Here is a 144179-nt window from a genome sequence, read left to right as displayed (position 1 = left end):
TGGGTAAGTCACTTAACGTCAATTGCCTTGCCTCACCAAAAAAAAGAAAAGAAAAGAAAAGAAAGAAAAAGAAACTGGCTGACTTACCTATAGGGGCTGGTCCCCAAATGAGGAAATAAAAATCCTGTACCCTAATTAATAATGGGTTATTAATACAATAAAAAATAATAATTTCTCTCAATGTTAATAGACAAGAAATAACTAGTTACAGTCATGGGGGTCATTTTTTAAATATATGAAACTATAGAATTCGCTTCTATACTACAAGACAGTTCTCATTTTATGTAAATTTGCATTATGAAGCTTCGAAGCTTCCAGGAAGCACTCACCAAAATGCCAATATATACCAATGTTGCAGCATTTTCTTTTGTAGCAAAGAACTAGAAACAAAGTAGATGCCAATTAATTGGGCAATAGCTAAACAAGCTGTGGTACATGAATGTAATGGAATATTATCAAATCCTAAAAAACAGTGAAAATGATAAATACAGAGAAGTATAACAAGATTTACATAAACTGCTGCAGAGTGAAGTAAACAGAAAAGATAATAATATAGAAAATGTTTACAACAATGTAAATGGACAGAACAACCACAAAACAATTGAAGTTGAATGCTGCAAAATTACAAATAGCAAGCAAAACCCCAAAGAAGAGATATGAGAAGAGAGCCTATCACATTTCTTTTTAAAAGTGGGAGATCTGTCATGATGGAAAATTCTATCTACATCCAGAGAAAGAACTATGGAGTCTGAATGTAGATAGAAACATACTATTTTCACTTTTTGGGTTTTTTTGTTGTTCTTTTTTCCCTTTTTGTTCTTTTTCTTCTTTCACAAAATGACTAATGTAGAAATATGTTTAACATGATTACACATGTATAACCTATATCAGATTGCTTGCTGTGAAGGGGAGAGGGGGGGGGAAAATTTGGAACTCAAAATCTTATAAAAATGAATGTTGAAAACTATCTTTATATGTAATTGGAAAAAAATACTATTTACAAAAAAACTAAAAAAAAGTAGGAGATCTATGGATATGGAGTATTGCATATATTTTCAACTTTTGTGATGCATTGATAGGTTCTGCTGGTTTTTCTCTTCTCCCTATTTTAATTTTTTTTCTTTAAAAAACCTTGTTATATGGGTTGGCTCACTGGGAGTGGGAGTAGAAAGGATATTGGGAGAAATTTTGGTGTTGTAAAAACAAAAGGTATCAATATAAATTTATTTTAAAAAGAAAGCTTAGCTGATGTAAATCAAACACCTTAAGAAGAAAACCAAAAAGCCTAGGAATCACCTCACCAGCCACACTTCATCTTCTTGCTAAGTAGAGAAATATGCAACACAAGAGCAACAGAATTACCAGATGTCTTATTTGCAGGTGACATAAGAGCCTCCCAAATATGCTCTAAACTTACCCAAAAAATTTTGTTTTAACTATACTTAGGAAAACCTAAGTGGATAAAGAAAGCCTATTATCCAAACTGATATGCAGTTAGATGGATAACTTATAGAGCTGGTCCATCAGTACATGTATTTTGTTCTTTTCTATTCTTTCTTTCTTCCTTTCTTCCTTTCTTCCTTCCTTCCTTCTTTCCTTCCTTCCTTCCTTCCTTCCTTTCTTTCTTCCTTTCTTTCTTTCTTTCTTTCTTTCTTTCTTTCTTTCTTTCTTTCTTTCTTTCTTTCTTTCTTTCTTTCTTTCTTTCTTTCTTTCTTTTTTAACATAAGGCAATTGGGGTTAAGTGACGTGCCCAGAGTCACACAGCTAGTGAATGTTATGTGTCTGAGGCCGGATTTGAACTTAAGTCCTCCTGACTCCAGAGCTGGTGCTCTATCCACTGTGCCACCTAACTGCCCCCATACATGTATTTTGGATAGACACTAGGAGTATACGATGAGTTATGCCCAGAGTTGCACAGCAATGCTTAATTGTCTTTGGGAAATAGTGTAAATGTATTTGATGATCCCAAGTTTTCCCCAGAAACAAAGGCTCATGTTTATAACGGCAATATTCTTCTGGTGGTGCTGCATCTCTGAAAATGATGAAGTAGCAAATCTTAGAACAGTTACAGGTGATGGTCTCTCAAAGAGAAATGAAGAGGGACAAGATATTGAGAGGAGGCTACAACACATTATCTACAAGGAATGCTGCAGGAGAAAGGGCAAGATTTATAACTGGAACAGAAAGTGAACTGGCCATATGAGATGAGGAAGAAATAGATGAGAGACAGCATGCTTACTTCACTGACACCCCTACAATTCCAAAAGATCTAGAAATTCAAATTGCCTTGTGTATTTTTTGGTATTACTTCAATGAACACGTTTCCCCTGAAAAATGTGCACATTGTACATAATTTTATTTTTTAATCTGTATTTCTAGTACCTAGCACTGTGCCTGAAGCACAGTAGGTGCTTAATAAATGCTTTTTGATTAATTAATTAGAAGAAGGTTCCTACTGTGCATGGGCCTCCCCCTCCCCCGCAGTGGAGGATTTATGGGAATGAAGGAAAGAAGGAAGGACTTATCAAGCACCTTACTATGTGCCAGACACTGTGTTAAATGCTTTACAAATATCTCATTTAATCCTCAACAAACCTGAGAAGCATATTTACAGATGAGGAAACTAAAGCAGACAGGTTAAGTCACTTGCCCAGGGTCATACAGTTAGTGCAGGTCTTAGGGAAGATTTGAACTCCAATATTCCTGACTTCAAACCCAGTGCTCCAGCCACTGTGCCACCTAGCTGCCTATGGGTAGACACGAACAAGTATTATACAAGATGGCCAAGTGTGGGTAAGCTGGTATCTACATCTTTAAAGGGAGTGTACTCATTAATGTGTTACCTGTATCCCAGGGAACACAACTCTCACAGAAAGATAACCCTGGGCTCCAGAAAGCCCACATTTAGTTCTGGGAAAGCCTGACCTCCAAAGGGAGGACTCAGACTTTTTCTCCCACCCCCTGACTAATTGTGCCCACATTCCATAGTGGAACTCAAGGGAAAGTCTCTTAAAGTTTGGATTTGGTTCATGTCTAGGTTCTCTCCCAAAGTTACATCTAGAAAAGCTACTCATTGAAAAATTTATATCTTTAAATGCTCATATCAACAAAATAGAGAAAGAGCAGATCAACGAATTGGGATGTGGACCTGGCCTGCCACACTGCCTGTGTAAGAGCCTCTGAGGTAGCAGGTAAGAGATCTTTGACAATCTGGGCTGAGAGTTCCTATACTGAAATGTCAGCCTGATCTTTCTTCAATTCCTGCCACTCTTTTTCTTCCTCCTGTCTTTCCTTTTCCTCATAGAAGGTATATAAAGAAACACATTTGATGACGAGCTCAAAAGGCATATCATACCAAGTAAGATATCGGTTATGAAATGTTTTCATGTTTCTGTCAGAGATTGATTAACAAAATGAGTGCAGATAATATAAACATCTCATGGACTAAAGAGGTCTAGCCTTAAATATAATTTAGCACTTTTGCATAACCTATTATAAGAATGATTGATTAGGATTCTCACCTTCTTCTTGTACTGTCTACTGAAACTTATTCCAGTTCACTGGACATGCACATATATTCATTCCCTCAAGCAAAGATTGTTTGGCCTGCTATAGTCTGCTATAACCATCAGCTTTATTGGGGTCCCATTTTGAGTCCTGTAAAGGCCAACTGGGGAGACTTCTAAGGTTGAGGATTCCCCCTTCTACTGACGTTAACCAAAAATCTGCCTCTATCACTGTTGTCTTTTGCTCACAGAAAGCAAAGTTACCATTAAATCAATTATATCTGTCAAAGTAGGATTGTAACCTTTAAATATAGCATTAAAATGATCTGTTGCTGCTCCTGGATCATCCTCAAACCTAGGGACATTACTTCTCCAGAAGAAGAAATTAGAGGGAGAGAAAAGTTTGTATCATCTAATAGAAATCACATTATCCTGATTAGACAAAGGGGAGAAGTTTTCAGATGACCCAATACTAAAAATTAAAGGTGATATTAATAAAATCAGATGTAAGAAAACCAGTGAATTACTAAGTAAAACTGGGACTTGGTTTTATGAAAACAAAAACCAATAAAATAGATAAACCATTGGCTAATATGATTTTTAAAAACATAGAAGAAAATCAAATCATTAGTATCAAAAATGAAAATGGTGCACATATCACTAATGAAGATGAAATGAAAGCGGTTATTAAGAGTTATTTTGCCCGATTATATGCCAACAAATTTAACAACTTAAATGAAATGCAAAAATACCTACAAAAATATAAACTGCCTAGATTAACAGAAGAGAAAAGAAAATATCTAAATAAATCTAGTTTAGCAAAAGACATTGAACAGGCCATAAATAAGCTCCCTAGGAAAAAAGCATCAGGACCAAATGGATTTTCAAGTGAGTTCTACCAAACATTTAAAGATCAACTAATGCTAATATTAAGTAAGTTATTTGGAATAATAGGCAAAGAAGGAGTCCTACCAAACTCCTTTTATAAAACAAATATAGTGGTGATTCCTAAACCAGAAGAACAAAAACAGAGAAAGAAAATTATAAACCAATTTCACTAACGAATATGGATTCAAAAATCCTAAATAAAATACTAACTAGAAGACTGCAGCAATATATCACAAAGATTATACATTGTGACCAAGAGGGACTTATACTAGGAATGCACGGATAGTTTCATGTAAGGAAAACTAAACATAATTGATTATATCAGTAACGAAAGTAACAAAAATCATACAGTTATACCAATTGATGCAAAAAAAGCTTTTGACAAAATACAATAATCATTCCTATTAAAAAAAAAAACACTTGAGGGGCAGCTAGGTGGCACAGAGGACCTGAGTTCAAATCCAGCCTCAGACCAAAACTTGACACTTACTAGCTATGTGACCCTGGGCAAGTGACTTAACCCCAATTGCCTAAAAAAAAAAAAACTTGGAAAAAAGCATAAGTATAACTAGATTCTTCCTTAAAATGATAAAAAAAATTTACCTAAAACCATCAGCAAACATTATTTGTAATAAGGTAAGCTAGAAGCCTTCCCAATAAGATCAGGAATGAAACAAGGATGCTCATTGTCACCAATATCATTTAATATTGAATTAGAAATGCTAGCAACAGCAATAACAGAAGAAAAAGAAATTGAAGGAATCAGAATAGACAATAAGGTAATAAAGCTATCTCTTTTTCCAGACGATAGATGATATACTTGGAAAATCCTAGAGATTCAACTAAAACTCTAGTTCAAACAATTAATAATTTTAGCAAAGTGGCAGGATATAAAATAAACCCACATAAATCATCAGCATTTCTATATATCACTAACAAAATTCTACAAGAGATAGTAAGAGATACCCTATTTAAGACAACCATAAATAGCTTAAAATATCTGGGATTCTACCTGCCAAAACAAACCCAGGGATTACATGAACATAATTATAAAACACTCTTTATACAAATAAAGTCAGATTTAAATAATTGGAGAAATATTAATTGTTCATGGGTGGGCAGAGCCAATATAATAAAAATGACGGTTCTACTTAAACTAATCTATTTGTTCCATGCCAGTCCAATTAAATTACCAAAAAATTATTTTGAGCTAGAAAAATAATAGTAAAATTCATTTGAAAGAACAAAAGGTCAAGAATATCAAAGGAATTAATGAAAAAAATATAAAGGAAGTTTAGCAGTACCAGATCTGGAACGATAATATAAGGTGGTAATTATCAAAACTATCTGGTACTGGCTACAAAAGAGAAAGGTGAATCAGTGGGACAGAGTAGGCATACAATACACAGTTGTAAATTATTATAGTAACCTTGTACTTGATAAATGTAAAGATTTAAGCTTTTGAGATAAGAATTCACTATTTGGTAAAAAAAATTTTCTCAGAAAACTGGAAAGCAATCTGGCAGAAACTAGGTATAGACCAATATTTTATACCATTTACCAAAAGGTCAAAACAGATACATGACCTAGATATAAAAGGAAATATCATAAGTAAATTAGAAGAACATGGAACATATTACCTATCAGACTTATGGATAGGAGAAGTATTTATGAATAAATAAGAGATAGAGAGTATTGTGATATGTAGAGAGTGATATGTAAAATTGATAATTTTGATTACATAAAATTCAAAAGATTTTATACAAACAAAACCAATTTAGCCAAGATTAGAAGGAAAGCAAAAAATTTGGGGGGAAAATTATAGACAGTTTCTCAGATAAAGGTCTCATATCTCAAATATATAAAGAACTTTGTCAAATTTACAAGAATATGACTCATTCCTCAATTGATAAGTGGTCAAAGGATATGAACAGGAAGTTTTTCGATTAAGAAATCAAAGTTATGTATAGTTACATGAAAAAATGCTCTAAATCATTATTGATTAAAGAAATGCAAATTAAAAACAACTTGAGACATCATCTCATACGTATCAGATTGGCTAAAATGATAGAAGGGGAAAATAACAAATATTGGAGAGGATATGGAAAAATTGAAACACTAATACACTGTTGGTGAAACTGTGAATTGATTCATCCATTTTGGAGAACAACCTGGAATTGTGCCCAGAGAGTTCTAAAACTATGTATACCCCTTGATCCTGCAATTAGGTCTGTTTCTCATCATGATGAGAGAAAAAAGGAAAAAAGAAGCTATGTGTTCTAAAATATTTATAGCAGCCCTCTTTGTGGTGGCAAAGAACTGAAAATTGAAGGGATGTCCATCAATTGGGAAATGGCTAAACAAGTTGTGGCATATGATCATGATGGAATACTACTGTGCTGTAAGACATGAAGAGCTGGTTGACTTTAGTAAAACATAGAAAGAATTGCATGAAATAATGAAGAGTGAAATGAACATAACCAAGAGCAATATTGTATACAGTAATAGCAATATTGTTTGAAGAACAGCTGTGAATGACTAAGCTATTTTGAGAATTATTAATATTCAAATCAACTCCAAAGGATTTATGAAGGAAGATGCTATCCACTTCCAGAGAAAGAACTGATAAATAGAAGTACGCATAGTATGGTTTTAATTACATATGTACGTACATACATACATACATATATACATGCGTGCACGTGTGTGTGTGCGTGTGTGTGTGTGTGTGTGTATGTGTGTGAAATGACGGCCTTCTCTAGTGTAGGATGGGGAGGGAGGGAGGAAGATACTTTGGAACTTAAAATGTGAAAAAAAAATTTTAATTTAATTTAAAAAATAGACTTGTATGAAATAATGCAGAGTAAAATAAGAAGAACCAAGAGAACATTGCATACAGTAATAGTAATTACTGTTCAAAGGGTAACTGTGAGTGATTAAACTATTCTGAGAAATATAATCATTCAAATCAACTACAAAGGACCTATAAAGGAAAATGCTATCCACCTCCAGAGAAGAACTGATATATGGAAGTTTGTATTGTATGATTCCACATATATATCTATATTAAATGTTGTCCTTCTCTAATGTGGGGTTAGGAAGGAGGGAGAAAGACAACTCAGAACTCAAAATATGACCAAAAAAGGAAAAAAAGAAAAGCTATTCATTGTACAAAGTAGTAAATGACTGTTATAAGACAGCTATTTATTTCTTCCAACACAAAGGAAGTATATAAAACAAAAAAGACTCATAACCATACATTAACAAATGCTTAAATATAAACTACAACCCATCACTTCTATTATACTATTGCAGGAGATTGATTCTGAAAATAGGAAATATTTTGTGTCATTGCTGAGCAGGTATCCACTTGTACTTCAGATCTGTTCTGCCCAAGCAACTCACTGAATGTCTGTATTTGTCCAGCCAATTATTCATCTGCTGGTTACTTTCTCTTTTGAGAAGAGTGTTACTTCAGTGAACATTTTCTATTAGCCAACCAGAACCCAGACTACTCAATGCCTGGACCTTTTGATCTCATGAAGTAGCCACCAAAAACTATCTATCTCAATACCGCTGTTCAGTCACTTGTGCTCACGAAACAACAACACCACAAAACAGAAGTGGAAGCCAGGAACTTGATATCCGGTCTCGGACTTACTTAGACAAGAATATGCTCTCATTGACATGCGCCTGTACCTGCCACAACTATTGCTAGGAAATCTAAAGGAGAGAGAGAGATTCTCTTCACTGGAAATGCAATTCAGGCTGCCCAGTCTCAAATACTCTCCAAAGAAAGGAAGAGAAAAAGGGGCAAAGACTTTGGAATTTCTTTTTAAGAAGGAAGAAGAGAAGGAAACAAGCATTTATTAGGCCCCTACTATGTGCTAAGGCCTTTACAAATAGTATCTCATTTGATCATCACGACAACTCTGTAAAGTTAGTACTGTTATTGTCACCATTTTACAGTTGAGGAAACTGAGGTAGACGGGGTTAATTGACTTGCCTAGGTCACACAGCCAGTTAAATGTCCAAGACTGTATTTGAACCAAGGTCTTCTGACACCAGGTCCAGTGCTCTATCCACTGTACCACTTAGTTGCCTGTAGATTCTTCCTGACTCAGTTGCCATTGCTCTTCGGAATAGTTCCCCTTTTTCATCACAGAGATTAAGGGGCCAACCAGTAGCTTCTAGTTGCATATACCTTTTTTTTCTTTTTTTCTTTTTTTGGCAATTGGGGTTAAGTGCCTTGCCCAGTCACACAGCTAGTAAGTGTCAAGTGTTTGGTCTGAGGCCAGATTTGAACTCAGGTCCTCCTGATTTCAGGGCCAATACTCTATCCACTGCACCACCTAGCTGCCCCACATATACCTTTTAGTAATAGACCAGAATACATGTGTCCCTAAAAAAGGCCTGAACATGTGTCCCTAAAAAAGGCACACTAGAAGGAGGAGGGTATAGCACCAGCTTCATGGGAAATGCTCCAGTCAAGCAAATTAGGGGTGCTTTCATGATTAAACTCCATTATCAACGAGATCGTGGATTTGGTGAAGTGTTAGAGAAGGAACTTCCAAAGCTCACCAAATTTACCAAGAAGTGTTCTGAATGAAATTATTAGCTGAGCCAGAGCTCTGTGTATGAAAACAAAAAATGGGAAATTCATGCCTGGTTGGGAAACACTTTCATTTACTAATGGATAGGCTCAAAGATGAAGTGATTTGCTTAAACAATTTTTGGGAATAAAAGATCAAGCAGAAATAAAGGAGTAAATAGCAATTAATGAATTCGTTCATTGTCTTTAGTGTCTTTATTAATACAACCACAAACACATTGAAGTTTAAAGTATTATTTTCACTCCATGAATTACAAAGTTGATTCAAAAGTATCCAGGTACCAAAATGGCCTGTATATCATTGAGTCTATCCACAGTTAACTGCTAGGTCTTCCTCAAACTAGAAAATAATTTGGCTCAGGACATCCTTCATACTTAGAATCTCATTCTCACTTCTATTTTGCCTTTTAGAATCATTCTTTTCTGAGGTGCCACCTCTTCTGTCTAGTATTCTCTGATCTGTCCGTCTGAAAGTGTTCTGTCATCTAAATTTTCTAAGAGTACTTCATCTGGATCTTTCCTTTGCCCCTATAATTCAATACTTTGTATTCTCCTTTTTTGCTTAGATTTCATATCTCTAAGATCTCACCTCCACCTCCTTACACACAAACCTCAGTGGAATGTAAGTTACCCAAAGGACAGAAACTAGGTCATGTTTTTCATGTGTACAATCCCTAGCCTTAACAAACGATTAATGGGGCAGCTAGATGGTGCAGTAGATAGAGTATTGAGCCTGAAATCAGGAAGACCTAAGTTCAAATCCACCCTCAGACATTTACTAGCCATATGACCCTGGGCAAGTCATTTAACCTCTGCTTCAATTTCCTCATCTGTAAAATGAGGGGGAAATAGCCCTTACCTCCCAGGATTGTTGTGAAGATAAAATGAGATATTCATAAAGCATTCAGCACATAGCAAGCACTATATAAATGTTAACTATTTTTATTATCTAAAGTGTCTGGCACACAGTAGATGCAATTTGTCTAAAAAATGCCTGGGGATTTCAGTGGACCAAAAACTCAAAATGAGTCAGCAATGTGATGGGGCAGCCAATAAAGCTAATGTCTTCTTGGGTTTCATTAAGTAAGCTATAGCTTGTTGTTATTGTTGTTTGTCCTTCGTTCTCAAAGAGGACCATGACATCAGGAAGGTGACACCATGACTTGCAAGTGACTTGGTTTTAAGTGAGGGAGGGCTGTGCTAAGTCCCCGGCCTCACTTTCTCTTCCGGAGCCATCTGTGTCCAGTGGCAGGATATAGATCAGCATGACTGGAGATGGCTCCCAGTAAGATATAGTTAGATCTCTCTCCAATTCCAATATCTCTCACCCACCACCCACTACCCACTACCCATCCCCACTATTGCTCATCTGAGTCTGTCTCTGATCTCTTCCTTGGCCACCCCAGAGCCTAGCTCTGCTGTTATAGCTCTCTCCGATATCTGAGAAGCCCAGGAATCCACATAGCAGCCCTTGACCTACTATAGATTCTTGCTGTTGCCACTGCAGGAATCACCCCTTCTTGGTGCTAGGTAATGAGCACCTTCTCCTCCCTAACTCATTTCCGCCGGTAACATCCCACTCTTTCCTGCCCCTCCTCAATTCCATTCATAGCTGTAAATTGTAATATACAGAAATGATAGATATCCAGGCAGACAGATGCAGCCGCAGCTAAGGTCTGTACATGTTAAGTGACTTTGCCCGCGGCACCGATGCTAGTTTTTAAACACCTAGGATTTAGAACTAGAAGAGACCTTTTGGGAGAGCCAAGAATTCTTTGAAAAACTGTCATTAATATCATCCTTTCTATAAGAATCCTGAAATCCTAGAGCCAATATAATGACAATAGTCAACATATTGTATATGGTTCTTTAAGTTTTTGTCAAAGGTTTTTACATATATTATCTCATTTGATAACCCTCAACAACCCTGGGTAGTTGGTGTTGCCATTATTACATTTACAGATCAGGAAATCAAGGCTCAGCAAGATTAAAGTGACTTGCTTAGCATCACAGATTGGAAAAAAGAGAACACATAGAAAGGGGAAAAGAGAGAAATGTTGCCAATGCAACCAAGATTAGGAGGGAAGTAGAAAACTGAGAAAGAATTTTTACAACCAGTCTCTCTGATAAGGGCCTCATTTCTAAAATATAAATACACACATATATATATATATATATATAATTAAGTCAAATTTATAAGAATACAATTGATAAATGGTCAAAGGATATGAACAGACAGTTCTCAGATGAAATTAAAGCCATCTATAGTCAAATGAAAAAATGCTCTAAATCACTATTGATTAGAGAAATGCAAATCAAAACAACTCTGAGGTACCACATCACACCTATCAGATTGGCCAACGTGACAAAACAGGAAAATGATAAATGTTGGAGAAGATGTGGGAAAATTGGAACACTAATGCATTGTTGGTAGGGTTGTGAAATGATCCAATCATTTTGGAGAGTAATTTGGAACTGTGCTCAAAGGGCTATAAAAATGTGCATACCCTTTAACCCAGCAATAGCACTTCTAGGGCTGTGTCCCAAAGAGATCATAAAAATGGGAAAAGGACCCACATGTACAAAAATATTTATAGCAGCTCTTTTTTGTGGTGGCAAAGAATTGGAAATTGAGGGGATGCCCATAAATTGGGGAATGGCTGAACAAGTTGTAGTATATGAATGTGATGGAATACTATTGTGCTATAAGAAATGATGAACAGGGGGCAGATAGGTGGCGCAGTGGATAGAGTATCAGCCCTGGAGTCAGGAGGACCCGAGTTCAAATGCGGACTCAGACACATAATACTTCCTAGCTGTGTGACTCTGGTCAAGTCACTTAACCCCAACTACCTCACTAAAAAATAAAAAAATGATGATCAGGCAGACTTCATAAAAACCTGGAAACACTTGTATGGACTAATGCTGAGCGAAGTGAGCAGAACCCGGAGAACATTGTTATACAACAGCAACAGCCAAGTTGTGAGATGACAAATGTTGATAGACTTGGCCCTTCTCAGCAATGCAAGGATCTAAGACATCTCCAAAGGTCTCATGACAGAAAATGCTATCCACATCCAAAGAAAGAACTATGGAATTTGAATGCAGATTGAATACTATTTGCTTTTTTTTTCCCCTTCTGTTTTGTTTTTCCTCTTTCTGGTGGTTCCTTCTATTGGTTCTAATTCTTCCTTACAACATCACTAATGTGAAAATATGTTTAATAGGAATGCATATGTAAAGCCTATATCAGATTGCATGCCATCTTGCAAGGGGAAGAAAAATTTTAAACTCAGAAGCTTATGGAAATGATTGTTGATATATCAAAATGAATAAATTTTTTAAAACTTTTAAAAAATTTATTTATTTTTAGTTTTCAACATTCACTTCCACAAGATTTTGAATTCCAAATATTCTTCCCATCTCGTTCCTCCCCCCACCCCCAAGATGGCATGCATTCTGAATACCCCTTCCCCTAATCTGCCCTCCCTTCTATCTCTCCCCCCATTCTCTTATCTCCTTCCCCTTCAATTTTCCTGTAGGTCAGGATAGATTTCTATACCGCATTTTCTGTATATCTTATTTCCCAGTTGCATGTGAAAACAATTTTTTTAACATTTGTTTTTAAAACTTTGGGTTCCAAATTTTCTCCCTTCCTCCCTCCCCACCCATCCTCATTGAGAAGGCAAGCAACTCCATGCAGATTATATATGTGTAGTCATGCAAAACACTTCCATAGTAGTCATGTTGTGGAAAACTAACTGTATTTCCCTTAATCCTATCCCACCCCCCCATTTATTCTATTCTCTCTTTTGACCCTGTCTCTCCTTAGAAGTCTTTGCTTCTGATTACCCCCTTCCCCTCCCTTCTATCATTCCTCTCTCTCTTATCCGCTTCCCCCCTATTTTCCTATAGGGTAAGATAGATTTCCATACCCAATTGAGTGTGTATATTATTCCCTCCTTAAGCCAAATCCGATGAGATTAAGATTCACTCATTCCTTCTCACCTTCCCCCACTTCCACTCCACTGTAAAAGCCTTTTCTTGTCTGCTTTATGTGAGACAATTTACCCCATTCTACCTCTCCCTTTCTTCTTCTCCCAGTATAATCCTCTCTCACCCCTTAATTTTATTCTCCAGATATTATCCCTTCATCTTCAACTCACCTTGTGCCCTCTATCTATCTGTGTGTGTGTATATATATATATATGTATGTATATATATATGTATATATATATGTATATATGTGTATGTGTGTATATAAATATATATATATACACATACATACATATAATTTTTCCCCTCCAACTATCCTAATACTGACAAAAGTCTCATGAGTTACAAATATCACCTTTCCATGCAGGAATATAAATAGTTCAACCTTAATAAGTCCCTTATGATTTATCTTTCCTGTTTACCTCTTCATGTTTCTCTTGAGTCTTGTATTTGAAAGTCAAATTTTCTATTTGGCTCTGGTCTTTACATGAAGAATGCTTGAATGTCCATTTTTTCCCCTGAAGGATTATACTCAGTTTTGCTGGGTAGGTGATTCTTGGTTGTAAAACTATCTCCTTTGCCCTCTGGAATATTATGTTCCAAGCCCTGCAGTCCCTTAATGTAGAAGCTGCTAGATCTTGTGTTATCTTGACTGTGTTTCCACAATACTTGAATTGTTTCTTTCTGGCTGCTTGCAATATTTTCTCCTTGACCTGGGAACTCTGGAATTTGGCTACAATATTCTTAGGAGTTTTCCTTTGGGGATCTCTTTCAGGAGGTGATCGATGGATTCTTTCCACTTCTATTTTGCCCTCTGGTTCTAATATATCAGGACAGTTTTCCTTGATAATTTCTTGAAAGATGATGTCTAGGCTCTTTTTGATCATGGCTTTAAGATAGTCCAATAATTTTAAAATTATCTCTCCTGGATCTATTTTCCAAGTCAAAAAACTCAAAAGCTTATGGAAGTGATTGTTAATTCATCAAAATAAATTATTTTTTTTAAAAGAGAAGAATGTCAAGTCTGTTTTTAATCTTTGACAGTAAAACACCATCATAAAGGTGTTTTTTCATTTGTCCACATTTAGGCTTCTTGACTCTCATTTGTATGCTGCTACCCTGGTATTCATCACATTCCCAAACTCTTCTACTTATCCCTTTTCCAACATTGGTATTGATCTACTTTAAGGAAAAAAAAGGAGATTAGAGGACACCCTCAGAGAAGTTTTGTTTTGGAGACCATTTGGAAATCATTTCTCTAGGTCCTCAACTTGGACTGTTCACATCTTCACCTCTTTGCCTTGAAGCCATACGCTTTTTTTGGAAATCTACTGGGGCTTTGTTGCCTAAGCCTAATGGGCACTCCCCGCCTGCTTTTATTGAAAAGAAAGCAATTGTTGGACTAAAAATTGGTGAGTTAAGTTTTGAAAGCTTATGAGAGCCATAATTGCCTGAAATAATTCCCAGAAGCCCTCATAGCAGTTACAAAGATGTCCATATTTACAAAGCTACCTTACTAGGTTATGCCATTTTTCCTTTTTTCTTATTAGACTGTATTTTTATTCAGAAGTCAACAAACACCAAAAAACAGCATTTCCATATAGAAAGAAAAGAAAATGAAAATCGTCCATGAAACTAAATCTGTTTCAATATAGCTTATTGTACTTTCAAGTGTATAAACAACATGTAATTTCCAAAGCTGTCTTGCTTGCTTGCATTTCTCTTTAGCATTCCATCTGCTCTTTTCTGTGTATTTTTAAAAGTGTTTCAATGACCCTCTTTTCTTTCCTTTCTCCTGTTTTGGGGGTGTCTAAATATGCATAGTTAAGTAAAACACATTCCCACATTGGCATGTCTCAAAATACACACCTCATTCTGTACCCTTTGTCCATCACCCCTCTGTCAGAAAGTTGTCAGGAATAGATTGGTCAGTGCGTTGAACACCATTCTTAAGTCTTTCATAGTTGTTTTTCTTTACAATGTTGTAATTATATAGATTATTCTCTGGATCCTGGTCACCAAACTCTTCATCAATTCATACAATTCTTTCCAGGTTTCCCTAAAAAATGTACCTTTGGTCATTTCTTATGGTACGAAAATATTCCATAACATTAACATATCACAACTTGTTCAGCCATTCCCCTAACTGATGGGCACTTCTTAGTTTCCAGTTCTTTGCTGTAAACATTCTTTTACATGAGTCCCTTTCTTCTCTCTTTGATGTCAATACAGTTTAATGATTTTGGGGTCACACGTTAGACCAATCACAGTTCTTTCAACAGTGCATTAGCATGCTTGTTCTCCTATGTTCTTTCCAGCAACTACCTTTTTCAGTTTTTGTCGTCTTCAACAATTTGATGGGTATGAGCTGTTTTAATTTTAATTTCTTTAATTATGAATTATTTAGCACATTTTTCATATGGTTATAGATAACTTGAATTTCCTTGAGAATTATTATTATTTTTTTGAACATTTATCTATTGGAAACTGGCTCTTGGTCTAGAATATTTGGATCAGTTCTGTACATGTCTTGAATAGGACACCTTTATCAGAGAAATTTGCTGAAAAGATTTTTTTCCCCAATTTTCTGCTTCCCTTCTAATTTTAACCATACTGGTTTTGTTTGTGCACACTGTGCACAAAACTTTTTTCATTTTATGTAACCAAAACTGTTCATTTAATCTTCTGTGATCCTCTCTGTCCCTTGTTTGGTCATGAACCCTTTCCCTATCCACGGTGTCAAAGTAATTTTCTTTCTTGCTCCTTTAATTTTTTTATTATATAACTTTCAGTGTCTAAGTTATGTGTCCATTTGGAGCTTATTGTGGTATGTAATGTAAGGCATTGTTCTAAAACAAACTCCTGCCAGATTTAAACTGTTGCATTTATTGGGCTATTTTCCTTGTTTTTTCTCTATCCAGAGTATCTTCCCACCAGGTGTGACATGTGACAGGTATTATCAAATAGTTTTTTGAGGTTTTTTGTTGGGTTTTTTTTTCTTTCACGAGGCAATTGGGGTCAAGTGACCTGACCAGGGTCACATACTAGTAAGTGTCAAATGTCTGGTCTGAGACTGGATTTGAACTCAGGTCTTCCTAATTTCAAGGCTGGTGCTCTATCCACTGTGCCACTTAGCTGCACCTATTATCAAATAGTTTGTTGTTACTTTCAGAGCCCTTTCCTGTCTCAATGATTTACAGAAACTCTACCTAGCTTATTTCCTACCCAAAGTTCTCCAGTGACTGAAGCTCACTTGGTCTCTTCTACTCTTTCCTCATTATTTGTCTTCAAATAGAGGTGTTAAATGAGTTTTAAACAGAATATTGAGATGCCCTTTCCCATTGAAAAATCCATTTAATAATATTGCTGGAGAATATTTTGTTAAAATATGGAAGAAAATAATATAGAGACTCTAGACCAAATGCCCATAGTTTCTTAAGTCCCTGACATGAGGTTATTCCAAGTTTTGTCTTCTCCTAGTGTTTTTTGCTGGTCACAGGGACTAGAAAGTGGTTCCTATATGCTGACTCTCTCTGCCTCTCTGTCTCTCTCTGTCTGTCTGTCTCCCTCTGTGTCTGTCTGCCTGCCTATCTGTGTCTGTCTGTCTGTCTCTCTCTCTCTCTCTCTCCCCTTCTTCTTAAATTCTACCATACTTCTCTCCTGCTTCCAGAGTAAACCATTCATATAGTTTCTCAGGCAAGGCAAGGATAGGCCTCTAAGGGCCTGTCTTTCACTACCTCCTATATCTCCTGTGCAAGATGAGAGGAAAACTTCTGAAGTCCTCCCTATGTCATCAGTACCTCCCCTCCCTTCTCTCTGACTCTTCCCTTTTTTCTCCCTTCCTCCTTCCAATATCCACCTGGTAGCAGCTTTGCAATCTTTTGTATGCCTACTCCTAAACCATTATCGTTCTCCTAAATCCAGAAAAGAGAAAGAAGGGCTGGAAGATCCCAGCAGGTTTAAGCAACTAAGCAACTATTTTCCATGATGTGTCCATCCCAATTTTCATTGGGTTTGTTAGAGATTGTGGTTTTATCACAGAAAGTAACTTTTCAGGGCAGCTAGGTGGCACAGTGGATAGAGCACCAGCCCTGGATTCAGGAGGACCTGAGCTCAAATCTGGCCTCAGACATATAACACTTACTAGCTATGTGACCCTGCGCAAGTCACTTAATCCCATTGCCTAGCCCTGCCCCCAAAATAAAGTAAAGTAACTTTTCATTTTTCTTTTTCCCACAGACTCTGACAATATATTGGCTATTACAAAGATTAATCAATGAGCCTACATAAGTTTTGCTGGGACACTTAGGATCATTCAGGCTCTCACATTGACCCACTCTTTTGCTCTACTCTATTCCTTAGTACGAGACCAACCTCCCTTATTAAAATTTAGGAAGAATTTGGTAACATGACATTTAGTAACTGCATTTGTGTAATTTCATTTGGGGATGTTTACTTATGTTTCAGCTAGATCTCTCTAAATAAATTGTAAACTCCTGAAAAGCAAAGATCATCTTTCACTGAGCAAGACACAGAGAAGACAGTCAAAAAATTATTGATAACTTATTAGCTTTCCTTATCAGACTGTAAACGCTCCAGGGCAGGCACTGTTAGGTTTCACTTTATGTTTTAAAATTTCCTTTGCATCTTTCCTCAGTGGCCAGTGCTTTGTGCATGGTAGCTTTTCAACAAACCCTTGTTAAGGAACCAACCACTGAGAAAAGACTCTGTCATGATTGGTCCCACTGGCAAAGCCAAAGTCTCCAGATGGGAATCAGCCTGATCTGAAATGTGCTCTCCTTGGGCAGGGTTATCGGACCCAGTCAAACTGTTTTCCTTTTCCATTCTGAATCTAGCACATTTTTGGGCACCCAGGGCCCTGAAAGGAAATGGTTGGAGGGGACTTAAGCATAATAATGGAATTTGAATTGCTGAGTCTCACCAATGACCCTCAGCTGAAGAAGCTGCTTTGGGGAACATTTTTGGCCATATATATTATCACTCTGGTGGGGAATATGACCATGTTCTTCTTGATCCATATGAGTTAAAATCTGCACACTCCTATATATTTTTTCCTGAAGAGCCTCTCCTTCTTGGATTTCTGGTACTCCTCAATTACCATCCCACAGACCCTGGTGAATTTTTTAGTTGAGAAAAAGGTGGTTTCCTACCCAGGATATATGGCCCAGATGTTTTGTTTTGTTTTATGCTGGATTTGCAACAATGGAGTGCTACTTCATAGCTGCCATGGCCTATAACTGCAGTGCTGCCATCCGTAACCCACTACTCGAGCGTGTCACCACGTCCAACTCTGTTTGTATCTCTTTGGTTGTTGGCTCTTTTGGTGTTGTTTTTCTCAATTCTCTCAATCATACAATCCTTATGTTCAGCTTAAATTTCTACGGAGTCCATGTAATCACTCACTTTTTCTGTGTTGGACCCCCGACCCTGTCTGTCTTGTGAAGACACCTTTCTTTTTGAGATCTTACTCTTCATCTTTGTAGGCTTCACCTTTCTAAGTCCTACCTTCACCATCTTGGTTTCCTACCTCTTCATCTTTCTCACTATCAAAAGAATGAATTCTACTGAAGGTAGGTTTAAAGCTTTTTCCATGTGTGCCTTCCACCTCATACCTGTCTGCCTCTTCTACGGGACATGTCTATTCATATACTTTCAGCCTGCTTCCAATGATTCCATGAACCAAGATCATATGGTTGCTGTGATATTCACAGTGGTCATCCCAATGCTGAATCCCCTGATCTATTCTCTGAGGAACAAAGATGTGAAGAAAGCTCTATAGAAGGTCTTTTTTTTTTCTTTTGGCAAGGCAATTGAGGTTAAGTGACTTGCCCAGGGTCACACAGCTAGTAAGTGTCAAGTGTCTGAGGCCAGATTTGATCCCAGTTCCTCCTGACTCCAGGACCAGTACTCTATCCACTGCACCACCTGGCTGCCTTATTTAAGGTCTTCAGAGGGACACAAGCCTAGTTAAAACAGTCTCATTACATTACAACATAGCTCTGTGACTGCAGTAGACAAACCAAGAAAATGTTGTTGATGGCTCCAGGGCTGTCCGTCTCTATGTGGCTTCATTATCAATATGTGTCTCCTTGTGGGTGTCCTTGTAATTTTGAAATTCCCAACTACTATGACAAATGGGAGTTTTAGTAGACTTTCACTACAGGCTTGCTGAAGATTTACTGAAGGAAATTTGCACCTGACTCAACTATACTGATTGACAGTGTTTCAAATTAAAAAGAGTTCAGCCATTTTTCCACATTTTGAACATTTTCAATCTTTAAGAAGATAAAAAGGCCTCTATTTTTTGTAATAAACATATCCCTGTGATTAACTTGAAGAAGACTTTGTTAATATAGAACTACTCTCAAAACTCCTTTTCACAGTCTCCTTTCTTATTAGGCACTTCATAAAAGATGTTTCTCGTTTCTTTTTCTATGTCTAGTATTTTCGAATGGAACACCAACTGTCATGTAAGGTATATATTATCTGTATCTGAAAAATGAGGAAACTGAGGATGAGGAAGAGTGTAACTTTTGTATAATCATGTAGCTTACAAATCTAGAAGCAAGGACATGAGCTCAAGTCTTCTGAAACCAGTATTAGTGGTCCCTACATTATCTCTTGCTGAATTTCAAACTCCCCAAACTCCAAAAGCCAATTTTATGTAATATTTTATTGTCTTTTATTGACTTTCTCTCTGACAATATTTTGAAATTATGATTTGAACTTAGGTCATCTGGCTCCCAAACACTCCCTTGTTTATCTGCTTATAAAAATTATGACCAAAAGAGAAACTGAAAGCCAAAGTGGTATCTTGTAAGATGGCAGCTCTGGATCTATTCTGGCTTTGAACTTGTGGGAAATAGGGAATTAAAATCAATCACATTACAAGGAATACTCAGCTACTTCATGTGACACTTTGGGTACTACTATTATTCTACTGGCCATGTGCTGTCTTCCTCAAGCATACAGGAAAGCCCTCTGTCACTGAATTAACAAGCAAAGGAATGTACAATTTTCCCACCAGGTGGCACTCTACTCCACCTAGCAAACAACTGGTCTCCCCTGTGACCCTCTGTCACATGTTCATAATGAACCTCACTAACATCAGACCTTATATGTTGGTCAGTGGTGCTCAGCAGTGTGTGTGTCTGTGTGTCTCTGTGTGGGTACATGTGCTTTTAACCCTGGCTGGGTGGATTCAGAAGGTAGCCTAGGACAGATAATGAGATTTGTGGGATAGATAATGTGGTATATCATAATTTATTCAAAAATTATAGGAAAGTCACTGAACCCACTCCACTCCCTTCTTGAATTCCCTTTCCCAGAGGATCATTCTCAAGGAACTCATTCACTTAATTTACTATTGCATAGTTTATTGAACATAGTAAAAACATATAGAAAATTATTAAGTACTTCTTTGTGGAATGCCACCCAACCATTTCCCCAAATGTCCTTTAACTTACACTCCAAGTTTTCTTTTCTGGGGTGCCAAAAGAACAATCCCAAAACATCTGGCTTTCAAAGGGTTATGGGAAAGATCAAAGGAAAGAGTTTTATTGCAAGAACTTTACCTAATAGCTATTTAAGTAAGAAAAAAAGAAAACCCAAACAGGGGCATTAGAGAGAAGAATATCAGTTTCATCCTAGAAAGAGTCATAGTGACAGCTAGTATCTCTCTCCCTATTTATATTGGTTAATTTGAGACCTTGGGATCTGTCCTGAATCATTTCCAAAAGCTGGCATTAGGCAGTTTTGGTTCCTCATAAATAGCATCTGATGTCATGACAGAAGCAAAGATAGCCATGATCACAAAGTAAGTCAGAACCCTGTGGCTATCTGCTTTGTCTCTCCTATCCTGATCTGCAATGAGGAGAATCTGAGGCACAAAAGTCTGAATATAATCTATTTATTAATGAGGCTAGCAGGTTGCCAATAATAGAGGTCAGTGGTCCCTCAGTGACCAAAGACACACCTTACAATCAGAGTGGCTTTTTATACAGTTTGGTGGTTACATAAGGTCAAGTGCCTCAAACTAAACTAAGTCTGTGATTGGTTTATATTAGAGGCAAGAGTGAGCTTACATTTTGCTGACTTGTAAGAGGGGATCCCCAAAGTCCACAGTAACAAGGAAAACACAGAGCTAGTCAATTCTCTAGAAAGTCATGTGACAGATGCCACTGAACACCAGAGAGGCCCAGTTTAGGGCAAAACATCTCCTGACCAGGTTGACTGATCTATCCCTCATGTTCCTTATCTCAAAGACAGGACCTTTTGGGTACATAAGTTTCCTACAAACTCTACTAACAAGGCCTAGAGTATCTGATTCAAATGCAATCTATAGCTATTAGTTACAATTATTAACTAAAATGCTTAGCTATCAATCAATCAATAACCAATAATCAATTTCACACTCCAGCATTGCCAAAGGGAAGTTTCTCTCAAGGACAAAGGAAACAAGGGAGAAAAAAAAATTCTAGAAGCCTCATCCTCTCATGAAACTCTATCTCTTCTTCATCGATACCTGAGTCGATTGATGCTATATGAGGGCTGTAAGTGTCCTCAGGCCAACATGATTTGCCCCTTTAAGTAGCACTAATGTATTTACTTTTCTAGATTTCTCTTGTCATCTATGTGGGCATTACGAAGATTCTACCCAGCAGCATCCCACTCTCAGAATGGAATGGGACATAGAACCTGTGCCTACCCATTCCATCCAAGACTGTGGGAAGGGGTATGGTTTATCCTTGACAAAAAGTCCAAATCCAATAACACAGGCTAAAGATATGAGTTAACAGGAGAAAGTTCCTAATAATGAATAAATTTCATGGATTGAGGGAATCTAATATAATACACCAGAAAAAGACAACTCCACAATATTTATAGTCGAACCCCAAGGAAAAAAAAGAATGGATTAATCATGAGCACTCCAAAAATGGATGGAAAAAATCATGGAAGAGCTGAAACAAGAAATAAAGAAATAAATTAGAACACTTGGAAGAAAGATAAATGGCTAATAATAGAAGGCAGCAAGCCCTACCAAAGTACTAGACACTTTGAAAAGTAAAATGGCATTAATCAAACTCAGTGGTTTGATGATATAACAAGAACATTAAAACAAAGTCCAAAAATTGAAAAACTAAAACATATCCACTCTCTAAAACAACCCTGAAAATAAGATAAGGTGAAATAATTTAAGAATCATTATACTCCTTCAAAAACAAATGTAAAAATCTGTATACCATCTCAGAAATAATAAAAGAAAGCTACCCCCAAAATCATTACAACCAGAGGACAAAGTGAAAACAGACAGAATCCACAAGCCACCACCTGAAAGAAACCCCAAATTGATGACACCTAGAAATGGCATAGCCAAAATCCAGAATTCCTCAGTCAAAGAAAAAAAAATCCTGCTAACAGCCAAGAAGGAAAAAAAAATCTTTCAAGGAACCACAGTTACAATCACAAGTTTATGTTACAATTATTTTAAAGAAAAAAGAAAACTTGGACAATGATAAACCAAAAGGCAAAAGATAAAAAGGCTCAAAGCCAATAATAACGTATCATGTAAAAGTGCATATAATATAATAGGGGAGAAAATGGACCTTTCATAGAATAGATTATGTCTAGCATTCCTGTTGAGAAGACCAGAGTTAGGTAGAATCTTTGAAATGCAAACATAGAAGACAAAAAAAAAAAGAAAAGAAAAGAAAAGAAAAGAAAAGAAAAGAAAAGAAAAGAAAAGAAAGATAAATGCATTTTATGAATTTCAAGGAGTTTAATGAATATCAAATACTTAGATCTTAATAGGGAAGAAAGAGACCATTTTCTCTTCAAGATCCAAAAGGGGAGCAAAGAAAGGCAAATTCAAGACTTCAAGTGGTTTTGTTTTATTTTGTTTGTTTTATGAGAGAAAAGAAAAGGTAGGGGAATAAGAATGGACAGCTGAACATCACTATTATCTGAAGCAAGCAAAGGAAGAATAAAGATACATTCAGACACAAAGTGTACAAATCTAATAAGTGGGGAAATAAGCAAGGTGAAGGAAAGGAAAAAAGAGGACTAAAAAGAGATATTAGAATTAGGGATAGAATAGTCACAAGTAAAACACACTTCAACTATTTAAGGTTGCTTATAAAAAGGGAATTAAGAGGAAAGAGAAAAAGGGTAACAATATCAAGCAATGCAGGTCTAGGCTGAGAAAAGTGAAACAGAGCAAAGGAATAGTAAAGTCAAACTACTCCAATTACACAAATTACTCCAATTACTAATGTTGATTTCATTACCTTTTTATCCTCCACTTTATTTTATCTTGAAAAGGGGCAGAGAGTAGCATATATATGAAAAGTTCTTAAAGCATGTTATAGGGGAGAAAATATACCTAATAAGCATATCCATGAATGTAAATAGGATGGCTTTATGCATAAAAAATGTAAGCTGGCATAATGGATTAGAAAACAGAATCACACACACAAAAAAAAGGTTACAAAAAGCACACTTGAAATCTAAAGAGTGACACAAATTTAAAAACCTATTATGCCTCATAGAAATAAAAAATACATATATAGTAGTCATACTAGTAGTCAGCATGGTAGACACGGTCTCACACATGGCAATATTCAAAACAGATACAATTAAAAGATAAGCAAGAAATCTCCAAAATTTTAAGCACCAAAACTTCCCCCTCCCTGAAAGCCTCATCAAGAGAATGAAAAGAACTGGAATTGTAAGGAGCAAAAATACATATTTCTCAGCTTTGTATTGTACCTTTACAAAAATTTACCATGTTTTGCATTATAACAAATGCATAAAGGCAGAGAAGTAGAAATATTGAATACATCTTTTACAGGCCATAATTTAACAAAATTATAATAAATATAATTATTCAAAGAAGGGATTAAGACTTACATGGAACTAAATGAGGTTTTAAAGAATGAATGGGTCAAAGAACAAATCACAGAAATAATGAATAATTTCATTTAAAAAATGATAACAATACTGCTACATACTGAATTTTTTCAGATATCGTCAAAGGAGACCTTAGGAGAAAATGTGTATCTCTAAACACTTTCAACAACAGAATGAAATAAGAGATTAACGAATCAGACATGTGACCAAAAAAAAATTAAAACAGAGAAGCAACAATTTTTAAAAAACATACAAAAATACTGTTTGATGCTAGGACCCTATTAGTTCAGGTTTGATACTGAGACAGAGTAAGGCCACTGAACAAAAGGAGATTTTCTTAATCTTAGCATAGCAAAGATATACAGTACCACTTAGTTGGGATAGTCATCACTCAACTTATCTCCACATGGAAAAATATCTGGTCAGCAGGGCAGGGTATAGCATGACTTGGCAAACACCAAATCTGAAGGGTTCCTATCCCTATCCCCCTTTTATGCTTCTAGGTGACCAGGTGACATTTAGGGGAGATCTAGCCTAACTCACATTGAGGCAGGGGAAGGAGGAGCCCTGCTGGATACTGGTCCTATCACATACCACCCCATGGTGGCAAGGTCCAAAGAATCTAATAGAGGACCTTACACCATTTAGATGCTTTTAGGGCTCTTACTGGACAATATTCCTGGCATAGGGAGAACTATGGCACCCCTAAAGAGCCACCATAATAAAAAAGAAAGAAAGAAAGACAAAATGTGGAGAACAAAAGCCAGAAATATTTGGCTTTTCCTCCTCCCTTTGGAAAAATCAGTCAAAGATCTCAGTGATCTCAACCATGTGATGGATAATGCCAGATTTTTACAGCTTACAGTAGGTCTTCTAATGCAAGATGGTGACAGTGAGGCAGAAGAATGCCATGAGTATCAGGAACATAGTATCAGGGACAAATCCAGGTTAGTCACAGATTCTCATCCTGATGTAAGGTAGTGATGATGAATAAGAGTAGTATCAAGAACAATAGATGATAAGAGCACAGATGATGACGCTTCAACACAGGCAACAATTTTTCACCAGGCATCAGGGTCATCTATAGTAAAATGACTAAGAGATCATCAGCTCCTTGTATGCATCCTTTCTAAATTGATATCCAGTCTTTCAAAATATTGCCACCAACTCAGTATTCCCTGGCTTATCCACCAAAATCTTTCCCCTGCAAAAAAAAATAAAAAATTTAAATTAAAAAATTAAAAATTTAAATTTAAATTGAAAAAAAATAAAAATTGAAAAAAAATCTTCCCCCTACTTTGAGAATTTCACCAAGAAAATGATATAAAGTCTTTGTCCTCTTCTGGGCTTGGGTGGAGAGGCTGCCCTCCTCCTCCACAGGGACTAAAGAAGGATTCTCCTTCCCCTCCATCCAGAGACTCCGAATTGCCACCATGTCAGCTAGAGGGTCCCCTCCCTTCCAAATTGGTTGGTGGTTGTCGTTCTTCATGCTTGAAGAGAACCAAAATAGCATCACTATGTTAGAGTCAAATTTCAGCGTGCCCAACTGAGGCTGATCAGACCAATAAGAGCTCAGAATGCTCTACCACAGGTTGGGCACAAATTGTCCATGTGAACATTTGGGGTGGATTCTCTAAATGTGCTCGCCTCACATTTCTTTTGAGCTACTTCAATTCTGCTTTGCTCACCTTCTTTGATGAGGCCATGCCATGCTGGGCGGTCACATGCCAGTGTCTCCCAATTGATTCCAAAGTTCTTCAGAGAGAGTGAATATACATTCCAAGTAAATATACATTCACTTTGGCTACGTAGTAACGGTTTCACCTCCCCTTGCTATTAGAAAGCAAGATACATTAAGATTAAGGCAATGCTGCACTGAGGAAGGAATAAGAAAAGATCAGAAAGGGTCAGCTAAAACTGTCCAAAAGCAGCCCATTCTTATCCAGTAAGTTTTCCTGGAGACAGGATTCCAGAACTATTCGATAGAAGAGCCTTTCTCCTTCCTAGGATGACATTAATTTGTCACAGATGTAGCTTCTGGGAGGTTGGATGCCTGACCTGGGCAGTCAGGTGCATGATGTTGCAGCTGTTAATTAGCAAGGACAAACTTCTTGCCCAGAGATGAGAGACTGTCACTTTGCCAGTTGGGGATAGGTTGAGGGCCATTCGACCTTTTGAGGGCTCTAATTAGCATAAGGATAACAGTTGCACAGGAATAGCTGCTTTGTCCTTAGTTAGATGGATCATTTGGTTTTGTGCCCATGGCATGATCATCCCAATGTCCAGATGGTCAATGGACTCACTCACCAACTTCTGCTGTTCTTACAATGGCTCCAACCTAGTTGTTTAACATATAATGTATCTGATGGGTAGTGACATTCCCTACGAACAATTATAAGTAGGGGGAGGCAAAATTCCTTCATTAGTCCTGACCCCAACGGAGAGAGCCTTTGATTGTCCAAACTTGTTCTCTCAAGGCCCAAGACCACCTAGCCAGACTCATGGTCACCACCCATGAATCAGTATAGATGGAGGTCTTTTCTGCCCCATCCCTCAAAGCTCTCTCATATGTCATAAATGCGGCCTGAAGCTCAGCCCTCTAGGAAGACTTACCAGGACCCCCATTTCCTATCCCCTGTCACTGGATTAACATCTTATGAAGTCCAGTTCCATATACCCCTCTCATAGTGGATGAAGCTATAGGTAAGTCTGGAAAAACGATATTCCTCAGGAGCCAGGTCCTGATAGGTGGAGGCTCACTGACCTAGTGGGTGAGGCAGGGCTCCAGGGCCTGGATTAGAAGCCTCAATTTCTGACATAGTGGCCACGTTTTTGTGAAGGGCATTCACGCCTGAGGAACGCTGGCAAGCACAATTTTGAATGTACCATTTCCATTTAGCATTAGAAGTCTCTTGTGTACTACCATTCTTATTAAAGGGACCATCTTGCATCACTCAACTCATAATAGGCAACTCTAGACAAAGAGTGATTATATGACCCTGTGTCATCTGTTCAGTAATAACTAGGATCCAGTAACAGGCAAGCAGCTGCTTTTCAAAAGTGGCTTAGTGAGTGGAAGCTTTGTGGAATTGGCACCTCTGGAAGCCTAACAGTCACTTATTCCATCCAACCTTAATGCCTATCCAGATGAGGAATATGGGTTCTCCAAAATCTGAAGGCTCCAATAAGTCTCTGGGCTTCCATTTTAGATTTTGGGGAAATAAGTGTCAGTAGCTTACTCTGGATTGTGCCTGCAATCTGTTGGGTTTTCACAACCTACTATTTTCCCCAAAAATTGACAGAGTAGACTTGACACTGGATTTTCTAGTGATTGGTTTTCTACCGCTTGTGCCTTATGTAGTCCCCTATCTGATGTAGGGCTTCTGCCTCCATGGCCTCATCTGACCTGGTGAATATTAGGTCTTCAATGTAGAGGTATCACACCTTCATAAAGAGAAGTTTCTTTTAGGTGTCTATCCCATAATGTGACAATATGAAAGAGTGCAGGTAGCCCTGGAAAAGAACAATAAAAGTATATTTGACTCCTTACCAAGTGAAATCAAATCTCCTGACTAGTTTCAGCCATGGGAAAAGGGAAACAAGCATTGGTAAGGTCAATAATCTATACCATTCACCCTGAACCTGAGCTACCTGGTCTAAGACGTTGACAAGTTCTGGCACGACTGTAGCAATGGACATGATAACTTTGTTTAGCTACCTCCTTGTAGTCCACAGTAAGTTGCCAAGTGCCAACTGCCCTCCTCACAGGCAACACACACCTGTTCTAAGGGGAACTAAAATAATGAAGTTCCTGGTTGTTGCCAATAAGCCCCCACCCCCATCACGAGAGATCCCTTCACTTGCCCTATCTCCAGCTCCATTAGCCTTGGCCTTCAAACCCACAGTTGCTTAAAAGCTGAGACCTCTGTCCCTAGTTGCTGAAATGCACTGGGGCCAATTCACTTTCAATCTTACTATGCTGCCAATCCAACTTATTCAAGACAGTCAACAACAACCAGAGGTATTAGACTCACAGTTTAACAAAATATCTTAGATAGTATTAGTCTCACTAGGTTCAAGTCTGAAGCCTCCCCTAGGCTAGTACCTTGGGAACCTGGATTCTCAGTGCTTTTCTACTGGCCCAGCTACAACATCTATCCTAGAATTCTGGGCTCCAAGTTCCCCATGGCTCTAGCTCCAGGGTCCAGGATGCCATTACCTGCACCTGGGACTGAAAAGGAAAAATAAAACAGAGCAAAACCCTAAGCCTTTCTAAGGCCACCTAGCCTGGGGTTGACATGGATCTCGAGCTTCTCTCCACCTTGCAATGTGGTGTGAGCAGCTGTAAGTGAATAAGTCCTTCACCCCTGAATGCATCAGGGAAAAGAGAGCCAAACTATCCCAGTCTTAGAGTTTTAAAGATTCATCCAGTGGAAATAGTCTGCTCCCAACCATATTGTAGACCAACTGAATGTCCATGGCTGCACCAGTCCTCCTTTCTCCCACAAGCAGCTTCCTTTTTTTCTCCTATGTATTTCAGTTGTTTTTCAATCATGTCCCATGCCTTGTGATCCCATTTGGGGTTTTCTTGGCAAAGATATTGGAGTGGTTTGCCATTTCCTTCTCCAGCTCATTTTTCAAATGAGGAACTGAGGCAGAGTTATGTGACTTGCCCAGGGTCACACACAGCTAGTAAGTGTCTGAAGCTGGATTTAAACTCAGGAAGATGAGTGTTCCTGATTCCAAGCCCAGTGCTCTATCTACTGCACCTCCTAGCTGCCCCTTTCTTCTTTGCAGGTGCCTCCATCTTGGTCTGGTCATGTTCCAAACCCATTATATGAGTATTTACAGAAGGTTTTTATTTACGAAGCAGTGAAGGGACTGAAAGGAGCTGGAGGAATGGAGGGTAGGAAGGCATTAGCTCCTCAGGATCATTAAAAATTCTCACATAGAAAGTGGTATTTGAGCTGAGTCCTAAAGAAAACAAGACATCCTAAGAGGCAAATGAGAGGATAGAATACATTTCTCTCATAAGGGATACCATTACAAAGACATGGGAGATAGGAGATAGAGTGTCATGTGTGAAGAATAGCAAAAATGTAGACCAGTATGGCTAGATGTTAGGGAATGTGAAAGGGATTAATGTGTGATAAGACTGGAAAGGCAGGAAGGGACCAGATGATTAAGCAATAGAAATGATACCAAAGTTTACATTTTATCCTACAGGTGATAGGAATTGAGAGAAACTTATTGAGTGTGGGTTAGGGGGAGGAGTGATATGGTTAGATTTGTATTGCAGGAAAACCACTTTGTCAGCTATGTGGAAGATGAATTGGATTATAGAAAGACTTGAGGGAGAGAGACCAAATAGGAGCTTTTTTGCAATAATCTAGGCATAAGATGATGAGGGTCTGAACTACGATGTTGACTATGGGAATGGAGAGAAAGGGAGATGTGTGAGAGAGGTTGTGGAGATTTAAACAAGATTTATCAACTGGTTGGAATTGTAGAGTGAGAATAAAGATGACATCGACATTGTAAGCCCGAGTAACTAGAAAGAGGGTGGTGACACTAAAAGGAATGGGAAAGTACTTCTAGGTGACATGAACAACAAGAAGGAAAACTAGACAGGTTCTCTGATGCCCATGACCTCTCAAACTTCTCTAAAATGGAAATCATGCCTGAAAGATAAAGCAACTTCAGCTGTCTGCATGTGTCTAGGATACCCAGAACCCAAAAGAAGATTTTTAAAAAACTGATGCCTACCCTAAGGTCACTGAGTGACCCTGCCCCACAGCCCACACTACCAGCAACAAAGATGCACCAGCAGACCCAAGGACTTGACGTGTAGGCTCGCAACAAAACTCAGCTCACACTCCAGTCACCCCTCCCTCTTTCCAGTGCTCTGGAGATCTTGGTTCCAGACTTCAAAAGTTTGCTTGGGCACAACAGATAACCAGCACAGTGGCAGACAACTCCAGAGCACCAACAATGCAAAACTCTGAACTGCTGATGCTAGGGCAGACAACCCTGTACCAATAATGCTACAAAACTCTGAACTACAGGTGCCAGAGTAGATAATCCCATAGGGCCAGTATGGTAGCTCTCTGAACTGTTGGTGCCAGGCCACAAAAATGAGGAACAGAAAGAGCAAGACAGGATATCAAGACAGTACTATGGGGGGAGTAGGCCGAGCCAAGATGGCAGAGTAAAAGCAGTGACTTGCTTGAGCCCTCCCCCAAACACCTCCAAATACCCATAAAAACATGGCTCTAAACAAATTCTAGAGGAGCAGAACCCACAAAAAGACAGAGTGAAACAATTTCCAGCCTAAGACAACCTGGATGGTTGATTGGAAAGGTCTATTGCTCTAGGCTGGGAGAGGAGCATAGTTCAGTGTGGGCTGCACAGGCAAAGACCAGGCCTCAGCAAACCTGGAGCAGGTCTCAGGGGATTGAATCAAGAGGAGCTGTGGCGGCTTCCAGACGTCTCAACCCACAAACACCAAAGACAACTTAGAAAGTCAGTAGGAAAGGTCTGTTGGACCATGGTGAGAGAGGAGCTTGGTCCCAGCCCCAGTCCTGGCACAGTCCTGGGGTGGCAGCTGCTTCCTGAGTTCTAGCCCACAGAGGGAGGGGAAATCAAGTAGTTGATCACAGGGGTATTGCAGGGGTCTCTTTGCTGGTACTGAGGTAGGATTTTCTTGTTTTGCCTGTGCTTGGATCTGGGTCACAGTTCTGGGTGGTGATCCTGGGGTGAGGAGTGCAGGCGTGGTTGGAGCTTGTGGCGGCAGTGAAGAGAGAATCCTCTTCACAATTCCAAGGCAGAAAAGAGTGCTTGTGGTCACTCACAGACCACAGCCCAGGCCAGGAAAGGAGTAAACACCTCGCCCTTAATCATACCACCTTGGAAGAACTGAAAATTTACAGATCCCTAGAAGTATTTCTCAAAACAGCTGCACAAAACCCCCAAAGCTTGGGACAGTACATTCTCCACACTACAGGCAGACCCCTACCTTAACAAAGAGTTTAAAACTCAAGTAATTGGCTGGGATCATAAGCAAACAGTGCAAAAAAAGTCAGACCATAGAATCTTACTTTGGTGACAAAGAAGATCAAAACATACAACCAGAAGAAGACAACAGGGGCAGCTAGGTGGCCCAGTGGATAGAGCACCAGCCCTGGATTCAGTAGGACCTGAGTTCAAATCCAGCCTCATACATATAACACTTACTAGCTGTGTGACCCTGGGCAAGTCACTTAACTCCATTGCCTAGCAAAAACAACAACAACAACAAAAAAAAACAAACAGAAGACAACAAAGTCAAAGCTCCTACATCCAAATCCTCCAAGAAAAATATGAATTGGTCTCAGGCCATGGAAGAGCTCTAAAGGGATTTTGATAAGCAAGTAAGAGAAGTAGAAGAAAACCTGAGAAAAAAAATAAGAAAAAAAAAGAAACAAGTCAACAGCTTGCTAAAGAAGACCCAAAAAATACTGAAGAAAAAAATTTTAAAAAAATAGACTTACCCAAATGGCAAAAGAGGTCCAAAAAGCCAATGAAGAGAAGAATGCCTTCAAAAGCAGAATTGGCCAAATGGAAAAGGAAGTCCAAAAGCTCAATGAAGAAAATACTTCCTTAAAAATCAGAATGGAGCAAATGGAAGCTAATGACTTCATGAGAATTCAAGGAATTATAAGACAGTACTATGTCAGGGGAGGTGGGAAGGTGGAGGGATATAGAGAAGGTATGCAGCACTCCACTAAGCCTGAGAAAAAGAGCTCAGAACTCAACTGGAGTAAGTTCTAAGCACTCAAAAGTCTCCTGGGGAAGAAACCTAGGCTGATGAATCATGATTTGTTCAGTACAGAAGAAAGCTGAAATCTTTAAGATCCAGATCCCAAGGAAACTACCATCAGAGGGGACAGTCAGAAAGTGAACGACAAAGGAAAACTGGGGGATGGGGGTGAAGATTGAAATTATCAAAGATCTAAAGAAGAAGCAAATGCAAAAACCTTGAATATAAGCAGATAACTCAACAGGGAAAATAACAGATGGAAATACAGTCTATAAATCTAATAACTGAATTCAGGTATCTATAAGTAAATATTGTGAAACAAAAGAAAATGACCCAATACTTGATGAGACAGAGGACCCTGTAGAATGTGAGGAGAACATGGAATTACAACATGCTGAGTGGTTCCTGAGTGTTTCAAAAGAGAAATGAGAATTATGAGAGTAGAATTTATGGCCTGCACAGCAAAATAATATGCAGAACAGGAAAACTGGAATCTGTGATGGCAAGTCTCAGCAAAGTAATGAAAGAGAGAACAACAGATTGGGAATGCATATATACAGAAATTAAAGGATGATCTAAAAGAAGAGAAGCAAAAATCTAAAATATTAAAAGAAAATGTGTTTATTAAGAGTAAGCAAAACATACTGACCTCAAAGACAAGATTTGTAGAGATAACCTAAGGATCATAGGTATCCCAGAAGAACACAAAAGGACAAAAAATCTTGACACCATGATGCAGGAAATTACAGAAGAGAACTGCCCAGAACTTCTGAACATAAAGGATGAAATAACAATTAAAAAAATAATAGGTCATCGCCATGAAAGAAAAGAAAACTCAAGGCTGCAAACTCCAAATTCACTTAGTGGGTAACATTTAACAATTCAATTCAGAAACGAGTTGTGCAAGCAATCTACAGAAAGACTACAAAGGAAAGAAAATTCAAATAGTGCAAGGCTATTCTACAACCACCATAAAATGTAGGAGGGGATGGAATAATGTGTTCCAAAGAGCAATGGAGCTCAGGATGCAGTCCAAGGTGACATATGCTGAAAATCTGAGCTTAATCATAAGTATGGGGGAAATAACAATAAATAAATTTAATAATTCAAAAATAAGTTCAATAATAAAAAAATTTGAAACATTTTTTTCTTTTGCTTTTAGGCAATTGGGGTTAAGCGACTTGCCCAGGGTCACACAGCTAGTAAGTGTCAAGTGTTTGGTCAGAGGCTGGATTTGAACTCAGGTCCTCCTGACTTCAGGGCCAGTGCTCTATTCAGTGCACCACCTAGCTGCCCCTTGAAACATTTTTAGAAAAAAGCCAGAACTAAAGAGATTATTTGCTTATCAAACACTCCCAACTACAGAAACACAGTAAAGTGAATAAACACATTAAGGACAACAACATGCACATAACAGCATGACAATAGACAATAGACAACAGACCACTAAAAGACTTCTTTCTAAATGTATACAAGGAGACAGGAGTGAAAGCAGAAGCCCATTGGAGGTAACAGTGAAGAGGTAGGCCTGGGGCATTAGGAAAGAACCTGGTGACACCTTGCCTGCCAGTGAATCAATATTTTTGTAGGACTATAATACAACATGGAAGGGTATATGAAAGGTGGAGAAGGGAGCAAGAGGATAGAGAAAAATGTATGTTATATCCAGGACAAAATGAGCAAACAGTATAAAAAAAAATTTTAAAGAATTCCATCATCAAAAGCTATTATGGCATCAAGGAAGCTCAAGACATAAACCCAGAAGAAGAGAATGATCCCAAATAATCTACAAGCAAAGCCCCAGAGAAAAAACACAACTTGGGCAAAAATTCAATTAGAATTCCTAAAAGAGATGAACAAAAAAATTGTAAGAGTTAAAAATATTTTTATGAATGAAATGAGAGCGCCTGCCAAAAAATTGGAAAAGAAAATAACAGTTTGCAAGAGGTACAAAGCCTTGCCTAACCAACAAACTCCCTGCAAAATAGAATGGATCAAATAGAAGCCAATGACTCCTGGAGGCAACAAGAAATATTGAAACAAAGTCAAAAGATGGAAAAAAAATAAGGTATCTTATAGCAACCCCCCCCCAAAAAATGACCTGCAAAACAGATCAAGGGGAAGAATTTAAAATCATTCAACTATCTGAATGCCATGATGAAAGAGAGAGACAGAGACAGAGACAGAGAGGGAGAGAGAGAGAGAGAGAGAGAGAGAGAGAGAGAGAGAGAGAGAGAGAAACTAGCATCATATTGCAAGAAATCTTAAAAAGAAAACTCCCTAAATTTCTTAGGACCTGTAAGTAAAGTGAAGATAAAAAGAATCTCCTGGCCACCCTCTGAAAGAAACCCAGAAATGAAAATTCTCAGATACATAGCCAAAATCCTGAGTTTTCAGTTCAAAGAAAAAAATACTACAAGCAGCAAAAAATAAAGAATTCAAGTCCCAAGGAGGCACAAACAGGATCACACATGATTTAGCAGCTACCATTGTAAAGGAGTTGATAATTTGGAATACAATGTTTCAGAAAACAAAAGACTTATCCAGCAAAACTGAATATAATGCCACAGGAGGAAATGGATATTTAACGAAATAGAGGACTTCTAAGCATTATTCTCTCTTTTTTAAAATTTTTTTTTCTTCTAAGCATTCTTGATGGAAAAAAAAAGATCTATGTAGAAACTTTGAAGTTCAAATACAGGAATGAAGACAAACATCAAAAGGTAGAAAGAAGGATAAACTGCTTACATTCAAACATGAAGAGATAATACATGTATTCTCTCTGAACCCTATCATAAGGGGTGAGAGAGAGAGCCTAATTAGCAGTGCCTGAAAGTGGTTCTGTTATGTCTTGATAATGTTAATTCAAGAATGGAAAAAGAAGGGAAGAAGAATTCACTAGAGGCAGTGGGGGTGAGGGGTATAGGAAAAGGAAAGGAAGGTTAAGGAAAATTATTACACATAATCAGGGTATACAAGTGGACATCCATAGAAACAAGGAGGAGAGGATGGGGGGAAACAACTGACACTTGGACCTCACTCTCATCTGAAAAGAAGAAAGAAAACAGATGCACACAGATTTATGTACAGAAATTCACTTCACTAAACAGGGAAATAGGAGGGAAATGGGAGAACGGGAATTAGATGATTAAAAAGTGGATTTTTGGTAATTGAAACAAAATATTTTTAAAAAATATTTTTAAAGAATTATCAGGACTCCTCAAACTATAAAGAAACAAGATTCTGACTACCATATGTTAGAAAATCATAAAAGGAAATTGCCCAAAATATTTGAAAGAGAATATATTGGGGGCAGCTAGGTGGTGCAGTGGATAGAGCACTGTTCCTGGATTCGGGAGGTCCTGAGTTCAAATCTGACCTCAGATACATAACACTTACTAGCTGTGTGACCCTGGACAAGTCACTTAACCCCATTGCCTAGCCTAAAAAACAAAAAAGAACAGACAAAAAAAAAAGAGAATGTATTATACCCAAACAAAAGTTATATTAACTTTCACCATCTTGTCTTTCCCCCAAAAGCCCCTTGCTTTTTGTAGGACTATAATACAACATGGAAGGGTATATGAAAGGTGGGGAAGGGAGCAAGAGGATAGAGAAAAATGTGTGTTATATCCAGGACAAAATGAGCAAACAGTATAAAAAAATTTTTTAAAGAATCCCATCATCAAAAGCTATTATGGCGTCAAGGAAGCTCAAGACATAAACCCAGAAGAGAATGTCTTGTACACCATCAGCCCACAATATTCTAAGAAATGTAGATTTCTATTACCATTACCAAATTGTATAGCTATTCTGTACATCCTTTCTTTTTCCCTCCAACCCTCACCCATCACAAAGGGACAGGAACTAGGAGAACAATTTATATAATAACAACAAATGTAAAGAAAAACAACTTTCAAATATTTAAGAACTCTAATCAATGAAATGAAAGGCCACAATTTGCAGAGCACCAATGATGAAGCATGCTACCAACCTCCAGATTCTGAAATGATGGACTCAAGATGAAAAACTGAATGCATGTGCATGTGTGTTTACATGACCAATATAGGAATTTGTTTACTTGATTATGCATATTTGTTACAAGGATTTTGTTTTTCTTTCTTTCTTTTTTTTTATGAGGCAATTGGGGTTAAGTGACTTGCCCAGAGTCACACAGCTAGTGAGTGTTATGTGTCTGAGGCCACATTTGAACTCAGGTCCTCCTGACTCTAGGGCCAGTGCTCTATCCACTGAGCCACCCAGCTGCCCCTCTTTCTTTTTTCAGTGGCTGAATTGGCACGAGAGGGAGTTTAAGATAAGCCCTGCCCCCTTTCAAAAAAAAAAAAAACAGAAGGTAGACCAGAAGAAATCACAGAGACGCCAGACAGCTTTGAAAGTTGTGTTGATTTACCAATTGACAAATGGTCAAAGGATATGAACAGGCAGTTTTCAGACAAAGAAATCAAAGCTATCTGTAGGGAAAAAAATGCCCTAAATCACTACTGATTAGAGAAATGCAAATTAAAACAACTCTGAGGGACCACCCCCCACCTATCAGATTAGCTACTATGACAGAAAAGGAAACTGGTAAACATTGGAAGGGATGTGGGGAAATTGAGACACTAATGCATTGTTGGTGGAGTTGTAAACTGAACCATTCTGGAGAGCAATTTGGAATTATGCCCAAAGGGCAATAAAACTGTACATACCCTTTGGCCCAGCAATACCACTCCTACGTCTGTATCTCAAAGACATTTTTTTAAAAGGATAAAGGATCTATCTGTACAAAAATATTTATAGCAGTTTTGTATCTTTTTTTTTGTGGTGGCCAAGAATTGTAAATCGAGGGATTCCCCATCAATTGGGGAATGGCTGAACAAGTTGTGGTATGTAATAATAATGGAATATTATTGTCCTATAAGAAATGATGAGCAGGGTTACTTCAGAAAAACCTGGAAAGACTTACATTAACTGATGCAGAGTGAAATGAGCAAAATCAGGAGAACATTGTACACAGTAACAACAATATTGTAGGATGAATAACTGTGAATGACTGCTATTCTCAGCAATACAATGATCCAAGACAATCCCCAATGACTCATGATGAAAAATGTTATCTGTCTCCAGAGAAAGAACTGATGGTGTCTGAATATAGACCAAAGCATACTATTTTTCACTTCCTTTTCTTCTTTGATTTTTTTGGTTCAAGTTTTCTTCCACAAAATGAGTAATATGGAAATGTTTTACATGATTGCATATGTATAACCCATATTAGATTGCTTACCATCTCAGGGAGGAGGGAGGGAAAGAAGAGAAGGATAGAATTTGGAACTCAAAACTTTAAAAAAAATCTGAATGCCAAAAATTGTTTTTACATGCAATTGCGGGGAAAGAAAATATTATTCTTTTAAAAGTTGTGTTGAATTTATTACATACTTTAAAAAGAAAGCAAGTATACATAATAGAAATTCACAGGGGGTTGTATAATCTTTGTTTTGTTGGGTATATATAAATATTTGCTTTATTTAGTATTTACTCATTTTAAAATTTTTTAAAGGAAAAAAGAAATCAAAAAGATGGGAAGTTGAAATGTTCCTGTGAGTTTCTGTTATATACTTTAAGGTACATTTGTCATTGGCTAATTAAATGGTAGTACTAACATTTATACAATGCTTCAAGGTTTGCCATGTGCTCAAAAACATTATCTGATTTTATTCTCGTAACAATCCTGGGAAATAAGTGCTAATTTCATCCTCATTTTGCAAATAAGTAAAGTGAGGCAGACAGAGGTTAAGTAACTTACTCAAGATCACACAGATAGAAGTGGCTGAGACCAAATCTGAATTCAAATCTTCCTGAGTTCCAGTGTCACTTAGCTCTCAGTCCACCACCTAGCTATTGTGGGGATTAAAATTGTCCAACATACAATAAAAGAGACTCAGGCAGAGCTCTAAGCCAATGGCACTTTATTAAAGGGTTCATGGTCCCCTCTAATGAAGTGGACCTTAGATCTTCCTCACAATATGAGATGCCCCTTCTTCTAAGACCTTGTATTTATAGAGTTTGATACCCAACTATGCAAAAGAGGTGTGGTAAAATACAAAATCCCATTGGTTGACATATGATGCATAAGCTAAAATAGGCAAAAATTATATGTCAGCAGGGTCATGAGTTGAATGAAGCAAGCTATATCTCTGTTGGCTAGGTGGTCATAAGATGGATAGGCTCCTCCTTAGGTTAGGCAGGAGATGGTACAAGCTACACATACACTCCAAGAACATATTGGGGGGATTTTCCATGTCATTCCAACACCCATGCTTGGTTTGGTTATGGGATCTGAGCAAAACAGAATGGAGGTATCTTTGTCAGCATTGGTTGTTCAAGTGAGCTCCATAGATGGTAAACAAGTAATGAATATTGCATTAAGGTTTGAGGCCTGTTATAGGGCCTTTCTTTTAGAATCTATATTCCTATGTGACTTATACAAAGTATGGATTAATCCATTGTTTATTCTTATACCTATTATTAAGTGATTGACTAGATATGTATTACTAGATTCATATATTAAAATAATTACTAACAAGTATTACCCCTTATTAAATCATAATGAACTGACTAATACTGAGTAGAATTTGAGTAGGGGTCTTCAATGAATCACTTCTCTCCATTATAACAATTGTTAGAGAATAACAATATTAAACAACTATGTCTCAAGCTACTTTGCTTAGTGAAAAGAATATGTAAGATATTTCCCTATCACCAGTATCAAAAGCTTGCAACCCCTTAGTGCTAGATTTGGGGATGGCAGTTTCCAATAACAGTAAAACAATACTAAAGGTTATGGAATGTATAGGAAAGAATTGTACATGGGTAATGTACAATCAAATGGAGTCTGAGGTAGAATAAGACAATTCATGAAACTCCCTAAGCTAGGGTGTTTTTCCCCTTGTGGCCTGATCCTTAGTGGCAGAGATTTTTAGCAATGCCGTTGACTTTGCAAAAATATTTTTAATATTTTAAATTGATCTGGGACTAATTATTCACACTTTCTTCTTGGCCTCTCCTTCCTGGTCCCCCAATCTTGCACCAATTCATAGCTTCCAGGAATAAGGAGGCAATAAACCTTCTTCCCTCCCCTCTGGTCAGAGCATATCTGGAGAAGTTCAAAAGTAAAATATAAAGCTTCGAGACATCCTTCTTCACTGAGGGCCTTCAGGCTGAGGGAAGATGACCATTTCTCAGCTATGCTATAGTGGAGGTATAGGTTTTGAGTATGGGTTATATGAGATGGATGCAGAAGCTTCTTCCAATTGTTAAATTCTGTGATTCTGTGATTGCTGTGTACTTTGGTAGGCCATTTACAGGAGAAAACACTGCCAGGCAGAACCCCGGGGATGCTAGAGGATCTAGATCAGGATTTCTTAACCAGAAGTTCATGAACTTGGTTTTTCAAAATATTTTTAGAACTATTATATTTCAACATAACTGATTCCCTTTATAATCTTGTGCATTTTGTTTTATGCATTTTAAAATATCATTCTGACTTTCATTGTGGCTATGCCCAATCTCCCAATTCTCTTTTAACCTTAACCTAGCCTAGCCTTCCATTGTCTTACCTCTCTTTGGCCCCTGGCCACTTTCCACGCTTAATCCTAGCTAGGCTGTACTCTCCCTTGGCCACGTGGTCCAGGTCCCTGGCATTCTATTACCTCACAGTCCCTGCAAACTACTTGGCCACTCCTAGATCCCTCCCACAGTCTTTCTGTATATAAGGTTCATCTTGTCTCTATTAAGGTGCTCAGATTCTTATAATCTAGCCACTGCTCAGATTCTTACAACCTAGCCAATACCTCACAGATGCTCAGATTCCTTTAAGAGTCTGGGCAATATGGAGGATGTTCTAATAAACCTTGTCTTTGGCTGGAAAAAAAAATATCATTCTGAGAGGTCCATAGGCTTTACCTAAGAAGCCACATAAAAGACTATGTACCCATGCTCTTCCAGTGCTTCTTAAACTGTGGGTTGCTTCCCCAGCAAAACTGAGTATAATTCTTCAGGGGAAAACATGGTCATTCAGTGAAATAGAGGACTTTCAAGCATTTTTGATGAAAAGACCAGAGCTGAATAGAAAATTTGACTTTCAAATACAAGACTCAAGTGGAACATGAAGAAGTAAACAGGAAAGAGAAATCATAAGAGACTTATCAAGACTGAACTGTTTACATTCCTGCATGGAAAGATGATATTTATAACTCATGAGACCTTTGTCAGTATTAGAGTAGTGGGAGGGGAAAAATTATATGTATGTGTAGATAGATAGATAGATAGATAGATAGATAGATAGATAGATAGATAGATAGAGGGCACAAGGTGAGTTGAAGATGAAGGGGTAATATCTGGAGAATGAAATTAAGGGGTGAGAGAGGATTATACTAGGAGAAGGAGAAAGGGAGAGGTAGAATGGGGTACAGTATCTTGCACAAAACAGACAAGAAAAGGTTTTTACAGTGGAGGGAAACAGGAGAAGGTGAGAGGAAATGAGGGAATCTTATTCTCATAGGATTTGGCTTAAGGAGGGAATAACATACACACTCAATTGGGTATGGAAATCTTCTTACCCTACAGGAAAAGGGGAGGAAGGGACAAGAGAGCAGGGGGATGATAGAGAGAAGGGCAGATTGGGAAAGGGGTAATCAAAAGGAAGTACTTCTGAGGAAGGACAGGGTCAAAAGAAAGAATAGAATAAATGGTGGGGGCAGGATAGGATTAAGGGAAATAGAGTTAGTTTTTCACAACATGTCTACTTTGGAAGTGTTTTGCATAACTGCACATGTATGGCCTGTATTGACTTGCCTGCCTTTTCAATGAGGGTGGGTGGGGTGGGAGGAAGGGAGAACATTTGGAACCCAAAGCTTTAAAAACACATGTTTAAAAAAAAAGTTTGCACATGCAACTGGGAAATAAGAAATATAGGAAATGAGGTACAGAAATCTATCCTGCCCTACAGGAAAATAGAAGGGGAAGGGAATAAGAGAAGGGGGGCGGAGAGACAGAAGGGAGGGCAGACTAGGGGAAGGGGTATTCAGAATGCATGCCATCTTGGGGTGGGGGGAGGGGCAAGATGGGGTGAAAATTTGGAATTCAAAATCTTGTGGAACTAAATGTTGAAAACTAAAAATAAATAAATATATATTTTTAAAACCATAAAAAAAACTGTGGGTTGCTATCCCATGTGGGGTCATGACGCACAGTTTAAGAAGTATGAAGGGGGTCGTGAGTGGAAAAAGTTTAAGTCCTGCACGGTTTAGACAACAGCTGCATTTTATCTGTATACATGTATACAGTTATCCCTTCCACATTGCAACTTTCCCCATCATGGTTTTGATATATCGCAGGGTTGGTATTAGAAATTAAATGGGAATTTGGGGGGGAGTTTTGCAGAAGAATCAGACAGCATGCAAAGGCCAGCAGATGATACAGAAAAAGTTTAGAAACTCAGAAATGCATAAAATATATGATTGGTATTGTATAATATCAACCCAAATTTTATTATAAGGTACTGTAAATACCCCATTAAAAGAAAAAGAAAAAAATCACTTTTTCTCTGGTACGAAGGGAGGGACAAAAAATTTTACACAGATTTTCCAGATGGGGAGGCCTCCCATCGCCGGTGCCACTTCCTTATCCCCTGTAATGTGGAAGGGATAACTATATATACACGGTTTTGCCACCATTTTTAAATATATGACCTCATTTGATCTCTAAACAGCCCTGTGTGGTTGATCCCATGGCAATGGCTACAGAACGTACAAAAGATCCTCTCAGCAGCAGACAATCAAATGGAGTTGATAGCAGAAGAGGACAATACGTAGAATTTCCTAAGCATCCAGGACATTTTTTCCTTTTGTGACTTGCACCTTTAGGGGCAGAGAGTCTTAGTGACGCTGATTTTTTGCACAAACACTTTAATAGATTACTCTAGGACCAATTACTCCCATTCCTTCCTTGGTTTCCCCTCCCATCCCATCCCCAAACTTTGCACCAATTCATGCTTCTCATTTGATGTGATATCAAATTTAACCCATGAGACTAAGGTTGCTGCTGCTGCTGCTGCTGTCAACTTCAGGGGAGAAGGTGAGAGCAACATGATAAGCTGTAGATCTGACCCTCTCCATGCCTTTGGGAAGGCACTGAATGACACCAGGGATACTTCTCCCCTCGGTGGATTTTAAAGGCCCTTGAAAGGTCTGCTTTCTGATCTTGGCCTGTGCAAAGCATGGCTCTTCTCTGGGTTTTGCTGCTCCACTACTGATTGGTTTGGGCTCAAAACTTCAGAGCAATTTCCTCATAATCATGCCTGGTGGGCACTGAAATGATCTCATAGAGCCATTTCAGACAACCAAGAAGAAAAGGGTGGTTTCCTAGGTTTGGGCCATTACCACTCAGGGCCTAGGAAGCTGCTCAGTTCATCATCGCAGTTGTACTTGCAGGAAAGGCAGGAAGCTGGACCAACTCACCAGTACCCCAAGATACAAGTACTGAGTTCCAGATAATTTAGATTTTGTCTTATTAGATGTGGCCCAGTGATGTAAACTGAATAATTCTTTATTACTTCTCAAGACTATCTCTTTGTGCCAGAGCTTTCTCCATTTCCATCAGGCCCTACTTTTGCTCACCTGAGTCTAGTTCCAGTTCTGTCCCCGGACTCCCCCATGCTCCCATTATTCTACTGCTATAGCTCCCCCTAGTGGAGAATGAGAATAGGCAACAATCCACATTAGCAAAAGAAGGAAATGGCAAACCACTCCAATATCTCTGCCATGAAAACCCCAAATGGGTCCTGAAGAATCCGATGTGACTGAAAACCACTGAACAACAACAGCAACCACCACATAGCAGCCTCTGACCCCACCAAGATCCCTAATGCTGGCACTACAGTAATCATCTTCTTGGTGGAAGATACTGAGTGCCTTCCCCTCCCTAATCTGTTTCCCTCTGATAATTCCCCCCCACGCCTTTCATGTCTTTCTTTGCTCCCATTCACAGCTATAAATTGTAACACACAGAAATGATAGCTATCCAGGCAGACAAAACCATAACTGAAGTCTATATGGGTTAAGTGACTTGCCTAAGGCCACAGTGATAGTTTCTTGACTCAAAATACTTAGAATGGGAAGGGATCTTTTGGCAGAGTCAAGAATTCTTTGAAGAGTTGTCATTGATAGCATCTTTTCCTGTATGATTCCCACAACTCCTTGTTTCAGAGTGGAGTGCTTTATGTTTTTGTCAAGGATTTTATAAACATTATCTCATTTGATCCCCATAACATCATGTGTGGGTAGGTACTATTTTTATTCCCATTTTACAGATAAAAAGATAATAATAGCTAACATTTATATCTTACTATGTGCTATGCACTGTGCTAAGCACTTTACAATTACTAAATTATAAATTTATAATTATTAAATCTCCTTTGATCCTCAAAACAACCCTGGGAGGTAGGTGCTGTTATTATCCCCATTTTACAGATAAGGAAACAGAGGCAAATGGAGGCTGACTGACTTACCCAGGATCATACAGCTACTTAGTGTACGAGGTTATATTGGAACTCAGGGCTTCCCTGCTCCAGGCCCAGTGCTCTATTCACTGCCCCACCTTGGGGCTGATAAAGATAAAGATAAGTAATTCTGAGCCCAGATTTTTTTTTCTCTTACAGTAAAAGCATCTGTTGGGTCGGTCCAACTTCTGACCACAAATGAAATTCATGTAGTGAGTTTCAAAGAAAGTACATTATTTCCATGCAAAGTAGGGGTACCCCAAAGAAATAAAGATGTGAAGAGCCAAGATGAGGACCTAGAGATTTGGTTTCCAAATGGTCTCCGGGAGCAAAGGATAGGTTTCTTTGAGATTGTCCTTCAGTTTCCTCATCTCTTATGTGATATTGACACCAATATTAGAGAAGAGAAAAGCAAAGGATATATTTAATCCCAGGTGCATGTACAAATAAGACTTTGCCCAAATGTAGACTTCCACAGTAATCCATCTATGCAGTTTTTCAGGCAAGGAAGGGAAGAATCTTGCAGGGTCTCCATCTTTCACTACCAAGTATCCCATGCAAGATGAGAGGAAAACCTCTAGAGTACTCCTGGTCTCACTAGTGCCAACTCTCCCTTCTCTCTGACTCCACTCTTTGCTTTCTTTCCCTCTTTCCAACCTCCACCAGGTGCCAGCCATGCTACTTTTTGCATGTACAACCTCAAGCAACTATCATTCTCCTAAATCAGCAGAGAAAGGAAAAAGACCCAGTAAGATTAAACAATTATGTAACTACTTACTTCCCATACTAATCCCATACCCATTGTGGCTATTAAACACCTTTAAAAAAAAGTTTTTCCTTTATGTTCTATTTTTAACACTGCCAATATTTGCAGATCCAGGGATATGCTGGGGCCAGCTCATACTGGCTCAGAGAGTCAACTATTAAATTTTCAATATGAAGATTTATACCTTAGAAATCAGTAAGCACTAAAAATCCTTATATCTTATATCACAATAGTACTCCATCACATCGATATAGCATAATATTCTTCATTCTTCAACTGATTGAAGCCATTCTTCAACTGATGGGCATCTTTTTCATTTCAAGTTGTTTGGGTTTTTTTGGGAGGATACCAAACCAAAAAGAGTTGTTATAAATATTTTTGCATATATAGGACCTTTTCTTATTTATTCAGTCTCTTTTGGGGTATAAGCCTAGCAGTGGTACAACATGGTTTTAGTCCAGATAGTGGCTCTTCACTTTTCACCTTCTCACAGGTCCTGGCACACATTAGATAGTTTTACAATTCAACCAATGAACCAACTGGTTCATTGCTTTCTTTGAGGGTTCACCCTTGGCACTTTCTGCCCCACTGACTCTCTACACTGACCTATTTTGTTCTATATTGTGTAGACACTTTGCAACATAGCACTCGGTAATGACTCTTGTGTAACTAATTTGACATCAATCAATGAATACTTATTAAGCACATACTACGTGTCAGGCACTGTGTGAAATGTTATGTATGGGCTCTGTCTCTAATAGTCTGTAAGCTCCCTAACAACATAGGCTAGAGTTCTGTATCCATCTCTCACCACATTGGGCATAAAATAAACTAAAAAATAGTATGATAGATTGATTGGCTTCCCTTCCTAGACCATAAGGGCAATGTGAGAAGAAAAACAATTGTTATACTGTATTCTAGCTAAAATATTTCAAAGACATATTTATTTACGCAAGCACAGCTAGGTGGCGCAGTGGACAGAGTGCTGGACCTAGAGTCAGGAGGACTTCTCTTCTTGAGTTCAAATCTGGCCTCAGACACTTTCTAGCTGAGTGACCCTATGCAAGTCACTTCACCCTGTTTGCCTCAGTTCTTCATCCGTAAAATAATCTGGAGAAGGAAATGGCATACTAATCTAGTATCTTTGCTAAGAAAACCCCGAATGGGGTCATGAAGAGTTGGACATGACTGAAACAACTGAACAATGAGAAGCAATTTATTTGGAAGCAAAATTCTAGCTAACCAAAATCCCTTTGCTAAGCAGAGAACCCTCTGACTCAAGCAATTTCCAACTCACGTTTTGTAGTTGTGAAACAGAAGAAGAAGAAATTCTACATTAACAAAAGAAAAAAAGGTGTGCAGTTTTCATCTATGATTCTTGAATATTGTCTCAAAAGGGACAATAGTAATGTAGGCACATCCCTAGGGAAGATCTGTTTTCTCAGGACATTAAGACAATTCTCTCTATTGATCCTAAGGGAATTAAGAACATTCACTGTCTTAATTTGATTTACTATTCAATGAAGAACCAGGATACTAGACCAAGGATATAGTTACATTAAACTTTACCTTTAAAAAAAACCACACATACAATAGAGGCCTTAATGCTGTAAGATTTCAAAATAGAAACTGGTTTGTTTGTTTTTAAATTTTTGTTTTGTGTCTTCCCTTAATGACCAAGCCAGTACTTTGTGCCTAGTAGCTATTCAATAAATCCTTGTTAAGTAACCAGCCAAATAAGAAAAGACTCTCCCATGACTGGTTTCACTGGAAAAGCCAGTCTCCAGATGGGAGTCAGCCTGATCTGAACTGTGCTCTCCTTGAACAGAATTATCTGAACCTAAATTTCCCCTGGTGTTCTATGTTCCCTTTCCTTTCTGAACTTAGTATGTTTTTAGATAACCCAGGGCTCTGGAAGGAATGGATGGGGTAAACTTCAATTTGAACTGTTTGGCCTCACCAATGACCCTTGGCTACAGAAGCCTCATTTTTGGTCATGAACATTATCACTCTTGTGGGGAATATGACCATGTTCTTCTTGATCCACATGAGTGCAAATATGCACAGTCCCACATATTTCCTCCTAAAGAATCTCTCTTTCTTAAATTTCTGGTACTCTTCAATTGTTATCCACAGACCCTGGTGAACTTCTTAGTAGAGAAATAGGTGATTTTCTGTGTAGGACATAGGGCCTAGTTGCTATTCTATGCTGCCTTTGCAACAATAGAGTGCTACCTAATAGCTGTCATGGCCACTCATAGCAATCATAATTATCATACTGCCATTTATAATCTACTACTCTACCATGTCACTGTGTCCAATGCTGTGCATGTCTCTTTGTTCACTGGTTCTTACTTGGTTTCTTCAATTTCTTCATTCACACAAGTTATATCTCCAGATTAAATTTCTGTGGTCACTCACTTTTTCTATGATGGAACCCCAATCCTGACCCTGTCTTGTGAGGACACTTTCCTCTGTGAGAACTTGCTCTTCATCTTTGCATGATTCAACTTTCTGAGTTGTTCCCTCACCATCCTAGTTTCCTACCTCTATATCTTTGTTACTATCCTAAGGATAAATTCAGTTGAAGGAAGGTGGAATCTTTTCCACATATGCTTCCCATCTCACAGCTCTCTGTCTCTTCTTTTGGACAACTCTCTTCAAGTACCTTCAACTTACTTCCAGTTATTCAATGAACCAAGACCATGAACTTGCTGCAATCTACACCAATTGAGTCAAAGTCAAATAGAAATGGATCTCTTCAGCTCTTCAGGTTGTATATTGACTTAGAAAACCATGAATTAAAAATACCTATGTTATATTTCCAATTACATTTTAATCTAGCTCCACCTAGGAGTTTTCCAGTGGACTAGGCCTGATGAGTTTGACACTTCTGATCTACACAATACTTATCCCAGAGCTAAATCCCTTGATCTATTCTCTGAGGAACAGGGATATGAAGGAGGCCCTGAAATAGGTGTTGAGTACAAAAAGAGTGTAATTAAGATGGTTCTCATGGCATTGCAACAGAGCTTTGTGGCTGCAGTAAATTGAGCAATTTTTGTGATGAATCCCCACAAATGCAGTCCAATTGTGTGTTGCATCATTGTCAAGATGCAAGGTCTCCATAAAGAACTGATGGACTCTGAATGCAGATCAAAGCATTTTTTTTTCACTTTATTCCCTCTCGTGATTTTTTTTCCTTTTGATATTTTTCTTCTTCCACAACTGTGACTAATATGGAAATATCTTTTACATGATAGCACATGTAAAAACTATATCGAACTGCCAAAAAAAAAAAAAGATTCAAGGTCTCCTTGTAGTGCTGTAATTCTTTACATTGTGATAAGTGGGGGTATCACGAGACTTGCAAAGGGGGTCTCCCTGAATAGTTGCACCCAATATAGCCACACTGGTTGTCACTACTTACAGTTCTATTAATGAAGGTCCAATCATTTTTTCAAACTTTTGAGCATTCTGCGTTCTTTTTAGGCATAAAAAAGTCTGCTGTTTCCATAATAAATACATTTCTGTGCTTACCCTGAAGTTTTTAATAATTCAGAAACATGGCCCCATTTTCTTCCCATAGTCTCCTCTTTGACTAAGTACTTGATAAAATGTGGGGTTTTTTGTTATTGTTTCTTAATTATTTGAAAGGCACTATAATTATTACAAAGTACACTACATTTATGAAGCTTTTTAAAGTTTGCAAAGCATTTTCCTTCCAACAAGCATGTGAGCTAGATACTATTTCCATTTCACTGATGAGGGAGGCATAGAAAGAGACATGTAGCTAATAAATGTAGGAACCAGCACTTGAATTCAGGTCTTTTGACTCCAAGGGAAATGTTTTCTCTATTTTACAATTCTGCTTCTCAAAACCCAACAATTCAAAAAGTTCTTTGTTGGTTTTCTCCCTGACAATATTTCTTGATATCAGGTCTCCTGGCTCCAAGACTGGAATAATTACTACAACCCACTCTTTACTTATCTTATTTAAAAACATCACATACATACACATACACACACACACACATGCATGCACGCACACACACACACACACACACACACACACACACACATACAAACTCAAGAAACAGAAAAATTAACTTATTTCCTTAAAAAGACTGCCCTGGAACTTCCTATCCTTAAACTTATTGGAAAATTAGGGAAATAAGGTTAACCACGCTATAGGATTAGGTTTGGATAGGACCTTAGCAACCATTTAGTCCATTTTCCAGGATCTGTGGTTTTTCCTTGTGGTAACACAGATCAGAACTCTTTATCACCTTAATAGACAGTTTTCATAGGTTTTTGAACCTTTCTCTATCTACTTACCTCTTCCTCCAACAAGAAAAACCCTTTACTAGACCCATAATCAAATCCCTTCCAACATGGCAGGACCTGTCAGAGCTTGCACCACATTACAACACCTCAGTGAGGTATCAGAATAGTATTCTCGTGAGAGTATGAGGAATGTATTTATTAGGAAAATACATATTGGCAAATTTTCTATTTGGGATCATTTACATTGCTCTTAACAACTGAAAACATGTTAGGTTTTTGCATTTCACCAGAACAGGTGCATGCTGCTTTAAGTAAAAATGACATATGAAAATCTCAGTTAACACTAAAAATAAATGAGAAAATGATTATTTGCTTTACAAAAGGCATCACCACAGTACCCTTAGGATACACTTGAAACTCGCAAACACTGGGGCTCAGGTCTTAGTGATGCAGTCACTAAGGATGTTCTGCCCTTAGTAGTAGCCATGAAAAACCTAAATTTGATAAAGAAGGAATATATTAGGGAATAAGGATAAGATGAAAATGGTGTGGTTCTTTCCAGCTCTGGATTAGACCCGGATGCAGAAGGTTTAGTTGTTCCTTGATTCCTATCCCAACTTTTAAGAGAAGCACCATCACAATGTAAATGGTTTAGACAAGAAGCTATAGGGCTACAGTATTTCTGTTCACTGTCTCTACTGTGAGGAGAAGTTGGAGATGATGATGATGATGATGATGATGATGATGACAACAATAATAATAATAATAGCAGAGAACATTTATACAACACTTTAACATTTTTCCATGTTACCTAATTTGATCCTTACAATGACCCTACAAGATAGATGCTGTTATTATCCCAATATTACAGATGAGGAAACCAAGGCTGAGAGAGGTTAAGTGACTTAGCCCAGAGCTAAGTAAATATTTAATGTAGGATTCCAATTCAGGTATTCCTGACTCCAGGTTCAACACTCTATCCACCACAAAACCTAGCATGATGCTGACTTCACATCATTTTTCTTTTGAAAGTAGAGAATACCATTGGTCATGAGTGTTAAAGGAGACCCCTATGCGCTGAGCAATTAAATGCTGCAGCATATATATTTAAAATATCACCCTTGTGTCAAATGTTGTCATATGACAAAATGTAACATACATTTTGTCCATTACAAAATGTAAATGCCGTCACATTTGTATCTAGCTGCTAAATTTCAAGACTGAGATATAAAGTAAATTGTCAAGCCCTAACTTAATATGTAGCAGGGGTGATCACAAAGCTAGTTATGCACTCTGGCTCCATAGCGTTACATTTGAAAATTAAAGTAAATTGAGAAATAATAATCTAAGCATGATCAATTTATTAGTTAGTCTAGCAGTAACCAATAAACTGGGTCAATGGATTATTTCAAAGACCAAAGACTCTGAGTGAGAGCTGATGTGAATGCATGGGGGTGGGTCTCCTAAACCAAGACATATCTTCCTTCTGATTAGCCTGACAGTAAATTATTTGGACCTCCCCTTGCAAAGATAAGACAATCCTGCCCTCTTTGGGAAATGTGAGTAATATTCAGGTGATAGGATTAGTCTGGCAGATCAACTTGAATTTGAATTAGATGGTTAGTGGACGAGGTTACAAAGCAGGACAATACCAGGGTGGAAATAAAAATTAAAATAATAGAATTGAGACTCAAACTGGAGGATACCTGAGTGAAGGGTGGATGTAATTACAAGACAAAAGCTTGATTTTCAGGCAAGTTTCTCCAGAATATAGGTGAAGGGTAAAATTACGAAGGTAAGAAATTTGGACTTACACAGCAAGGAAGATTATTAAAACTATGACAGTTTGACTATGTCTTAAAAATAGAATTGGGACAGCTAGGTGGTGCAGTGGATAGAGGTCCAGCCTTGGAGTCAGGAGGATCTGAGTTCAAATACAGCTTCAGACACATAACACTGACTACCTGTATGATCCTGGGCAAGTCACTTAATCCCAATTGTCTCACCAAAAAAAAAGAAAGAAAAAAATAGAACTAAAATCAATTTTCAATTTTACAATGGACACAGACGTGTCCATTGCTCTCTTTCTATGTGACATGTTTTCTGACCTCTTCCTAAAAGACATGCCTGATAAAGTAACTACTGATTGGTCCTATAGTCCTCATAATGGAGGCAGTGTTGAAAATGACTAGCAACCAAGCCAGGAAGAACTACCTATTCAGTGGGCTCTGAAAGGCGAAAAGAAAAAGGCTACATTTCTCTTCTGAGCCCATTGGTTTAAGAGTCTATCTTCCCTTTAGAAGGAAAGAGAGGTTTCTCTCCCTTCTACAGCAACAACAATGATGAACCAATGCTCAAGCACTTGGCAATGAGAATATGATTTGGAGAACATCCAAATTTTGAAAAAAGGGAAGATATCAGAGTCTGCAAAGTGGAAGCCAGTGAATTTCTCTCTGATTCCTAGAGAAAAAAATTTAAAGGATCATTTAAAAGATAGTTGACAAACATCTAAAAGAGGAAATTAGTGATTACAAAGATTTGGCTTGGCTTATCGAGTAGACATCATTCCAGACTAACATAATTTCCTTTTTTTATAAGACTACTGAACTAGTAGATGAGGGTAATTCTATGTATATATTTTATCTAGATTTTAGCAATGTTGATAAAGTGTCATATGTCTATGTAGGTGCTTTTTCTCTTCCCTCTCTTTCCATTCATCTTTTAAGATCATCAAGATGTAACAGAATGAATCCCAGTACTTCTGTCTAATTACACTCCTACCATTTCTGATGATGATAGGGTTCATGGAGGACACGTGTATCACAACAACAACAAAAAAAAAGGAATGGGAGTAGGGAAGTAAGATCTATGAGGCAATAACATAGAAACTGTTTAGAAAAGGGAATTCAAAATTGGTACCTTAGAAGCTTTAATTTCATGAGCATTACAGATTAAAGCAGGAATGCAGAAGTACTGAATGTCCCAAAAGACCCAGTGCCATTTTAAGCTTCAGAAGTATAAATGCTACAGACTTACAAAAACATCATTTGAAAGCTTAGTTATTTAAATTCACAATCTTATTTCATTTTCTGAACTCTGAATAGTAAATTTTAAATTTTAATGAGATGGGGGCACCTGTCATTATGCATTGTATGTGCAACAGTATCTTAATAACACTTTCTTAGATAAGTGGAGCAGCTGATGAAAGTTTTTACAAAGTTCAAAAATTAGCTAGAGTGTTGTATAGCACAGGATGGTAGTTATGCTGACTATGTTTCCATAAGAAGCATATAAATATTTTAAAATTTTAAATAATTAATCTTTCAACTGTTTCTAATAAGATTATAGAATTTATATTTCTGAATTAATAAAGCTTTAAACTGCACTAAGACTTTTGGGACACCCTATATAAAGGCCATGAATCAAAGAATTAAAAGTATAGAATAGACAGAAAGAAAAGGAAAATCATGAAGAGAATTAAGGAAAGAAACCTCTTTAAGAAAATATGCAGAAAATGAAAATTTAAAAACTAACAACATAAGTTGAAGGTGAGGAGAGGAGGGGGGATTTTACTTGACTACTTAACAAAAAAGGAAAAAAAGAGGGGGAAAATTAGGTAACCAAATAAAAGGAAAGAAGAAAAAGGAACTAATAAGTTAAACACAACTCCAAAACTAGGGAAAAGGATAACAAATAGGAAGGAGGTGGGTTGAGGGTTGCCTTAAAGTAGATTAAGCTAAAATAATAGAAGAAACAAAGTACTGTCTTTAGGGAAGAATAAGGAAAAAATCCCAATTAAAAAAAATATTAGAGACAAATGAAGGAAAATATAAATCTAACTCCTATAACTTTATATTTGAATGGGTTACAATCCAATTAAAAATAAAAGCGATAGATTAGATAAGAAAATACCCCAAAGTCTATTGCTTATAAGAAACACATTTCAAAAGAAGATATATACAGAATCAAGATATTTGGCCGGAACAAAATTTACTATGTATTAGGTGAATCCAAAAAAACAGAAGTTGAAACCATGCTATCAGACAAAGCAAAATAAAAAATTTCACAAGACACAAAAAGATAAACAAGGAAACTACATTACGTTGAAAGGAACCATAGTCACCAAAGTAATATTCATATTAAACTTATATGTTCCATATGTCTTAGCATCTAAATTCACAAAGGAAATGCTAGTTGAATGACAAGATGATAAAAACAGTAATACAATAGTAGCAGAAGATTTCAATGTCTCTCTCAGTTTTGGACAAGTCTAATATAAAGAAACAAAAGGAAAAAATACAGAATTGAACAAATTGCTGGATAAATTAGAGGTAAAAGAGTTAGGGCATCTTCTAAATGGGACTGCAAAAGAAAATATGTATTTCTTCACATCACATGGAACTTTTACAAAAATTGACAATATATGGGGCAGCTAGGTGGTACAGTGGATAGAGCTCTGGCCTCGGAGTCAGGAGGACTTGAGTTCAAATCTGACCTCAGACACCTGATACTTACTGTGTGACCCTGAGCAAGTCACTTAACCCCGATTGCCTTGCCAAAAAGCAAAAAAAAAAAAATTGACAATATATTAGGGCACAGAGACATTGGAAGCAACTGTAAAAATACAGAATTATAAAACATCCTCTACAGAACATAATGCAATAAAAATAGTAATCTGCTCAGGGAATACAAAAAAAATACATGGATTCAAGTAGAGGCTTAATGATGTAATCCTAAATTATGAGGAATTCAAAGAACAAATCATAGAAACAAATATGTGAAAGAAAATGATAATACTAAAATAACATACAAAATTTCTGGGATGCAATTTAACAGTCCTCAGGAAGAAAATGAGATTCCTATGAACATACAATAACAATATAGAAAAAAAGATTGATGAACTGACTATGCATTTTAACGATTAGAAAGCAAACAAATGAACAAACCTGAAGTAAGACAGGAACAAGGAAGGGGAGATAGATAGAACAGTGGATAGAGTGCCAGGCTAGAGTCAAGAAGACATCTTCCTGAGTTCAATTCTGGTGTCATACACTTACTAGCTGTGTAACCCTGATCAAGTCACTTAACCCTGTTTGCCTCAGTTACTCATCTGTAAAATGAGCTGGAGAAGGAAATGGCAAACCACTCCAGTATTTTTGCCAAGAAAACCCCAAACGAGGTCATGAAGAGTCAGACATGACTGAAACAAGTGAACAACAATAAAGTAAGCCTTGGAGATGTCAAAAATTAGATGAGGAAAGATAAACTGAAAATAAAAAACTGTAGCAATAACAAACAAAACTAAACACTGGTTCTTATAAAAGATTAATAAAGTTGACAAAATTTTGGCCAATGTGAATAAAAAGAAGGTAGAAAATCAAATCAGCAAAATAGTAAGCAAAGTGAAACCACAACAAAACCAGATGAAATAAAAAAAATCATCGGAACCTACTATGCATAGTTATATGTTAACAGAACTGAGAACACAAAAGAAATAGAGAAATTCTTTCAGAAACACAAAATATCAAAACTAAGAGGAAACAAAATAATGATCTCAAATGATCAAATCTTATAACTAGCTACAAAAGAACCATCAGGGGCCAGGAAGATGGGGTAGAAGAACCCCTGTTCTTGATGGATTCATAGGAAAATTCTATTAAACTTTTAGAAAACAGTTACCAATATCACATAAATTATTCTCAAGATTAAGAAATATAGCACCCTATCAGATATATTGTATAAGAAAATTTAGTGGTAATACCTAAACCAGAGATGGAAAAAGCATAGAAGAACTATAGACCAATATCATTGCTGATTTCTAGTTTTAAATAAAATACTGTCAAATGGTCTACAGTAATTCATCCAAGAAATCATTTATCATGCCCAAGTTGGATTTATACCAGCAATGCAAAGATGATTCAACATTAGGAAAACAATCAAAATAATCATACATTTTAGTTCAATTTTACTTTATTTTCAGTTTTAGATTCTCTCCCCTCTCCTACTTCATCCATTAAGAAGTTAAAAAATACAAAACCTATTACAAATATGAAATCATGCAAAATAAATTTCCTCATGAGTCATGTTCCACCCCCCAAAAAAAAAAGCAACAAGAAAAAAAGGAAGGAAGGAAGGAAGGAAGGAAGGAAGGAAGGAAGGAAGGAAGGAAGGAAGAAAGAAGAAGAAAGAAAGAAAGAAAAAGAAAGAAAGAAAGAAAGAAAGAAAGAAAGAAAGAAAGAAAGAAAGAAGAAGAAGGAAGGAAGGAAGGAAGGAAGGAAGGAAGGAAGGAAGGAAGGAAGGAAGGAAGGAAGGAAGGAAGGAAAGAAAAGAAAAGAAAAAAAGAAAAAAAGAAAAGAAAAGAAAAGAAAAGAAAAGAAAAGAAAAGAAAAGAAAAGAAAAGAAAAGAAAAGAGAAAAGAAAGAAAGAAAGAAAGTGTTTCAGTCTGCACTCTGAGTCTCTCTGTTCTCAATCTGGAGATAGAGAGCAATTTTTACCACGAGACCTTCAGAATTGTAAGTCATTGTTTTGATCAATTATGAAGTCTTTCACAGTTGATAACCTTTACAATGTTGCTATTACTGAATAAATTGTTCTCCTGGTTCTGTTCACCTCACTTTGCTGTAGTTCATACAAGTCTTCTCAAGACATTCTGAAATTACTGCCTTTATTATTAATATTATTTCTTACTATAAATTGACTTTGTTAGTATTTTCACTTTTATTATATTAACATGTCCATGAGTACCGAATATTCTTCTAGCTATTTAAGGTTATTTTTGTTTTTGTTTTTAATTTAAGGAGCATTCTGTAACTGAATATATACAGGCATTTTGTGTACTTTGATTGACTGATTTCTAGATATTTTATGCATTTTGTTGTCATTTGAAATGGGATTTCCTTTTTTATTATTGCACAGTAAGTTACTTCTCTGAGAATGACTCATTTTTCCCATCTGCAAAATGGAGGGGGGGGGTGTGGAGAGTGTAATCAGATAATTTCCCAAATCCCTTCTAGCTGTAAATCTTCTGACCTCATGTTTAGAGGTTGTTGGTTTTGTTTTGTTTTGTTTTTTTAATTCTCATAGATGCAGAGCTCCCTTCCATCAGGGAACAATGGGAAATTTCCTATAGAGCTGAGGAAATGTGGATAATTCTCTATTTTCTGTGATAATTGTGGACCTGAAACCAAACTCTGGGATCACAGCCTTGAGTAGCAACTGATTCTCATGAGGTGTAGTCTTACTGATTTGCAGCTAACTACTTTTGAATACAAATATGGGAAATTCTCTCCCCACCCAAGTTAATTAAACTAGTTTTCTCTGTCACAAAAAGAGCACAAGATGCTCAGAGCATCCAAGGCATGGAACTGGTAACAACCAGAGGTTATTTTTCCACTTTACCCACCCTCGCACTTTCCCAACCCCTCCAGACATTAAAGCTTTGGCAATTATTTCTTCAACCAGTCCATCTTTCTTGGAATGTTCCCTTTCTATTTCCATTGATTGGTTTTCTCTGGCTTTTCACTTTATAATCCTGTTCATAATCTTTGTACACGATCTTGTCAAAGCATCACACTTTTTCACCTTTCTAAGCCTTGGTACTTGTCTGGTCCAGACCCCATGTGCCAAGTGTCAAGTGACCACTTACTTTCCAATAGTGGCATATCATTCCAGCTTCCAGGCTTGCTAGAATACCTAGCTTGTAGGCTTTGGGATTTTCTATGGCACAGTGAATAGAATGCCAGGTCTGAGGTCAAGAAGAGTCATCTTCCTAAATTCAAATCTGTCCTCATACACTTACTAGTGTATGACCCTGGGTAAGTAAGCAGATTCCACTTAAGGACCTCCTCTGAGGAGGAAAACACCACATTTCTGGGCAACTCAATCCTTTTTTAAAATTTCTACTGTTGGGAATTTTTTTTTTTCATCAAGCTGAAATCTTCCTTTCTGCAACTGGCCCCCAGTGCTTCCAGTTCTGCTTTTTGGGACCAGACATCACAAACCTAATCCCTCTTCCATATGACAGCCTTTCAAATACTTGAAGACAATTAACATGCATCCCCAAAGTCTTCTCTTCTCCAGGCCTATACACAAGGCAAACCATAACCCAAAACAGATGGCTGTGTGTGTATGTGTGTGTGTGTGTTTTAGTAATATTGAAAAGCCTACTAATATTTCTCCCATCCTCCCAAGGGTTCCTTTCCTAAATTTTATGTGACAGTAGTTTAGAGCCAACAAAACCCATTTATAGCCTAAATAGCTACCTTCCTAACTTCCTTCCTTCTTTTCTTCCTTCCTTCCTTCCTTCCTTCCTTCCTTTTTTTGGGAGGCAACTGGGGTTAAGCGACTTGCCCAGGGTCACACAGCTAGTAAGTATTTAAGGCCAGATTTGAACTCTGGTCCTTCTAACTCCAGGGTTAGTGGATTACCTTTCTTTCTACAAGCCGCTAGATCATTTATTTTTCTAAATAATTCTCATCTCAAGCAATAAAAGGCTATGTGTTGATATTTCTACATTTGATTACTTAAATTGCAACAATTTTCTAAATTAAACAATTACCTCTTAAACCTTCCTCTCCACATACAATTTACTAAATATTATTTAATGAAAATCTCTCTTGCCCCAAGAATTTGCTCATTTCTAACTATATATAGCAAACCCCTTAATCTTCAAGACTTAAATAAACATCAGAATTATTGACAATACTATTTATTAACCGTGTAACCAACATTAAAATAAAGACACAAATGATTATTTATGATGCTTCAGCTGGGAGAATGATAACAGTCTCCTTTAACTCATCACTACATCTGCTCATTTCTCCTCAATTCCATAAACACATTGTACCATTGAGGTCCCTTAAGATAAAAGTCTTCACATTTCTTTGAAAGATAAGGGTTAAATTCAGTTGTCTCAGGAAAAATATTCTCTTAATCTTTTTTGTCTTTTCTTCAGCCATCACAGTGAAGTCTTTCCAGAATGACAGCTAAACTCCCAGTCTCCTTACAGACGCCTCTTAGAGCGACGGTTGAATTGTCACTCCAAGATCCCATTGCTGCTTAAAAATACAGTAACAATAGTTTCTGTCTCTGTGGAACAATATCCTGAAGCTAGAATTACCTGAACAAGGTGCATTTCACAAATGACTTGGTTTTATAGGCTAATAAGGCCAAGGCAAGGGTTTGAGATCTGTGTCTGTATCTTTGCTTTCCTCCCTGGTCACTCATTCCAGTCAATCATTTTGCAAGTGAAAAGACTAATTTCCCTAGCACCAACCTCTGCTGAAGATGTATAAAATTTGGGTCATATAACTATGTTACCAAATGAGATAAAACAATGAATGTAGAGGCCTGTGGTCCAGAGAATGCATAACACTTAAGAAAGCTTGGCTGCAGGTGCCCAAAAGGAGAAGTGCTTCAAATACTTCAAAAGATTTGTGATTTCAAGAGCATAAGCATTCCTTTCGCTGATGTAGATTTCATATACACCTTGCTAGAAGGTCTTCATCAGTTGCTGAGGCTAAAAATATTCATTATCTGGTATTCAACCTTCTTGAGTTTTTCCCAAAGACAGCCAGATTGGTTATAGGATTATATGATTTTGATCTGGAAGGGACCATAGAAATCATCTACTCCAACTTCCTAATTTTACAGATGAGAAAATTGAGGTTTATAGAGGTAGAGTAACTTGTCCAAGGTCACACACACTAAGAATCAGAACCAGGGTTCAAATTCAAATCCTCAGATGAGTATCAAAAGCTACAAACTCAAAGCTTTTCTAGCTTGCTAGGACCTGACAAAGCTTGTGCTTCACTTACCCAGCTTTTGAGAGCCCAGGGTCATCTCTATGTCAGGTTGAAAATTCAAAGTAAAGCTTCAGTGGAGGAAGAGGAAAATGACTCCCCAACAAATCTTCCTTCTTCTTCACATGTTCACAGCCCATATATGACTACCACAAGATGCGGAGTTCTGCAGCTGCACAGGAGAAGAAACATCAGAGATGCCAGGAATCTCCTTTAAGCAGAGAGGAAGCCAGGTTATAAGAGTATATGTTGTTTGTCCTTCAGTCTCAAAGAGATCCAGTGACATCACGAGACATGATGTCTTGGTGGGTTGGATTTGAGAGAGGCAAAACTGCGCCAAGTTTTTAATCTCACTCTCTCTTCTAGAGTCATTGGTGTCCAGTGGCAAGACAAAGGTCAAGGCAACAGGCAAGGGGCAGCTAGATGGCACAGTGGATAGAGGACCAGCCCTGGATTCAGGAGGACCTGAGTTCAAATCCAGCCTCAGACACATAACACTTAACTAGCTGTGTGACCATGGGCAAGTCACTTAACCCCATTGCCCACCAAAAAAAAAACAAAAAAACCAAGGCAACTGGAAAGCCTCCCCACCCCGATCATATATTTAGATACATATGTTTAGATACACATATATGGATAATAAGTTTCAGAGGTGGAATTTGAACCTAGGCCCTTTGCTCAAAGAACTATTGCTCTTTCCACTGTTCACTGGCATGTGATATGAGGCCAGAATCCCAAGTAAGACCTCTTCCTCTGCTTTGTAATGTCAATGACCTTATAAAGAAATAACCCAGGCAGGAAGAAGGTCAGCCCTTGTAGCTGAATGTCAGATCACCCTACCTGAGGTTTTTCTACCTCCTAATAGACCCACATATCTTCAAGAAGATGAACTTTTTGTCTCTACCTCTGTCATCAGTCTTTCACTGATCTCTGACTAGTGAGGATCTACTGGTCCAGGAATATGTATATATGTGTATGTGTATGTTTGTCTGTATACGTATGTTGTATATGCATGTGCACACATACCTATATTGCTCTCCTTAGATACCCTGAGGCCCCGAGGCAAAGTTGGATTATACCCCGCAAAAAAAAGTTATCAGAAAACAAGAGAAGATATTAGGGGGAAACAATAAAACAGCAAAGCAGAGCAGAACAGAATAGAATAAAATAGAAAATCTAATCTTTAAGCTACTCATAATTTAACCATAGATAACTGGTCAGACCAAAAGGGCAATAGGTCTATTTAATAATAATTTTATTGGACATTATCATAGCCTTTTAAGTATTACAAAGCCTTCTTAAACTGCATTGTGAAACAGATAATAACAAGTAGTAGCCCTATTTTACATATAAGGAAATTGAGGCCCTGAGAGCTTAAGTGACTTATACATGATCACACAGCTGGTGTTTTAGGTAGAAATTAAACCTATATCTCCAGATTTTAAATCCAATGCTCTTTCCACTGACCCTAACCTCAAGCTTGTCTCAAGGATTCTGTCGTTAGGAGGGGAAAAGCTTTGCTCTCCATCCCTTGCTACTTTTACAGCTGTATAGCTTTAGCCTTGCTATACAGCTACCCACCATGATACCTGGAAATGGCCATAGCTATGACCATCTCCCTGACAGCACCTAAGGATAAAGCTTTGTTCAATTCCATTTGCTTTCCCAAACTCAGGGTCCTTTTAACATCTGGCTGGAGCTGATATGCTCCCATGGTTATGGATGGAGCCTGCAATTCCTCCTTCTAGCTGAGTCACCCTCACCAAACCATGGACCGCTTCAATATACTTGTCCTAGGTGTAGTTTTGCCAAATCTCAAAGCTAGAACTAGTTGGGCTACTATTAGTGGAAGACCTTGAACAAATCAAAAGCATGTACAAAGTACTGGCTTCCATATGTTCTCCACAGACCCAGACCTCTTCTAATGTACTATGTTTTAGAGGTAGCCTTGTCACTTATATGAGTCAAGGATACCCCGAACAACAGAATCTTACATCTCATTTGCCATTAGTAGAATTCTGAGTAAGCAACAAGATGGAGGATTTTTTCTCTAATCCTTACAACTTCTCCAAAACAGAAATTATATGCCAAAAATAAAGCAACTTTATCTGTCTCCATGGCCTGGACAATTCAAAATAAGGTTAAAAAAACCATATTAACATGTTCACTGACAGTGAGCTCACGCATCACCCCTCTACCACTTCCCACGTTACCAGCAGTAAAGGCTTGAATAGCAGACCCAAGAACATAATACATAGATCTAGGTTTACAACAAAAACCAATCCCACACCTCAGTCTCCTTCCTCTTTTCAGTGCAGTGGAAACTCTGGCTCCAGGCTGCAGAAACAGTGACAGACAGATAGTGGGGCACACAGAAGCCCTTCAGAAGCAAAAGCCTGCTGGAGGTCACAACCCCATAGCAGCAGCACTGCAAAGCTCTGAACTGCCAGTGCTGGTGTGATAACACCCATAATATCCATCTGTCAAAGTTCTCAACTGCCAATTCTGGAGTAGACAACATTGTAGCTTCAGTGTGGCAGCTCTCCAAACTGCTGGTGCTGGGCCAGAGAACTGAGGAATAGAGGGAGTGGGAAAGGACAGCTCAACATTACACAGGTTTGTCAGGGGTGTTGTGCAACACTCCACTAAGCCTAGGAGAGAACTTAGATCCCAGCTAGAACTAGTTCTGAACACTTAAAAGTTACTCGTGGCAGAGACATAGGCTGGTGAACCATGAATTACCCAGTATAGGAGGAGGCTGAGACACTTTGAACTACATCTCCCAAGGAAACCACCATCAGAGGGGATAGAATCAGAAAGTGAACAACAGGGAAAAATTAAAAGGGGGAAAGACTGAAATTACTAAAGATCTAAAGAAAAAGAAAATTCCAAGTTGAACATAGACAAATCAACAGGGAACACATTAGCAGCAGAAGGAAATATAGTCTCCAGATTTAGCAAATGAGTTCAGGCATGTATGAATAAATATTGCAAACCAAAAGAGAATGATCCAACATTAATGAGACAGAGAACCCTGGGGAATACGTGAACATGGAACCACAACAGCCTGCTCCTGAGTGGTTCAAAAGAGAAATGAGAATTATGAGAGTAGAATTTATAGCCTGCACATCTACAATGGCAAGACTCATCAAAGAAGCAAAAGAAAGAACAACAGATTGGGAATGCAAATATACAGAAGTGAAGGACACTCTAGAAGAAAGGAATCAAAAAATAACATTAGAAGAAAACAGGATATGTAGAGACAACCCAAGGATCATAAGTCTTACAGAAGAACATGACAGAATGAAAAACCTTAACACTCTAATGTGAGAATAGAAATAGAAAAGAATTGCCCAGAACTTCTGAACATAGAAAATGAAATACCATTTACTATTGGTGGTGTTGGGCAAGGACTTGGAGGGTGCCACTTCACATTGAAATGAACCCATCATAACAAAAACTGGTAATGATATCCATCTGGAGCCTCCTGCTAAAGGTAGCACATAGATGTACTAAGGACAACATCCAGCAGTTCCTGGGAAAGAAGACAAACCTTCCCCAAGTCTCCCACAATGGCTTGATGGTGCTGTACCAGCTAATTAACTTCCAATACTACTGGAAAAAAGTGGGGAGACCATTATACATAAACTTGATATTTCCCTACTGGTACCCCTTAGGGGTTTAATGTCTTAGGTCACTGTTTCAAAATAGACTGGGTACCCATTTATTATTTCTGCTACCATGAGGACACAGAGTTACTATTTTTTCCTATCTCTACATAAACTTTATTTAAACTCATATACACATTCTTTTTTTTAATTCAATTTTATTTCGTTTTCATTTCCAAATGCTCTTTCTTTTTCCTACCCATTCAGAAGGCAAGAAAAACCAAAAACTTATAAATATGTATAGTCATACAAAACGAATTACTACACTAGCCATGTCCAAAAAGAAAAAGAATATATGCTTCAATCCGAATGTTTCATAAGTCCTTTGGAATTGTGTTGATCAGTTACTAAGCCTTTCAAAGTTGATTATCTTTCAATATTCCTGTTACTGTATAAATTATTCTCCTGGTTCTGCTCACTTCATTTTGCATCTGTTAATATACACATGGTCCCAGGTTTTTCTGAACCATTCTCTTTATCTTTTCTTACAGCAAAATAGTATTCACATTCATATACCATAACTTGTACAGCAACTCCCCGATTGATAGGAATTTCAATAGCTTCAAATTCTTTGCCACCACAAATAGCTACTATAAATATTTTTATACAGATGGCTCCTTTTCCTCTTTCTTTGGTCTCTTTGAGGCATAGACTTGGTATTTCTGGGGCAAAGTGTATGTACAGTTTAATGGCTTTTGGGGCATAGTTCCCAATTGCTTTCCAGAATGGTGCGGCTAGTTTGCAGCTTGGCTAAGAGTACATTAATGTACTTATTTTCCCAGTCCCTTTAGCATTTGTGATGTTCCTCTTTTGTCATCTTAGCCAATATGATGGTTGTGAGGTAGTTCCTCTGAATTATTTTTAATTTGTATTTCTCTAATTATTAGTGATTTAGATCAATTTTTCAAATGGCTATTGAAAGCTCAGGTGCCTTTCCCTGAAAAATACTTATACATATCCTTTGACCATTTGTCAACTGGGGAATGGCTTTTATTCTTGTAAATTTGACTCAGTTCCCTTTATATCTTAGAAATTATCCCATTATCAATGTGCTGCAGAGATTTTGCCCAGTTTCTTGCTTTTCTTCTCATTTTAGCCACATTCATTTTATTTGTGTAAAACTTTAAAATTTTCTAGAATCATTTTACCTCTTGTACACCTTTCTGTCTTTTGTTAGGTCATGGTCCCCTATCCACAGATTCCACAGGTAATGTCTTCAAAGTTCCACTGATTTGCTTATGATGTTACCCTTTATGTTTCACATACTTATTCTGAAAGTATCAAAATACGGTGTGAGATATTCATCTATACCTTGTTTCTGCCAGACTTCTTTCAAGTTTTCCTAATAGTTTTTGTTGAAGAGTGAGTCTTTGCCACAGTAGCTGGAATCTTTGGGTTTATCAAATAATAGGTTATTTTGCTCATTTGCTTCTATATGTTGTACACTTAATCTATTCAACTAATTAACCATTCTATTTCTTACCCAGTACTATTTTTTTTTATGATGACAACTTTGTCATTTAAAGATCTGGTACTACTGATTCCCTTGATGTTCATGAACTTTTGTTTCTCCAGATGAATTTTATTAAGTTAATTTTTCTAATTATATAAAGTAATTCTCAGGGAGTTTGATTAGTATGGCACTGAATATTAATTTAGGTAGCACTGCCATTTTTATTATATTGACTCAGCCTATACACAAGCATTAATATTTCTCCATGTAGATCTTTGTAGTGTTTTGTAATTGTGTTCATGTAGTTCCTGTGTATGTCTAGACTCCCAAGTATTTTATACTAAAATTAGGTATTTTTTAAAGGAATTTCTCTTCCTATCTCTTCCTGCTTGGTATTGTTGGTAATATACAAATGAATAGGAGTATTTTATGTCAAGCTCTGACAGCATCTGAAAAGAAATGGAAGATTCCATCCTGTATCCCAAAGACAGCAAAGAATATATCCCAAAGAGATCAAAGAAAAAGGAAAAGAACCTCTGTGTATTTTTATAGTAGCTCTTTTTACAGTAGCAAAGAACTGGAACTCGAGGGGATGTCCATCAGTTGGGGAATGGCTAAACAAGTTGTGGTTTATGATTGTGATGAAATACTATTGTATTAAAAGAAATGACAATGGGGATGGTGTCAGAAAAACCTAGAGACACATACGAATTGATGCAAAGTGAAGTGAGAAGAAACAAGAGAACATTGTACACAGTAAAAGCAGTATTGTAACAATGGTCAACTATGAGAGACTTAGCTACTCTGATCAATACAATGATTAAGACAATTTCAAAAGACTCATGATGAAAAATGCTAATCTCTTCCAAAGAGAAAAATGATGAACTCTGAGTATAGATTGAAGTATCTTTTTTCACTTTCTTTTTCTTGCATTTTTTTTTGTAACACGATTAATACAGAAATATGTTCTGCATGACTGCACATCTAACTTCTTGCCTTCTCAATAACTGGAGAAGGAGCTGGAAGGAGGGAGAGAATTTGGAACTAAAATTTTAAAAATAAATGTTAAATTAAAAAGTTTATCACAGTCATTTTCCATGGCTAAAAGTGATGAATCTGCTAATTTGCAAGATTGTCTTTGAGGGAAGAGAGAGTGTCAAGTCTCCTTAAGTTGCCATAGAAGCCCCTTCACAGTAGTAGTGGATGATTATCTATCAACAAGTGAATGGCTTAGTGGTCAATCTGCTCCATGAAGCAGTGTACTACAGAGGCTGCTTTGAGCCAGTCTACAGGGAATCCCTAGAGTTAGAGATACATAAACAATTGGCCCAGGACTTCAAACCCAGGGACATAGTTCAACTATTTACCAGTAGTTTGGAAAACTCTAGGTGCCTCTGTTTCTAAGCATCGACTAAGCTAGGAATCTATAGTCTTGAGAGTCTCAAATGTATTTGGTATCATGGCTAGTTTTTGACATCTGCAACAACGACAGTCACATCTCTATGGTCTCTGGAGCCTACTACTGGGCACTAGGAATATAACAACCAATGCTGCCATGGCAACATCTCCATTACACAAAGGTCATATTTACATTTAGAGTCAAACAATAATGTCATAACCAGTAACAGCTGGTGGGAGCAGGAGAGCAGTAACTCTCAACTGCAGAGAAGAAGCAGGCTCTGAATTAGAAGGGTAGGCATCCCAGGTCAATTGAGAGGATGTACACATTGAACCTAAATCCAAAGTATAAGACAAATGGGTTAAATGATCAGAGAGTCCAGGGTTGAGGGAATCCATAGGAAATTTAAGAAATCAAGAAGCTGACATTTTGTCACACTAAACTGATCCTCCAATGTTTCTCTTTTTACTACAGCATTTTACACGCTTGCATCTGATGAGGTCTAGAGGGTAGAGGTGCTGGAACCTCAAGATCACAACATGTGGATCCCGCCCACAAGAATTCGACCCCAGCCTTCTTTCAGCCAAAGACAAGGTTTATTAAAGATCTGCCATATTGGCCAGACTCTTAAGGAATCTGAGCACCTGTGAGCTAGTGGCCAGATTGTAAAAATCTCAGCAGTGGCTAGATTATAAGAATCAGAGCAGTGGCTACATTTTAGGAATCTGAGCATCTTAATGGAGACAAGATGGACCTTATATACAGAAAGACTATGGGAGGGATCTAGGAGTGGCCAAGTAGTCAATGAAGTAATAGAACTCCAGGGGTGGCCAAGGGAGAATGGAGCCTAGATAGGATTAAGGGTGGGAAGTGGCTGGGGGACATAGGGAGGTCTAGGCTAGGTTAAGGGTACAGAGAATTGGGAGATTATAGCCATAATGAAAGGCCAGTTGATGGGATTATAGCCTCAGGGGACCCCCAGAGATGTGGCCTTGCAGGGGAAGTCCAGGGTTTTTCCTTTGTGAGGTCTAGCTCCCATCCTCATCACATCCACTTAGCTGATGATGATGCGCCCACCTGGTTACTCTCAAGGCCCACTATACCTTTCACTTAACTAAGCCAGAAGTAACCAATATACCTTTTCTATACTTCCCAATCAGTTAGATGTCAGTCCCACCCATATTCCTATACTGACCTGGTGCCTGAGTTGTTTGCCAATTTTCTCTCACACATTTTAGAGAAGCAGTTCTCCAAAATTCTGTCTTTAAAATGTTTACAATATTGCAATACTGTTAACATACAGTAATAATAAACAATATTCATCAATAATAAAGTAAGGGATATTTCATCACAGTCCTTACCAAATACAAGAAAATTATAAATATGATTATATCTCATGCTCTTAGTTTAAACCTAGTATGGTAAATTGTACTGGGGTAGAGTTAGAAAGAACAATAGTTTAACCTATATAAAGCCAAACCTTGCTACTCACATTTAGCTCATGTTATTCCTACTTCTACTCAGCATGGCCAAAAAAAACCAAAACAAAACAAAACCAAGTCTAATTCCTCTTCCATGTAATAACCCTTTGAGAGAAATTATTATTAATAACTAATGATTTGTGGAGATTCAGAGTTCCCCCTTTTTCTACTTTCAAGACCTCGGTCTCTGACGGTTGAGTTAACCTTCTCCAACCAACCCTACAAGGAATCTCTAGTCTAAGGTAAATTCCATCCAAACTTGGGTGAAGACAGACCCTTTTGTCTAAATTGCCCAAGTCTGGGGGTGGTCTGGGTAATACAGATAGTCTCTCTGTCCAAGGGTGACATGATGTCACTCTCAGCTACTCATAGTAATATCCATTCTCTCATTGTTAACCAATTAGGGACAGATTCTCACCCTGGGGAACACCTACTCTTCAAAGGGTATATAAACTGTGAGGTTTCCATCCCTCCCCATGATTATGTTTGGTCTAAGAGACAGTTATGTGACCATCCTTTTATTAATAGCAACATGCTGGCCTTATTAATGATTACATCCCCCAGAAATTACATCTCTCAAATCTTAATTGCCACACCCTTCAAATATCTGAAGACATCAATCACATCCCCCTAAACCGTCTCTTTTATGGTTTGTTATTGTTCAATACGTCTGACTCTACATGATTCCATTTAGGATTTTCTTGACAAAGAGAGTGGAGTAATTCGCCATTTCCTTTGCCAGCTCATTTTAGAGATGAGGAAACTGACATATCAAGTAAGTATCTGAGGCTAGATTTGAACTCAAGATGAGTCTTTCTGACTCCAGAACCAGGACTCTATCCACTTTACCACCTAGGTGTCCTACATTTGTTGTTGTAAAATGGTTTTAGTGGTAACTGACTCTTTGTGACCCCCATTTGGGTTTTCTCAGCAAAGATACTGCAATGCCCAGGGTCACACAGCTAGTTAAGTGTCTGAGGCCAGATTTTTGAACTCAGGAAGATAAGTCTTCTGGATTTCAGGCCCAGCAAAAAAATTGGAGGCCATTTGCTGAGTTTCTTCTTCTCCCCTCCTCCTCATCTCAGACCACTCGAATGCTTTCCTCCAATACCTCCTTCAGAGGTAACTTTTCCTCTTGCCAAGGCAAGCCCCTTTACATGCTCAAGTGATCCTACTTCAGCATTCACATTGTCTCAAACATCTTCAACGCCTACTGGAAGTTTCTCTGCTGCCTACAAATAAGTCTGTTTCCCCCATCCTCAAAAAGAACAAAAACTCTCCCTTGATATGTCTGTCCCTTTTAGCTATTATCTGATATCTCTCTTCCCTTTTATGATTAAACTCCTCAAGAAGACTTTCTATGATATGTGGCTCCACTTCCTTTCCCTTCATTCTCTTCTTAACTCTCTAATTTGGCTTCTGATTTCATCATTCAACTGAAAGTGCTCTCTCCAAAGTTACCAATGATCTCCTAATTGCCAAATCTAATGTCCTTTTTCTCAGCCCTCATCCTTCCAGATTTTTCTGCACCTTCTGACTGTTGATCATGCTTTTCTCATTGATACTCTCTTCTCTCTAGGTTTGACAATACTGCTCTCACTGGGTTCTCCTCCTATCTGTCTGATTGTTCCTTCTTAGTCTCCTTTGCTGGAACTTCATTCAGGTCATGACTACTAGTTGTAGATGTCCCCCACCAAAGGGCTCTGTCCTGTGCCCCCTTCCCTTCTTTTATGCTATTTCACTTAATGATCTTATCTATCAGCTCCTGTGGATTTCATTACTCTCTCTATGCAGAAGATTCTCAGGTCTATTCATCCATCCCTAGCCTCTCTTCTGACCTTTAGTCTCACCATCTCCATCTGCCTATCAGATCTCTAGAACTAGATACCCTGTAGACATCGAGATTACAGATTCAACATGTCCAATGCTGAAGTCATTATCCTTTCTCCCAAACCCTCTCCATTTCCTAACTTACCAAATATTATTGGGCGTACTACCATCGTCCTGATCACCCAGACTCACAAGCTAGGGGTCATCCTCAGCTCTCACCTCCTTTATCTAATCTGTTAGAAATCCTTCATCACCTCGTATCTGTACCACTTCTGATTGGTCTCCTTGCCTCAAGTCTCTCCCCAGTCCAGTCCTACCTCCACTTAACTGTCAAAGTGATTTTCCTCAAACTCAGGTTTTCCTTATTCCATAAAGTTCCCATTAGCTCCAGGACTAAATATCGAGTTCTCTGTTGGACTTTTTAAGTTGTTTCATAATCTGGATTTCTTTTCCTTCCCTCCCCAATCTTCCTACAACCTACTCCTACTCCTCCCTCACTCTGCTGAGGTGTGATCCAATGACGCTGGCCTCCTTACTGTTCCTCACACAAAACCAGAAGAATCTGTAAAGAAAAACAACTCTGAAAGACATAAGAACTCGGTCAATGCAATGACCAACCATCCTTTTAGGGAACCTAGGATAAAGCATGATACCCAAGTCCTGACAGAGAGGTGAGAGATACAAGGTGTAGAGAGAGATATTTTGGACACGAAGGCAGTATGGATTCATTTTGCTTGACTATGCTTATTTGTCTTTTTCTTCTTTCAGTTTTTAATTATGGGGAATGGACTTGGGGTTAGCAAAGTGATGCAGATTAAAAAGAGAGAGCCATTGTAATGATCTTTAAAATGCATGGAATAGAACAGAAGGAAGTTTAGAAGAAAGCATAGACAAGCAGGACAGTTTTGAAAGTCAAATATAGAATTCATACTTTTAAAAAAGTGTGAATCAACCAAGATGCCACAGTGGAAGTAATACAACCAAGTTCTCCTCCGTAACTACTTCATATTTACCCCAGATCATATCCTGATCAGGAAATTGAAGAAATAAAAAAATGTTAGCCATTTTTTTTTTTAGTTCTGGTCAGCATAAAGAAAGAGACAGAGATCTGGGGATAGAGTCTACCTAGGAACAAGCTATGTGGAATATTCCAGCAGGGGACTCAAAGAGGGTCTGCCTTCAATGACCCAAGGCAAGAAGTTCCAGATGTGGCACAGAAGGAACTGACCTTTTGCAAGGAAAGCAGGAAGAGGTGCCCACTGATGGCTTTGTTGCTCACACCTCAAACCTGGGCCACAAATCCAGTGCAGAATCAGGAGGGAATCTATACATAGTAGCTTTTTTTCTACAGGCAAATAACTAAATTTCAGAAAGGTGTCTGATTCAGGAATGGCTGAGCAAATTGTGACTCATGAATGTAATATAACATTATAGTACTAAAAGAAGTCATGAAAGAAAGAGTTTCAGAGAATCCTGAGTCTTGTAAAAGCTGTTGTTTAGTGAAGTGAGTTGAACCAGGAAAACAAATGATATATATTCTAAAGACAAAACTCTGAAAGACTTGATCACTGACCATGATTCCAGAAGTCTGATGATAAAGGACCCACATCCTGACAGAGAGGTGAACACAAGATTGAAAATGAGACATACATTTTGACATGGCCATTGTTTTACTTAACTATTCAATCTGTTTTTTTCCCCCACAATGGGGTAAGGGGAATTAAGCAGGGAAAAATATTATTGTTCAGTCATTTCAGTTGTGTCCAACTCTATGTGACCCCATTTGAGGTTTTCTTAGCAAAGATACTAGAGTGGTTTGTCATTTTCTTCTCCAGCTCATTTTACAGATGAGGAAACTGAGGCAGAGTGAAGTGACTTGCCTGAGGTCACACAGCTAATAAGTTTCTGAGGCCAGATTTGAACTCAGGAAGGTGACTCTTCCTGATTTCAGGCCCCTCTTTTTTTTGGGGGGGGGCCCCTAGGCAATGGGGTTAAGTGACTTGCCCAGGGTCACACAGCTAGTAAGTGTTATATGTATGAGGCTGGATTTGAACTCAGGTCCTCCTGAATCCAGGGCCGGTGCTCTATCTACTGTGCCACCTAGCTGCCTGCCGGGCCCTACTCTTGATCTACTGTACCACCTAGTTGCTCTAAGCAGGAAAATAAATGTTGGTTAACAGGGGAAAAAAAAGTAAGTGATAACAAATAGATTCAAAGTTTCATATAGCATTTTCTTTGTGTTCTGTTGTGTGTATGAAAATGCTCTTTTTTTGGTGTTTATGCAAAATAAAAACATCTTTTTAAAGAAAATAAAATCTTTATAATATAAACACTGATTAGCACAGGGTTAAGGATGAGAACTCAAGGCATTCCATTACCTTGCATCATGTCATTGATCTTGATTTGTTAATCAAGAATCTACTGAACTGAACTAGCACTTTTAGTTTACATTTCTCTCGCTTATTCAAATGCTCTGCACAAACTTTGTGCAGAAGATAAATTGGTCCCTTATAGACAGAGGTTATGTAGATGGAAGTTCCTGATTATGCATGACACTGTGCTGATTGCACCTCACTCTAAAATGCTATGAGGACTCCCCAGTGATATCCCAGATTATTCAAAAGAGATCTGCCTAGCTATACACACAGGAAAATTCACACCAATAAAAAGCACACACAGCCCAAATTGTCACACAGAGGATAGAAAACCAACTTAATTCATCTGTACACATATCTTAATCACTAAAGAAAAATGAGCTGGCACTGAATTAAGCAGAAGAACAGCCTAGATCATACTTGAGAGCATCCAGGTTTTCAATGACTTTTCAATGCTACTTAACTGGTAGACTGTATTTTTTACATCCATACTTCCCCAATGATGCCAGAGGACTGTAAATCATAGAGGACCATAATCTCAGAAGAATCACAATTGTGGATGATTGCTGGAAAAGTCAATGACTAAACAGACTGAAACATACTAACAAGGCTAGATTGTGCATGAGTAGAATAAGACATTATCAATTATGAACATTATCTAAAAAAGTAGCCTGACCATGTAAGGTTAGGGATATTTCCATAATAATAGATTTAGAACTACAGCAGACTTCATTTCATTAGAACTAGGAGTTCATTTCATCCAAACACCCAAATTTTGCAGATCAGGAAACTGAAGGACAGACATCTATGTTATTTGTCCAAAGCCACCCAGATAATAAGTGGCAAAAATATGAACTGGACCCAAGCCTTTTCAAAGATTCCAAATCTAATCCTCCCCAAGTGATCCACTATAACAGGCCTGCACAACTTGCGGCCATGGGTTGCTTACAGCCCTTGGGACACTTGTAGCATGCCAAAAGATTTCAGGAGGCCTGTGAAAAATGTAGAGGAAAACATCATTTGTATGTAAAGGAAGTCCTTTGGTGTGCTGCAAGTGGCCTGCTGGCCACAAGTTGTGCAGGCCTGCACTATAACATGCTACCTGGACATGCTAAGCTCAGTTCCTTAGACATAGACTCTATTTTGTACGGATCAGATTTGCCTTAGCACAATCTCTGAAGACTTTTTTTCCACTCGTGAAAGAATTCAGTATATTGAGTGGGAATATTTTACATAAGATACCCACATAGACATTGCACAAGAGAGAGGTAGAAGAATGATTATTATGCACTAGTAAAAGATTACTTGAGCTAATTATAACTTTTAGGCCCACTGAAGTTCTGAAGTATCTAGACTTTGCCAAATCTCTGGCAGGAATCAAAATTTCACAGGCTTCCCTTGACCTTGAAAGCCTCCCAGAAATGGAAATTAATTTAGTGATCACTTTCTTTTCTAACTCTTCACATGTCATTTGATTTTAAGTGCATTCTAGAATTCTGACAATGGTCTATGTCAAGCTTATTGTAACATAGAATGTAATTTGTGTGGACCTGGACACTTTATTGCTTAGATGCCTTCTGGGGCTCCATCTCTCATATTAATTTTGCTCAGTTTATAGAGCTCCAGTCTTGGAGTAAAGGAGGACCTGAGTTCAAATCCAGTCTCACACACTTGATACTTAATAGCTGTGCGACCCTGGGCAAGTCACTTAACCCTGATTGCCTCACCAAACAGCCAAAAAAGAAAAAGAGAAAGAAAATTCTGGGTTCAGTCACATTTGATTTACAAGTCTCTCCTTTTTCTTCCTTTAGCACTGACTGGTTAAGAATTCCAAATTTTCAAGCCTCCCATCATTCTTCATCCTTTTGGAATTACTATCCAGGCTCTGGCCATTTGTTATGTGTGTTTCTAAAATGTAGAACACATTCATTTGTTATACTATTACACACTTTCTTCCCAATGTTTTCAGCATTCCTACATCACATATCACATCTTTGTTGGTTAGAATTAACTCCAGAATAAGAACCACAGATGGCAGCTAGGTGGCACAGTGGATAGAGCACAGGGCCCTGGAGTCAGGTGGACCTGAGTTCAAATCTGACCTCAGACCAATCACTTGAAACTTACTAGCTGTGTTACCCTGGGCAAGTCACTTAACCCCAATTGTCTAAAAAAAAATTTTTTTTAAAAACTATAGACACTTTGAATGGAATGACACTCCAGATGTTTAAGTAGTACAAGTGCCTCACCAACACTCTACAAGGTAGACTCTATGCCCGTTCTGTGACATTTCTTTGCAAAGCATTAACATGGTCCGTCTGGCCAAATCTGTAGTGATGGGGTGCTTGTGATTGGACCCCAATTTCTCCCTAGCCTCAGAAACACTATCCCTGACAGTTTCTCCCCAGCCCAAGGACACTGTGCCTAGCAATTACTCATGAGTGGCCCCAGCAAGACCCTTTTCTTTTTCCCTGGTGCAGTTCCAAACAGCACCTGAAGGAATTAGTTTAAACTGGCTTTGCACTGGACCATAAAGATATTCTTACCTACTGGACTATCTATACTACTGCCCTACCTTATTATCTACATCCTGGACTCCTCATTAACTGTATTCTAAACTTAAGACATATGCATACTCCCTACATCTATCTTGTCAAACAAGACACTGATTGGTGGCAGACTGGACAACTCTCAGTTACCCTGAACCCTAGTTGACTTAGTGACATAGCAGGCCTAAAACCAGACCTCCGTGTGGCCCCCCCTTGTGGGCTTTTCCTAATGAACTCTGGGTAAAATGCCTGTGCAGTAGGTACAAGAAGTGCATGTTCTTTTAAGAACTGACCACTCCTTAACCACTCCCTAATCCCACCCTGAATCCCCTACTTAGCATATTTGGCACATGTTTTATTGTATTTTATCCTATAGAAACTTTAACTGTACCCGTCTAAGATTCCAGGTTCCTTAAGAATCCTTGCCTGCCGAAAAGCGTAACAATAAATCTTTGCCACCTTAACTTAAAAAATGCTTGAGTCTGTGAATTCATTCCAGACGACCCATCCTGTACTTCAGTCTTTGAGGGGTCACAACCCCTCAGACCTCAACAGTAGCACAACAGCTTTTGCTTGTCTCTTTTTCCTCCTTGAGTTAATGGCATTCCAACCAGACGTGCAATAAATAGCTTGCTACAACAGAAAGTGATAAGGTTAAAGGGAACTAAGTTTAAATTCCAAATCTACCACTTTCTATACAAAATATCTTCCCCAATTACTATGTGAACTTATGATTAAGTGTCCTTAAGATCAGAGATTCTTTTCTGATTTGTATACTTTTGCTTAAAAGCTTAAAAAGTGTTTTTTCATTCAACAGTATGTCTAGATTTGCAGCTTCCCATCCTTTCCCTGTCACTCCACCCATTCTACACCACTGCTGAAGGTTTTGAGGCTGTTCCCCACCCCTCAACTCTCTTCCCTTGACTTCAGCTGCTCCACTCTCTAACTGCTCCTCTATCCCTTTCGCTGCCTCTTCAATCATCTTCCTGACCAAATAATTGACATATAGAACTTTTGATGTTCAAAAAGTGGCTTTAGCTCACAAGTCTGCCTGCTGTTCTACCTAAGCAAGCCTAGACAATTGCAGCTGTTGGGTCCCAGGTAAATGATGTTTCAGAATGTGGCTAACACATAACATAAATACACACATAACACACATGGCCAATAACAGATACCCAATAAGTTTGTATTTGTTTTCTTATATTGTCAATTATCTTTTCCTCACTATAATTTATGGATCAGTATCCAGGTGCTAAATAGCACAAAGTGATGGACAGAAATTGACAGTAATCTGTTTTTATAAATACTGCTACTGCTTCTTTATATCAAGGGATCTTTTTGTTTCTTAACTCCTATCTTGACCAATTTTGAAATATGACATGAGATGGTATCCCATTCCTTTTTTTTTTTCCCTTTTCAGATGAGTTCAGTCTTCCATCATTATAATGCAATTATATTCTTTACCTGATACAAATCCTTGGGCATCAACAAAACACAAATATGGAATCACCAGTAAAAGGAGCAACAGACAGACACAAAGTTGAGATCACGTGGGACACGGAAGGAATGGAAGCTACTCTGGGCCTTCATCTGTAAAGTAAGATTGGACAAGATGATCGCTAAATGCTTCTCCAGTCCTAGGACTGAATTATGTGTCTGTCGTGCTTGACAACCAGATTTGTGTCTAGATGCATGCCCATGTAATTCAATTAAAAGAGCACCAGAAAAACCTCAAACTGCCCCAGTCACATACCCTTTGTTTGGGTTAAACTGGATCCCTGGCTGTTCAAAGTCATCATTTGAAGTATCTTTACTAAAGTCTGCCCCTTCTTTTAACTTTTGTTGTTGAGGAATTTCAGTTGTGTGCAACTCTTCGAGACCCTATTTGGGGTTTTCTTGGCAAAGACAGTGGAGTGGTTTATCTTTTCCTTCTCCAGCTCATGTTACAGATGTGAAAACTGAGGCAAACAGGATTAAGTGATTTGTCCAGGGTCACATACCTCATTAACTGTCTGAGGCCAAATATGAACTCAGGAAGAGGAGTCTTCCTGACTCCAAGCCTGAAACTCTATCCATTGAGCCATCTATAACTGCCCTATTAACTAACCCTTGCCAACAAAACACTACTGGCCACTTCCTCTAAAGATGTTACTTTCTACTTGTTGATAGCTAGGGCAATCTGGGGGGAAAAAAAGAGGTGAAAAAAGCCCACAGGAATGAATGAATGGAAGGGTAAAAATAGAACATTTTAACTTTCAACCAGGAGTTCTATAGAAAATGTTTACCTAAAACCCTGGTACACATGGCAGATTTTATTACATCATATGGTTTTTTTAGAGCTGGTGGGCCTTTTAATGATCATTAAATCTTTAGAACCCTTTTTACAATGTTCTTCTGGACTACCCTATAGCAATATCTCTAAGGTTCCTGTACCGTTCACTCATATGACACCCAGTTCAGCCTAGTAAACCCCAGGCTGAGATATTTCCACTTGTATTGGGATCCAAGACAAGCATTTCTGTAGATTCGATAAACACTCACAAAGTGCCTACCATGGTGAATGTAATGCAATACTATTGTGCTATAAGAAATGATGAACACGCAGACTTCAGGAAAACCTGGAAATTTGTATGGTCTGATGCTGAATGAAGTGAGCAGAACCAGAACTTTGTACACAGTAACAGCCACCTTGTGTGATGACTAATATTGATAGACTTAATCCTTTTCAGCAACACAAGGATCTAAGACATCTCCAAAGGCCTCATGATAGAAAATGCTATCCACATCCAAAGAAAGAACTATGGAGTTTGAATGCAGATTGAAGCATACAATTTGCTATTTTTTTTTCTTCTATTGTGTTCTGTTTCCTCTTTCTGGTGGTTCTTCCTATTGGTTCTAATTCTTACAACATCACTAATGTGAAAATGTGTTTAATAGGAATGTACACATATAGCCTACATCAGACTGCCCACAGTCTTGCAAAGGGAGGCAGGGAGGGAGGGGGAGAAAAATTTAAAACTCAAAAGCCTATGGAAGTGATTGCTGATAAATCAAAATAAACAAAATTTAAAAAATGAAAGAAAAAAAACACAAAAAAATAGAAACCCAGAGAGGAGATAGTATCCAGAAGGATACTATCTGTCCCCAAAAATGGTGCCCACTATGTACAAGGTATTTTCTTATCAACTTCCCAGTAGGCAGAGGGCTTAGGTAGTGGGAATACTCATATCTCCAGGGTACATGCCAGCAAGAAGAGGTTCAATTAAGATGTTTCCTTTTTAAAAATAAAATATTCTCTGCAAAGATTAAGCCATTAACATGAATTACTTTGATGAAATAATTTCCCTCATGCAACTGTAGTAAATAAAACTAAGGAAATGGGATTTTTGAATGAGAAGACTGAAATACAGGGCATTTGAAGCAGGGTCCAATATGGGGGACTTTTTTATTCAAACCCAAAAGATAGCAAGAAAGCATAAGGTATTTGCACAGATAGGAGTCACCCAAAAAAATTCAACTACTTCGCTTTTTTTTTCTCTCACAACCATCCTGTGTGTAAAGGACCATCATATCCATTTTAGAGGTTCCTTCTGGCTTAGATTAAGGACATTTAGTTAAACCCCTTCTTAATACCAATTAGCAAACAGGAAAGTATAGACTGACTTGCCCAAAACCTTAATGACAGAGAAGGCAAATGGGGAGTCATGTGACCAAAAATTACTGACTCAACCATTTACTAGGAGTATATGAACTGAAATTACTAAATGTTTTATGTGTTAATATAAAGCTAGCTATTACATTTACTGTCTTTTAAAAGCTAGGGCTTTAGTAACAAGATTCAAAAATTGCTACTAAGGACTACCCTGTAGTGACCTGGAGACCCTTACAAACAGTTGGCTTTGGAACAACTAATAATGACACTATTTGGAAATAACAGCTGGTAAACGTGTACTTTGAACTTAGGGCTTGCTAGTAAGAAAACAATCTGACAATCTGCTTTTTATATCAGTTTCCTAATGGAAAAACATAGACCTGTAGTGTTTTAGAGAATGCACAAGACAGAAAGATTTGAGACTCACTCTCACTATGTTCTAACTGCAAACTAAAATGGCCAAAGCAAGAAATAGCATAATGTGACTTTGCTGCAGTCTATTTTTTATGAATAGTAATGCAGGTATTAGGCAACCTTTCAAGCCCAAATTAAGGGTAAAAATGGTTGCAAAATTCAGTCTATTTTGACCTTTGCATCACCAAAACGATCTTGTCACCATTTTTAGTAACTTGCAAAAATGAAAAAAGACAAATGTACATGCAGACCAATCTCTCCTATTTAACAGGATAACCTGCCATGTAGAACATTGTTAATCATGAACCTCAATCTACCTACCCATGAACCGACACCATCTTGTACCTTAATTTCACTTCTTGCTCCATTTAATTACTTTAGTCATCTAACAATCATAGTTTCAACTCCTTTGTTTTGTGCAGGAATTAGTGTCTTCCTAAATAAAATTATTAAGGAGACACTCATAATCCTTAGTAAGCTAAATGATGTCTTCCCTTCTCTTTTACTATATGATAATAATGTTATTCAAATTCCATTGTCCTGTCTAAACTTTGTATCTCTTGGTTATTTACTGACTGGTATGCAATTTATTTTCACTAAAACTGAATTCCCAATATGTAAATAACCACAGATGACTTTTGAAAAAGGATCCACAGAATTCAAAATATTCCAGTGAGGTGGCATATGAACTCCCTAAATTCACTCTACAAAGAACCCCCAACTCTGGGCAAACGCAGCCTTTTGCAACAAACTTTAAGCAAGAAACACCTGGCATGTGTATTAACTGGATAAAATGACCTAAGTGCTAAATCCTTAAGTACTAACTACTAATAAAAACACCTGCTAAATTCATGGAAATTTCATGGATGTTCAATAACCAAACAATTATAAAATAGTGAAAAACTTTGTAAAAAGAAAAACCAGGGGTTGGGATCATTTTTGCCTCTTCAAATTCCTGGTTTAATATATTTTTTATTTTGAGAAAAAAGTTCCAAACATCAGGCTGTTTCACATGAATAACCCACAATATCAACTTTAGAAAACAAAGTCTGTTTTAAAAAAAAATATAAGCACACACTAATTCCTCTTCTGAATGTACCTCTTTATGTATTTCTACTGACAACTGTCATTGACAAAAAGTTACATTTTTGTAGCCCCACACTGTAATCCTAGGTAGAGGAGAAGACACTCAAAAGTTCTCAGGTACAGGTAACTGAGTTAAATGAGATTGCCTTTTCACTTTTGGAAGAAGCTACAAGTCTCATGTTTGAATTGAACAGAGAACTGTGCTTAACTCCCTGCACAACAAGAGATTCCTTTGGAGACAGCTGATAAAAACCATACATCCTTTTTATTGTTAAGTCTTAAAGAGGTATCAAAATTAAAAGAGCAAAATTACAGGAGACTTAATATAACTACTAGGAGAATTGAAAGAGGTGGCAGAGGGACTAGGCGCAGGGCAGAACATGGGAAGGATAAAGTTGGGTACAACAGTGAACATGTGCTGGAAAATACCAAGGGAGAGGATCTGGTGAAAAGTTTGATCAAAGACAAGCGCCTAGGTAAAGAAATAATGGGACAAGAGTTCTAAGACCCCAACGTGTGCTTAAGAGTCGTCCTCGCCATTGGCGCTGTCTCTGTCATCCTCTCCTTCTTCAGCTTCTTTTTCATCATCCTTGATCAACTCCAGCTACAAAAGAGACAAAATGTTCTTTTGTTAGAACCATTCCAAGTGTCCCTAGTCCCACCCCTTCCACCATATCTTTCTTTCCTTCCCCATAGTTTTCACCTGGTCATCCCCCCGATCTTCATTATCATCATCATCCAGTAGGTCCCCCTCCTCAGCAGAGTCATCTGCACCCCCCTCAGACTCCATCTTCACATTAGTCTCATCTTTCTTCAGGGAGCTGCTGCTCTGCTCCTCTTCTGACTTATCATTCTTCATCTCTACTGGGGATGAGAAGGACAAGTCTGTCTAGGGGGCAAGTAATGTCCACAGGATGTAGACAATCCCCAGCTAATGATCATACAACTGCAGCACGAGTCTAAATCCTCCCACAAAAATTCCCTTCCCAATTTCACAAAGTTTCACATCCCACTACAACAGCATATTCTTTCAACTACCGTCTGTGATGGTAATAGTACCCAACAACATCTGAGACAGAACACCATTTACCTGTTTGTTTGCTTTGTTCTTTCTCAATTTTTTCCAGGCTCTCCAATAAAGAATCCACTTTCTGTTTTATCTGGGTCAACTCCTTCTTAATTGTCTGAAGATCATCACCTTTCACTATAACCCCAAACAACAAACCACTAGGTTAGATTCCACAAAGAAAACAAAAGTATCTATAAAGCATCCTCACAGTACTCAGTACAACGGTACACAGCATAACATCAGGCAAAGCCTGAAATCCAACGAAATGAACTTCTAAGAACCAGCTGAATTCTACAGACCGTGTGCTTTCTAATATCTGGCAACAGCACTCTGTTTTATCACTCTCATTCCATTTTAAGGACTCTTTCCCCTCTACTTTGTTCCCAAAATACTATCATCTATAGGACTTCAAAAGAATAACAACAAAACCAAAAACACTTCTCCCAAAGCATGTAAAAATAAACACTTTCATTTATGTTTTTCCTGTATACAAACTTATATGAACTTAAACTGTAACCACCCCATGGAGTAGACTATGGTAGGATTAGTTTTATTATTCCATACCAATATCTAATTCAATTCACCCTGAAAGGGTTTTTAAGGTTGTAGAATAGATCCATGAACAAGTAGGGCACATTAAAGTAGCACCAAAATTATTGTTCTTACCACTTACTGTGCACTGATGCTCCACCTCCTAATATTGCTATCTACTTCTAATAAAGCCCTACATCCTTAAGAGATTGAAATTAAGAAACCTATAGTTAGTTGCAATTTCAATAACATACATTTGCCGGATTTGGATGAAGAGCCCCGCTGCCCACTCTTCGAATTAAAGCCACTTTTGCCTCTGCGGGAAGTGTTTCCCGACACACGCTGACGTTTGGAGGGCACCACTGCACGAGCAATGGGAGGAGGAGGTGGTACACGTGCTGGGTAGCTGTACATCCTATTAAGAAACAAATAGGATAAATTTCTTCACATTAAAAATCTACAACAGAAGACAATATGATACCCAAAATACAAGACCATCTCACCTAACCTATATAAAACAATGAATCTACTTGATCTTATCCATGGCTTTCTGGGCTTTTGGGAGACTGAGTTCATTACTTCCATTTCTTATTAGTTGGTGTAAATACAATTCATAAGCAAGGTTTGGTGGCAAATCCAAACTGGTTAGAACTTAATTTTCTCAAATATCTTTTCATTATAAGCCAATATTTAAGCCAACTGTGGCAATTTCCTCAAAATTTAATTAAAAAAAGATTACCAACAGTAAAATTAATATCGCTGTCACCACTTTAGAGCACAGCCTTTTTGTCCTAAAGGAGGTAGCAATGATTTCATCAGATAATATAAAATGCTCAATAAAACAAGCTGTCAATTTATATGTATACTACGCTGTATAATAATTTGTATAAATGTAATATAACTTCCTATTCAGAAGCAATTGCAAATATTAATTAGCTAAACAGTAGTTATAAAGTCAGTTTGTACAAAGTGGAAAACAACGGCCACACAATCATCACATGAACTACAGCACATGTCATTTGCCACTAAGTTATTTTCTATCATCTTTGAATATCAACCAGGATTACTGAATCTTAACTAGTTCTTTAAGTAAGGCCCTGTTTATAAATTTCAACCATTCCAAAGCCCTCAACAGTCATAAATAAGTATTTGCCTTAAAACTTGTCTAATATAAATAGCTCTACTGCTATAGACATTTAATCTTTGGTGAAAAGAGCACTAGACCCAGAGTTATGAAGTTCAAAACTCATCTCAGACACTATCAGTGTAATCCATGTCAAGTCACTAACCTTTGTTTGCCTCGGTTTTCTCATCTACAAAAAGGGGATGACAATAAGACCATATACTTCACTGTTGTCAGTATGTAATAAGATCGGGGCAGGTAGGGGATGTTTATTTTGTTGTTCCTCTCCCCCTCAACAAAAGTATTTAGCACAGTGTCTGGCACATAGCAGGTGCTATATTAATATGCTTATTTCCTTCCCCCTTACTAAACGGAGTATTTTTACTTGCATTATCTACTTGTGCACAAGATTGGTGATGAAGAGAACTAGTAAATAAACACTGATAAAAAGGAGTTATCTCACTGCAAATGCGCATCTTAAATTTTCTAGATTTTCCTTCACTGATGACAAATATTTATAGCTTGCTGAACTTAAAGAGAATCAGAAAGGCAAGGGGAAGAGGGGAAGAAAATATATATCAAAATGATGACTTAATACTGCCCTTACCACTTGTGATGAATTATTAAAAACAGATATGTGATTTTATGAATTTACCTACTACACTTTCCCCTATTTAAAATTAACCCCAAGACATCATTCACGCATTAGCTTGCCTTTTTCTCTACAGCACTATAGATGGTAAATATAACTCAGGGAAAAAAAGGAGATTATAATTAAGAAAGATTTTGTTAAGCTATGGCAAACTAAATCTTGATAGGAAAGAACTGATTATGAATGTAGGAGTAATTTCAGAATCAGCTGCCCAATTAACCAGACTGTTTACAGCAAAGGTCAAAATCAACATCAAATTCAAAAGAATCAAAGACGGGAAAACATAATTTCAACACACTATAATTTAAAAAGCTGCTGATATCAATGAGTGGATCAAAGTAAAGATACTGACTCAAGTTATTTAACTGATGTAGAACAGAAGCTAATGGCCTAGGAATCATCTCAAGACAGAAAAAAATTGTACATCCTAAAGACATGACACTTAAGGACAATGCTGATTTAAAATACATTCATTGCGAAACATTATTAAGGAAAAGCACTGTATGACAAACCACAAAAAAAAAGGGGGGGGGGTTGTGTGTGTGTGTGTGTGTGTGTGTGTGTGTGTGTGCGCATGAGAGAGGCAGGCTCCTAAGTCAAAATAGAGGGTGAGAACCAAAAACAGTTACTGGGTATTCTATCCATATCATCAATACTGGAACTTAGTTCCTTTGGATTAAGTGAGAGACACTATGAAGATGTATAAAAAGGGCAATTATAATGAATCAAATTAGACTGAAAAGATGAGAAAATGCACCGCTACCATTTTATTTCAGAGGTGGGAATATGGATGTGGAGTATTTCATAGGAGGTCAGACAGTTGATACACTGGTTTAAGTTTTTCAAGGCCTATTTTTTCTCTTTCCCTTTTAATATTTACTATAAGGAACAAGTACCTAGGGGCAGCTAGATGGTGCAGTGTATACAGCACCGGCCCTGAAGTCAGGAGGACCCAAGTTCAGATCTGACCTCAGACCAAACACCTGACACTTACTAGCAGTGTGACCCTGGGCAAGTCACTTAACCCCAACTGCCTTAAAAAAAAAATAGGTTGATAGATAAGGGAGGAATAGTCACAAATGTGTGTGACACAAAAACAGGAAGACAACAAAAATTAACGGTTTTTTAAAATGCCAAATAAAATAGAAAAAAAGATGAGTTAGGCTAAAGACTTGACCAAGTGTATACAAAAGAAATCAATGTGTAATTTCCATATCCTTTAACCCAAAAGATTCCATTACTAGGCATACATACCCCAAGAAATCAAAAGACGGAAAGTTTCATACATAGTAAAACAAAGTACCCAATTGGGATATTATCAAAATAAACTGATACACAAACGTAATGAAAGATTACCCTGCCCAACACAGTAACTGCAGCATTATAGGCATGAAAATTGTGAATGATTAAATCTAGAGAAACAGAGAAAGAGGTAGACAAACAAAACTGCCTGTTCGTAGCCTTTGACCATTTATCAATTGGGAAATGACTTGCATTCTTACAAATTTGACTTAATTCTCTATATATTTTAGAAATGAGGCCCTTATCAGAGACACTGGTTGGAAAAATTCTTTCCCAATTTTCTACTTTCCTTCTAACCTTGGTTGCATTGGCTTTGTTTGTGCAAAAACTTTTCAATTTAACGTAATCCAAGTTACCCACTTTGCATTTTGCAATGTTTTCTATCTCCTGTTTGGTCATGAACTCTTCTGTTCTCCATAAATCTGATAGGTAAACTATTCCTTGCTCTCTCAGTTTGCTTACAATATCAGCCTTTGTATCTAAACCATGAACTCATTTTGACTTTATTTTGGTATATGGTGTGAGATTTGGGTCTATACCTAGTTTCTGCCAGACTCTTTTCCAGTTTTCCCAGTAGTTTTTGTCAAAGAGTTCTTATTCAGAAACTGAGGTCTTTGGGTTTATCAAATAATAGATTACTATAGTCATTGACTACTGTGTCTTGCATACTTAACCTATTCCATTGATCCACCACTCTATTTCTTAGCGAGTACCAAGCAGTTTTGATGACTGCTGCTTCATAATACAATTTAAGATCTGGAATGGCTAGGCCACCTTATCCTGCATTTCTTTTCATTAGTTCCCTTGATATTCTGGACCTTTTTTGTTATGCCAAATGAATCCTGTTATTAAAGAGCACTTTGTAATTGAATATGCACAAGTTTATTATGTGCTTTGTTAAAAAAGATCCCCAAATATTCCATCCATTTTGAAATTATTGGAAATAAATTCCCTTTCACTGTCTCTTAGACTGCTGTTACACAGAAACACTTGATTTTTGAGTTTATTTTGTAGACTCTAGCTTTATTGAAGCTACCATCTCAACTAGTATCTTTGCTGCTGATTTTCCCTAGGATTTTCTAAGTAAACCATGTTATTTCTTCATTACCTCTCTTTTATGCCATTAATTTCTTTCCCTTATCTTATTGCTAGTCTTTCTAAAACTATATCAAATAACAGTTAGAAAAAGTGGCATCCTTGCTTTCTTTACTACTATGTTCATTAGGAAAATTTGTAGTTCATCCTCATTGCATATAATGCTTGTTTTGGGTTTTAGGTACTTTTTATTACATTAAAAAAGACCCCTCTCTATGCTATGTTTTTGGGGTTTTTAGTATTTCATTCTGTACCCTGTCAAAGGGTTTTAGTAAATAAATCATGAAATTTTTAAATAATTTTGAAAAATATTTTTGAAATAATCAGTAACTATATTCATTGGTTTCCTACTGTCAAACCATCCCTTTGGTCTTTGTTAAAAGGTGAGGCTCTTAGTAGGGGTGGAACATGCCTTCAAAAGCAAATGTGACATAAACAAAAAACCCATAAAATTCATCATTGGGGGGAGGGAATAATGGGAGCATAGAGAAAAGAGAAGAAGGTGGCAGTGGGAGAGGCAGATTTATATACAAGAATTTCATATGCTTTAAGAATATTAAAATAAAAACTCAAACACAGGGAAAATGGGTTCAAGACTGACTGAGTTACAGCCTCAGTCAATTTGATTTCACTTTTCCTATAAGTAAAAGCCATAGACAAGGTTAAAACAAGATTGCAAGTTGGTGCTCTTCAAAACCACAGTGCCTTGAAAGATATGGAAGAAAGAGAAAGTGGCATGTAGTCACATAATACACACCCAAATTAGAAAAAAATACCCCAACTTCCAGTTTGCCTAAAATGCAGCACTAGATATTTGTGCTAGTCTCTGCTAATTTTTTTTAATGAAAAAAGAAAATAAATTGTTGAAGACAAAAATGATAGTACTTTCTTCAAGTTATAAACTTTAGAAAATAATATTGGAGATTAATTCTTAAAGCTCTTACTTAGTACTCCTCCCACAAACTTATTTTTTTCCCTTCTATTGCAAAGACTACACATGCTGTCAGACTAGTTAGTTTTTGCCAAGCTACGTAGGGAAATCCCAGATGGGGGCAGTCTCGTTCCTGAACAACCTACTTAGGAACAGATCTCAAAGCCAGAGAAACAAATTTCCCAAAAAGGGGGAGCCTAGCAATTTTCAGTCTAGTTCTGGAGGACACAAACAGCAAAAGGTTGAATTAAAGGGGCAAAGAAAGGATATTAAAGGTGAAAAGGGAAGATAAAAACAAATTTTCAAGATAAAAAAAACTTAAAATGACAAAGAAGCTAAAACTAGTACTAAATTCTCAAATAAGAGTTTAAAAGTTTCATTAAATATTTTAATATAAAGGAAATGGAACCAATCCTTCATGAAACAGTCCTGCGGAATCCCAAAAAAGCATGGAGTTAGAAATTCCAGAACAGTTCAAAACAGAAATGAAATTTATAGAATAAAGAGACAAAAGGTCAGAAGTGGTATAAGTTTTCAAAGCCAAAATACTCAGTAAATAGCTTGAACACCAAAACATAGGAAATAAAACTATTCAACGAACTAGAACTTCTGAATACAGAAAATAAAGCATGAATCAAGAACCTAGATTGTCATTAGGAAAAAAAAAACACCCTGCATCTTAAATTCCAAGACACATGATAACTAAATTAGACAATTCCAATGACAAATTCTGCAAATGGGGTAAAAAAACTTTTGTATATAAAGGAAAGGAAATTCAAGTAACAAGACTATTTCAGACTCACTCAAAACAGATGGGAATAGAATATTCCAAAAAGCAAAGACACTCAATATGCAAATCAAAAGCGCATACTCTGCAAACGTGGAGCTAATCAAAGAAAACAGACATTCTTTCAACTTTTTTTTCCTTTAAATTTTTAGGCAGTTGGGTTTAAGTGACTTGCCCAGGGTCACACAGCTAGTACGTGTCAAGTGTTTGGTCTGACGCCAAATTTGAACTCAAGTCCTCACTCTAGGGCAGGTGTTCTATCCACTGCGCCACCTAGCTGCCCCCAAAATGGACATTCTTAAAGAGGCACTACAGGTATGGCAGTTTAAAAAAAAAAGGCAGGGAAGAAGCATATTCAGTTTGCAAATACTTCAAATAAAAAAACCCATGAATGTACAATTACCAAGGAAAGAATACTGAAATTAATTACTTCATATCTATTGCTATTGAAAAAGAAGAAAAATACCTCATTGCAAATGAAACTTAGTCAGCAATATACTGATATAGAAGGGAGCATAAAGGTCACCTTCAACAAACCCAAGGTTAGTGATCAATACAGATCAGGTAAGGAAATGATAAAGACTCTCTTTCTCGACACTACACGCATGGTTAATTGCCTAGCAAATACCTAGCAAGAGATGACATGATGTGCTACCTAAAATCATGTATCAGCACTTACATGAATTCACAAAACAATTCCCCATACTACAGACTCAAATCATCCTGAAGAATTCACCCAATAGAGTATGAAGTCATTATCATAATTCATAGTGATGGCCCCAAGTACCAGGACATCACACTAATTCATAAATACACGAGGACATTTTAAATGCCACCAACCCAAATATTCAAATTTCCAAGCTACATGAAAAAGAAAAAAAGCTTTTAAATATCAGCAACTGCCCAAAAGGAACAGCAAAGATGCAACTTACCCTACACACACACATACAAGCAATCCCTTCCCTCCCCTCCCCAATTATGAGCTAATAGGAAGGAACATAAACAGGCACATACGAGATCCAGAATAGATGGAAGTAAATTTAAAACAAGAGGCATTAGCAGCTTGAGGGGGGATGACAAAGCACGCCCAAAAAAAGGCTCCTGTGCAAGATGAGATTTGAGCTAAGTCTTAAAATCTGGCAATGTGACATGAGGTCAAAAAGCCCATTTCTATGTGAACCCCACAAAAAATTCAATGATATAATAGTTAGCAACACGAATGCTAAAAACAAAAACAAACAAACAAACAAAAAAACCCACCACACTAACATTAAAGCTTAATGGCATGCATATGCTCTGGAGCCAGACCAGTTACAATCCCAGGATGAAATCTCAGAATTCCTGTTTGTTGCTAAAAATTATGTCAATCAAGGGACCTGAAACAATTTCCTGAGGTTCTCTAGAAGCCATCTTTAATGTTTTATGAAGGTTCTTATTTCAAAGAAATTTTTAAACAAAGGAAAGTGAAATTAGAATGTCAAATGTCTAAGGTCAAAATTTGCACTCAGGTCCTCCTGACTCCAAAGCTGGACCTCTACCCACTGTGCCACCTAGCTGCCCCCCTCTATATATTTTTAATGCATATTATTCCCCTACCACTTAGCACAAGATCTAGCACACAGTAAGAGTTTAATAAAAACTTGTCCAGTGACTTAAAAGATATCAGCAACTGTCAGTGTATATACAAAACAGACTTCATGTGTGTCTCAAAAGCTAACTTCATAAAATTATTAGAAAGGAATGGGAAAAATTTTTAATGTATTTCTTCTATCTGGCATCTTTTACTAGTGGAAGATGACTGAGGTATAACTATACAAACCTAAGTTTCTTCATTAAAACAAAATAACCAATCCGTATCTCCTATGCACATAACATATTTTCCTACAAGCCTCTAATCGGTAAGTAGATATGCTAGAGCAAATGTTTGTTTGTTTTTTTAATCAGTTTCATGATCTTGCTCAGGATCAAACAGAAGATAAAATACTTTCTATAAAGTAAAGTTCTCCAGATGCTGTTCCTGGATCCATTGGGGTTCAAATCACCTCAAGGAGATCTAAGACTACTCAATACAAGAGCCTAGCAAACCACACGAGAAAAGACAAGTCGATAAAAAATTGTACAAATGTCCATTTTATCACACAGTTGAATGAACAATCCAACTACTGAGTTGGACAGAGAACCTGTATTGCATGTAAGATAATAAAAGGTGATTTCTATCACTCTGAAATGTTCCCTACTATATATTATCTTTTTAAGATCAATATTTTTCCATTAACAATAAACAGGTATCAATAATGAAACAACACAAGCTCAAGATTTATAATTGCAGGTACCCAAAGGGTAATAGAAAAGTCCATGGTAATTTAAAGACAGCTGTAACATTTAACTGAGGGAAATCTATTGGCAAAAATATAAGCCATAAAAAAACCTATGACTGGGAAAAGACAAAGCTATCACGGACTGAATGATACTCAGAAAATAATAAGACCCAGAAAAAAAGCTTCCAGCTTGCTTGGTAGAATCTTCATGGACTATTTATGGAAGGAAGGATATGGATCACATGGCTTGCATTGAGCTCTGATCTGCACTAGTAAAGAGACAGCCATCATCAAAGTGGCAAAATTATTAATTATTAATTATCTAATTATTAATTTTGCTTCCTTAATAGTTGACTGTTGATCTATTTCCTAACATTTATTCAAAAGTGTTTCTAGGATTTTCATCTTTAGTAATTAGATTGTTTCCTTTTCTTCACATTAACCTGAAAAGGGAAGCCTCCCCCTTCCCAAAATGGCAAATGCCCATTTGGTCAGCATTTTATTCTTTTTGACCCACATATTTCCTCAAATGGGAAACAAACTTCTACCTTTTCTTCAGAGATATAAAAGGAATGTGGTTTAGAGGACAAAGAGAATTATTAAGGTCAGGATTGGCTATGTAACCCTGTGTAAGATCACAAAAAGTTGCAAAGAAGCTGCCTAGCTGCACTGGGAGAGAAGAACTGCTTCTACTAATGAAATGATAGCTCTAGTTATATACCCTCTTCAAAAAGACATGAAATTTAGACTCTGTTGTCAAGATACCATCTATATTCTCCATCAAAAATGACTTGACAACATATATTCTTACAAAATAGACCTATGATTCTTGAATTTGTAACGTTGGTTTACCTAGTTTTGTGGCACTTAACATAATATCAAGTTGCCGTGTGATGCAATGGATGTGGTGTGATTCATAAGAATATGACACACAGGCTTTGAAAATCAGGATTTAAATCCTTCCTCTACTATTCACCACATGATGATAGTAAGCCACTTACTACCTAATTCTCTCTGATGCGATTCTTCAATCTGTAAAATAAAGGGGACCAGATAGATATCTCCATAGGCCCTTTTAACTTTATTGTGATTACCTTATCCTGGTTTCACATTCAGTTTAAGAAACTGATTCTCCACAGGCAGCAAATTCTCAATTACATTGGGCAAAGCTACAACTATTCAGAGAATGAAAGAAAAAAACTCAAAGGACAAATTCCAAAACCTTGAAATGTTTATGGCTCTCCTCACCCTCAAGGATGAAACTATTCAAAGTTAAAGTACTACACAGTTCAGGTTCCCTTTGAAAAACACTCCTTCAAAAGCTTGACCACATCCCCACAGTCTAGTTGAATTATCACTTCCTGCATGTATCTCTGGATATAAGAAAACTCTCCTCTGCACTACCAAACCATTCAGTACCTTACTGAATACATTAAATACATTAAAAGGTACTTTCATATTACACCTTATATTAAAAGTTGACTTCTCTATCTCTCATCACCTAATTAAATGGAAAACCTCATGAAAGGGATTCAAGTGTCCTGCAAACAGGAGTTCAGCAAATATTTAGTGAATTAACAAAGATGTCTAGCTTAATAACACATTGCATAATGTTAATATTTAAAAACTCCTCTAACCTTTCCTTAAAAGATTTTTAGATTAGTTACTAGAGATTAGGAACTGCACTGCATACAAGGTAATACTCCTTCCAAGTCCTTCTAAGACTAATAGGTTTGCTTCAAATTATGTATGCTCTTTCTCCAGATCTCCAATGGAATGGCTTATTTACAAGATGGCTCAGTTCAAGGGACAATAGCATTAAACAAGACTGTGCATAATTAAATAAGCAACTTGTCAAATTAGAGGTGAAAGGTCTGGACATAACCCTTGCTCTAAACAAATTATCTGACATCTCCAGACAGTGTCAAACAGTACACATGTTATACACTACTAGAAACTTTACTAATTTGAAGATGGTATGGAAAGTCAGAGTTGTAGAAATTTTCATCTGTCCAAGAGTTAAAATAACTGAAAGGGTAGACAACCTCATGTGAGTGTGCAACGTATCACATGGTAAACTAACATACAAATATTAGACCTACTATGAATAAGACTACCTAGTTTTGTAAATGATTCTCAAGAGACTCAAAGAATTTCCAAAGTTATAACAACATGTTAGCTTTAAAGTGTGCAAAGTGCTTTATTTCATTTGATCCTTAAATAACTGTATGATTTGTGCTCTATTTTAGAAAAAAACTGAGGCTGAGAGGTTAAATATATTGCCCAGAGGATCACAAAGCTAATATTTTTTTAACCAGATCTTCACAATTCCAGATCCAGAAATGAAGACACTATGCCACTTAAATGCTCACAAGTTGTAAATATTAAAAATACTGACATCAATAAATTGACTGAAATGTTCAAATCTTTTTGAGCCTGAGATTCCATTACTGGGCTTTGAAACCAATGAGGGCCCTGATAAGAAAGTCCCCATATACCACAAAGTATTTATAGCAGCATTCTTGTGATAGCAAACAAGTGAAAACAAATTAGATGCCTACTACTTGGGGAGATGTCTAAATAAATCATGGTACATGAATGTAAAAGAATATGTTGTACTACAAGAAATGATGAATGTGATAAAGTAAGAAGCATGAAATGATGTAGAGTAAAATAAGCACAACAAACTGAAAAGAACTTCTGCACACAATGTCAAAATTTAGTGCTGCAAAGAACAAGCATAGCCTGATAAAGTTATGAGAAGATACTCCCAACCCTTTCAAAGAAGTGAAAGGTACATAAATATTGCACATTGTAAATTAATCAGTTATGTCAACTACCACACTCTCTTGTCTTTTAAAATACTATTTGTTATATAGCATGGCTCCCTGGGAGGAACAAGGACACCTGGGAGAAATATGGTGATATAAAAAACAAAACCAAAAAAAATTAGTAAAAAGAAAAACAAAAAACAAAACCCCACCTCACGTCAAATAGCCTCTGAAATAGTGTATATAATAATCTAAATTTCAAGCCATCCCAAGAAGAAAGTCAAACACCTAAGAGTTTAGTTACTTGGATGAGGAAAGAGACCTGGACCATTGTACTATTTTAACTCATTAGGTAAAAAACTGAAAGATTATGTAATAATAAAAATAGAGATCATCCATTGTGAAATCCCACATCCTTCAAGATTTCCCTGAACTAGTTCACATATAAAATAACTGCTGTGTCCATGAGAAGTCCAGGCTAGAATATGATTACCCATCCCTAGAAATACTAGTTGATCTATTTTCCACACCTCAAATGCCCTTCCTCTTCACCTCTGCCACAGGGTCAGCTTAAAACTCACCTTCTGCTTGAGACCCCTTCCAGCTACTACATCCTTCTCCCTCCCCACTGAAGTGATCATCTATCTATTAATTACATCTATCTACTCTGCACCCATCATGTCTATGCACATGTATATAACACATACAACCAGTTCTACTGAAAATAAAGAAAAACAAAACCATTTTTTAAAACATGCAAAGCAAAACAAATGTCCACCTTAACCATGTCCAAAAATATATTTCATGATGCATTTTTCTCTCTATTCGGAAGTAAACATCATACTTCATTATCAGTCCTCAGAATTATGGATGATTATTGTAAATGATAAGAGTTAAGCCTTTCAATAAAATAAGTTTATTTTTACAATATTATAGTATAATTTACCAGTATAAAAAAATGAGAATGTCACCTGCAAAACAGAAAGATTTGGAAGACCTCAACATACACAAGGAATTCCTCTACAACTTGGACTCTCTCCAACCATCCACAAAAGAAAAACTGGGAGGGTAAATGAGGTCTACTTCTCAGTTGACACAGATGTAAAACCTTTATAGAGTTTCTCTGTAATTATGTGTTTATCTGGTAGAAAATAAAATAAACCTAAACTTAACAGGAGGAAGAAAGTAGAGGAGATTTACTTCAGGAAACTGCAACAGTCCACTAAATGACCACAATCTTTTCCATAGAACAAAGTCCCATCTTTTCAATGCCAACACTGCATCAGATACTTTATGTCGGAGTAAGATATGGAGTACAAGTTTCGGAATGAAAATGTTTTATTAGGAATTAATTTAAACTTCTCTCTTTTAACTCTCCCTGATTTAGATATCAAGATCATATCTGTATCCTAAAATTTTAGTAAGGTCCCTTCTGTTCCTATTTTTGCAAAAGTTTTGTGTAATAGTAGAATTGCCTTTTGAATCTTTAAATCTATCTAGTACCAAGGCTTTATTTTCCTTTTGGGAGTATATTAATGACTTGTTCATTCCTCCTCCCCCCAAGATTAGATATTTAAATTCTCTACTTCCTGTTCTGTTAATCTGGTAATCTCCTATCTCTATAAATATCCAATTCACTGAAGTTGCCAGTTTTATTAGCATATAGTTGGGAATAATAATCTCCAATAATATCCTTCTTCCTTCATTTGTTCTGAATGCTTCTTTTCCAGTTTTGATATGAAATATAACAACATGGTTTAAAACAAGGGGGCTGTTTTGAAGACTAAAGAGCTCTGATCAATGGAATGACCAACCACAATTCCAGAGAACCAATGACGAAGAACATGACTCATCTGACAGAGAGAAGGACTAAATAAGTCAAATGAGACATACATTTTTGGTTATAGCTAATGTGGAAATGTGTTTTGCATTGCTATGTATATTTGTTATAGTCAAACTTCTGTGTGTCAACCCTCCCCAACTCCACTCCCACACCCTAGACAGAAGAAAAAAATGAATGCTAAATTGATAAAAAATTTTAAAGGTAATCACAAAGACTAATAGGGTATCATGGGTATAACAACATAGCAATTATTTTTAAAATGAAGACCACTGAAGTTTAAGGTGTCATCGAAGAAATGTATGCTAAAAAACAAACTAGCCACACAGCAAGAAATGATAGGTCCTGAGACCTCCATTGGTCTCACTACAATATCAAGAAGAAGGAACCCTGAATATTGGGTGGACCATTTCCACGAAATTACAACAAGAAAATGGACAACAAAAGCTAACCCAAACTGATGAGATAATAGATTCAATGAGTATCAATAGTTCCCTAAGCTTGGACTTAAGTAATCCATTCTAATTATGGTGCAATGGTAGTAAAAACATGACATCTGTTAAATGCCTGTTGCTTTCCTTCAATTATATTTAATTCATATTATTGTTTAACCTATGTGTACCTATACTTTGCCCATAAACTTTTGAGGACAAGGCCCTGCTCTAATTTAATTTACATACTGCTTAGTGCAAGAACTTTTTTGCTACAGTATGTCACCTATTTGAATTAGGATGAGCAAGGGAAAACTGGTTTCAATAATATCTTCCAAAAAGATTTACATCCAGTTGCTATTTTCTATCTTACATAATTGCCTTCTAATTCTTTCTTTTGGTCAAACAGTATTTTTGTTTCAAAAGTCATTCCACTTTTTCCCTTTATTATATGTGTACACTGGGTAATGGTATCAAGGTCAATTTTGAAAAGAAGTACCTCATTTTCACAATGTATTTGCTAATCTGGGTCACTGCAAATCTTCAAAGCTGTATAAGACTTTGCAAAGCTAATGTAAACATAAATTAGGCAATAACATTCATGAAATGTATTGTTAACCTTAGAAAAAGAATTATAGATATTTAAGGAAAAAATAGATAAGGTCTTATTCTCATGCTCAGAAGTTCAACTACAAATGGTTGACAAAACCACAGAATTTTAAGGCTTAGAAGGGAACTCAACAGCCATCTAGTCCTACCCACACACACAAAATAATCTCCAATGTGACATACCTACTACATAGTGATCTAGCTTCTGCTTGAAGACTTCCAAAGAAACTGAACTTTTTATGGCCATTCCTCTTTTAGACTGCTCTAAATTATTTAATTATAAATTAGTTATGAGTTTTTCTTGACAAGAAACCCAAATTCTCTTTGTAAATTTTATTCATTGTTCCTGGCTCTGCCAGCTGGTCAAATCTTTATACCTCCAACAGATAAGAGTTTTTCAAATACCTGAACACAGAAAGAATAAAACTGAACGATAAATAATTACAATGATCAAGTTTATCCATAAAGTTTATCTCTTTGCAAAGAGTATGGGTGTAGAACATTGTATATACTGTCAGATTTGGTTCAATGGTTGAGTAAGGTTTGCTCAACTGCCTTTTCTCCATTAAAAAAAAGGTTTTTTAAATAAAATGTATGAGGCTCTGGTAAGAGAGGTATGTATTTGGAAATGATACTTTTTAAAAATCATTAACAATTGGAAAACTTTAAAGGATGGGCACTCAATGAGCAGAAGGACTGGATTTATATCTCAGATCTGCAACTTAAGCTGTCACACTTGCCTGGGCCATAGTTAAACTCCTCTATAGCCTTCTGCTGTGGCTGCCATTGGGTCTACAGCAGTGCCCCAGCCATGGCCAGCCAACACCCCATGGCTGTAGACCTCAGCAAGAGTCACAAAGTTACCAAAAACGTTTTGAAGCCGCGACACGGCAGCTGCCATGCACGCTTGACCAAACACACCAAGTTTGTGAGAGATATGATCCAGAAGGTGTACAGATTTGCCCCTTATGAGAGAAGGGCCACAGAATTGTTAAAGGTCTTCAAGGATAAGCAAGCACTTAAGTTCATCAAAAAAAGGGTGGGAACTCACATCCTGGCCAAGAGGAAGAAAGAGGCCCTCAGCAATGTCCTCGCTGCCATGAGGAAGGCTGCTGCCAAGAAGAACTAAGCTGGACCCTGCCAACTTTCCCCCCTTACCCATTAAAATGGGACCTACTAAACAAAGGATCACGTGAAGTCCAAGAGTGAATAATCTTTATTGTTGTAGAAGATCAGGGACAGCTTTGTGGATAACATAGCATTATGATCCACTCTCTAGTAGCATGAACAAAAAAGGATTGAAGGTAGAAAGAGGAAATGCATGTTTGGGAACAGAACAGTCAGATTTGGCACTGAGTATGTATGGGAAGCATAGTGACAGCAGTACCTAGGGAAATGTGTAAATTTATGAGTCCGAGAATCAGATTTCAAATCCTGACTATTACAACCTGGTATGACCTTGGACCAAACATTGTCATCTTTAAAATGAGGCCAATTTGTTTTGACTGTGCATTTGCTTTAAAGACTTTACTTTTATTTTAGATAGATAGACAGACAGACAGACAGATATATTCTAAGGGGGAGAAGAGGAAAAAGGAATACGATAACAAAAGTGGGGTAAGCACTGAAACAACTCTTTAAAGAAAACGTAAACTGCATATAATAGAGCTAAGTAGTTTTGCGCATAATCTTTTGTTATACAATACAGATATAGCAATGCTTATCTTATTTGATGGTTAAATTTTTAAATGATTTTAAAATATAAAAAATGAAAAATGAAGGAATTCAACTGGTCCCTTCCAGTTCTAAGATCTTATAACAGAGCTGTAAAGGCAGACAATAGTACCAGTTTATGGAGGGCCTTACCCAAGGTAAAATAAGCCATAGGAAGCTAAAAGGAATTATTTTTCAAACTAAGAGTAATATCAGATCTATGCATAACAGAACATTTAGCAATAGCATGAAGGATAAAGTAGAGGTGAGGAGGAAAGAAACATTTCAGGTAATGAGGGTCTAATAGTGGTAGCAATAAGAAAACAGGAAGGATTTGTTAAATGGTTATTAACTAGACCTGATAAGATGAAGGTGTAAACTTCAAGATTACAAAGATGGTATAAACAGGATGAATGGTGATGTCTCAGCCTATATAGCAAGTAAATTTGGAAAGAGGAGCCATTTTAGAGCAAATGATAAGCAGTTCCGTTTTAAACATAATGAATGTGAAGTAGGACACAGAGGTAGCCACATCCCACAGGCAACAACAGATTTTACTTCTAAAGAAAAGAGCTCTACTTATATATAGATCATCTAGTCTTAGCAGTTCTAAAAAACTGTGGTCTAGGGACACAGGGGGTGGGGGTGGGAAGTGGGGGGTATTTGAGGGAAGGTTCCCAAAACTCTTTCAGGGGATTCTACAATAAACAGTGACAGATATAATCCACATAAAAGCTTTTTTTTTGGGGGGGGGGAAGGAGAGAATCCTCAACAAGACCATAAAGGGGTCTCAAAACTAAAAAGACTTAAAGATTGAGAGATACAATCCAATCCCCTACCCCTTCAGAAATGAAGTGAAACTGAGTTGACTTACCCAAAGCTACAAAACACAGAACTAGAACCTAGCTTTCCTGACACATAATTTACTGTGAGTATGCATATAGATTCCTTGTCCTCACTGTGTTATGAAGCATTTTGCTCATAGAAATGAGTTTAGGCACTCCTTTTTTTAACCAGAAGGCAACACATGAAAAGCATTTTATTTTGTCAAACTATTAGATCTGCTGTTTTTTGATTCTTATAACTAATTTCTTTTTTTTTTCCTTTTTTACTTTGGCTAGGCCCTGGACTCAGGAAGACCTGCGTTCAAATTCGGCCTCAGACGCTTGACACTACCTGTGTGGGCAAGTCACTTAACCCCAACTGCCTCACCAAAAAGCAAAAAAAAAATTGTCTCTCAAATCTAGACTCTAGGCTCACCAAAAAATATTCTAAGTGATATGATATACTTTAAATGAACATAATAGAAGTGAGAAATCTACACAAATAACTATTTGCTTTACATGGAGGGGAGGGGAGGGAGAGAGGATTAAAAATGTAGAAAACATTTTATTTTTAAAATCTTATCACTTTTCCTATCTGAGTTGAAATGGAATGATAAAACACCTTCATTTAAAAGTCAGATCTACTTTTCTGTCTTAATTACAGCAAGCTCATACAGGAAGACACACAGCAAATGAAAGTGCCAGGTCAGGACTTGCAAAATTCAATTTTGAATGACAGTATTTCCATGATAACATGGAGGATAGAGAATGTTTTGTTATTGTTCTCAGGATCATCCTCCCACTATAAAATAATAAAAAGAGATGCTGGTTTATGCTAGGCTTTTGAAAGCTTGATGACCTTGGGTGAAGTGATAGAAGTTTTTAAACTCATATCTAGTAACCTCATTTAGGATAACCAACTGAGAGGTTCAGTTTATCACTCTTTACCACTTTTATGTGCAACCTTAGTGCCTTAAACCTTAAAAAAAAATGACTAAGCAATAAAAAAAGGTCTCAGTTCCCTGTTCTAACTTACCTACCCCACACATATTAGAATACAAATCATGTCAGTTCCATCTTGTTTATTACAACTGTAATCATTAACTGTATTGTAACAGTAGATCAAAAAAGATCAGTTACTCCTCCCGATCAATGAGTAAAAAAAAAAAGCAATCTCCTCACAAACTTACATTAACAGGAAAAAGTAAAATAAATTGGATATTTTTTATTTCTCTAGGTTAGTATGAAACTAAAATTTTTAGTATTAAGAGTTTTAGAAACTATTCAGCTATTCTTTCTAGAGATGAAAGCACTCTAGCTTAAGCAAACATAAAAATCTGAAAATCTGTTTATGAATAAACTATAAATTATGGTAAAACCCAACAAATAAAATGACTTTGTAAAATCAAAGAATCACTAGGGAGAAATGGAAGGGAAACAGATTAATTAGTATCCTCTGAGACCATTATTTGCCCTGACTTTAAAAGAAACCATATAAGGTTAATAATTATCTATTACTTTTCTAAATTCTATCAGAAATAGATTAGCTAGGTTGTTCTGATTTGCATTTCTTTTATTAGTGATTTGGATTCTTTCATATGGTTGTCAACATTCTGCAACTTTTGTTCTTATCCTCTGACCACTAATCTACTGGACAATGGCATCTGGTCACATTTATTTCTGTTTATTGAATATGTATCTTGGGTATCAAACATTTATCCAAAATATGACAAAATATGACAGAACATTTTTATTAGTTAAGTGCTTCCCTTCCTACCCTACCTACTATTTTGTTTCTGCAGAAACTTTTGTTTCATGTAATCAAGGTTAACTATTTTATCTTTCATAATTGTCTCTATCCTTTGGGTAAGAGGACATCTCTCCCTACCTATAGCCATGAATTTTTATAATATGATATTTAATAAAGGTCACTTAACTATTTTCAGTTTATTGTAGAATGCTGCACAATGTTGATCTAAGCCAATGTCAGAGGGGTTGTACACACTAGTGCAATGTTGGCAGACTCAGTACAACCCTTCTGGAAAGCAATTTGAAATTATGCACTGATAATCATCACTTCACTGGAGAGTTTTCTTCCTCTTTTGATTTTAAAAAATATTTTATAGAACAGCTTTCTGGGATGGGGAGAAAGGGGATATTAGAAGAAATTCTGGTGATAAAGCAAAATATATCAATTAAACTTTAAGAAAAAGAAAAATGTTTAATGGAAAGGTGATGGAAAAAGGAATGAGACTAAGAAAAAGAACGAGAAAGTATGGATTAATGGATATAAGTTTGGCCCTGGGGCAGTTCCTGTACTGCCCTTTGATACAAACTGACCTGACTTAACAGTTCAGTGCTCTAGGCCAGACTTACAATCTCTGGCTCAACCAGATTAAAATGTAATTAGGAAATGTTTAATTCGCAGTTTTCTAAGTCAATATTGCAGCCCAAGGATCCATTTCTACTTGAATTTGACACTACTACTCTAGGCAACTCTAAAGTTCTGGTTGCAGAGAAGATAGTGATCTCCATTATTAGAAGTTTCCTCATTAGGAGGCTCCAAGGTCAATGAAAGAAGAGGTCTAATACCTATTCCTAAGGTAAGGTATACGATTTTGCATGGTGCTAATGTATTAACATACTTCTTTAAATAGTGAAACTTAAAAGACTAAACAGTCCAAAAAGTTTATCTCATCAAGAAAGAAGTTAACAGAACAATTTCCTAGTACCCTGGACTGCTATGCTACTTTTAAATAGTCAAAAAGGCAGATGACTGATCATAAATTTGATCTGGAACTACTAGATTCCAAGCTGGCAAAGCAAACTTTGTCAAAAAATATAAATAAAACACTTATATGCAAGAACAATTATTTATAATCCACTTTCACTTTTTCTTTTTCAGTGCCGGTGTGCTCTATCCACTGAGCCACCTAGTCGGCCCCTTAACTTTCACTTTTTCTAAAGCAAAGTTGTTAATCTACTAGTTAGAACTGCAGTAGTTAAGTGTTTAATTCCCTTTTCTGTAACTGAAGAATAAATGTTTAGCCAGAGACCTAAAGTCTCATATATATAAAATTTCTTCCCACCAAGGTGGTCTATTATGTAGAAGAGATCCATATATGGTAAAAAGCTAGCTCCTCCTTGGAAGTACAAACATCATTCTCAGCACTTGAATACCTTCAGTAGATATTTCTTGACCTCATCAAACCTAACTTTTTCCTCATGGATTTAAGGCTTGCCATAATCTGTCCATACTGAATTCAACCTATTAAGTATTCTTAAATCCACTGAGTATATTCAATTATATCTTCTACTGTTTCCTAATTCACCCTCGACTTTGGTCCACTCAGATGTTAGTCTGGGTCTCTTCCCCAACCCCCATTACACCATGAACTCATGAGATAGACCCTTATATCCTATCTCTTAGTATCTAACATAAGTGCTGAATACATACTCAAATATTCAAACTCAACATGATTAACTTCTTTCACAAATAACAATCTAAACAGTTCTGAATTAGCAACTTAGTTCTAAGTAGTTGCCTGAGGCACATTCAGAGAACTTAGTGTTTCTTTTTCAAGTGAGGCACTAATTCAGGACACTGCCAATTACCAAGCACACAGTTAAGTGGTTAAAAAAGTTAAGTGGAGGGAGGGGGAGAGAAGTGGGTGAAGGAGTATGGCACTAATATATACCCTACTCTAACTTTTACCACTGACTGCATGACTGGAGTTATAGGTTCCTCACCTTAGCTTGGTTGGTAACATAAAGACAACATTAACTTTTAAGGTGAACACACAGAACTATACCAAGATAGCCAAGGACCTACACACTACAGCAACTGGTTGAATAGACTGCTTTGGCTTTTTACTTGACAACATATTTTAGGCGATGACTTTTTAAAATGTTTTGTTTTAGAATCTCAGAGGCAGACTAATCTAAAAATTTAACTTATTCTTTAAAAAGGAGAATAAAACCCATACCTGTCATAATAATCTCGTTGAAAATCATAATCCAGGTCAAAGGAAGAGCTGAAAGACAAATACCAAAAAAGACTGTTAGTGTGGAGCTGTTACCACAATATCACAACAGCAGACTGGAAGAGATAAGGCCAAAGACAGCACATCACTCAACACATACCCGAATCACTCATACAATCAATCAATCCCTTAAACAAAAATTCCTTGCCTCCAAATGAGTTCCTCAGCACCCTGGGCTACAATATACCTTATCTAGATAGGGAAAAGCTTAATAAAATGTTAATTTCAGGTATACACCACAAGTGTAGTGTTCCAGATAATAAATTAGGTCCAAAGACTCATAATGAAACACTTTCACTAGTACTTATCCCCCTTCTGCATTAAAAATACTCCTTCCCAATTTCTAAAGAATAATTTCCTGAAAAGCTAAAGTATTATCTTAATACTAACTTCTATTTATACTACAATACACCAAAATACTAAAGAAAAAAGATTGAAGGAATCATAATTCTTGGGAGTAAAATAATAAAGGAGGCTTGGAAAAACATTCTAAAATACATTCAAGCTAATCTGTACATAGAACAAGCACTAAACTTCATTTAGCCCTCCCACTTCCAGAAAACAGATAGAGAAGAAAATGTCCATGGATGGACACAATGCATTTATAAATAATAAAGTTCCGGACCTGAGTAGAGGGGACGGAGAAGGGTGTTCTGGTACTGACCCGTACATCTCCGCTGCAGAACGCTTCACACCTGCTTTTCCTCGGTTCACTTTTGGCTCTGCAGCCAGATTAATATCTGAAAAAAACCACAAATCTGAATGACAACTCCATCAAGGGGGTAAAGAACACCATCCATTCAAAGGAAAATGTAGTAGACAGTGAGTTTCTTGTGGAATCAGTCACTTTGAAATACCAAATTTCTCAATAGTACAGCAGTCTTCAAAAGGTAGGCACCTGCTAAGTACCTGAATATATATGGGTACTGAACTAATGAAAGGAGTATATAGAAGGTCTGAACATATACACAGAAACGGACCATCTTTCTTTCCTCAACCCTTCAATATAGTGCTTGCACATAAGAGGTACTTAAAGCCAGAAAGTGTTACGGTAGGCTATATTCTCTATACTCTTCACCTCTCCTCACTGTGGTACTCAGTGATCTCCCTCATCATGGAAGAAAACAATCTGTTAAAAATCAGTGCAATGTTTTGGGGACTTAATATACTATCCTCTACTGGGGATTTTTTTTGTTTTAAATAAGGCCTTCAGATAGAGAGTAACATTTAACTGAAGAAGAAGCTATGATCAATTTCAGACATCATTAAGAAATATTTCTGGCCAAGAATACCTAATCTCCTCAAATCATAACTGCTTATTTTGCCCATCTAGAAGGCCAAACAATCCTATGGAGGACTGGGTGAGTCTTAAACACATGCTTGAATGCTTATGAAAGTGTGTTAATTGCTGAATTAGTTCCTGTCTACCTTCTGAGGCCAAGACAAAGAAAGTAAGACTGACTTTAAATAACCTTCTTGAACTATGTCCAAAGGGCTATAAAAACGTGCATGTCCTTTGATCAGCAATAGCACTTCTAGGTCTGTATTCCAAAGAGATCACAAAAAAAAAAAAGGAAAATTACCCACATGTACAAAAATATTTATAGCAGCTCTTTATGTGGAGGCAAAGAATTGGAAATTGAGGGGATACCCATCAGCTAGGGAATGGCTGAACAAGATGTGGTACATGAATGCAATGGAATACTACTGTGCTATAAGAAACGATGAGCAGGCAGACTTTAGAAAACCTGAAAAAACTTGAATGAACTGATGCTGACTGAAGTGAGCAGAACCAGGAGAACATTGTACACAGTAACAGCTACATTGTGTGATGACTAACTTTGATAGACTCATCTCTTCTTAGCAACGCAAAAATCCAAGACAACTCCAAAGGACTTATGATGAAAATGCTGCCCACATCCAGAAAAAGAACTATGGAGTCTAAATGCAGATCAAAGCAGATTATTTGTGCTTTTTTTTTGTTTCTTCTTCCTCATGGTTCCTCCCATTGGTTCTAATTCTTCTTCACAACATGACCAATGTGAAAAGAGATTCAATACGAATGTATATGTATCAAATATCAAATTGTATGCCGCATTAGGGTGGGGGGACGGAGAGATGGGGAGAAAACTTGGAACTCAAAATCTTATAGGAGTGAATGTGGAAAACTAAAAACAGATAAATAATAAAAAATAACCTCCTTGATCTAACTACCTAAATTCTTTTACTGAGGTTCAGGCATTCCAACAGAAACTCTAATATGCAGGTGGAAATTCTATACCTATAGATCACAATTCTCAGAGCTGCCTTCCTCTTTTTAAGCCTACCCTATATCTCTATCATTTTGAATTCTGCCACTGTCCAACAATGCCACCCATACTCACTCTTAATAGCAGAATTCAACTGTTGACCCTTAGTAATTTAAAATTTAACAGTTTTCTAAGAAATAGAGCCCTTCGCTGGGATTCATTCTCCAAACAAGAGAGCAGAGACAGAGAGCTCTATTTTGTGTAATTTTAAGGAGCTTTGTAATAGCCTGCATGTTACAAAATTAAAGCAAACTTAACAAAATACAAGAAACATCCTGGCCCTTTCTTTTCTTTACCAGGCTTGCCATTTGAGGTTATACAACCTCTACTACACACAAAGTAAAACAAATGAGATTATTTTGCTACTTGACCTATACACAGTTTCAAAATTTCAGAAGAGGAGTATTTTCCCTCCTCCTTCTGACTTACCCATGATTTCAGAGCATTAGATAAATTCATGATGTATATCATACTATTATCACACATAATAGTTGTCACTGACTTGCACTAGGTAAAAATGGTTATAGGCATGAAAAAGGTCCCACATCAATTAAAAACTTCTTATCAATCAAAACTTACCTAGTACCTGGCCAGCAATCATTCTGCCATCCTCTCCTGCCACAGCAGCACGGGCGTTTCGCTCATTAACATACTGGACAAAGGCAAAACCCTTATGAACAGAGCAGCCCACGATTTTGCCATACTTCGAGAAGATGGCCTCAACATCAGTCTTCTTAACAACCAGAGTGTTGAGATTCCCAATGAAGACACGGGAGTTCATGGAACGGGGGTCAGTCTTGTTGGTGACATTGCTGGCCATGGTGTTTGATGGCAAGGGTCAAACAGCCACAAACAAGCTATCAAATCAGGAAGGAGAATAATTATTCAGATGAACAGTTAAAAAGAACTCTAAAATAATCCTTTCTATCCCAAAGGATTTGATAATATTTTACTCCTAACCCCAGTGAGTACTGCCTCAAATTAAAGGATTCTAATAGTAATAGGTAGATCAGGAATACTCATCAAACTAGGTACAAGCCCTGATCATTCCAATACTGATCTAATATAATCTTATCAGCAGTCTCTCTACCACTATGCCCACCAAAACATGCTCTCCTCACATTTCCTTCTTGGCTCTTGGGCATTAGGTCTAAGCTTCTATCTCTATTTTAAAGTTCTCAAACTAGTCTCAGTTTCCCTAAGTTCTTTTAGGTAAATTAGCAACATGTCTGTATTATTTAAACTATTTCTCTTTGTGCTTCCTTTGACCAATTAATGCTAACCTAACTCTCTCACTATAGTTTCAAATAGTTCTATCTTAATGTACCCTGCGTATTTAAATACAGAAACTCTCAGCCCTACCCCAAGAAGCCCCAGCTCTCCCTCCAGGGATGAACACCCATAAAACACCTGAAAGCTATTCAAAAGATAGCATTTGTTCATTTGTTAACACCTACTTCTATTTATATACAATCGGATGTATAACACACTATAGATAGCTTAATAATTTTGTTAACACCTACTTCTATTTATATACAATCGGATGTATAACACACTATAGATAGCTTAATAATCAGCATGTCCACATCAAGGTCAATTCTTTGTAAACTTCATTGACTATTTCTTAATCTATCTATAAATCACCTAACGCATACATAGGACAACTTGATAAATATTTGATGATGATGATGATAAACTAGCTAGCTGAACACTGCATAAATTAAAGGAAAATAAAACTAAGAAAATCCTAATTCCTTTAAACTAATGATTCCTTTAAGAAAAGTCAACTTCATTCAGTTAATCAGCCCACACTACTAATAGTCTATACATACATGTTAGCCTTTGTACAATTTTCAAAACTCAAGTCTAAAAAAAATAAAACAAAATAAAATTAAAAAATAAAAAAAACTCAAGTCTATAAATATAGTGGAGCCGTCCTCTGGTATATAAGGAAACGGACAAATTATTTAGACTCCACTGTATTTAAAAATATTCAAGCCCTTCCAATATTTCTTAACTAAGCCACCTTAGATTCTTATATAATGAATGAATCCTGCTCTATGCAGAGCAGCTTTACATACAAGTTCTTCATTTAGATGTGCCCCCTCAAAAAAGCCTCCAACCTTTAAAAGACAGAAAAAGTACTGATTTCTATGTTCCTTCAATATTTCCAATGGCTAAATGTTTAAGATTTGACAAATAAAACATATACATGACTCCTGTTCTCCATTACAAAAAAAATATGAAGTGACAAAAAAATGTCAAGTAAATTCTCTACAAAACCCAAGAAAATTACTGCTAACTACATAATACACTCAATTTTGCTGGCTAAGGCTGCTCCAACAGATTTTAAATCATTTTGATACCATCATGATACTAATAGAACTATTTAAAAGTCAGCCTCATAACCTTTACCCCTTCCCTCTTAACTTTCTTATTCAAACATTCTCCATTCTAATTTAATTTAATTTTATTTTATTCAGTATCTTCCTGCTAATGTGCAGGAACTTCATAAAATTTGCAAAAATGGGAGCTCAACTACATGGGTAAACTGGCAGATCACCAATGGTACTCATGATACCACATAATAAGGACTGTCAGCTAACATGCAACTATGGAAGAACCACTAAGTCGAAGGCGATCATTAAGAGCTTTCTATTAAAGATTTTTTATATGTGTAAGAGAAACAAAATTAAGCCTTCACATAAAAAAAAAAAATCAAACTGGTCCAAGCCTTACTAGCCAGGTAGATTTGCTAGTCTGCTATCATTCCATCCTGAGTGGGGGCAGGAGTTTCCTTTAAAAAAGTCACCAATAAGAATCCATAACTACCCTCCTACACAAAAAGAAATTGAGTAAGGCAATGGAAGCAGAAGAGTGAGGTTTTTTATTAGGAGATTACAAATATAGGACCAATTGGTTTTCTCACTTTCCTTTCCAAACAAACTTTCAATTTCTATGGTAAAACACAAGATGGCATTCCAAAAAGTTAACTGGAAAACAATCCACTAAATCCTATCAAGTATATTATAATCTTGGACTGATGTTTAGTATGTAATTTAAAAAACTGAAGGCTAAAGAAATGTTCACAAAAATCTCAAACTGAATGGGAAAGAAAGTGTTCAACGCGATGCTGTTTAAAAGAACATAAGCTCAGAGCAGCTAGGTGGCACAGTGAATAGAGCACCAGCCCTGAAGTCAGGAGGACCTGAGTTCAAATCCAGCATCAGACTAAATCCTTGACACTTACTAGCTGTGTGACCGTGAGCAAGTCACTTAACCCCAATTGCCTACAAATAAAAAGAATGTAAGCTCAAAAAGTAGGCACTATTTCATTATTTATATTTGTATTCCCAACTGCTAGCACAGTGCCTGGCTCACAGATGATGCTCAATAAATACTTTTAAGATAGAATACTTTAGAGAATACAACAGTAGTAACCGAAAAAGATTCAAGGTAGAGTGCCTCTCAAACTGGATCAACAATGTAGCAATTCATTTTAAAAAGAAGTCTAGTCAAAGATTGTGATATAATTTCAGGATTGGTACATTGTCCCTAAATGAAATACGCAGAGACCAACCAAACTTCCCCACCCCAACTCTGCCCCTCATTTCTTTCTCTTCAAGATTCCTAGTAGAAAATGAACCAAACTCATCATCTGTCTTCCTGGAGACCCCAAAATTAGCGCCATTCATTATCTTCAAAGGTTGCTCCATGCAAACTATCATTGCAACCTGTTATATCCCTAGAACCTAGAATTGCAATGGGGAAATCACTGGCTTAAGATTAGGGTGCGCAGTGGATAGAGCACCAGCCCTGGAGTCCGGAGGACCTAAGCTCCAATCCTGGATCAGACACACAACACTTATTAGCTGTGTGACTCTGTCAAGTCACTTATCCCCAATTGCCTTGCCAAAAAAAACCCACAAAGATTAGGGCAGAAAATGGCTCTTCTCAACTACTGCCTATAGATCATGAGACATTATTCTTCTTCAAAGTGACATAAGAATAAATGGATAAAGTAACATTAAAAGACATACTACTGGCCAATATGATGAAATGTCAAACAGCCTACACATAACCACATATCAAATGGAAACTACAAAATCAGACAGTAATTATTCACTTTACAAAAAGAATTATTAATAAATTCATCTACTTTAAAGCATGAGCAAATTTATAAATTGATTTACATTACTCAGGAACACATTTATTGTATAAAGTAAAACCACAGAATATTCAAGAGTTAAGAAAAAGAGCTGGTTCTGAGTCTAGTCAACAGACTCAACAGTTTAAACTCAAAGTTTATTTTAATAGGAGTCATAAGAAAAAGATCCAAAGTGTGGAGATGGAAAGGGTAGGATCATTTACAAAGTCCTTGTTAATCTATTCCAACAGCCTCATAGATAAACTTAACATGTAGAAAAAATATTCCTTGGATCTACAATACCTAACTAAAATAAATCATTTCATCTAGATTAATTTAGCAGTTCTGCCTAGAAGTAGGAAAACTGGATAGCTCCTTAAATTTACACCAGCCCTGTTATTACTGCAAATATACATGGAGGATAAGGCAACAAAAAAAACCACTGACTTCCTTATTTGTGTTTTTTAGCAAAGAGTGTATCATGGACTCAAAAAAAAAATGCCCCACAAAGGACAGCCTAATATTAACAGTTCTGTAACACTTCAATTACTCAGCATCTTCAAGGGAATATTGTTCTAGATAATTCTCAGATAACCAAAGCTTAAGTTCCAAAACATCGCTAATTAAACCGCTTTAATACAAATCTTTCAAAAACGTCACTGACTTCAATGTAATATACTGAATATAATTTAACATTTTCTTGATGACTTAGGACTATCATCATTAACTATTTTTTGTGCAAAACCCTTATAATAGGTATAGGGCTATTTATCATTACTCGGAAATTGCTGTCTCTACTTCACTCTTTTTCTCCTTTACTGTCAGGCAGAGTGATATCTGTGTTCATCTCCCAATATAATTTACCATTTCTAATCAGGTTATAGAACGGGAAAACACCACTAACCCTTTAGAAATAACATACAGAGCTCTCCTTTGAGACAAGTGAATGAAATTTAACAGGCATAGATTTTGTGATATATTGGAACTCAAAAGACTTTCTGTTCCTGGTAATCAGCTGCATAGTATATAGCCGGGGTTGCTAGATTAAAAGAATTTTTACTATATTTTTGACTTAGCTGTTTCTTAAATACAAGTGAGACCTACTTTTAAGAAAAGCTACCTAACTTCAAGCAAGAGAGATTAAGACAATATTAATCCTTTTTTTTTCTTTATACATATGGACACAAAACAAACTGAGTTCTAATCAACTTACTTTCTTGAACACTGAACATAACTCCTATGTAAAGAAAATGTGCTGAATAATCTTAAACAAAGAGTTATCCTATATCCATTCAGAGAGAGAGAGAGAGAGAGAGAGAGAGAGAAGAGAGAGAGAGAGAGAGAGAGAGAGAGAGAGTGAGTGTGTGTGTGTGTGTGTGTGTGTGTGTGTGTGTGTGTGTAGAGAGAATTTGCATGCTGTCTCCCCCCACCCAGACTGGAAGCTTCCCTCTATTCCCCAGTGCTTACTTAGCCAAGCAGCTCTCATTTGTTAAGGAAGTGCATAATAAATACTGGCTAACTGACTGCCCTCCGTGGAGACATTCTTCTCTGCATCAACCCAGTTCATTTCTTCCCTATCTGCTCCCATTTGCCATTTGTGACTTTCTACATGTACCCTTCCTGGGTACCAGTCCTCTCCATGTGTGGCCTCCATTAGACTGGGGAATGTCCCTTTTGGGCAGGTGCTGTCATATTTTTGTTATTTGTGTTCCCAGAGCCAAGTACACAGTAAACATTTAATAAATTCTCTTTCAGTCCTTCACTCACTGGAATCACAGCTTCTTTCAGGCTTACCACAAAGAAGAATACAGTATATTTTCTACAGTTAAAATTTCTTAAAGCTGTTACCCAAAACAGTTCTTGTTTTGGGATTTGGCAACACGATTCATGAGCTTGGTTGGGACTATGTCTCAATTTTCACACAGATCTATTTTATGATTTATCTGAGTTATTTCTGTGTTTGTCTAAAAGTATGGAACTTCTTGTTATTTTATCACACTGAATCCAACTTTTTAAATTAGTTATGACTTATAAACAAGCCTACAATACAGTAAAACAGAACCATGCTCATGATTAACTCTCATATAGTTATTAACTCACTCCTTGTTTCCATAAAATGATAAAGGCAGAATTTTTTAAAACTTTTTTAAACTGTCAAGCAGTACCACGCCCCTTGTTATTAATTACAGCATAGACAGAGTTATTCACATTTTGTATCCTGATGTTAATAGAACCACTTAAGCCATATACCTAGTCCTGGTAAAGGCAAACAGTAGTAAAAAGCTAATCAGTAGGATATAGCAGACATCAATGAAAAGATATGCTGAATTTTAAAAATACATGTTAAAAATTTTATAAAATGATTAAAAAAAAAGAAAAATGAATCGGCATATTATATGCTTACTAGAGACTGATAAAATATGAACAACCAAACCAGATTAATACACAAAAGAAAATCAAAAATGAGAAGAGCTACTATCATCTTAAGTCTGTATAAATTCTTATTAAAACTGCTAGATTCTAAGCTTATGAAATCATGTATGACTTTATTTGAATTAACATAACCTAGCACAGAAACATAAAATTATAAAAATCTGTATCTTCAAGCTGTATTATCAAAATTGCACCTAAATAGAAGACTGGCTCCTAAGTTCTTTTAGAGAAGCAAATATAGGAATTATCAGAGTTGATTTTAGAATACTCATTTCATTTAATACTTGAACATCTCAGTGTCAACACTCATGATAAGCATAAACAAAATGACCACAAAGAAGCAGGAACAATCTTATGGTGGCCCTGGGTTCCAATCTCACCTCTAATGACACTTTACTTTGGCCAAGTCATTTAACCTTTCCATGTCTCAGTTTCTGCATCTTCAAAATCAACATCTGAAACCAAAGCTGTTTTCATAATAATACTAACAAACACAGACTGAATCCAGTAGCTGTCATCTATTAAGCCAGACATTTAAAAGGGATTTGCAAATATATGTATATCATTCTTCTCAATTGTTTTTGAAAATACTGATTTTTCATTGTTATTTATGTTAACATACAATGAATTTAAATTAAAAATATTAATTCCTTTAATATATCAATTTAAATTTCTAATAAGGTAATTAATTTAATAAGATAAATACCAACAGATAAAACACATGTAAAGAAAACTTCATTGGAAATCTCAATCATTTTTCAGAGTTTTTCAAAAAGTATGACAGCCACTCACTGGGTTAGAGCAGGCCTGCACAATCTGCTTGTGGCATGCCAAAGTATTTCTTCTACATTTTTCCTGGGCCACCTGAAAGCCTTTGGTGGGCTCCAGGTTGTGCAGGCCTGCATTAGAGCAAAGGGCAAAAGTGATAGTTCAAAACGAAACAAAAATTAAAATGTACAGTAATTAGCACCCCTCCAATCTGAGTTAAATTAACATCCCAAAATATGAAATAGAGGAATTGATGCAAATGTAAAACAGTCACTACAAAAAGGAAGGCCTAAACAATGCCTCAGGTCACCAAGATTTCATCTCCTTCACAAAGTGAAAAAACATAGTAACTAAGGGCAACACTAGCATTAAGTCATTTACAAAATTTCATAGTGGAAGATGAAGGAAGGTAATGAGCAACATCAAATACCACCCTCAGGCAACAATCAGTGAAGATGATTTTTTTCCCTTTGTATTCCAGCACTAGCATAGTGCCCAGTAAACACTAAGGGAAAAAAAATCAGTTCAATATTTTAGAACAAACATTTCCTCTATCAATGATGGCATTAGCGTTTATGTTTATGGCATGTGAATCTTAACACTGTCATCCTCAATACACTGCATGATGAAGTAGCAGAAATGACACTTAAAAAGAAAATATATTTAAGAGTAGACAGACCAGGCAACTAAACAGGAGAAAACTTTGGGAGAACAATGAGTGATGCATTCAAAACACCTAAAAGGAGGAAGGTATCAAACAAGAGGAAAAAAACCTCAAGGATTACTACAAAATTCTGCATAAAGAAAATACCAATAATTACTGAAGCATATGCCCTTTTCATTTCTACATAAAGGTTTATTCACAAAAGAATCAAAGGAATCTTTACTGAAGACACAGAAAGGAAACATTCCTTTTTTCCCCCACAAATGTTATTTTTAAATACTATTAATAATTTTTGTTTTGAAAGCACATGTATTTCCAAATATATCCTTCCTCTAACCTGTGAGCCAAAAGTGGATGAAAAATACCTATAGTGCATATGTAGTTAGATAAGTCACAGAGCTCTTTCATCATTACATGTAACAGATAAGTGGACATGTGCAAATTTGTGCTATTTTCAAAGACTCCAAGTTTTTCCTAAAAAAAAAAAACACCCAAAAACCATCATTCCATTTATACTACAGGTCTGTAAATCATGGAATTGCTACAATTTAAAAGTAATCAAAAGGAATTTCAATGAAATGGGAGTTGATTGGTGGGCATAAACAGGCTATATAGGATATACATAAAAACTGAACTGTGGGCAAAAAAGCAGCTTAAAAAACAAAGGTATATATGCATAGGACAGGAAAAGAAGGCAGTTAAGTCAAGAATGTAGCAACAGGAAAAGAAACACATATACTTTCCCAAAAATCATTCGCCTACTGAATCCCCAAAGAATTTATTGGAGGATATGGACTAGAATTACAACATGAGAAAGCATGGATAAGACCTCAACTACCCACACAGATTAGTAGACAATAGATACATCTAAATATCTGAATGTTTCTTATTTTTATAATGCAATAAATTTCAAAAGGCCTAGCTAGAACAGGTTAAGTAGTAAAAAGAATTTTTTTTGCAAAGATTAGGCATATTATACATCATGTTCTAAATTAAGCTTTAGAGTAGGATGAGTAATGGTTCACTATTAAAACCCAAGCAATAATGCCTTAAGATACGTGACCCTAAGGACATGTGTACTCACCTACCACATACATAATGTAATAGTAAATAATAGCTACTATATCCTCTGACAAACTGGCTACATAACTGTATATATGCCCTGTGTATTTTATCCTTAACCTGTGTGTTTATCCTTAAACAAAAAATTTCACTTCTTCCTAAGACTATCACAATTCATCTTTAAAAACTCAACTCAAGTAAATCTAGGATTGGGGGCTGGGGGAAGGGAAGACAGGACAACGATTTCAAAACCATTTAAGTAATGATTGAACAAACTGGAACATTTGGCCCAAGACAGGAAGTATCACTAGATATCTTCAAATATGTGAAGAACTGTCATATGGATTAGGGAATTTAACTTTGCATAGTTAGAAGGCAAAACAGATGCATCTGGTCTTGGGAGTAACAGTACTTGGTTTCAAATCAAAGTCTGCAATGTTACCAAGGCACTGACCAAGTCACTTTACTTCTTTAAGCTTTACTGTCATAAATTAATAGGAATACCATTACTATATGCCTCAGAGCTGAATAAAATTGTTTATAAAATCTTGAAGTGCTATAGAAATTTAATTAGAACCAATAGGTATTAATTAGCAAGAAGCTCTTGTAAACTACAATTTTCTATAATCAGAGCTGACCAAAAATAGAATAGTCTGCCTTATGAGATTTTAAGTTCCTTGTTATTATAAGTGTTTGAAGAGAAGGGAATATTGTAGATGGGATTCTTCAAGGAGGTAGAAAGTAAGGTTATGTATCTGTTAAGAGCAGACTAAGCTATGCCAAAGTTTTATTAAATATTAGAAAAGGGATCTTCTATGTAAGAAGCTTGAACTCAGCTCATTTGTGAGTTCAAAGGACAGCCTGGTCAATTTTGGTGTTAAAAGATATAATTACAGGGTGTAATTTGAAAAAGTCTGATGGAAATTCACAAGGGAAGTCTCCTAACTAAGCAGATATTTGTGAACAGCTGCGGTGAGGCAAATCTAAACTACAAATAATCCAGAGGTTGCAAGCAGATCATATTGATTAAAAGGGTCATGACAACAATGTTTGGACCATGTGGAAAAAGTTTCAAAATGTTAATCTTGGGGCAGCTAGGTGGCACAGTGGATAAAGCACCAGGCCTAAAGTCAGGAGGACCTGAGTTCAAATTGAACCTCAGACCAAACACTTGATACTTACTAGCTGTGTGACCCTGGGCAATTGCCTTAAAACCCAACTGCCTTAAATAAAAAATTGTTAATCTTTCCCTTTTTTTTTTTAAAGTTGTCCAGTATATAACAGTTGTACCTACTGGCAGCTAAGCATTGTAGAATATTAGCTAGATTTTTTTTTGTGACCTACCACACATCAAAACTGAAGCAGCAGCTAGGTAGCACAGTGAACAGAGGAATGTGAAGTCAGGAAGACCTAGACTTAACTAGGACCTCATAGACTCTTACTAGATATGTTACTTTGGGCAAGTCGCTTAGCCTTTACCTCAGCTTCTTCATCTGGAAAATGGGGATGATAGCATCTATCTTACAGGGCTGTTGAGATCAAGTAAGGAAATATTTGTGAAGTGCTTGGCAAATGTTAAAGCGCTGTTATGACAACAAAGCTGAAGAGACTGGACAAAACTGTCTCTTAAGGTTCTTTCCAGTGTCCATGTCCTTTTATGCACTAGATGATATCTAAAGCAGAGATTACATTTTTAGTGGTCTGATTACGAACAGAGCCTGAAGAAGCATCAGGTTGCTCTGCTTACTGGGGCTTAGAAAGACCTGAGTTTAAATCCATTTAATAATCCTATTCTCTAATCTCAAATAACCCAAATCAAGAGTATTAACTAAATGTCCCTTCTTGAAACTCTTCTATGATTTTTGTTTTCAAGATCACTTGTAAACCAACCCCTCTTGGTATAAAAGTGCATGAAGGACTAGTTTTAAAGACTTCTTTGGAAACCCTACTACTACCCTGCTTAATGATATTGATCCCTTCTATTATTTAGTGCTGCAATACCTATGTTCATGAAACCTAATCTATGGTAAACTTCATAACAGGTTCATGGGTTATTATGTTCCTTAAGGAGAACAAAACAATGTGAGTAAAGTCTCATCTTTCATCATAAATACTGAAATAAAAGTATAATATGGTAGGGTGTGAAGAAAAAAAAAAGCAATGAATCTGCAGAGAATATGAATGGGTTCAACTCTACCTCTACTACTTACTATCTATGTGAAGGTCTCAGTTTCCTTTTCTTTAAATGGGGAGAAGGAGGGTTTGGACTAAGTTACTTCAGAATTCCCTTGAAGCTTGAAATTTAGTATTCTTGTCTCCAAAAGATTCTAGAACTCAAGTCTTCCCAGAGAACCAAGAGGAAGAATCTGAACATTTTACAGTTACTTATTATCCAAATCTTGAATTCAAAAAGTGGTTGCTTTCAAAGGATTTAAGTATCTAGGAAGAGGAAGAAGACTTGTATGAAATGATGCAAAGTAAAAAGAACCTGAAGAAAACATGAATGTCTACAACAATACAAACAAAAAAAAACACACTTAAGTTGAACTCTGAGCTATTACAATAACCATTTTTGATCCTCAACAAAGGAAAATGAAAAATACCTTCCTTCTCTCTTCTAAGAGGCTGATGACTATCAAGGGAAAATATATACTATCAGTTACATAACAATCATTTATTAAGTTCCTATTATGTTCCAGGTACTATGGTAAGCATGGGAGATATAAAGCAAATAAAAAGACAATCCTGCTCTCTAGGAAGCTCATAGTCTAATGAAGGAGAAAAATGTATTAACTACGTATAAGCAAGACAATATACAAGTTAAGCTCAAGATGATGAGAAGGAAGGCATTCATATTAATACCACTAGAATTAAGGTCAACTGGAAAAGGTTTCTTGTAGAAGATAAGACTTCAGCTAAGACTAGAAGGAAGCCAGGGAAACCAGGAGGTGGAGATTAGAAATGAGGGAATTGCAAGCATTGGACAGCCAGTGATGGGAGTGTTTTGTTTGAGGAACAACAAAACCAGAGTCAATGAAGTGGAGAGTGCGTAGGAGAGGAGCAGCTAGGTGGTACAGTAGACAGAGCATCAGCCCTGGAGTCAGGAGGACCTGAATTCAAATCCGCCCTCAGACACTTGACACTAGCTGTGTGACCCTGGGCAAGTCACTTAACCCCACTGCCTAGTCCCACCCCCCTCAAAAACTGAAAGTATGTATAGGTAAGAAAGATGTAAGACTGGAATAGTAGAAGGCCAGGTTATGAAGGTCTTTAAAAGCCAAACAGGGATTTGTCACAAATCACTGTTTTCACTTAACTTTGTCTTTGAGAAGGAATTGTCAAAGGCTGGTGGATAGAGAGAAGAACACAAAGCGTAAACATTCAGAAATGACTGACAGAGAAAACAAAAGACTTTTAATTTTTAAAAACCTTTTTTAAAAGATGAAGGTCAACATTCCAAACACATTATCATATTAGACATCAAAGAACTACTTTAAAACAGAAGTGCTACTTTGTAAAGATGGTGGAATTCTGGATATTACTAAATGCCAGAAGCTGAGAAGTTTCAAAATAAAATTTAGATAAATTCACAAAAGATCTGTAATGAGTTAAAAGAAATTGTGCCGTGGCAATAGATGTTGAATGTTTATTCAAGTATAATCACATGTTCTACACATGATGCCAGTCAAAAACAAAATTAACTACATAATGGATTATGGTCTGGACTACTGTGGCAATTCTTTTGAGAACAGATGAAAACAAGAAACTGCCTAGACCATGCTTGTAATGAAAACATGACAGAAATATCCTCCCCCCAACCTTCTATGATTCCCAGACCACCTGTCTTTACTTTAGATTCCCACATGCTATCATTTCTCAGTTGTCTTAGTCCAGGAAAATTAACAAAGAAAGCATACACAGTTAACATTTCTACCAGCTTTTCAAATTTTACAATTAAAATACTTGTAAAACAAATTACTTCCCTTACACAATAACTTTTGTAGTTCATCTTGGACTTCCAATACCTTTGTTTCTATCACTTAAACATAAAGCCTCTCCCTCTTTTCTTTCTTTTTTTAAGGCAACTAGGGTTAAGTGACTTGCCCAGGGTCACACAGCTAGTTAAGGGTCAAGTGTTTGCTCCGAGCTCAAATCTGAACTCAGGTCCTTCTGACTTCAGGGCCAGTGCCACTGTGCCACCTAGCTGCCCAATTTATTTCTGTTTAGCTAAATTTCTACATACTATCCAGGGAAAAAAATATGAAAACACCTGTTTTCCTGAATGCTATAGGCCAAGAGAATAAGTGCTAAAAGGCCAAGCCCAGATGGAAAATCTTGGCAACAAAAGCTATTTGCTATCCAAACCAGAGTGGTTAATAAATACAGAGCTCAGGACCAAAAAGTCACTAGGTGATAAAACATGAGTCACAATAAAGTAAAAATAAAAAATGGACCTCAACGTTGGCTGGTTTCCTTCTTCAGTAAGGGGAAAGAACTGGAGGCTGTGGTGCTGTAATTGTCTACAAGTATTAATTTAACTGCTGTATTCTATGTATTCTTTCAATTCTACGAATTAAAACACAAGAATTTCTTAGAACTATTAATATTTTCACTATAGATGAAATCAGAAGACAAAAACTGCAACTAAGTGAAAAGATGACTCAAGGAGTTGGAATCATCATGCACCCTAAGGCAACAGAGGATTTCATGGAAACCTTAGAATACGTGCAATGCTCTGATGAGCTTAAGTAAACAATCGTGAAAATATCTGCAGATTACACATCTACATTTGTTGTGGCAGAGAAATACTATTTAAGATCTGACATGGACCTTCAAATCAAGTAAGCCAAGCTAACTTGATACTCCGCGACATCAATGCAAAGGTAAGCACATGGAATGACAATTAAAAACTACACTGGAAAATATAGCTAGATATCAAGAAATAAAAGAGTCCGGAGATCCATAGATTACTCAGAAGCCACAAGCTGGTTTAAAATGAATACTTTCTTCAACAGTTGAAAGATGTTAAATGCACTGAGCACTGACCATATCATCATACCTGAATTTTAAAAATGCAATTCTACAGTCAATTTTATCACCAGATGGCAGCAAAGAGTTAAGAATGAGAATAAAGTTGGCAATTCCAGATTGTAACCGATTTAGGATTGCTAAAACCATATGGTCTTAAACTCCTCAGTTCCATTTTGGCTGTAATGACACACAGACAATTGGGCTGGTAAACTACAATGACAACACAGCAAATCCCTCAAGATTCAAAGAAAAAATCCTAAGTAAAAGTTCAACTTCAGTACTTCCTCTGCCCCATAATCATTTGTTTCCCTTCCACAAAAAAGCAAAATGCAAGTAAGTGGTAAAGATTCAGCTGGCTAAATTTTCCAGACCAATATTACTGGCCCACTTATATTTACTGGTGTTCAACAGACACTTGCTTCAAAGTCCAAGAACTGGGAGAAAACCAACAGATACAGCTTTAAACAAAGAAGGAACCTTCAACATTAGGCACTTCTGTTACTTCAACTATAAATCAAGACTTACTTGGTCTTTCTTCTACGCTCACCCAAGATGCTCAGACACACCATTTGGTGGTGACAAGGGACATTAAGTTCTTAGACATGAGCTTAAAAATTGATAGAGCAGGTTCCATGCTGTCTAGCCTGTTCTATTATTAGAGAATTAGAGTGAAGAAAATTTTCACACTGTAAGTAACAGGAATATGAGAAAAACCTGACTCAAAACTTATAAAGTGAGAAAGAACAATTTAAGAATTGTAAAGTAGAAGACAAAACAATCCAGGGCATGTAATCTATTATTACCATTTGTAAGGAAGAAACTTATAATTAAATTTTAAAGTAAATTTCAACAGGCTTAGGGAGCTAGCAGACAAAATGGCTAAATTTGCATAGTTATAATATATGGTATATCTAGGCCTCCTGAATTTGACTGCTATAAAATATTTCATATTTTTTCCTTCTTTTATCCCAAATTAGAAAATTTTATTTAAAATTAACATGAAGTATCTTTAATGTTCCTAAAACTATAGACTACTATAAATACATCAAATTGCTTATCAGAACAGTAGAGATAGGTCTTGAATGATTATTATTGGGAAACTCCAAAGTTATGTCTCCTTTGAGGAAAAAGCATCTAGTCATTAACATAAACATATAACTTAGGTGTCTATTTTCCTGACAGATTATGCTTCAGACTGAGCTCTTCGATCCCTTCCAATTATTAACCTTATAAATGATTCTAAACTCCTCAGATAACTCATATCAAAAAATAATTTCTTAAAGTACTGGTCAAGAGCTAGATTTGCATATAAATAGAAATAAAAGAATTTTAAAGTCATCTAGGTCTTTTGTGTTAAAAGAAGCTATATATAACATGACCCCAGGTGGAGGGTAAAGGACAAGGTACACAAAATCTACCTTCTAATTTGTTTTCCTCTTCTCCTCCTACATATATATCATTCAACCTATGACTTCAACAAATTCACTCCTCAACTTTACCTCCGCCAACTTCCATTGAAACCCTACCCCCAATCCTTTCTGATGTAATCTATACAATTTAATTAAAACCAAACACCATAAACTTGTGTTGGCTCCTAGCAATTTAGAATATAAAGATTTCACAATACTGAAAACTTTATCAATGTGATACAGACCTTCTCTGCCAGTTTTTAATATGGTGCTCCAAACATAGAAGCTTGATAATTGTTTACTGTTATAATTTGGCCTAATCAGCAGCCAGAAATTAGGAAAAATTATGAAGTACCTCCTTATTTCCATCCATTCTACCATGTCATCTTTAAACCTTGTAACCAGTATTTCATACTAAAATAAAATGATATTACTTTCTCCAGAAATGGAGATTTCACTAGCTCATGAAGACTGTTTTGTCAGTCAAGCAACACAAAAGAATTTGAGGGTCTATCACTGAGTCATCCATGAATGGCAAATCTCTGGACCCTAGTTTCCTCCTCAGTAAAAATGGGGCAAGGGTGGGGGAGGTTAAGACTAAATGACCTTCAGCTCTAAATCTAAATATAACCTATCTAACCTAGCATTACACTGAAAAGGCCAAATAAAAACTTCAGCTTGTCGCAGTGGCTAGAGTACTAGACTTGGGAATTAGGAAGACAAATTCAAGACTTTCTAAATATGTAAAATGGGGGGAGGGGGAGAACAGCTAGGTGAAGCAGATAGAACACCGGCCCTGGCGTCAGAAGGACCAAGTTCAAATCAGGCCTCAAGACATATAACACTCACTAGCTGTGTGACTCTGGACAAGTCACTAAACCCCACTGCCTAGAAAAACAAAAAATAAGTAAAACGAGAGAGCACTTATTTCACAGTGCAGTTATGAGGACTGAATGAGAATGTAGGAAAGGTGCTTTACAAACCTCAAAGAGCTACATTCAAGTTTTTTTTTCCATAGCATAATGAATACACAATGAGCATCACTTCAAAACAATGTCCCCCACCTTTCCTTTAACCACTCCTCTATGTACCACTAGTTTAAAGTAAATTAATAAAGCCAGAATTTCATTCTACTACTTTTTGGCTATAAATATATATACAACTTTTAAAAGATACAATGGTACTCTGCAATTCCAATGAATTCCCACAGAAAGTAAATATGAAGACTTAAAACTGTTAACAGAAACTATCTTTTTAGCAAGTATACTTTTTTACCTATTACTTAAAAAGGAGAATGTTCAGATTATTGCAATTACTTGCAATATAATGCTTTCTACTCTTGGATAAGGTCTATACAAAAACAGACATGAAGATTATAAAAACTGTCATAACACGCATGTCACTTTCTCTAAAAAACTCAATTTTGTCCTGAGCTGATACTAAGGAAATATTGGAAGTTATTCTATTATTTTAAACTGCTGTTCCTAAGTTAAAACCTCTATGTTAAGATCCAGCCCAGAAATTATCTAATCATACATCACCACTGACTCAAAGGCTTCTAGGAGGCTGCATTAATTCTGACTTCAACTAAGATGTCGATTAAACTATTAATTTAACCCCCAGCAGCACAGAGAATCTTCCAGAAGCATTTAATCAGAATCAAACTAGCCTTTTTTAGTAAGGCTTTAACTCAGCATTGATCCAGGTGGCATGGAACTACCTCTTCTCTCATTTTTCCTAACAACCACTCAGACTAGAGCTGATTATGGTACTCAAGTAACTATAACTGATCATGTGACTGGTTTCCTAAAGCTACCAAACACTTTTGAAATCTTTGAATGCCTTGTCAGTAAACTAGATTATCTATATTTTGTGGCAAATGCTTTCAATTGTTTTTTATTACATCAATATAAACTCTTAAAGTTTTTTGCTCATATGACCATCTGCTTAGCCACCCCTGCAATGGACTGAATCCAGGTGGCTGATATATTTTAAACCAAAATCATACCCAAGCTCAGGCAAAATGTAAATAAGACAGCCAACTAAACTACATAAAGCATTAATTCTCCACAGGCTGGAAGGGATGTTTATCTAGAAGTGTAGCTTTGGGGAAGATAAAGAAAAGATAAAGAAAATTCATGGCATTCCAACTTTTCCTTAGTGAGATATTTAGTCTATTCATTTTTAAAACTGAATTATCAAAGGGATTAACAAATTGACAGCCTAAGTATTTCACTAACATAAAAAATGTTAAAAGACCCTGCCTGAAAGATCTTTAAAGGCTTCCAGGGGGGATTCTAAAGCATATCACACAAGGTGAAAAAGCATGGATGAGTAGATCTGTTTATCTATGTGGATGAAATCAGAGATTCATGGAAACATATCATCATTAAATCATATACACCTTTACACAAAGAGCCAATTTTTTTTAATCATTTTGCTTTCTGAGATTACACATCCTACCATTACCCTCCATAAGCATGGATAAAATTAAAACTTAATTTATAAATATTATAAAACAGTTTGTGGAGATTTTGGCAAGAACTAATTTGATCCTATTCCCTCCTTTTCCTTTACTTTCAAGTCAGAAATGGACAATTACTACCTCTGAGCCTTCCCACTGAGTTTATCAAGTTTATGAACCAATAATTTCCCAGAGGTGGCCGTTGTCATCTAGCCAACCTGTTTGTTACTATAATTTTATACAAAAGATGATGCCAGCACCTTATTCCAGAAGGCAGCACATTAAAATTCTAGTTCCAAGACTCATGCTTTAAAGGGAGCTAAAGGAAGCCATGTATAGGAAAGAGGTAGTATGTATATACATAGTTATCAAGACTAGAGGTTTGCTGTCTTCCTTATTATCAACCTCCCTCATACCCCAATCCTTTTATCACAAGCTTCTCAGACTTCAGGTGGCCTTTTGCTGATTTATTACATCTCACCTTTTTTCCGTCATTCCTGTTTAATTTAACCAGGTTTCACTGGTATAAGTTAAAAGTGCTTTATGATTGTTTTGTTTTGGTTTTTTGAAAGGGAGGAGAAAAGCAAAGTTTATTGAAAACAGAGCCATGTGATAATTTTGCTAAGTGTCAAGACTTCCTGTTGTATAGGTTTCTAACAATAAGAAATTTGTCAAAGAATCTGGTTGCTATTGAATATCCAACACTACATGCTGTTTAAATAATCTTTCTGTACTTTTTAATGTCTAAAACACTACAGTCTAGTCACTGTACCTATTGGCAGCATCCTCATTTCTAAATATATAACTGTCATGAATGTATCATGTCAGAAGGGCCTATCCCATATTATTCTAAAATAGGGCCTAAACTGAGCATAAAAATCACAGAAGGAATAAATAACAGTCACAGCTTCTTCCTGTGAATGGCTATAAAGGCTAAATTTCCCCCCCCTACTTTCAAGGAACTGAGCAGCCTATCTAGAGCTATTCAAACACTTATGGTATTTTCATTTACAAACCATTTTAGAAACTCTACTCAACTTTGTGTAGCTTGTTTGAATTTTTTAGGTGCTTTGTATGATTAAATTATAAAGAGTTCATAACAAATCACAAGATTCAAAAAGATGAAAATCAGATATATTCCGCATCAGATGCCTCATAACATACTATAAATCTAAATATATACCCGAAGTAATTTGAACTAATTTAGGTAAAAAAAATCTAAATTAGTGAAGAATTTTGAGTTCTATTATACTTAAAGAAATTCAATTTTCCTATCACCAAACAAGGACTAGAAAATCTTTAAAGTCTTTCACAAATCTAAAATTTTTTCATTTTAAAAGCACACCCAAGTGTTAGCTACTGGAGGTCCCTTGGGTCTTTAATTAGCAGGTTATATATGACTTATACTTTTATTAACTGATATTAAAAACTGTTCTAAGATATTAAGGACACTGCTTAAAAATCCTAAAGGCAAAGTTTAACTCAACTCTTTCCCAATTACCAAATTCCTACATTAGTCCAAATTAATAGTCTTACTGGATTTGTAAGCGTCAAAATAGAAATGAAGGTGGTCTTTCCTAGGGAAAAGTCTGTTGAGTTCCAAAGTGAAAGTATAACCTAAATGTTATTTCCACAAGACATCAACATCAGGACACTTGAACTTGGGAGTATTTCCTAGTCTTTTCAATGAAACCAACTGGACCTCACACCTCTTACCATCACCCAGGATGGGTTTGCATCTGTTCCGAAGAACCCTTTTGGCTCCAGGTGATCCTGGCTGCTGCTGCTCCAGACTGGGCATCCATGGTGTTGCAGCTTGTAGTTTGTGAGGGGTTGTGTACATGAAGAGCAGGAAGGGATTTCAAGGGGCATAGGAAGAAGATGGCTTTCTGGGAAAATGCCATCACCAACATAGGTGATCAGTAGTACCACACACATTTTATTGCAGCACAGTTTAAAAATGTAACAAATGAAAGATTAAAAATAAAAAATAAAAATAAAAAAAATTAAAAATACAGACGTCCAGAGATGCTCTAAAACAGTTAAGTTATAGATCAGGAAAAATTAGGTCACAGACTTAAGCAGCCAGTCAAATTCTTTGAGTGTGGGGAAGGGGATGGGGGTGAGGGTGGGGTTGGGAGAGAAAAGGTTTATGGGATCAATCCACTTAAAAATGCTAATGCCTCAGCTCTCTCCAAGATTGCAAAACTCCCAAGTCAATCAGGAGATAGGAGAAATGCTCAGGAACATTCAGAAAAACTCGATTTAATCTGGTTAAAAATCAGCAGTGCCATTATCATCATCATCATCACCACCATCATAAGTATAATAATAATAATAATAATAATAATAATAATAATAAATAATAGTAACTAGTAACAACAATAAAAAGGAAATCAGCGGAAAGTCAGGAAAAATGAAAAAAAAAATTGGAATAACTTACTGTAGCTGAAGATCAAAAAAATCTCACTGTAAAAAAACAAAAATAAAAATAGCCCAGATTAGAAAAACGGGAGGTGCAAAAATGTCAAGTCAGTAAAGTTTTATTTCTTTTCTCTTTCCAAAAGCAGTTTCCACAAAAACCGCAAGGGTAAAGTTCTCAGTAGCAGACAAGCAAAGCCCTTTTCACATCATCATTTCAATCTTAAAAATACATGAGGAAGTAGAGAGGTCAGTTTATGAGAGGCTAAAAGGCTCCTCCTCCTCTAACCCAACTGCTGCAGAAAAAAAATAGAAATAGAAATTTTAAAAATTACATCTTAAATCCAGGTCTTGTTTTCGAAAACAATTTTTAAAAAAAAACACCTACAAGTTTGCCGCAGTACGCGCCAAGTTGCATCATTATGTTTAAAATTTCTTTACAAAATCAGGCTTTTGGATGGGAGTGTGTGTGTTTTGGAAGGGCAGGGAGGGGAGGTTAAAAATCAAAGCTGAGCTCCAGTGAGTAGGGATGGGGTTCGCCTTGCTGCCCTGTGAAAGGAGAAGGGACAGATTGAGTCAAAGTTCCTCAGAAATGCTGTGCCCTAAAACCCCCAAGACAGAAGCACTTCACTGTTGGAAAGAAGTTTTAAATTCAACTCCAACCCCATTCTGGCAAACATAAATATCCCACTGGATACATAGGATAGAGATGAGCCTCTTATCACCCCCATTACCTCTACTGTCTTTTTCATAATTCTTAAATGGGAAGGCGACCAGAATAAATCAAGAATACACTGGGGCAAAGGAATATACCTTAAAGAGACTCAAAAAAGATTATATGTAAACATGCATGTTTGTTATAAGCAAAGTTAGGAAAAACTGGCCACTGAATGGAGAAATGAATTATTCTATAGTAAAATAAAGGTTTTTATTAAGACTATATTTTCAAGTTACTTCATCATGAAAAATACTGAAGGCTCATCTCCAAGTCTAAAGACATCTCCGAAAGTAATAGTACACTACACAAACGTGTATTAAGGCATGCAAAACAATTAATCCAGGTGATACTCCACAGGCCACAAATTATCCATGGAATCACTGAGTTCTTAAAAAAAAAAGTAAACAGAAAGGGAGGAAATCCCATAGAATAAGTATGAATAAAATGCAGGGACTTATTGTGCTTTCACATAAAGCACCACTTGGTACCAATGCCAAAGACAAATTAAATTAACAAGCTAGTTGAACCACTAGTTTGTATATTAGTATCCAAGGCTTCCTATGAATCATACAGCACTGTAGTAGATTATGGCTCACTAAAAAGGTTATTGCTTCCTCTTAAAAGTCAACAGGGTATACTGGATGTTAAAAATAAGTAAAACTAGTTACCTTACCTACTATGACACGTTGAATTAGGAGACCCTGACTTTCCTCTTAAAACATAAATGGCAAGGACTTCTGATAACAGACCACAGACTCAGAATTCCATGTTTATCAGTGAACTTCAGTAGATTTACATTATCTACAACAGATTCTTTTTCAAATCAAATTTTATCTACCACAAAGAGAATTAGTTTAGAACACCAAATATAAAAATTATTTGGAGCCACAGTGCTTAAAATTTGAATTGTCAACTTCAAGATCCATTTGCAATAGTATCCCTTTGCCCAGAAGCTAAAATAGAGCAAGAGGAACATTACAAAGAGATATAATTAATCTTTTCAACACTAATGCTTACTCAAGCCCATGTTAGATCTTTTGTTAAACTGATGAAATTACAAAAGGAAAAATATATCGAGAACTTTGTATCCCTTGATGGCAGCTTTACAAATACATCAGAATCGTGCTCTCTATACATGTGTAAAATTTGTAATCAATGAAATTAAATATTTCCACATTATCTTACTAAAGGGATGATAAATTCTTTGGCCTAATTTTATGGTTTTGTTTTTTTTGAGAGAGGAAGGGGAGGTTGAAATTTTATTTTATTCAATCCATTCTTATCTATCAGGCTGTGTTTACAAGAGTACAACAAATTGGGGGGGTGGGGTTGGGTTGGTTTGTTTTTGCTTTTCAAAATAGTTCTATCTTGCCCCAAGCCATTTCTATGCCTCGGGCAGAAGTCCTTATCACCTTAACATTCCAAACATAAAATGACAACAGAGGAAAAATCAAACAATACTGAATCTCAAAAACAAATCCCGAAAATAATTTAACTGAAATAGCCTAGTTATTCAAGAGATTTTTTAGGATATTTGTTCATTTACAGAGTGCTTTTTTTTAAGTAACTTCGTTAAAAAACCCCAAAACAAAAGTTTCCAACAATCAACTCTGGCCCTGGAGAACAGCTGAGAAAATGAACTTCTATTTTTATTAGTTAGGGGTATTATGGGTGTGTATTATTTCATATACTATTAGTTGTAGCTGTGAATGGTTTTGAAGAACCTTTATCCCCTCCTTTTTTAAACCTTTATTATTTGATAAAGGGCTTTCCATCATGTACCTGTAAAAGATTATCTAACTCTATCTTCATTTTAGATAAACTGAAACTCCTCACAAATGTTATTAGTAACTTGATCAAACTTACAGCGGTGACTAATTCTCTTCTTCTCCCTCTCAATCCAGGGCTCTTTATTTGTACTACACTGCCTCCCCATGGAATGTTAATTCCTAACCTTTCCTTCACAGTAATACTTCACAAGGAAAAATATATAGGTAACTCTTTTTAATAAATCAAGACCTAAAACTTTCTTTTATTCTTCAAATGTGATACTATATCTAAAATCTGGTCACATACAGTGTTAACCATAATCAAGTACCATATTCTTAAGGTTTTTTTACCTATTGCAGAGGAAGGAGTAAGGAGTAAAACATAAAGAACACTAAATGTTTTTTCCATTCCCTCATCTAGAAATGTGTGAGGCTGGACTATTTGAAATCCAAAATCTTTAAGATGGTAGAGACATGAAGAATAAGGAATACGGAACATGTTGAGCACAATATGCAGGCAATGTCTATACCTCTCTTCCTTTCCTCATTTCTTCCCTTAGACAACATTAAAATGTTGCCTCTACCCACCCTACTGTAAGGTAAATCTAGATAAGAGTTTTTAAAAACTAGGTCTGTGGCCAGCCAAATAGTTTCAAAGCAACATTTAAACTGAATTCTTTTCATTACATGGTGCTCATGATGATGCAAGGATCCAAAAATGATCCTCCAGTATTCAGTTAGAATTAGAGTCCACTTTAAATTTTCATCTCTTACTAATCGTTCCTGACAAGTACACCTAGATGATTACATTCATATGGAGGATGGATAAAAGACTTCCTATTATAACAGTTTAGTCCACGCTCTATATTCTATTTTTAGAAAAAGTTTAGGGACAGCTAGGAGGCTCAGTGGATAGAGCACAGCCCTGGAGTCAGGAGGACCTGAGTTCAAATTTGGCTTCAGACACATAACACTTACCAGCTGTGTGACAGGGGGCAAGTCACTTAACCCCACTGCCTAGCCAAAAAAGCAAAAACAAACCAAAAAAAAGAAAAAAAATTTAATCACAAATATTTGTGAGTTACTTGCCCTCCTCCACTATTTTCTGTGTTAAACTGGTAGAACAAAGGATCCTTTTATTAGTGTTCTTAACAAGCAGCTAGGGGGCACAATGAACTCTATGTTGGTCCTGCAATCAGGATGACCCAAGTTCAAATTCTGTCTCAGACACCAACTATCTGATCAAGTCACTTAATCTGTTTCCTATCTGTAAAACAGGAATAATAGCACATACCTCAGAGTTGTTGTAAGAACTAAATTATAACATATACAAAGTATAAATGCTATTATTATACCTACAGAGTATCGGACATTTGGCATACAACTAAAGCCCACTCACACTTAAGAGATTTCCTTTACCTTGACTTTTAGTTGCTAGTGGTAAAAAGCTAAAAGTATTAGTTTTAGTGAGACATAGACTAAAAAGCATTTTCTGATCTCTACTGCCTATACTATATTTTACCCTAATTGAAAATTAAGATGGACCAATTTTTAGTAAATTTTTTTTTACAGCTGCAAATTTTAAACAATAAGCTAAGGTAAAAATCGTAATTTCATATATTAATCCCAAATTCGTGTAATTTTAAGTCTCACTGACAATTTCTATACCTAAAATACAGTCTGAAAGTTTCCAGTTTCCTTCCCATGGTCTCTAAAGAAAACTTTTTGCAAGTGATTGTAAGACCCAGCACATTTGTATTGTACTAACTGCATAACAATCTCAATACTGAAATTCCTAAATTCTCTTCTTGGCAATTCACACACTGTCGGCCTCAGTTTCCTCATCTGGGAAATGCAGTTAATACCTACCTCACAGCAAAGCTTCACTAACTATGATTTGTAACCTGCAGATAAAAAGTAGTAAATCAGCTAGAATTACGATTAATTAAATATTATTTTCCCAACAATTACAACTTAAGTTCAATACTGCAAAAGCCATCTTTTCTGTTGTAGAGGAGAGAAAAAAATATTTTAAGTTAGTATTCTGCAACTGCTATTTTGATTACGTGCATAGAAGGCACACTACCGGCAAAATGTGTTTTGATCCTTCTCCACGCACACTCCACACGTCCGCTCACCCCCCACCCATCTACAGGTCTCCAGAATTCAAGGGACCTGAATGGAACTGAGCATCTCCAGGGTAACCCGCCCCCTTTCCAATCTTTAATAGGGAGAAAAGGAGAAGAGGATTAAAGCTACTGGAAGCGGAAAGATCAGCGTCACGAACAAGTTCATCCATATTACGACCATCTCCCACCCTCCCTCCCCACTTCTTTCTCCGTCTCGTGGTCTCTTCCGGGAGCCGCCACTGTCGTATACAGGGGAGGCGGCCAGCAGCCGTTACCACTGGAGGTGGAGGGGAGAGAGAGAATAAACATAAGAGGGAAAATGGGATTTTCTACTCTCGGGTGCCGTTATACAGCACATGGGTCGCGGGGTCCGCAGAACTATACTCAACCCACGACGGAAGTGTGGCCAATTCGAATCCCTTTACCCCCACCCTCAAAGACTCTACCCGCGACAGTGAAAAGTCAGTCTGGGCCACGCTATTATCATGGAGGGAATCGTTCTGCGCCTCTTCCCCCAGGTTCCCTCCCCCGCCCTGCTTTCCCCCAAAGGTCTCAGTGTCTCTCCCGGGTCGACTCTCACCACTCACCCGGTGGGGAGAGGGAAAAAAGGCTGGGTTCTGAATCTCCGCCTCCCAGATCCGACAGCGGTAAAGAAACGGACTCCTGCTCCAGATGGCCTCTTCAACCGTTACTACTACTTCTCCGTCCCCGTCTCCGTCTCCTCACAAAATGGCCCCCGCGTCTCCTCCACCGACACCGCGAAAACCGAGACCTCCACCCAACTCCTAGAGACCTTTCTATTGGCTAAGTCTTCTCTCAGTCCCTACTCCTGATTAGACCATTCTACTGCTATTCACAGCTATATCCAATAGAAACCATGGGTGGGTTAGTCAGAACTTAAGTGATTCCGCCCCAGAAAGAGAAACTGGTCTTTCATTGGCTGTAGGTAATGTCATTTGTACTCAAGAAGGTGCTCATTGGTCACTGGAGGGCACGAAGAGGCAACTGAGAGACTTGCCTTTGTATCCGCGCAGGACTTCACATCCGGGTATTCACCAGTTTTACAAGTGAGCTCTGATTGGTGTTCGCGGAAGCTCCTCCTGACCCCTTCCCCCTCAGCGCGCGAGTTCGAAGGCCCGCCCCATTCTCAGAATTCCCGCGGCGTTCTAGGGCAGTTGTGAGGTGCCTTAACAGGCCCAGAGTAGCGCTCGACCTTTTCCCTCCTCCTCCCCCTCCCCCTCTTCCTGTGCCTGGCGCTGCCTAACGTGCGCGCGCCTCCTGGCCGATGCCCAACCCAGACCCCTGGCTTGAGGCGGAGGGAAGAGCCAGAGGGAGGGAAAACTTCGAGGGCCGCGTGTGTACGATGAAGGCATTGCTGTGAATGTCGTGCCAACATGGGCCAAGCAATCTAGAAACCCACGGTTTCCCATGAGTCAGAGCTGTCAGCTTCCATCCCCTCTCGTACAACCACGGGGATGCCCAGGTTCCCATAGCTCCCCACTTTATATTCCCGCCTCTAGGCTTCCCCCCACCAGCCTGATCCTTTCAAAACTGCTTTAGTAATGTTCTTAATACACAAATACGTTCAGGTTTCTTCCACCCAAAGACCTTCCCTGCCTTCCCATTGTCCACACGAGGAATTCCAAAATCCTCCCTCGGGAATATCCAAGGCCTTGGCAAGCCTGGGGGGCTCTCCTGCTGCGCCATGCGGATCCTCTGGGTGTGCCCGCACCAAACTCTCCCGGGACCTCGAACCCTGTGCGCTCTGGGCCGTGCGCCTTTGCCCGAGCCGTACCTCTTTGAAATGCCTTTTGAAAACCTGACCGTGTTCCCAGCCCATTTGAAACCGGCCTTTCTTCTTTGACCACCCCACCCAGAGGTGGAAGGTGGGAAGGATCCTAATGGTGGCTCTCCCTTTTCTGGATTCCCAAAGCACTCTGTTTCTCTTGTGTGAGACCCAAGAGGGTTTGCACAAAATTGAGTGCAGCACTCCTTATTTTCGCTATTAAATTATAAATTTCCTCAGGACAAAGATCCTGTCTTCTTTGGGTTTTTTTATACCTTTCAGAATACTTTACATACAACAGGTGAGCTATAAATGCTAGAATGAATCAATTTAATTTTTAAGAAAAAAAAATGCACACACACCAGGACAAATGAAGAGGTAGGAGGGGGAAGGAGGAGAAGGAACCTATAAGATCTAATAATGTATTTTCTCTTTTCCATTAGATCTTACTCATTTTATAGACAGAAAACAACACTTCAACCTGAAGAGTACAAAGATTACATTTTATTTACCGTATTTATATACCATAGTATATATAGCACAGTCCTTTTCACATACCAAGTACTTAAGTGTTTGTTGACTGACTCCAGTTTTGTGCAAAGAACTCAGGTAACAAACTCTTACTATGTACGTCAAATATTTAAAATACAATAAAGTCCTATTTTAAATGTCAGTGCTAGTTTGGAAAATGTAGGTAACTGGGTAAAAGGTGAAAGATGCTTATCAGTCTTTAACGTAAATTTTTATTTTATTTTATACATGTGTATCCTAATTCATTAGTAAAGGGGGGGAAAAGAACACTGGCATGTTTTTTCGGGAATCTTTAGAAAAAACACTCTCCCTGCAATAAAATGCTCCTGTGTGCTACTACCATCACCAAAAAAAAAATCACCTCATCACCAAACTTCTAGTAATGAGCCTCTCTGAACTTAGGCTACTTTAAGGACAATGTATTGTCTGTAAGCAGGCCCAGAGTTGAGTCTTTCCCCTTTTTTAAGACCAAACGCAGGAAATCATCTAGCCACTAAAGTGTGGAAGATTTTGTCTGAATTAATGGAAGGAACACTCCCACTAATGAAATCACAGATATTTTGATGTTTTAAAGATGCTTATAGAAAACTGCCACACCTTCACATTAATGTATTAGTCCATGAATATTTATTAAGAGCCTACTCAGTGCCAGGTACTATTCTAAGTGCTGGGGATACAAAAAAAAAAAGGCAAAAGACAGTTTGATGCTCATGCAAATAACTATATACTAACACTATATAGACTGTAATTTAGAAATAATCAACAGACAGAAAGCACTAGAATTAAGGAGGATCAGAAAGGATTCTTGCAGAAGATGGCATTTTAGTTGGGACTTGAAGGAAGCCAGGGAAACCAGGAGGCAGCAATGAGGAAGGAGAACATTTGAAGCATGGGGAGTTGGCAGATATCATTTCTTCTAATTAATAATAAATAGCTAACATTTATGTAGTGCTTACTATGTTCCAGGTACTGTACTAAGAGCTTTACGATTATTATCTCATTTGATCCTCACAACAACCCTGGGAGGTAAGTACTATGAATATCTCCATTTTACAGATGAGCAAACTGAGGCAGAAGGAGGTTAAGTGACTTGCCCAAGGTCACACAGCTAATAAATATGTGATGCCTGATTTGAACTCGAGTCTTCCTGACTCCTGCCCAGCTCTCTATCCACTGCACCACCTAGCTGTCTATGAAATATAAAAAATATCTGGAAACATATTTATGAAATAACATCAAATGAATGAACAAAACCAGGATAATGAAAACACCATTTACTACAACTGTGTAAGAGAAAAAGAAAAACAAACTAAATGGAGAAAGAATCTGGATTGAAGATAAAGCTTCTGATTAAAAAGTTAGGACATTTTATATGTTGAAATTAAAGTGAATATAAACTGTTACGAAGTGTGCTTAATCAGTTATACTGATATTCAATATTAAGTTTATCATAAATCTTTTTATAAAGAAAATAACATTTATAGAAAATCAAAGAAAATATTTTTCATAGAATTATAGAACATTGCTTAGCAATTTTTTAAATAAAATTAAATTATGTTCTTCTAGATATTATAAGGAATCCTAAAGGAGATACTGTAAAAGACAGGCGTCCTGCCTTCAATTTAACAAACATTTGTTAAGTGTTCATTGAACCATAGACTCAGAGCTGGAAGGAATCTTAAAAGATCATCTAGTCCAATCTCTTCATTTTACATATAAGGAAATTGACCAAGAGAGATTAAGTAACTTGTCCAAGATCACACAGGTAACATTTGAACTCAAGGTCCTACAACTCCAAGTTCATTGCTTTTTCCATTATACTCTGCTGCCTTTTAAGTGCATGGTACTGTGCTAAGTATTAGGAATCCAAAAATGACAAACAACACAAAATCCTATTCTCAATGATTGGGTAATCTATCATAGTAGTTGGAATAAGACATGTAAACAGATAACTATAATATATATTAGAATATGATAAAGAGAGAGGGAGGGATCACTTCCTAGTCATTGTAATGAGGGAAATCTCAGAGGAGAAGGTAGCACCTGAGCTGGGCTTTAAGGAAAGAACATTTTTACAGCATCAATATGGGGGGTATCTAGAGCTAGCTATTCTGGCAGTCAGAACAAGCAGCAACAAAAGCTTACTTAAATCAATTTTGCAATTAATAGTGTAAAAATAATATGAGATAATGACAACAAATTCATTTGTGAGAGGAAATTATAGCTCAGAAAGTTCACATTAATAATAGAACCGTATGGTAGCTTATTTTAACTAATCTTACTGGAAGCTCAGTCATTGCTATGCTGCTAAAACAGTACAATGCAATCAGCATGAAATATAAGGTAATTTTACATTATATAATCTTCTAAGTTTACCTTTATAATTTTTTGTGCCCCTAAATCAGGGATTCTGAGTGGAATGATTCATTGGACCCCTATTTTATTTCAATTAGTATTAATCAGTTCAGTGTTATTCCATAGGGGTAATGATTATAAGCAATATTAATGATATACTTATCTACTAGTAAACCCTTAGTTTAGTTAACTAACATTAGTATAAGGATAACATATATTAATGCATATTTTACATATATGGGAATAACCAGATAAGATAGATTTTTTTCTCATAGTAGGCCTCAAACTTTAAAACCTGTAAATTCACTGTTCACTACTTATTTACTAGTTGTAAAGTTCACTTGCATAACCACAAGAATGAGGGTACCTCCTCCCTATTTTGTTCAGTTACTGTGACCAAACAGCGTGGGTGGGCTGCTTTGGCATGATATGGAAAGTTCTCCAGTTTATTTTTGTGTCTCTGGACCACCCTCTCTTGTCCAACAAGAGGGGGAACCCATCTTATGATCACCTAGTGGAGATGACCTCTGCTTCCCCCAACCTGTGGCCCACAAGGTGATATATCATTATTTGCCCTCTTGGAGGGTCAAGAGCAAGGTCTATCAACCAATGTGATTCTGTATTTTACTTGGCCTCTTTTGTGTGTTTGGTACCAAGTTCAATAAAAGTAAGGCCCTGGAGAACCAGGGAAAATCTCAGATTGTAAGGAAGATCTGAGGTCTGCTCAGAGGAGGCCAGGTTCCTTTAACGAAGTGCTTGGACCTCTGCCTCAGTTTCTTTTATTGTAGTTTGGGTATTTTTGGACTCCACAGTTCTTAACCTTTTTTTTTTAAATGAAAGTCTAGTGAAGCCAATGGACACACTCAGAATAATGTTTTTAAATGTGTAAAGTAAAATACATAGGCTTACAAAAGAAACCAATCGCACTGAAATAGTTATTGAAATATTTTTTAATTAAAATTTTTATATTTAGTAGTATTTTATTTTTTTCCAATTATATATAAAGATAGTTTTCAATATGCATTTTTATAAGATTTTGAGTTCCAATTTTTTTTTAATTCTCCTCCCCTCCAGCCTCCCTGAGACAGCAAGCAATCTGGTATAGGCTATCCATGTACAATCATATTAAATATATTTCCACATTAGTCATATTGTGAAAGTAGTTATTGAAATTTTAAAAATAGGTTCACACAACCCATGTGTAGTTTTAAATATCGATCACCAAGGACAAAGCTTTGAGGAGTCAATGATAATAGGCTATGGAGTTTGAGTATCTAAATACCAGACAAATGACAAAACTATATACCAGTGACATTTTATGATATACTTACTGAAAAGTCTCTGTTAATGACTCTCCTGTGAAATAGGAGGTTGTGCATACTTTCCACAGACCTTAGGCAAGACATTTCACTTCTCCGGGTCTCAGTTTCCTCAATTGTCAAATGAGAGGGTTTTACTAGATGGCCTCTGAGAGCCCCTTCCAACTCCAAATCCTGTGAACTTCACACAATTTGCTTAGCTAGTGTAAAACCTACCCAGTTACCTATTAGCTATTAGATGGAGCCGTGCAAAACAAATCCAGTTCCTCTCAATCGAAGATTTCCCTCTGGAGATGTCAAAAAGCAGTTTTCCATAGCTATTTTTTATAGACCCAATTAAAGAAATTTCTGCTATTTGGATCCTATACACTAATCCTCTTCTTTTTCTCCTTTAACATCTATTGAGTTTAGCTCATACTTTTCATTAGTCAAGTGAAGAGCTGGTTACCTGTTAGACTTTCACACAGTACTTTGCATAAATAGAGGAAGGGATTACAAAAATCTCCCTTTGCCCTAGTGAAGCAGCTGATTCAATCTTTCTCTTTTCTCTCAATTTCAGAAACCTTCCTAGAAAAGGCCTGAGGTAATTTGCATTGTAGTTTACCCGGCGGGAGGAAAACAGAAGCGGAAAACAAGGTCAGAAGGAACTTGGGAGTGTCCAGGGGTGGGATATAGTGACTCCACCCGGCAACTTTCTGCCTGAGTGCTGAAGAAGGAATGAGGAGATAAATGGCTACAGGTTCACCAAAATCTGACCAGAAATCGAGTGGAAAATAGAAACTCTTTCAGGAATTCTAGAAAGTGCAACTCCCAAAGCCAGCAGAGAGAAAGCTCCTTGAGGGAAGGGTCTTTTGCCTCTTTTTGTATCACCAGTGCCTAGCACTGGGCCTGGCAAATAATAGGCACTTAATAAATGCTGATTGATAGATTGTGTGGAAGTTGGAGGAATAGGACCCTGGTATAAAACACACTGAACAGCCCTGAGGAAGTCACTGAGCTCACTGTACCAACCTTCCAAATAAATTGGCATTCATCTCCCTCAAGGAGCCATAAATTTTTATAATCCTTGTTTCATTTATACAGAGTATATTGTGGGGGCAGCTAGGTGGAGCAGTGAATAGAGCTCTGGCCTTGGAGTTAGGAGGACCTGAGTTCAAATCCAGCCTCAGACACTTAACACTTACTAGCTGTGTGACCCTGTGCAAGTCACTTAACCTTGATCACGTAACCAAAAAACAAAAACAAAAAAAAAGAGTGAAAGTGCAGAGTATGTGTTACAGAAAGCCAAATTCAACGAGTTGAAAGAGAAAAAAAAGATGAATAATATAAAAGTAATATAATAAATATAAATTATAATTAATTATACGTTATAATTATAAATATATAAATAAATATAAAAGCAATATAAAAGATTTTGAAGGAGAGGGAAATTTGGTAATCCTCAATACATAAATGTTTATGCACCAGTTTTTTTCTCCTTTTCCCCCACTAGATTGTAAACCCACGTTGGCAAACAAAATATTTTATTCATCTCTTAGTCAAAGCACCCAGCTCAGAGTTTTGTACATAATTTGTTGTTGTTCAGTTGGGTCCAACTCTTTGTGACACCTTGGGTTTTTTTGGCAAAGTTACTGGAGTGGTTTGCTGTTTCCTTCTCCAGCTCATTTCACAGATGAGGAAACTGAGACAGGGTCAAGTGACTTGCCCACGATTTTAATTTAGATCTTCCTGATTCCAGGCCTAGAGCTCTATTCACTGAGTCACTTAGCTACCCCAGGTCCCTAATAGCTATTTGGTAGATAAGCAGGGAATCCAAAGAGTAAAAGGACATTAATCAATCAGTTAACAGTGATTTCTTAAGTAGCCACTAGGAACATTGGACTCTACCCCAGACTTTCTTCAGCTTTCGATCATCATTTTATTTATTGTCTTGCCTCATTTGAATGTTAGCTCCTTGAAGCAGAAAAATGCTGGTTTTTAACTTCTTAGCCTTAGCACCTTAGCAAGATGCTTAGTACAGTACCTGGTTAACACTTAATAAATGTTTTATCCATTTTTCAGTGGCACAATCTACATGCCAGGCACTATGATAGGAGCTGGAGATACAAGTGAAAAAAAAAAAAGAAAAGAAACTATCCCTGCTATCAAAGGTTACGTTCTAATGGAGGAGTGTGTTATACTCCATTAGAGTATAAAGTATAATTTTATTTTCAATTATATTTTTATTGATGAAATGTAATTTTAATTTCATGCAAACCAGAGAAATAACCAGTACAAAGGATACTGTTTTCTCTTCACATTAGTTGAATGTAAAGAGCCAATCATATGTATGTGTATAGATATATAGTAAAAAACTACAGAATGGCTGCGAGATGTTCCTAGAAATGAGTGTCTCTTCTCTGTTACCCTCGTATTGTTTTGGGAATGCTGTACATCAAATGTAGGAACTCCCTCCCTGAAATTATGCCAACTATAATATGACCTTAAATTGCCAGAACGTGATGGACTGTAGTTGCAAAATAAGACATACATTTTCAGACATGATTAGGGAGGTTGGGGTGGGAGAGTTTGAAAAAAAAAAGTTATGGGATACTCAGAGAGGTTAAATGCTTTACTCACATAATAAGTATTAGAGTAAAGCTTTGGAAAAGGGGATAAAATGATCCAAAAGTCTAAACAACATTTAATACTTAAGTGAATTCTGAGAAATATTTCTGCATGTAATTCATAACTGTGCATACCTTTTGACCCAGCAATACCACTACTAGTCTGTATCCCAAAGAGATCAAAGAAAAAGGAAAAGAAACTATATGTAAACAGCTCTTTCTTTTGAGATGGCAAAGAACTGGAAATTGAGGGGGTAGTCCTCAAATGGGGAATGGTTGAACAAGTTATGATTTACAATTGCGATGGAATACTATGGTACTATAAGAAATGACCAGTAGGATGCTTTCAGAAAAACCTGGGAAGACTTATGTGAACTGATGCAAAGTGAAGTAAGCAGAACCAGGAGAACAATATACATAGTAACAGCAATATTGTACAATGATCAATAGTGAATGATTTAGCTATTCTTTTTTTTCTTTTTTTTTTCTAGGCAATTGGGGTTAACTGACTTGCCCAGGGTCACATAGCTAGTAAGTGTTAAGCATTTGGTTTGAGTTCACATTTGAACTCAGGTCCTCCTGACCTCAGGGCGGGTGCTCTATCCACTTCACCACTTAGCTGCCCCGTGATTCACCTATTCTGATCATTGAAATGATCCAAGACAATTCTTATGATGAAAAACTTATGACGAAAAATGTTATCGACCTCCAAAGAAAAAAACTGATAGAGTCTGAGTGCAGATGGAAGAATAATTTTTTTCATTTTCTTTATTTTTCTTGTTTTTTTTAAACAACATGTTTTGTGTGATTTCATATGCGTAAGTGATATCACATTTCTTACCTTCTTAATGTGTGGGGCTGGGAAGGAGAGGGAGAGAATTTGGAACTCAAAATTTTACAAAAAGAAAGTTAAAAAATAATGAATTTTTTTAAAGAAAAATTCATGCTAAAAAAAAGTTTAACATGATGATGACTACTCATCACTTCTGAAAGCCTCCTGTTTTTTCATATTGCTACTCTCTCCTGTTCTCACCTCTTTCCTTTATCAACACATTTACATTTGGTTTCCTGCCAGATCTTTCCTCCCTATCATACTCCAAGTGGTGTAACAAGGGGTAAGCCTGGATAATTTAAGTGTTAAAATGTGGGAGGGAGAAAAATAAACGCTTGTTAATTGGGGGGTGGGGGGAAAGGCAAGGAAGTAATTTAGAAAATTAAAGAGAAGATGAGGGGTTTGTTTGAAACTTTGATTATGTCTCCTTGATGCAAAGGATTTTGATTATTATCTTTATTGATGGTATATATCCATTCCTTACCTCCACCTTTTAGAATCCCCAGTTTCCTTCAAAACTCAGATCAAGCATAACCTCTACAAGGAAGCCTTTCTTAACCCAGCAGCTGCAAGTCCTTTCCCCCTAAAAGTTACCTCGTATAAATTTTATGTATCTACCCTAACCACCATTCCTGCTTAATAAAAAGGGATACAATCAATCAACAAGCACTCAATTAATGCTTAGTAATTGATTAATTTATTGAGGCACAATGCCTAGAGTTTTATGGTATAGAAAACTAAATTTAACATTGCCATTTGCCTCTTGAAGCTTATAATCTAGTAAGGAAAGATAAGACAAACATATAAATAACAATAATGGAAAATAGTCTATGTTCAATAATTCTTTCCTTAATTCCACTTCATTCACTAATTCTTTCATTCAACAAATACTTATTAAACTACTTCCATGTTTTATTGCTAAGCAGCTTTATTTACTGCAGCTTAAATTAGTTTCGGGTTCAGATTGATTTAAATGACAGAGTCTCAAATCTGATTTATGTATAAGTATATAGTAAAAGTATGTATCATTAAGATAGTAAAATAGGACTAACGTTAGTAAGTTAGTAAGAACAGAGTTAGAGTTAGTAAGTCCCAATAGGTAACAATAACATACTTAAGTCTCAATCGGTATCAAATCTGGTCACAATCAATCATTACCGTCAGGGGAACCATCTACATCTGGATCGCATGGGCTGGGGAGTCCCGGTTTTCAGCCTCCAGAGTTCCAACGGGAAAATCCCGGGCTACATGTCTGCACCTCAGGGGAGACTCCGAAGATAAAGGTTGGGGCCACCTGCTTTTAGTAGTTTCTTCTAACAAAGAAGGCAGTTTGCCAAAATAAATGTGTAATCTGTAGGTAAGGAGCTGTTCTCAAAACTGTCCTTGAGGGTATTTCTGTTCATGAATATCCGGTTCCTGGAGGAGTGGTCAATCCTTCCTGGGAGCAAATGGCGTAAACAGTTCTTTAACATCTAGCCAGGAATAAGAGTCAAGGTCAAATTGCAGGCATATTGCACGAGATCAGAATGTCTTTTTTGAATTTATTCATCACACATGTACAATAAAATGAGGCAGGTGCTAAGGGAGACACAAAATAAATAAGATATTGTCTCTGATCTCAAAGAGTTTACAATCTAATAAAGGTAATAAGACAGGAATTACAGCATAACTAACAAAAAGAGGTACAAAGTCCCATGATTTCAGATGAGGGAAAGGTCATTCATTACTTGAATGGAGAAGAGGGAGCACATCTTAGAGGTGAAATAACAGCTGTTATAACATCACCTAGTACTCATTTTTCAGGCGCTTAAATTCTGGCTTTTCACCTCATCATTCAACAGAAGCTGCTTTTTCTAAGGTAACTAATGTCTGTTTGTTTTTTTAAATTGTATTTTATTTTTCCAATTACACATAAAGATAATTTTTAACATTCATTTTTTAAAAATTTTGAGTTCCAAGTTTTCTCCCTCACTTCCTCCCCTCCCCTCCCTATGGTAAGCAATATCATATAGATTATATATGTGTAATCATACAAAACATATTTCCATATTAGTCATGTTGTGAAAGAAGAAACAGACCAAAAGGGGGGAAAATGTGAAAAAAAAAGGTAAAAATAGTATGCTTCCATCTGCATTCAGATTCCACCAGTTCTTTCTCTGGATGTAGATATTTTCCATCATGAGCCCTTTGGAATTGTCTTGGATCATTGATTGTATTGCTGAGAAGAGCTAAGTCATTCATAGATGATCATTGTACAATGTTGCTGTTACTGTATATAATGTGCTCCTGGTCCTGCTCACTTCACTTTGCATCAATTTATGTAAGTCTTTCCAGGTTTTTCTGAAATCATCCTGCTCATCATTTTTTGTAGCACAGTAGTATCCCATTTCATTTATATACCACACCTTGTTCAGCCATTCCCCAACTGATGAGCATTTCTTCAACTTCCAATTCTTTGCCACCACAAAAAGAGCTGCTACAAATATTTTTGTACATGTAAGTTCTTTTATCTTTTTTATGATCTCTTTAGGATATAGACCTAGTAGAGGTGTTGCTGAATTGTTGTTGTGTGTATGCACAATTTGATTGCCTTTTGGGCATGGTACCAAATTGCTCCTTAGAATGGTCAGATCACTTCACAACTCTACCAACAATACATTAGTATCCTAATTTTCACACATCCAACATCTATCATTTTCCTTTTCTCATATTAGTCAATCTGATAGGTGTAAAATAGTACCTCAGAATTGTTTTAATTTGCATTTCTCTAATTATTAGTTATTTGGAGCATTTTTTCATGTGATAATAGATAGCTTTGATTTCTTCATCTGAAAACTACCTGTTCATATCATTTGACCACTTATCAATTGGGGAAACTGATATTTTTATTAATCAATTAATTATTTTAATTAATCAGTTCTTTTTCTGAAAGTGGATAGCATCTTCCTTAATAAGTCCTTTGTATTTGAATATTCATATGACTCAGAATAGTTTAGTCATTCACATTTAGTCTTTGAACAATATTGTTGTGACTGTATACAGTGTTCTCTAGGTTCTGCTCATTTCATTCTTCATTATTTCATGCTAGTTCTTCCATGTTTTCCTGAAATCAACCTGCTCATTATTTCTTACAGCACAGTAGTATTTCACTCATTGTATGGATAGGCCAGTGTCCTTTGAAGGATCATCATCTTTGCCTCACCCCTTATCTCTCTATATACTCTCAATGATATTAGAAGTTCCCTGGGATATATGGGGTATTCCAGGAGGACTAGCACCTCTGTTGTAAGGGTTTGTGCCAAGCCCTCTTCAGAACTATTCATTCACCTTTGGTGTCTACCTTTCACCCAACTCTCACCTGTGGCTCCAAGAAGCTGTAGCATGTCCAGCAGCCATACACTGGTCTAGGAAAAGGGGCTAAACCAGGTTGAGGGTAACTGAGAAGCCTCAGACTTATTAGTGAGTTAGGCAGATGTCTACCGCAAGTGTGTGAAAACTTCCCCCATCAGAATGGGTGAATGAGAACAGTTTGTTCCAACAGCCATGAAGGCAGCTGAAACAGGTGCTGCGGAGTTCTTAGACCTTGGTCAGACATCAAAAACGCCAAAGTCATCCACTACATCCCAAGCCATTGCCAGTCTTCTTGATTTTTGCCCTGCCACTAGACTTTGATGACCCTGGAAGAGAGTGAGGCTGACAACTTCCTACAACTCTGCCTCGTTTAAATCCAATTCACCCAGTAGATGGGTAGATCTACTCCTAGTCTTTCTCCTGAACTCTAATTGCTTTTCATGCCCCTAGTCTCTTCTCTCTGCAATACATTCTCTACCCAGCTCCCAAAGTGATATGCCTAAAGCACAGGTCTCACCATGTCACTCTCTCACTCCAGAAGTTCCAAGCGGCTTCTGGACTTCTTCATGTCTATAGGATAAAATACAATCTTCTTTGTTTGGCTTTTAGAATCATTCACAGTCGGGTTCCAATCTACCTTACCTTCTAGTACAGTGTGTGTGTGTATGTGTATGTGTGTGTATGTGGGTGTGTGTGTGTACATATACATACACACACATACTCTAGGTACAGGGTTTCTTAAACTTTTTCCACTCAGAACCCCTTTAGCACTTTTTAAACTGTGGGTCACAACCCCATGTGGGTTGCTATCCACAGTTTATCTAGGACAGGGGTGGAGAACCTGCCGCATGTGGCTCTCTAGGTCCTCAACCCAGGGGATTTGAATTAAGGAGATTTGAATTAAGGAGATTTGAATCTTAGATTCTAAAAGATGTATGTCATATGTTATATACACATGTGAATGTGTGTATATGTAGACACATATGTATATATTTATGTATGTACATGTGTGTGTTTAAATGTGTGTACACGTTTGTGTGTGATATGTGACATATAAGAACATGTAATATAATGATTAATATCATGTGTTACATACAATACAACGTGGTATCATATGGTGCATTGTGTATATGCATATTACATGCATATAAAACATATACACATATTTTTACTTGCTGTTTTCACCATTACAATGTGAGCTCTTTGTGAGTAGACATTGTTTCGCTCCTTGTATTTGTATTTTCAGCTCATAGCACAGTACGTGGTATATAGTAGGCACTTAATAAAATTTTTTTTGCTTAATGTATTGCTATTACTCCCTTCCATGATCTCTCTATTCTAGCCAATCTGGGCCTGCTTAATGCACTTCATACATGCTTGACATTTCATCTCCGTCTCCATATCTTTGTACAGACCACACCATGCTTACAATGCACTTTCTCCTCATCTCAAGCAGCCCCTCATAGCTCCTTTTAAAATGTAATTGAGAAATATTTAACCAAATAAAAAATAAAACAGACAGCATTACATTTAAAGTCAATACCATATTTCACCTCATAATCATCACAATCTGGTGGTTTTTGTTTTGTTTTGTTTTGTTCTTCCAGTCCAAAAATTGGTTTATAACCTTTCATCGCATAATCATTGCATGGCATAATTCTGTTCCTCATGCAGTTTAAAAGGTAAACAGAGTAGCAATGCATTCACCAGTGGCATATGGATATGCATTTATTTCTCACGCATTGCAAGCCACAAGGCTCGAATTCTCAGCACATATGCATTGTCAGTATATTTCTGAAAGCTGACTTGCATGGTTTGAGCACTGCAGTACTAAGGGTATTGTCACTCAAACCAATGAAGAGCCATAGACGAAAGGGGAGCTGGGGGATAGGCAAAGCTGCCATGAGTAAGTCACATGATATGGTAAGACTTGCATCTTCCTGTACTAGCTAAACTGTATAGTTCGTCTGCCAGCAATACATTAACATGCAAAACATTTCTTTATGATTATGGGTAAATATAAAAACTATCCTGTGGTCTTCAAGCTGAAAGTGATTGTGTTTGTTAAACTGCATGGAAACAGAGCTGTGGAAAGACAGTTTTCATTGAGTAAAAAGTTGTTGCAAGACTGGCGGAAAGTAAAAGACAAGGAATACTGGTACAATTTTTTAAAAGCTTTACATAATGGTCGCACCCCACTTTTTTGCAAAAAATTTTGGCATAAAATCTGCGATAATTATGCTTTGAAATTCGGTACGCAGCTACAGATCAGCTGCTCTAGGCAATTCTCTAAGAATGTGGCAGAGAAAGTACTAACCTGGGAGTTTCCTCTCCTCAGAGTCCCCTGTGGCTTTGAAATCATAGGTCTGTATTCCTATGAGAAATAAGTAGCCCTTGTCATCTGAGGGAGGAAATAGGCATTTTACACTGGCTTTCACCTGTGTCTGGAATGTTCTTCCTCCACGTCTCCACTCATAACTTTGCTGGCTCCCTTTAAGTCCCAACTAAAATTCTATCTTCAGGAAGCCTTTCCCAACCCCTCTTGATTCTAACTCCTTCCCTTTCTTAGTTATTTTCCTATTTATCTTGTTATAGCTTGTTTGTATGTATTCGTTTGTTTTTTGTCTCCCCACTAGACTGTGTGCTCCTTGAGGGTAGGCATTATCTTTTTGCTTTGTTATTTTATCCCTAGCCCTGAGCACAGTGCTTGGCACACAGGAGGCAACTTAATAAATGTTTATAGACTAACTGATCCATGTTGCCTAAATTAGTAGTTGATACCTCAGGCCTGCAAACAGTACCTGTCGACTTCAATCCATAAGCATTCATTAAAAGCCTACTCTGTTAAACTGAGGATACTAAGGCAAAAAGCAGTCCCTGTTTACAAGTAGTCCACAATCTAACGGTACCTATGATAAAGCCCAAAGGAGCTAAAACTGAATGACATGTGGGTTAGTAGCAATGTTTGCCAATATCAGATGTCATAGACTAGGACATTAATAATTTATGGTAACTAGCAGGATGGAAAAATTCTGCCATTTTAAGGAAAGGTTGGGATATCTTTATTAAGAAACTTCCTAATATTTCTTGCATTTTTCTTCTTTTGCTTGCTTTTCATTCTTCTTTTAATTCTTCCTCTGTCTTCCTTTTTATTTTCTCCGCTTCTCCCTCTTCCCACCCAGAAATAGCCTAAATCTGGTTTCTCGTAGATTAAATCCTCTTTAATGCGGTTGCCATCTGTTATCCTTCTGGCTCTGAAGTACAAGGTTTCATCCTCTAGTAGGTTTTCATTAAGCTAATCGCTCTCCCTCTGTTCGCTCTCTCTCTGAACCACTTACAAAATGGTTTTCAGTTGACAAGTCTCACAATTCACCATTATGGCCACATTCTTTTGGTGCTCACTATTATGATGCAGGCTGGCTTTATTGGTAAACATGTGAAAGTTAAAAAAAAATAGCATGACTTCCAGAATGTGTCTTCCTTTCTAACTGAAGCCATGAGGGAAAAACACTGCTTCTATCTGAATACTGCATCACTTTGCTGCTTTTTCAAATTATTGTTGGCTGCCTAATTTATGATTGCCTCAGAGCTTTTAAAACTCCACACAACCTGGCCTCAACCTATCTTTGCAGCTTCTTTGGACATCCTCTCCTGCCCACATTCAGCAGTTCAGCCAAACTGGCCTTCTCTCTGCCCTCACTCACAATATTCCATCTCCCACTGAGGTGCCTCTGTGCAGGAAGCTGCCAGTTCCTGGAATGTATTACCTTTACCTCAGAGCCCTTCTTCCTTGAAGAGGAAATTTAGGTAACTATACCTTCTATATGAAGCCTTTCCTGATGCCACCAACTACTAGTGCCCTCCCTTCCCGAATACCTTGTTATTTAATTGTTTTGCATAAGTATGTTTGAATGTGTTGGCTTCATATTTGTGTTATATATACTTATATATGTACTTGTGGCCTCTCCCATTAATATGTGAGCTCTTTGG

At 37.0% G+C, this 144179-nt stretch overlaps 1 protein-coding gene, 1 long non-coding RNA gene and 3 pseudogenes across 8 annotated transcripts; 3 read left to right on the top strand and 2 right to left on the bottom strand.

Moving 5' to 3' along the window:
- Positions 1-17891: 17891 nt before the first annotated feature.
- Positions 17892-18847, top strand: LOC110206621 (olfactory receptor 5AU1-like; annotated as a pseudogene).
- A 5028-nt stretch (positions 18848-23875) lies between these two features.
- On the bottom strand, positions 23876-27630 carry LOC110206025 (uncharacterized). Its single transcript, XR_002323764.2, has 3 exons — positions 25620-27630; positions 25229-25421; positions 23876-25135 (listed from the first exon to the last, which is right to left on the bottom strand). It is a non-coding gene; the product is annotated as an uncharacterized LOC110206025 (long non-coding RNA).
- A 14182-nt stretch (positions 27631-41812) lies between these two features.
- LOC110206626 (olfactory receptor 5AU1-like) lies at positions 41813-47029 on the top strand (annotated as a pseudogene).
- A 31263-nt stretch (positions 47030-78292) lies between these two features.
- On the bottom strand, positions 78293-128177 carry HNRNPC (heterogeneous nuclear ribonucleoprotein C). Of its 7 annotated transcripts, XM_078151299.1 has the most exons (10): positions 127997-128175; positions 123182-123342; positions 122816-122841; positions 102974-103251; positions 100711-100825; positions 100029-100076; positions 79901-80061; positions 79137-79250; positions 78750-78910; positions 78293-78650 (listed from the first exon to the last, which is right to left on the bottom strand). In XM_078151299.1, the coding sequence occupies exons 4-10, from the start codon at positions 103212-103214 to the stop codon at positions 78567-78569; spliced, it is 924 nt and encodes a 307-aa protein (XP_078007425.1). In that variant the 5' UTR covers positions 103215-103251; positions 122816-122841; positions 123182-123342; positions 127997-128175; the 3' UTR covers positions 78293-78566. The 7 variants fall into 7 exon arrangements, with proteins under 7 accessions (XP_078007425.1, XP_020858532.1, XP_020858685.1 ...); XM_021002873.2 differs by lacking the exon at positions 123182-123342 and having other exon boundaries at positions 78750-78907; positions 127997-128177; XM_021003026.2 differs by lacking the exon at positions 123182-123342 and having other exon boundaries at positions 78750-78907; positions 100750-100825; positions 127997-128176.
- Positions 94317-94634, top strand: LOC110219605 (large ribosomal subunit protein eL36 pseudogene; annotated as a pseudogene).
- Positions 128178-144179: the final 16002 nt, after the last annotated feature.

Source organism: Phascolarctos cinereus, unplaced genomic scaffold (assembly GCF_003287225.1).
Source record: "Phascolarctos cinereus isolate Bilbo 61053 unplaced genomic scaffold, phaCin_HiC Scaffold_3;HRSCAF=262, whole genome shotgun sequence".
NCBI classification, from domain to species: Eukaryota; Metazoa; Chordata; class Mammalia; order Diprotodontia; family Phascolarctidae; genus Phascolarctos; species Phascolarctos cinereus.
This window is presented reverse-complemented; position numbering and strand designations above follow the sequence as displayed.

What these genes read in the sequence shown, in the direction of transcription:
- HNRNPC (XM_078151299.1), bottom strand. Translation starts at nt 103,214, where the DNA reads ATGGCCAGCAATGTCACCAACAAGACTGACCCCCGTTCCATGAACTCC. An exon ending in TCTCCGTCCCCTCTACTCAG is followed by an intron (nt 100,077 to 100,710) that starts GTCCGGAACTTT and finishes TTTGTCTTTCAG; the next exon opens with CTCTTCCTTTGACCTGGATT. An exon ending in AGAACAAAGCAAACAAACAG is followed by an intron (nt 78,911 to 79,136) that starts GTAAATGGTGTT and finishes TCTCATCCCCAG; the next exon opens with TAGAGATGAAGAATGATAAG.